The sequence below is a fragment of the Ursus americanus genome, chromosome 3, assembly GCF_024610735.1.
Source record: "Ursus americanus isolate L20-20 chromosome 3, mUrsAme1.1.p, whole genome shotgun sequence".
Taxonomy (NCBI): Eukaryota; Metazoa; Chordata; class Mammalia; order Carnivora; family Ursidae; genus Ursus; species Ursus americanus.
Genome location: NC_142129.1, coordinates 48,403,350 through 48,547,528, shown reverse-complemented (window position 1 = coordinate 48,547,528; position 144,179 = coordinate 48,403,350). Strand labels below are relative to the sequence as shown.

The 144,179-nt window shown below is 43.5% G+C and overlaps 3 protein-coding genes across 7 annotated transcripts; 2 read left to right on the top strand and 1 right to left on the bottom strand.

Annotated features, from left to right (window-relative positions):
* The first annotated feature begins 89,956 nt into the window (after positions 1–89,956).
* NFE2L3 (NFE2 like bZIP transcription factor 3) lies at positions 89,957–122,829 on the top strand. Its single transcript, XM_045792996.2, has 4 exons — positions 89,957–90,820; positions 111,655–111,828; positions 115,530–115,613; positions 116,166–122,829. The coding sequence occupies exons 1-4, from the start codon at positions 90,248–90,250 to the stop codon at positions 117,405–117,407; spliced, it is 2,073 nt and encodes a 690-aa protein (XP_045648952.1). The 5' UTR covers positions 89,957–90,247; the 3' UTR covers positions 117,408–122,829.
* Positions 121,507–132,017, bottom strand: HNRNPA2B1 (heterogeneous nuclear ribonucleoprotein A2/B1). Of its 5 annotated transcripts, XR_015723929.1 has the most exons (14): positions 131,804–132,016; positions 128,835–128,870; positions 128,627–128,737; positions 128,292–128,438; positions 127,795–128,005; positions 127,557–127,658; positions 127,396–127,476; positions 126,639–126,701; positions 125,215–125,334; positions 124,837–124,959; positions 124,104–124,186; positions 123,028–123,947; positions 122,591–122,728; positions 121,507–122,052 (listed from the first exon to the last, which is right to left on the bottom strand). XR_015723929.1 is itself a non-coding variant. In XM_045792998.2 (12 exons), exons 1-11 carry the CDS (start codon positions 131,807–131,809, stop codon positions 124,125–124,127), a joined length of 1,062 nt encoding a protein of 353 aa, XP_045648954.1. In that variant the 5' UTR covers positions 131,810–132,017; the 3' UTR covers positions 121,507–122,052; positions 124,104–124,124. The 5 variants fall into 5 exon arrangements, 1 of the variants encoding a protein (XP_045648954.1); XR_006778691.2 differs by lacking the exon at positions 123,028–123,947 and having other exon boundaries at positions 131,804–132,017; XR_015723931.1 differs by lacking the exon at positions 125,215–125,334 and having other exon boundaries at positions 131,804–132,017.
* A 953-nt stretch (positions 132,018–132,970) lies between these two features.
* Positions 132,971–143,720, top strand: CBX3 (chromobox 3). Its single transcript, XM_045793001.2, has 6 exons — positions 132,971–133,120; positions 134,287–134,338; positions 137,200–137,342; positions 139,664–139,826; positions 141,937–142,031; positions 142,404–143,720. Exons 2-6 carry the CDS (start codon positions 134,315–134,317, stop codon positions 142,528–142,530), a joined length of 552 nt encoding a protein of 183 aa, XP_045648957.1. The 5' UTR covers positions 132,971–133,120; positions 134,287–134,314; the 3' UTR covers positions 142,531–143,720.
* Positions 143,721–144,179: the final 459 nt, after the last annotated feature.

Below are 144,179 nucleotides of genomic sequence, written 5' to 3'. Positions count from 1 at the left end.
TCAATGGGGGAAAACTGAGAGCTTTCCCCTAAAGTCACGAACACGGCAGGGATGTCCACTATCACCACTGCTCTTCAACATCTAGCCTCAGCAATCAGACAACAAAAAGAAATAAAAGACATCTGAATTGTCAAAGAAGATGTCAAATTCTCACTCTTTGCAGATGATATGATACTTTATGTGGAAAACCCAAAAGACTCCACCCCAAAACTGCTAGAACTCGTACAGGAATTCAGTAAAGTGGCAGGATACAAAATTAATGGACAGAAATCAGTTGCATTTCTATACATCAACAATGAGACAAAAGAAAGAGAAATTAAGGAGTTGATCCCATTTACAGTCACACCCAAAACCATAAGATACCTAGGAATAAATCTAACAAAAGAGGCAAAGAATCTGTACTCAGAAAACTATAGAATGCTCATGAAAGAAATTGAGGAAGACACAAAGAAATGGAAAAACATTCTATGCTCATGGATTGGAAGAACAAATATTGTTAAAATGTCTATGCTACCTAGAGCAATCCGTACATTCAATGCAATCCCTATCAAAATACCATCAACTTTTTTCACAGAAATGGAACAAATAATCCTGAAATTTGTATGGAACCAGAAAAGACCCCAAATAGCCAGAGGAATGTTGAAAAAGGAAACCAAAGCTGGTGGCATCACAATTCCAGACGTCAAGCTCTATTACAAAGCTGTAATCATCAAGACAGTATGATACTGGCACAAAAACAGACACATAGATCAATGGAACAGAATAGAGAACTGAAAATGGACTCTCAACTCTATAGTCAACTAATCTTCGACAAAGCAGGGAAGAATATCCAATGGAAAAAAGGCAGTCTCTTCAACAAATGGTGTTGGGAAAATGGGATAGCCACCTGCAGAAGAATGAAACTGGACCACTTCCTTACACCATACACAAAAATAGACTCAAAACGGATGAAAGACCTAAATGTGAGACAGGAATCCATCAAAATCCTTGAGGAGAACACAAGAAGCAATCTCTTCAACCTTGGCCGCAGCAACTTCTTCCTAGACACATCTCCAAAGGCAGGGGAAACAAAGGCAAAAATGAACTATTAGGATTTCATCAAGATAAAAAGCTTTTGCACAGCAAAAGAAAGAGTCAACAAAACCAAAAGACAGCCAAAAGAATGGGAGACGATATTTGCAAATAACATATCAGATAAAGGGCTAGTATCTAAAATCTATAAAGAACTTACCAAACTCAACACCCAAAGAACAAATAATCCAATCAAGAAATGGGCAGGAGACATGAACAGACATTTTTGCAGAGAAGACATACAAATGGCCAACAGACACATGAAAAAGTGCTCAACGTAACTTGGCATCAGGGAAATACAAATCAAAACCACAATGAGATACCACCTCAAACCTGTCAGAATGGCTAAAATTAACAAGTCAGGAAATGGCAGATGTTGGCAAGGATGCAGAGAAAGGGGAACCCTCCTACACTGTTGGTGGGAATGCAAGCTGGTGCAGCCACTCTGAAAAACAGTATGGAGGTTCATCAAAAAGTTGAAAATAGAACTACCCTAGACCCAGCAATTGCACTCCTGGGTATTTACCCCAAAGATACAAATGTAGCAATCCAAAGGGGCACTTGCACCCCAATGTTTATAGCAGCAATGTCCACAATACCCAAACTATGGAAAGAGCCCAGACTTCCATTGTCAGATGAATGGATAAAGAAGATGTGGTATATATATACAATGGAATATTAGCAGCCATAAAAAAAAAAAAAAGAAATCTTGCCATTTGAAATGATGTGGATGGAACTAGAGGGGATTATGCTAAGGGAAATAAGTCAATCAGAGAAAGACAATTATTATATGATTGAATTCCTATGTGGAATTTAAGAAACAAGGCAGAGGATCATAGGGGAAGAGAGGAAAAAATGAAACAAGACGAAACCAGAGAGGGAGACAAACCATAAGAGACTCTTAATTTCAGGAAACAAACGGAGGGTTGCTGGAGGGGAGGGGGGTAGGGGGCTGGGTGGCTGGGTGATGGACACTGGGGAGGGTATGTGTTGTGGTGAGCGCTGTGTGTTGTGTAAGGCTGATGAATCTCAGACCTGAACCCCTGAAACAAACAATACATTATATGTTCTTTTAATTAATTAATTAATTAAAATCCACTATTTTAAATTAATTGATTAATTAATTAAAATCTATTTTGATTAATCAAAATCCCGCTATTTTAAACTGCAAAGAGGATGGGTCTTTGAAGGGTTTTGGAAGTTATTTGGGTAAAAGACTCTATCGGCTAGAAACAAGTCATCAAGCTGCTGAGATTAAATGTGCTAAAGAGGGGCCAGGCGTTTCTCAACAGTCAAGGCAGCCTGCACTGATCGCTCTAACCCTGCAGGCCAGCCAGGGGTTAAGGGAATGGCCCACTGGGGACTGCAAGTTGGACAGGCTGAGAAGCACAGCCAGGCCCGGGTGCCCCTGTAGAAGTCAAAAAAGATGTCACCGGTGGTGGAACTGGCTCCCGCGTGCTCACCCATTGGATGCCATTGCTTCCCAGAGAAGGAGAAGCAGGACAGAAGAGGCGGCAGCCTCAGGTGAGGGGAGCCACTAAGCAGCAACAGCTGAACTTCATTCTCAGAATGCGCGGGGCGTGGAGTGTTCTGCTCTTCACCCAAGATGACCGGCAGCCCCTTTCCTTTCAACCTCAACCTTTCTCCGACTCTCCAGTCTGCTCCACAGCTTGGGTGCAGAATCTTGCCATGGCAAAGGCACATCACAGTTTTCCTGCACAGGTCCTAGGGGTATATGGGGCGGAGGTGAGCAAACAGGAGAAACTCACCCACCGACTGTCACCCCAAAGGGGGGAGAGACGGAGAGTTTCTGCAGGCATCTGGAGAGATTTGCCAGGAAAGGAACCATGACAAATGCTTGAAGCGTTTCGAGGGCAGAGAGGCCAGTGGCTGCCCCTGAGATGGAATTGGAACTGGGGGATGGAATCCGGCCACCTTAGGAAGCGCAGCTCACCAGTGTGCCCCTTGCTGCCCAGCAACCCCAGAGCAGCCCCTGGAATTCAGCCTCAGCCAAGACCTCCGGGCCCAACCTGCTCAGAAAGAGGAATGCTCCTTGCTTTGTAGCAGGCATGGCAGTGATGACCAGTGTGGACTAAAGATCACCCAATTTGGGGGCAACCCTAGGAAGGGTGTGAAGAAAACTTGTGAAAGATGGAGATGGGCAGGAAACCCGTGGTACTGGGTGTTGTGTCCTTCCTTGCCTTTGGGCTATTTCACAACTCTGAAGCTGCAGAAAATGGGTTGTGCTAGGGCTTGAATTGTGGCCCCTAAAGGATATTTTGAAGTCCTAACCCCCAGTACCTTAGAATGTGACCTTCTTGGAAATGGGGTCACTGCAGATGTAATTAGTTAGGACGAGGTCATACTGGAGTACAGCGGGCCCTTACTTCAGTATGACTGGTGTCCTTATAAGAAGAGAAGAGGCACAGAGAGACAGACACACAAAGGGAGAACCAACCTGCAGCGACAGAGGCAGAGATAGAAATGCTGCAGCCCCCCGCAGCCAAGGAATGCCAAAGATGGCCACGAGCCCACCAGCAACCCCGAGGGAGGAGCAAGGAAGGGCTCTCCCCTGCAGCTGTCAGAGAGAGCTGGTTCCTGCCCATACCTTGATTTTGGAATTCTAGCCTCCAGGATGGTGAAAGAATAAAATTCTGTTGTTTTAAGCCCCCTAGTTCGTGGTGCTTTCTTACGGCATCCCGAGGACGCTAACCCAGGTCCTAATGCAAGTGATTATTGTCCCCTGAAATGCAAATGAATTTTGTCCAGTGGAACACTCCTGATTACTGTCCTGTGGGTTACTGACCAGCTCTGGGGCTAAAGGTGAATTCATTTCAGCACTTCTGATGACTTATAGGAGTGTGCGATTTTTTAATTCTCCCTTGAAACAGTACGTAGTTACACCTTGTTTCCTCAGGAATTAAAGAGTTAAATAAAACTTTTCACCTTGATATTTTATATTTATTTGAGAGTCGTAATTTCACCTTTATTGAAAAACTGTCTTTAAACAGGGGGCAGGGCCCCTCAAAGGCTGCCCAGAATTAAACTCCTCCTTACCAGGATTACAGGGACAGAATTCAATTTAATTCCACTTAGAAAATTGGAGGAATGGAACAGTGCTTGCACCCAGTGTAGACGAGCAGATTCATACCCACAGAATGGGTAAGTTGGATCCGAACCGTAGAGAGAGACCCAAAAGCCTTATTTGGGAGACTTTGTTTTATTTAGTTTTGATTCCCAAAGAACAGTTTCATTACTTATCATTGGCTTCATTGTAAATCTGCCTTTTTCATCCAAAGCATTAGGTCTCCACTGGGCCAGCCCCCAAGAGTCTTTGAGAGAAAGTCCTGTTGCTGTCCTCAAGGAACCCAGAACCGAGGGCTAAGTACGACACCTGTCACTGAGTGAGTATTCAATGCTTATAAAGGACTATTTCCTCCAAAAGTGGGATGGTAGCGTACACCACTAGCTCATGGAGGACTACTTCGTCGGGTTTTATTTATAGTATTATACAACAGTGTTCTCAAGCAAGAAAGCATTTGATGAATCTCTGGAGGTAGCAATTGTATATGTTACCAAAATATAATGCAACTATGCAATAGAACGACTTACTAGAATAAAGAGACTAAACTGGAGATGTTATATAAATCAGTAGTTTGTTTTAACAAGGCAATGATTATATATTTGAAAAAGACTACTTTGACTGAAAATGAAGGAATGATAGCAGCCCTAGGCAAAATTAACATTTCTATAATTTGTGTTTTTTGCCTTTTTTTTAGCATCCTTCTTCCCCTCCCTTCTGAGGATACCCACAAGGCTCAGCCTGTACCATCAGAGGAGTCTAGTGCTCCTCAAGTCCTTTTAGTATCCCTTTTTAAACAGTAGCTTTCAAACCGTTGTTATAAAATAGGCATGTAAATTCATACTAAGGTGAAAATGACTAACAACACATGATGAGTTATCACTTTGGGAGCATATTTACATGATAATGAGGACAGTTTAATCCCTTAAGCACTTAGGAATTATCCTCTTTGTTCAAGCATTATGTTGCTGCTATGAGCTTTATATGATCGAGCCCAGCTCCTGGCACATGTGACATAAAGTTAGTCTCAGTTCCAGACCCAGAGCCTGCTGGATCCTTCTGACCTAAACCTCTTAATCTTTTCCCCACGACCAGTTCCTCCTCTTCCATCTTAGTAAATAACATGCAGCGTGCATTCAGGTACTCAAACCGAAGTAGGTGGTGTTCATGATCCTTCTTCTAATTCACCCTCTACATCTAACCCATCAGCAAGTCTGTCTGCTCTGCTTTCAGAATATATCCCAAGCCCATACATTTCTCTCCATCTCCTAGTCTAAGCCACCATCATGTTACATCTGAACTGGAAATGTCCTTCCAACTGGTCCTTGATTCCTAGCTTGCCCCTTCATAATCTATTACCTACACAACAGCCAAGACAGCCTCCTAAAAACATAAATTAAATGATACTCTCCTTTAATGGTTTCCCATTGCACTGGATGTAAAATTCAGACTTCTGTTATTGACCTCAAGGCCTTACATGATCTGGCCCACCACCTCTCTGATCTCATCTCCTGTCTTTCTGGCCCTTGCTAACTCAGCTCTAGCCACAATGTTTTCCTTTCAGTTCTCTGAATGGTCCAGAGTTGTCCTGCCCCAGGGCCTTTGCACTTGCTGCTCCCTTTCCCTGGAAAGATCTTACCTGGGCTTGCCACATGGCTTGCTTTTTGCATCATTTGTGTGTCAGTCTGAATATCACCTCCTCAGAGAGGCCTCTCCTGATGTAAATACCCCACCCAATCATGCTCTGCCACAGCACCCTTTTTAGTACTTTCATCATGCTGGCACCATCAAGAACCCCTGGCTTGCAAGCCATCTTCCCCCATGCTCCACCTTCCAATAAACACCCAGTAGAATGCAAGCTCTATACAAGCAAGGATCTTGCCTGTCTTGTTCACTGTTATATCTCAGTTTATATTAAGCATTTAATATTTATTAAATGAATGAAGATGCAAGATATAAGGTTTGGGGGAGAAATTATACCTGTCACTTCAGTTAGTTCCCTCCATGGGCAAGCTCAGCCAGCCCTATATGGGAGAGATTCAAATGATAACTTCCAAGTACAGGTCATTTTAGAAACTACAAGGAAAGAGGATACACCAGACACAGTTCTAAGTAATAAACAGGAAGGCGCACAGGAAGTATAGTGTAAAAGGATAATCAGAGAGAGTCTGAATAGAGAAGGAAAGAAAAAGAAATCACCAAGACCTCACTCCACTTGAAAGAAACCTCAGGAACATCCAGGTACTTCTTTGGATACTCCAAAAGGAAGAGTTTAGAAAATAAGCCTCAGGAGGTTTGGAGCTCATTTTAATATTACTTTCGAAAAGGACTAGAAAAGAGAGTGATATGGATCAATAGGGCCAAACCCTCCACCCATCAAAATTGAATGATGCCTACCTTCCACCTGGCAGCTCCTTTCCTAGGGAAAAACAGAAATAACCACTCAAGAATGTAAAAATGTCACACCATAATGCTGTTTGTTGAAGCTTTGTTTCAAAAAGTAAAGAACTGGAAACAGGCTAAAATGGCCAGCACTACGAAATGGATTAAATAATTTATGGGGGCACCCATGCAGTTAGGATCCCACAGAAGGCGTGAAAAAGAGTGTGGTGGCTCTCTGTGCACTGACCTAGAAAGATGTCATGGTGTTTGAAATGAATGAAACAAGAGAAAATACAGGTTGTAGAATGATCTCATTTTTGTATTGTATTATATGTTATTAGCCAGAGAAGAAAACAAAAAAATCACAGGAGTATAACCAAGCTAGCCCCAGACATGATTTCTAGAAATTTTGCTTTTTATTACATATTCCTTTTATGCTTTTCTTTACAATGAGCATATATTATTTTTTTAAATCAGAATATATATATATTTCTTTATCGTTGCCTCTATTTCATCTCGCTTCATCCTGTGATATGCTGGGAGGGGTACAGTAGCATTCACTCTTCCCTACTTTGTACAAAGTTGTGATGCATCGCCACTTGGAAAACTGCATAGATTTCTGTGGTTAGACCTCAAGGAAGATGCCAAAGGGTTGGAGAAGAGACAGAGAGAAGAAACCAAAGCAGTCAGGGAATGATATGATTTCTACACATCAGACAGAGGGTTTGAATGTTAAAGCTGAGAGTGTTATGACTAAAATTTGAGGGTCTCCTGGGTGACTCAGTCAGTTAAGCATCCTACTCTTGATTTCAGCTCAGGTCATGATCTGAGAGTCATGAGATCAAGCCCCACATCGGGCTCTGCACTAGGCATGGAGCCTGCTTAAGATTCGCTCTCTCCCTCACCCTCTGCCCCTCCCCACCCACACACATGCACTTTCTCTCTCTCTCTCTCTGTCTCAAAAAATAAAAAAAGTTAAAAGACTGAAGTTTGAAAACCATGAAAGAAACAATTATGTGGATCAAAGATCTGTTCTCTAAATCCCAAGACTCTAAAATGTGAGGAAAAGATGTGAAACTTGAAAATCCTAGCTCTTGGTTCAATACAAGGTGAGTATTACCTATAGAAAGCATTACACCGAAGCTAACACCAAGTGAAAATAGAAACTGACGTTTATATCAATCCATAAATGATGTTCTGATAACTGTGTAATGTGGGGCCCTGGGGCCATGCGTGACCTGCCACCAAACACCCCCACGGGGTCACTGCAGTGACAGAGTTTGGGGCCGTGGGCCACTGCCACGATTCAGGGCCACATTTATGATGATCTTTTATCTCTTTTCCATTCCCTGAGAGCAAGGACTTCTTTTCTAAGATTTTAAATCCTGTACTTTGGGTTTAGATTTCTTTCTTCAAAATACATTGTTTTAAGCTACTTGAATTTGCTCTGTGTCATTGCTCCAGACAGCATCTTCCTTTCCACATCAGAACACCGCTCACGCTCCTATTTGGTATTCAGCACATCTTAAAACCTTCGGGTTGTTCTTCTCACAGATGTTATTAGCTATTCACTGCATTTTCAAAAGTTACTCTCAGATTGAGCATATCAGGGTTAACAATATCACTGTCCTAAAGATTCAGACTATATTTTATATTCAGCTTTTGTTTGTTTGAACATAATCTAGTCTTAGTTCAGTCCACGTATCCAAAGCCATGCCTGGAATTGTCATCTACTAAACGTTTATATCCTGGATTTACGAATGTAACTACTTATATAGTCAAGCATTTTAGTATAGTAGGTAAGTATAACTACAGCAGTAAACTATATAGCAATATGGAGATATCACTGGGGATGTCACCACCTTCACAACCTGAAGAGGGCATGACCCGTCACGAACGCCTCTTCCCACAGCCCCTCAAAATGTTACTCTGTCTTTTTCAGTGGAGAGAAATGGAGCAAAACACTCTGCATTTGTCTGTTTATCTTGATTCTGTCCGATTTCTTAAACTAAAATGCGTCTGTTGCCGTGGTTATAGCCCCTGCCACGAAGCAGCACCTGCAAATGCTGGAGTTCAAGCTCCTCTGTCCTTCCTCGTTTCCATTGCGCCATGTCTGCTGCAGTGGAGGGGAAAGTGGAGTGAGCAGACAGCTCACTAACTCCACTTTAGACTGTATTCAATTGACTCCATCGATGGATGAATGGATCAACAAAATGTGGTCTATACATACGATGAAATGTTTTCAACCTTTAAAGGGAAGGAAAGACTGTCATATGCCACAACATGGAATCACCTTAAGGATATTATGCTAAGTGAAATAAGCCAGTCACAAAAAGACAAACAGTGTACAATTCCACTTATATGAGGTACTTAAAGTAGCCAAATTACAGAGACAGAAAGTAGAATGGAAGCTGCCAGGGGCTGGGGGAGAAAGGAGTGGAAATTTGCTGTTTAATGGGTAGAGAGTTTCAGTTCTGCAAGATGAAAGAAGTTCTAGAGATTATTTGCACACACGATATGAATACACTTAACATTATTGAACTATACACAAAATTGGTTATGGTCAGTTTTATGTTATGTGTATTTTACAAGTAAAAATCTTAGAAATTCTTTTCAATGTGCTAAAATTGTACAAAAGCATTATCTCCACTGTAGACCATAGAATCTACATTTTTTAAGCAGTAACATTAACCACGTAACTTCGCAAAGAAAATGTTTCCTTGTATGTCACAAAGTGTGAAAATGCAGATGATATGGGCACCTGCCTGGCTCAGTTGGAAGAGCATGAAACTCTTAATCTTGGGGCTGTGAGTTTGAGCCCCTTGTCAGGTGTAGAGATTACATAAATAAATAAAACTTAAAAAAAAAAGAAAATGCATAAGATATATAAAAGTCTCCTGTGAAAAGGCAGCAAGTATCTCTAATTAGAAAACTTATATTTAAAATTATTTTTAAATAATTTTACAAACTGATGCTAAACTTTATATGGAGAAAAGCAAAAGATCCAGAATAGCCACCATGACATTGAAGAAGAACATGATATTGAAGGACTGACACTCTCCGACTTCAGGACTTACTACAGAGTTACAGGAATCAGATAGTGTGATGTTGGTGAAAGAATAGACAGCTAGATCCATGGCAGAAAAGTAGAGAACCCAGAAATAGACCCACCCAAATATAGTCCACTGATTCCCGACAAAGGAACAAAGGCAATGCAATGGAGCAAAAGTAGTCTTTTCAGCAAATCATGCTGAATAACTGGATATTCACAGGCAACAAAACTAATCTAGATGCAGATCTTACAGTCTTCACAAAAAATTAACTCAACATGGATTATAGACCCAAATGGAAGATGCAAAACTGCTAGAAGATAATATAGGAGAAAACATAGACGACCTTAGGTGCGGAGATGCCTTTTTGGATACAACACCAAAGGCATGATCCATGAACAAAAGAATTGATAAGCTGGACTTGATTCAAATTAAAAACCTCTGCTCTGAGAAAGACACTGTTACGAGAATGAGAATACAAATCACAGAATTGGAAGAAAATATTTGCAGAAGACACATCTGATAGAGGACTGCTATCCAAAATATACACAGAACCCCTAACTCAAGAGGAAGAAAATAAACGAACCTAATTTTCAAGTGGGTTTAAGAACTGAATAGACATCTGGGGCGCCTGGGTGGCACAGCGGTTGGGCGTCTGCCTTCGGCTCAGGGCGTGATCCCTGCGTTATGGGATCGAGCCCCACATCAGGCTCCTCTGCTATGAGCCTGCTTCTTCCTCTCCCACTTCCCCTGCTTGTGTTCCCTCTCTCGCTGGCTGTCTCTATCTCTGTCAAATAAATAAATAAATAAATCTTAAAAAAAAAAAAAAAAAAGAACTGAATAGACACCTGACCAAAGAAGATATACAGATGTAAATAAGCATATGAAAAGATGCTCCACATCGTATGTCATGGGAGAATTACAAACTCAAACAATGAGATTCCACTATATACCTATTAGAATGGCTAAAATCCAAAACATTGACAACACCAAAAGCTGGCGAGGATGTGGAGCAAAAGAACTCTTATGCGTTGCTGGTGGGTTCGCAATATGGTACAGCCACTTTGGAAGACAGTTTGGCACACTTTCTTACAAAATTAGACATAGTCTTATCATGCACTCCAGCAATCACACTCCCTAGTATTTACCCAAAGGGCTGAAAACTTATGTCTACACAAAACCTGCACACGGATGTTTATAGCAGTTTTATTCATGACTGTCAAAACTTGGAAGCAATCAAGATGTCCTTTGGTAGACGAGTGGATAAGTAGACTGTAGCACACCCAGACAATGGAATATTGTTCAATGTTAAAAAAAAAAAAAAAAAAAGCCAGAGCCATCAAGTCATAAAAAGACCAGGAGGAAACTTGAGTGTATATCACTAAGTGAAAGAAGCCAATCTGAAAAGGCTACATCCTGTATGATTCCAACCATATGACATTCTGGAAAAAGCAATTCTGTGGAGACAATAAAAAGATCAGGGGTGGCCAGGGGTTAGAAGGAGGAAGGAATGAATAGGGTGAGCACAGAAGATTTTTAGGGCAGTGAAACTATTCAATCAGTTCACTAACATGGTGGGTATAAGACATTATACTTCTGTCGAGACCCGTAGAACTGTGCAACAGAGAACTTTTATGTAAACTGTGGACGTAGTGGGTAATCATGTAACTATACTGGCTCATTAATTGTAACAAACATACCACACTAATGAAGGCATTACTAGGGGAGGGGTGGAGGTTCTATGGGATCTCTGCATTATCTGCTCAATTTTTCCTTGAATCTAAAACACTTCTAGGGGCACCTGGGTGTCTCAGTAGGTTACGCCTCCAACTCTTGGTTTTGGCTCAGGTCATGATCTAAGGGTCGGAAGACTGAGCCCTATGTTGGTCTCCACAATCAGCTGGGAGTCTGCTTGTCCCTCTCCCCCGACCCTGCCCCTTTGCCCACTTGTGAAAGTGCACTGTCTCTAAAACAAATAAATTAATTAAATCCTTTAAAAAAGTTAAAAATAAATAAAACCGTTCTAAATAATGAAGTCTACTAATAAAAAATACATTTTTGCTTTAAAGTATCTTTCTGTCATGAATCTGCTGCAGCTAACCTGCCAGTGCTCTAAGCCCTTTCTCTAAACATGGTGAAGGATAAACACTGCTCCTTCTACCTTCTGAGGCTCTGTTCCAGGAGCAGGGAAATCAGATCATCTCTTTCCAAGGAGTAGTGGACAGAAGCTTTCCCTTTGGGGAAATACTCCCTCCCCCTACCCCATGTGGTCTTGGTGGGACGACCAGTCAAGGCGTCTTCTCATCCAGAGGTTGAGTAAATGACCCCAGAGAGGCCAACCAGTCACCCTTCTAGAAACAAAGGAGTTCACAGAGGGAAGTGATGGGAGTGAGTCATTCTGAGGAAGGTGCTCCAGAGAGAGTATCTGCTGTTCCAGCTACCTAGTTCTTCCCAAGACCTGCCTATTGAGCTCTGTGGAAAGAATATCCGATATCTTTACCAAAAAAGTCTTGTTTATCTTGAGTCAGCCAGAGATGGTTGGGTAGCTTACAACCAGAACCCTAGCTGGTACATTTGGGAAAAAGATGCTAAAGCCCCAGCCTCATTTGTGCCATAAGGAAACAGCATGTTACTAAAGTTTAAAGTATGCCTGCTATGTGCCAGGCTCGGAGCTGGGCACGAGGGTGAGAGGTGAACACGGCGTGCTGCACTTCAGGGGCACAAAGTGATAGAATGTACAGAATGTGGGCTTGGCACAGACCCGGCTCTGCCCTTACTTCCTGTGGGCCCTTCTTTAAGTCACTTAACCCCCGTGTGGCTTAGTTTCATCACCTAAAGGAACAAAAAATACCTACCATTCATGCCTTTTGCCAAATTTTAAAATTATATGTAGCCCCTACCTTTTTGCTTGGCACAAAGCAGATCTTAAATAGATGATAGCATAAGATGGATAACAAGTTTTTATTCTTTTTTTTTAAAGTTTATTTATTTAGGGAATCTCCACGCCCAACATGGGGCTCCAACCCACAACCACTGGATCAGAGTCACGTGCTCCACCAACTGAGCCAGCCAGGCATCCCCAATTTTTTATCCTGAAAAAAATTTTTATTAACAAAATCAAGCATACACAGAAGTGCAGATAGATACTAGATAGATAGGCAGACGTGTATATAGTATATATATACAAACTCTGGTGGCCCTCTGCCTGTTTTTGTACGACTCATAAGCTAATGGTTTTACATTTTTAGATGGTTGAAAAAATCTAAAGGAGAATAATATTTCACGATGTGTAAAAATAATATATAATTCGAATTTGAGTCCATAAATACAGTTTTATTGGAACATGGCCACACTCATTCTTTACCTATTGTCTACCTCCACTTTCACATGACATTGGCAGAGTTGTGTAGTTCTAACAGGACCTACACAGCCCACAAAGCCTAAACTTGTTACTCTCCGGCCCCCCAAAATTGGAAAAGTTTGCCAACCGCTGATTCAAGAAAGAGAAAGGTGGCCATCCCTGACTGCCTCTCCCTCTATCCTTCCTTCTCCACAAAGAGGTCATCCTTATCCTCAATATTGCCCTGCTCCTTGCTTTCCTATTCAACTTTCAGGTCTATATTGCTTAGTCTGCCTGGTTTGGACTATCGATGAAAGAACTCATATTGCCTCTTCCTCTAGGCTGTGGCTTTCCTTTTTTTTTTTTTTTTTTTTTCTTCAGTCAACAATGTGTTTTCAAGACACATCCATATTGATCTGTGTAGTTGTAACTCTAATTTCATTTCGTTGCTGAATGGTATTCTGTTTTACGCATATACCACAACTTATTTATTTATCCATTCTCATGTTCATGGTCATGTAAATTGTTTCCAGATCTTTGCTGTGAACATTCTTCTGCATGGCTTCTGGTGCATAGGTTCAAGAATTTCTCAGGATCCGCCTATGGGGGAAATTGCTGGGTGTGCACAGACTCAACTGTACTTAGGTCATGCCTACTTGCTTTCTGAAGTGGTTGTACCAATCTGTACTCCCATCCGTATATCAAAGTCCCCATTGTACCCAACACCGAGCATTGTCAGACTTTTAAATTTTTGCTAATTTAATGGATGTAAATAGCATCTCACCATGATTTTAATTTCCATCTCACTGACTACTATGAAAGTTAAACAGCTGTTTACATATCTACTGGCCATTCATGCTGCTTCTGTGGGAAACCTGTTTGTGTCCTGTACCTATTTTTCTATTGGATAATTTGTCTTTTTTTTTTTTTTTTTTGCTTGCCTCTTAGGCACACTTTGTATATTCTGGATGCTAACCTTTTGTCGGTTATACATGTGTAAATACTTTCTCCCAATGTGTGACCTGTCTTTTCAATCTCCTTATGGAATCCTTTGTTGAACATAAGTTCTTAATTTCAGTGGGGTAAAATATATTCATCTTTGGCAGTATGGCGTGATTTTTAAATAAAAACTCCTGGTGCATCTTTCTTAATTGGTAAGTCATTTCTTTTCCTTCAGCCCACATACCACCAAGGCTAGGCCATGAAGCAGAGAGTTCCAGGGAAGAAAAGAGCAAGTCCCACTTAGGGTGGGGAAGGAAAGCAGAAGGACATGATATAAGGGAGAGTTCTCCCAGACGGAATGAAGAATCTGAAGCCCTGCCAGGAGGAGTGATGGTGATGGAGAGAAATTTGGAGAGAAGAAGGTAAAGTAAAGATTATACTCAAGTCTTTCACACTCAAACTTTACACTGGCCATGGATTGTAATGGAGTAAAAGGAAAGCTGAAAATGAGGCTTCTGTCACTTCTTCTTCAGGACTATGTGGGAAAGCCATTTCCCAGGTTGTTCCCCTGTCAAGGTGGAGCACAAAGAGTCCTGAGCCTCCCCTTGCCCCCTTGTATCATGGAAGGAATTCACATGATCCACTGGGCTCTCCCGTGGGTGACACAGAAGCTGGTTGACCACTTATCGCCCACAAGACTGCCACAGTCCTGGCATGGCTGTTGTCAAAGTGACACAGAGCATAGACCACAGAAGAGACACTCCAGGCGGGTACTGGATGGAGAACATGGAAGGGAAGCAAAGTATCTGCGGAGCCAGTAAGGGCCAACGTGGCGCTCAGTCAGCAAAAGGTTGATAGGCCTAACGGTTCCTGATCAGGCTGAGATAGGCCCAGAGTTCTGTCAGCTGCAGAGCTCAGCATCCTGCAGCCGCCAGCAGAACCGCTGGCGACAAGGTGGAGTCACCCACTTGCACGGTGTGGAGGTGGCTGGTGCAGACACAGAGGACAGCGTCGGACCCTCATGTGCACTAGCGGTCCTCCCGCATTGCTGCGAGATCACACAAGCCTGCCCTGATCGGGCATAACTTTGGCCGGAGAAGAGAGGAAAGCTTTGAAAAGAGAGAAACAGACCAAGCCAACTGGACACAGCTTGAAGACTTATGTTTTATCCACAAGTAACTCCTCCTCCCGGGTGCACACAGCCAGCGGCAGGGTGGGGCCTTGGGACTGACCGAGAGTGGTTGGAGAAAACAATAGAAATCTACTTGTTTCTTTTCTGCACGTTGAGAGATACAATGTCCAATTCTACTCTGCTGTAGTTATTCTTATGGTCTCCGTTGTATATGGGGAAGCCAGACAGCAAAAAAAGAACAAAATGCAATCTAAATACAGTAGTAGAGCTATGTGCCATATGCAAGAAGGGGAAATTAGCTACATATATTAGTTTTGTATCATTGTGTGACAATGTTACCACAAACAAAGCAGTTTAAAGTAATACGCATTATCCCACCGTTTCTGTAGGTCAGGAGTCAGGGCATGGCTTGGCTGGATCCTCTGTAAGGCTTCCATCAAGGGACTGGCCAAGGAGGGGCGCCTGTGAGAAATGATAGACCATGCAACTCTTGACCTCAGGGTTGTGAGTTCTAGCCCCACATTGGGCGTAGAGCTTATTTAAAGGAAAAAAAAAAAAGGTATTGGCCAGGGTAACTCTTCATCCAGAGGCTCAACTGGGAAAGGATCTACGCTAAGCTTACATGGATTTTGGCCGCATTCAGTCCCTTCTTGAGTGTTGGACTGAGGACCTTGGTGTCTTTCTGGCTGTCAGCTAGAGGCCATCTTCAGTACTTTGCCACGTCTACCTCCCACATGGCTGCTGGCTTCCTCAAAGCCAGCAAAGAAGAGATTCCCTCAGCAAGAATGACATCACAGTCTTATGCAATGTGATCATGAAGTGACATCCCACCACCTTTGCCATATTTCATTGGTTAAGCAAGTCACAGGCCCTTCCCATTCTCAAGGGGAGGGCATTACAGAAGGGCACGAATACAAGGAGACAGGATCATGGGGCTCCCTTAGCATCTGTCTGCCATACTACACAGGCAGGTGGGTGGGAGACAACAGGCTACATGTCACCTCTCAGAGGACACACAATCTGAGCTGACTTTTGAAGAAGGTTAAGGGCCCAGAAATTGTTTAGCAGCCCCAGAACCTAGCACAGCGCCTAGCACACCACAGGAGGCATTAATAAATGTTTGTGAATGAATATTGGCATCAGGAGAAAAGTCTGGTCACCCCTATAAGGAAGAAGGTAGTGTTCTACAGAGGACAAAAACAAGAAAAGGAATCATCAACACTCATCTCATTGCAGTAAGTAACATTAAAGCCCTTCCAATGGTATTAACACAGGAGAGGCCACTGCATTAATGTCTCAGCAAGCCTCACCGGGAAAGTGCAGTGAATGTCAAGGGCACTAAAGGATAGGAGATGATCTAATGCAGGAAGCTCCCCCAAATACTATATTTATACAAATGATAAATAGGTTTCAAGAAAGGAGAAACCAACTAATGTTGATGACTAGGGAAATAAATAATATTAGAACTTATACTGCAGTCGTATCTTTCATCTGAGATCCTAAAATGCTTTAAGAATAATTAAATTCGGATGCTGCATAAAAGTAGATCCATTTTTAAACAAGAATATGGATTTTTATGGCCTTTAACAGAAGTAGCATATAGTGCTCTCATAGATATTGAAGGGTGACCTGGATGCTAATTTATTTTGAAGAAGGTTACAAAATCTAATTATGTCCAAGTTTCTAAATTCACAATTAGCTGAGTCTAAGGAAATGCAGGGTGTGGCCACTTTTCCTTCTGCACATCCAAAAAGAGGCAGCAGTTTGAGCCCAGGTTGGGGGGGGGGCGGTGGGCAGCACAGATGGTTAGCAGCGATCCTCATGGAAGCCTGCCTTGGGTGATAGGAGGCAACCTGCTGGTGGAGAGGAGAATGGGTGTGGGCAGAGAAGGACTTCAGCCAAGATATGTGGAAGTAGTAGTTACAGGTTTACCAAGGGGCGAACCCAGGCAGTCTGTGACTCTCCATCCTGGAAACAGATTTTGGAAGAATTCTGGTGTGACAACGACTTATTGCAGCATGACCAAGGGACAATAAAAGCAGGTGGATATTCTCAAAAATACAGGAACCTTGATTTTAAAAAAATGTGCAGTATTTAGGTTGTTTGGCAATGTCTAAAGTCTTCGGCAGTCAGCAAAGTTGATTGTTTCTGTTTTCCATCAAATGGTTTATGAGGCTTCAGCAGGGATTCCAAACACATGAAATGGGTACGAAACCATACAGTTTGGGGAAAGGCTGAGTTAGCATTATGTGGAAGTGTGGTAATAGCTAGGTTCATTTGCAAATGCCAGTCATTGAAGGGCATCTATCAGGAGGCGGGCAGTAGCAGTGAGCTCCTGAAAAGTCACCCTTTCCATTTGAAGATGACGCTAATGACATTTGTAAAGCATCCAGTGTGTGTCAAACCCTTTTCTGGTTCTGAAGTATTATGATCAGAGTGCTTCTGCATCTTAAAAAGTATGCCGATCACGTCATTTTCACATCCAACACACATCGTCCATGTGGGCGGTCTCACTTGCTTCAGTATCTTACCATCTGACCATTTGATGTGAAATGCATTTCTTTGTGGCAATGTTGAATCCACTCAAAACCTGGGGTGTCTGCGGGAAGCCCCAGTTTCTCAGGGAAGCTAACATGCTGCTGGGAGACTCAGTGGTTCAGACAGGAAGTTCCATCTCCCAAACCCAGGTCTCCTTTGCCCCTTTCTATTTCCTACTTTGCCTTCAAGGCGTGTCCAACGGTTTGCTGTTTAGGCAGCAGGACACGGCGACAGCTTCCAGGCTCCAGTACCTAGAAGACAGCACAGGACCATCATGCAAACAAGTGGTGCAAAAGCAAAAGCATAAAGCACCTTGACCATCATTCCATCCAGACAGAGCCATGCTACATCTGTAAAAAGGCCTGTGATCTTGTGAACTTGAGTGATAACTGCCATTGCATAGAAGGAGGATATAGGAGCATTGGGGAAATAGACACCATTTATTCATTGGTTCCTACTATAAGAAATGACTTTCGAGTGAATGAACTAAAGTAACCTAAAGAAATTACTACTGAAGGTTAGACAGGGAGAGGATTATGAATGGGGGCAGAGACTGAGTGAAGTTTCAGTTAAGTCCCATGTTTGATTTATCAGGACAGAGCTCTGGCTGGGCATCGGATACACAAAGACAAGGGACTGAAGCTTCAGAAGCTGCTACCCCTCTGCCCTCAGCCCCAGAGCTATGCCAGTCTCCAGAGTGTTCAAGTCCTGTTTGTTCTAGAGGTCCACCTGCCATGGACACCTTCACCAGGCTTCTCACCCACGAGTAGTCCCCTTCCTTTGAACGCCCTCAATATTTTAGCCATACCTCCTTCCAGACATGCATCCCTATGTCCATTCCATTTTAGCAACTTAAGTACAATTCCTGTCCCCTTTCCAATTATAAGTCACTTGAGGCTTCTAGCCCTGTACTGAACTCAGAGTAGGTGCTCAGTAAGAACCTTGGAATAAATGAACTTCTATTTGATACTAATTAAAATACAATGGCCTTCCACCCCAACCACCTCCAGACCTAACTTGTGCAGCGGTGCCTTTGTGCTCAAGAGAGCTGCCACAGTGCTACGTACTTTTGGATGTAATCAATGTTCTTTCCGGAGACCAAATAGACCTAAACTTCCACCCCGTTTCAGTTTTTAAAAATGGGGTTAAGACTACACTTTCTGGAAATAGATGAGTCTGGGTCAGTCATTAGTATCAGGCTTTGTAATCATCTTAAGCCTCTTTCAAGCGTGCCTCTTTGATATGCACAGTCTGGTAAGCTCTCCAAGGCCAGGAACTGTGTCTTTCCATCGAGCTGACTGCTGCACACACCCCACCCGCCCTGTAAGGATCTCTGCCCACAGTGGGTGAGTGTCAGCAATTGACAAAACACAGTGTTTTAACACACTTCCATACGAAGCACTGCCTTCTGAGGAAACCCTTGAAACAACAGCTGCTGGGTTAGGTCTACAGACTCCACACACACCTTCACCTGTTTCCTAGCCCATCTGAGTCATAGGGTTCATTCCCCCTGGCCCAGAGTCAGTGGTTTCAATCATTTTTTTTTTCAGAGAGAAAAAGTTTATACATATATATATACATATACATATATATATACATATACATGTATATATGTATGTATGTACATATGTATATATGTACATATGTATATATGTATATATATGTATATATATGTATATGTATATATATGTATATGTGTGTGTGTGTGTATATATATATATATCTGGAGTGAAATTGGTTTGCAAGCAAGGGAGCTTGCTTGTTAAAAATGCCCTAATAGGCAGCCTTCTCCATCGAGATAAGCTCTCCATTCCCACGAGCTTCTCCTTGCTCCTTCCTCTACAAGAATCCATTTACTCTGGTTCATTTACAGAAGGTTACTGTGGTTTTTCCAGGAACCTACTGCCTGACGAGGGAGGCAAATTTTCTTGTGTACAAAATTAAGGACGATTTGTACAGAACAGACATGAGTAACAGAATACTAGCCATATTAATATCCTTATGATACCTGGGCCCTCCCAACAACGGTTAAGTGTTGCCAAACTAGTTTTACTTTGTGTTGGCAGAGCAGATGCCATAATATATAGTTCTTTTCGTCTTGGCAGTGAGGCTGGCGTTCCTGCCAAAACTGACTGTAAAGGAAATGGGCAAGAGACAATAAGCCCATTCAAGTGCATTAGCCATGTCGTCCAGTGGGGATATTTCAATTTTTAAATTGATACAAACTTGAAAACCACCCTATTTCAAGTGGGAGAAGATTTATTTTTCAAAAGAAGATGTTATGTTTACCGACATATTTCTGACATTTGTTCCCAACGAGATATAGCACCAGGTTCCTGGGGAAAAGGTGGTCAGAAAAATCAGAGGGAGGCATCTCCCTGTCAAAAGGACATAAACACACATTGTCATTGATTGGCTTCCTTTGGTCCGCTGTTTAATCTGTGGGGCTTAAGCACTTACATAAACTCACATTACTGCTGTGCTATCGTCCCACTGCCCCCATGCATCTTGTTCATGACAACGTGTCTTTGTGAGTGAATAAAAAAGTGGAATTTCGAGCAGCAAACCTTACACCCTCCAAAAACCAAAACCCAAAAATCCTTAAAGAACCACCTATAAAAAGCAAAACCTGTTTGTTAACACAAAGTTCAATATTTGCCTGGGCTGGAAAAAATCCTACTTGGAGGAAAAGAAGGAGGACGTGAGTATTTCTGGTTTTGTGAGGTGGTAGAATTTCAGGCTCACTACTCTGAAGGAACTGCGACTCTTCGGAATTCTAGAGAGTAGAAGAGCCCCCTGCTGGCTGAAAGAGGAAGAGCCCCGAACGGGCCCAGGGGCAGTCATTTTGAACTTTCCCCCCTGTTCTTTCGTTCACCTGGCAAATTTTTGTGGAGGTTTGCTGTGTGCCCGCACTGTTCTAGGCTCTGATGATAGCGTGTTAAACAAGACAGTCAAGGCCTCTGCCCTCTTGAAGCTCTTACGTTGTGGAAGGGGAGACAGGAATAAGTAAACGGGCAATAGAATGTCGAGTAGGGATCAATATGACCAGAAGAGCTGTGACTCACAACAGAGCAGGGGGAGGAGTAGAGGAGGATGGGAGGCAGAAGACTGAATGTTTGAACTGAATGAAGGGGGTTGGCAGACCTCTGGGATTCTGGGTGGGGCGCACAGCCAGGGAGAGGGCTTTGCAGGGGGCTGTGCACCTGCTGTCAGCAGAGCAGCCAGAAGGCCAGGTGGCTTGGATGAGGGAGGCAGAAGGGGTCAGGAGACGAGATCAGAGTTAGGAGGCCAACGATGCAGAGACTGGCAATGGTAGGAACTTAGGATTCTATAGGAATCCCCTGGAGAGTTTTGAACAGAGAATTAAGTAAATCTACTTTCCTTTTTAAATAGATCATTCTGGGGCGCCCGGGTGTGGCTCTGTCGGTTAAGCTACTGCCTTCGTCTGGGATCGTGATCCCAGGGTGCTGGGATCGAGCCCCACATTGGGCTTCCTGCTCAGCTGGGAGCCTGCTTCTCCTTCTCCCTCCGTTGCTCCCCCTGCTTGTACTCTCTGGTTCTATCTCTCTGTCAAATAAATAAATAAATAAATAAAATCTTAAATAAATAATAGGTCGTTCTGTGTGCGACAGGGAGAATTAACTGTATGTGGGTAATGATACCCATTAGGAGGCTGCTGACATGGTATTCAAGCAATTCAATCAATGGAGTTTACCAAATTCCTGCTATTTGTGATGAGGTCCGAAGATTAAGATAGGATCTCTGCCCTCAGAGAGCTTTCAATCAGCTTGGGGAAGTAAGATAGACACACCTTGAATTAAACTTACCAGAGATAGGAGACAGTGAGTAACTACTAAGCCGGGTAGGTAAGAACGATGCTGACGAAGATGACGACGGTGATGAAGATGACATCGCCAGCAGCCAAGCCCCAGCTTAAGGCAATTTAGCTTAATGGTTCAGAGCACAAGCCCTAGAGCCAGGCTGTGGGGACTCATAATTCTGGCCCTATCACTTCCTAGCTGTTGGACCTCGGGCATGTTACTAATCTCTCAGTTCCTCAGTTTCGTCATCTGGAGGATGGGTCTAATAATCTACCTACCTCACAGGGTTGTTATGAGGAATAAATGTGTTAATGTTATGTATAAAGTGCTTAGATCAGGCCAGGCACTTGATAAACTACGTAGATGGAAGGAATGTCTCCAAAGTCATACCATTACTATCTCTACTACTGCAGTAGTCCAGATGTGACATGATAATAACTTGAGCAAACAGTCATGGAAATGGAATAAAAAGAGCAGCTATTTCTGACTGATGAACTTACAAGATCTGGTGACAAGAAGATGGTAAATGGGCTGTAGGAAAGGGTTCAAAATGAATGTGAGGTCTCAAGCACAGTGATTAGGAAAACAGTAAAACGGGGAGAAGATGAGAAGTCAGAAAGGGAAATTGGTTTGACGGACAAGGCAGGTTTGACCTGAGGTGGACAGGTTAGGATGCCAGACTTGAGCTCAGAAGAGAGATGATGGTACCCATCTGGATTTGGAATCCCTGCCTGGCAAGACCATCCTCGAAGCCGTGGAGATGACTGAGGTAATCAAGAGGGAGAGTGGCTGGGAGAAGCTCTGAGGCTGGGTCTCAGGAGATGCGACCAGAGTTATGGATCAGCAAAGAGGCCAGTGAAAGAGGGAAGGATTAGAAGGTTAGGAAGAGGACCAAATTATTGACAGGGATGGAGAAGCATCTGTGAAATGCTACTAAGAGATAAAGGATGCCCAAGGATGCCCTTGGATGAGGTGATAATGAAGTCATTGATGAAGTGACAGAAGTTCCAAAAGAGGTTATCTTGAAGGCCCCTGCTACGTGTCAGTGATGAATGCTGTGCTGTGCCACCCACATTTCCCCCTCTGGACCCAAGGGCTTATTCCCCAGGAAACGTTGTAGGCTGACAGCTCGCTGTTGCCTCAGCTGGGGAAAGCCACTTTGTCCAAGGTCATGGGCAGCTTGCATCAGGCTGACTGGTTGCCTTGGGGGTCTAAAGATCTCTGTCTCACAATCTGACTTCCCCAGGAGTACGACAGCCATGCTGTCTTTTGGAAGTCATAAGAAATAAAAATGATAATATCAGGGAAGAGTTTGACATAAGGAGATCAATATATAAATAGTATTTAACACATGAATGAGAATAGTCTCTTCTAAGTAGAAATTCTGAAGTGGAAAGGAGCTAAATCAGAGGAAAGTTCATTGAAATGGGCTTTTCTCCAGAACCTCAAACCCATCAGACTTGCAAAAATGAAATGGTGCCATTTGCCTTTGGTGAGAATAGAGTGCTGGGTTTCGTAACCCGATTGATGATGCTGTCACCCTACAACCTCACAATCTCTTTTAATCTCTGCACTCTTGTCACTTTGCTGCCATCTGGAAAGAGGATTAATTTCGTTCTTCCCCAAGGAGATTAATGTATCCTATTGGATTCCAGCACTCAGAGGGATACCACTCTCTAACCCATCAGCACTAATCTGGCTCCAGCAGCTGCTTCGACAATCTCCTGCCCTCCATCCACCATCGGGAACACCGTCTCCAGGTCACCTGCATTCTCTTCACAGCTGGAGACATGGACGTGGACAGGTGCCAAAGGCTCTCCTGCTGCTCCCAAAAAGGAAGAACTTTTGACGATCCTGGGACACTGTCCATGTGATGCTTTGCAAAGTTCTGTTTCATATTGGGCAGTCTTACTAGAGCTGGGTGATCTCTCCATAAACCCTGTGGGCCTTCCCATAAGCTAACTGTGTGTGTTTGGAGGGGTACAGGGAAGGGTTACTCTTCTTATGTAATAGAATGTTCTTTTGTACAACCAGGTACACTCTCCAACCTCTCAGATGCTAGCAATGGCAGGCCCCATGCCTGTTTACTCACCACCATACCCCCAAGAACCCAGTGCAGTGCCTAAATACATAGTGGGTGTTGATTGCAGAGTGAATGAAAAACTGGTACAAGGTGGATGACTAACACAGTAAAGAAAATAATGGGCAAATATAGATTATAAAGGTGGCTATAAAGACAGTCTGGCTCCATGTAATTCCTAACTAAATTGAACTCGCCTTCCTGTTACCTCAGCATAGATCAGGTCCTATGTCTCCCTCAGCGACCCAGGTGCCCACGGTAGATACTTAATAAAAGTCCCTTGGACTAAGTTGAATTACAATAAAATCTTATTGGTGGGTCCTAAATGCTTAGGCTCTTCTAAAAGGGCATAGTCAGTCGTGTCAGTACCTCAGAAGAAGAGGAATTATTCAGCACAGAGGATAAGAGAGTCACAGGGAAAGAGAGAGGGGGACATTTTCTAATAACGACAAGGGAAAAAATCCAAAGAGGACAATTTTAAGAAAAATCATTAGTGTTCCACATTAGTGGAACTATTCTTTTTAAAGCTTTAAGAGTTGGCCTGAGGGAGCTCCGTGAAATTTGCTGTCTCAATGAATCGTGATGAAGTAAAAATAATACATCAGTGGTTCTCACCATTCCTAGGACTTATATGCATTGTCATTTCATTTCCGTGATAACCCCAAGCGTTAGGTTTACTAGTATTGCCATTTCCATTTTTCAGATGATGAAACTGAGGTCTAGAGAAGTTAAATGACTTGCCCAAGGTGACACAGCAGGTAAGTGGTGCCACATCTTTAGAAAGAATGCTCTTGGACAACAGCTGTATGACACATTGAGGCCCTAAGGAACAGTATTTCTAACATCGTGGGCACTTAAAACAAAAGAGAAAATGGACTGTGTTTGAGGGCAGTGGTTTTTGTCTGTTTAGTTCACAGCTGAACCCCAAGAGCCTGGGATAGAGCCTGGCACATCATGGGCATTTGAAAATGTTTGTTGAACTTGTGGTTGAACCAAAACGAGACATGCAGCACCTGCTACACAGGTACCATATAAACTCTATGGTACAGTTACGGTCCAGCCTGCAGGGAAGAACCCAATTGCTAAGTCTCACTTCCCATTTGCTTTGTATTTTTTATTTGAATCATTCTGTGAGATGGTCAAGGCAGTATTATGATGGTTAAGGCATGGCTCCAAAGTCACACAACTTGCTAGAGGAAGAAATAAATAGGACTAGAACAGAGGTCTTCTCAAATGGCCTAGCAATGATGCAGGTATAGGAGAGGCTTTCTCAACGCCATGAACCCAAGTACAAAGGTTGCTTTGTTAGTTAATCACTCAGTGACTTTTTATTTGTATACTGAAAAAGGATTATCTCCTCGTTAAGAGGCATGGGCTGATGATCTGACTTGGCACACTTCTTAATGCCTCTGAGCCCTCGTTTCCTCGTGTGGAGAAGATGGGTACGGTAGCACTTACCTCTGTCAGTCAGACTCCAATCAGGACAGAAGCATCACTCCAGACATCTCAGAGACAGCTCACTTAATATGGCGAATTGGTTACCTGGGTGATGGAAGGGCTGAGAAGCCAAATAAAATACTGAGGCAATCCAGAGACCACGTGCACCAGGAAGCCACTACCACATCTGGATGGTGTCAGGCAGGTAATGACACTTGTCAGAGCAAGAAAGGAGAAAAACTCAGGGCACATGGGTGGCTCAGTTGGTTGAGCGTCTGCCTTTGGCTCAGGTCGTGGTCTTGGGGTCCTGGGATCCGAGCCCTGCATCCAGCTCCCTGCTCAGGAAGGAGTCTGCTTCTCCCTCCCCCGCCTTATGCGTGCTCTTGCTCTCTCTCTCTCAAATATGTAAATAAAATCTTTTTAAAAAATAAAATAAATAAATAAATAAAAAAGAAAAGAGAAATATGCTCACCTTTTCCCCCTTTCTGCCCACCAGCCTATACCATTGTCTCTTCTTGGTTAAACCTAACTAAAAGCCGAGGAACCTGGGAAACGGGGTACAGAGCAGAGCAGGAGAAGAGCAGAGATGGATCTGGGAGCAAACAGGCAAGCAACCAGCTCAGGACCTCGTGGAGCTGCTGTGAGACTAAATGAGATGCCCGCAATGGGTTTAGCACTGTGCCCGGTGCGTAATAGTGCTTAATGAAAGGTATTGTTGTTGTTATATTTAATAGGCCCTGGAGTAGGCATGGGTAATGAAAAAGACAAGGACTCTGCCGTCAATAGCCAGCAGTCTGGACCTCATAGCCCATTTATCAGCTATGATGCCATCTGTGGGCCTCTGGAGTGAAATCTAGTGGGCCTCATCCCACTATATTGGTGCAGGCAACCAACTTCAAAGCATAAATACCTCCCGTCAAGCATCAGGGATTATAGAGAAAAACCAACCAATATTGGCCTATAATTGTTTTCCTCTCCTAGAATAAAAGAGGTCATTAACAATGCAAAATATTTTTATATGAGACACAAAATAATGTGTCATTAAAATAGGCATCAGCTCAATCATCCTCCCTGATAAGACAGTGACTTGTGAGTGTATGGTTTACACAGCTGACTGCGTGTCTGATTTAAAAGTACTTAATGCGCTGCTATAAAGGAAACGGCTTTGCCCTTGCAAGTTTATTTTAAGAAAGAGCTTTCTCAAATAAAACGTGCGTCCCACACTGCTGACATGAAACCTTGGGTGAGGGGTTCCAGCACCCTGGCACCGAGCAGAGCCCATAGATGCTGCTATTTAGAGGCCAGGAAATCCTGTCTTAACATCTGTCCCTCTTTATCCCAAGCCTCTGGGTTACAGACTATTAGTGCTGCAGCTTGAAAAGCACATTAATATGTTTCACTAAGATGTAGAAACCAGTCCGAAAGCACAAATGCCAAGAACTGCTAACATTCATGGTCAGTAGAAAGATAAGGTAGAGATTGAGATAGCAACTTGACCATGGCATTGGGGCCTGGCCACACCAGGGCAGCATCCGATATTCCCTGCCTTCTCGTCCTGTCTCTATCTACTTGGGGCAAATGGACTGTGGGGGAGATTTATACTCTGCTTTTGAAGTAATAATGCCACCTTAAATAGCAGGCGTTCTGGAACATTCTAACTAGGTGGGAAGGCACCAGAAGGTATAATCTGTATCTTCCAATGTATGACTAAATGAAGTCACTGAAACCCTTCAACTCATCTCTAAAGAATGTGAATGAAAATAATATTTTATACACAGAAATAAAGGGGAAAGATGGAGTGAGTTTCCAAAAATTATGGGTAAAATTGAGCTGGATTAATAACCTCTTTCCTATACAAAATGAATCAGCCTGACAACGTAGTGACTCTGAAGTTACCATAGGCTTAAGACAATGGAATGGCTCCGCCATTCTCCATGCTGATCCAAAACCTTTCAAAAAGGAGAGTTCCTGGACCCAACAAATTTCATTCTGATATTGTTTCCTGGTTCTGTCTTTTTGGTCCCCAGTATAAATGATATCATTGTTCCCATTAGTTTGACATGAGGTACTGCCAACTCATAATTACAAATGCCTCCCCACCCTCACCCACCAGCATTCTGTTACATGGAGCTGTCAGTGAGCCTCATCTCCAAATTGTAATGGTACTATTTGCTTTATTTAGGCTTGGGTGATACAGGATGGATGCCCTTCTAGAAAAGCATGTACATTTAAGATGGCAGAGCATGAGTGATTTATATAGGGAATAACTCCTTAGTCTGTCAAAGACCTGGCAGAATCTTTCTGGGAAAACTAATTGCAGCCAGTTCCTTGCACTGCTTGAAGATGAACTATCGGCCTCTCTGCCAGCTATCATAAGATACAATCTGCCAACCCTAAGAAGAGAGGAAACCAGATTCCTCATTCTCAACATTTGTACAGGCCTGATAATGCTAAGTTTCTCCAAAGCCAATTACTGAGATTTGAACGTCCCATTTACAAACATACGCCATTTTCCTTTGATCATTACAAAACCTCACAACTTTTCTGGACCATTTAAGATGCATACAAAAATGCTTGTTATCCTACAGCCCTGCTGACGTAGTTGCTGTAAATGTCGGGTCTGCAATGCCCTTGTGCTCTCATGAAGGGCAGAGATGGAGGCTGCTCATTTGACGGGGAAAGGCGAAGATAGAGTCTGTCCTGAACGTTGGAATTCTGGAGAATTCTCCTGTTCCCTGAATGTTCTTTCTATTCTCCCTGTCGTGGCCCTTTCTCCCGTGACCACCCTCAGGGAGTCTGAGAACCACATTGGACACCCGGCTCCTCCACTGCAGTGGGAGGTCAGGAAAGGAACCCAGAGTGGGCCAGTTCCCTTACAAGACTGGGAGCCACCAGAACCTCCCTGGGCACCCCCTGGGAGAGGCCCAAATTCAATCCCGTCTGATCAGCTAGACCAGTAGTTATCAACAGGGGTGATTTTTCCCCGGGGGACATTTGGCAATGTCTGGAGACATGTTTGGTTGCTGCGAGTCGGGAGTACGGGTGTGCTCCGGGCGTCTAGCAGGGAGAGAGCTCAACGTCCAGCTCCGCATAGGACAGGCCCCCTGGACGAAGACTTGTCTGAACCAAAACGTCAATCGGGCCAAGGTTGAGAAATCCTGATCTAGATTTTAATCAAGGTGTGTAAATAAGAGGATTCAGGCAAGCCTTTCCCTCTTCCAATTGGCACAAAGCCCTGCACGGAACCTACACCCCAAGCCGGAGCCCTGTTGAGGCCCCGCAGTGGCCTGATTCAGCAGATCACACTTTCATAATGTAATGCAATTCTTCCTCATTTTTTTTAATGTTATTTGGGCCCTTTAATATAATTTGGCAAGCTATTATAGTTGTTACAGCTGCTAGTTTTGCCCTCAATACTGATTTCACTTATGACCTCAGCCGGAGTAAGATTTAAAGTTTGAGATGATGTAAGTGAATAAGGATTATTAGATTTATTTGTATGGCAATTTAAATAAGAAACTGCCTGGCTTAGAATAAGTGGTAAATGAAAAATGCTAGTGATTTATAGACCTGTCCATTTTAAAGATTTATATGATGTGTGGGATGATTAAGTAAGAGACAGGCCTGATTATATGAAATATGTAATTTTTGCAAATGCAATATTGGAAGCAAGCTGCTAAACAGTGCTGCATGGCATCTCTCGGCGAAGCAATTTTTATTCCATGATTATTGTAAACCAGTATGCAGAGTCATGTGCGAATTACGCATGGAGTCCTTGCTCTAATTCTTTATAGTCGAATGGGAGTGTGTTCATAGAAAATGCATCGAACTTCAGCCTTGAAACGTCAGTCCCATCAGTACCCCAAAAGACAGGGCAGGCTGCTGATTTGGGACCTGCGTCAGTGACTGCCCTCCTGAGTAATTCTCTTTTGTAAAGGACTCGGCCACTCTGTTCAGGTCACAGCCACCGATTTATGAAATGGAGATTATCCATTTGTCACATTTTAGTGACACACTTTGTGAAAATACTCCTGACTCCAAAGTACAGTGAATCAGAAAGAGAAATGCAAGAAACTGAGATGGGGTTTCCTTTCCCTACTGTGAATCCTACTCTCATCAAGGTAGCACCTCAAGCCTGAAAACTGGGGTGCTCAGAGGTGATTCACCCGGGTCTCAGGATGCCTCCCCCTCCGGAGAGCCTCAGGATCCCCCAGGGAAAGCTGAGGCCCAGGGCCTCCCTGAGATTTCCTGCAGAGCTCCAAAATCAGCCAGAGGATTGCCCTGGAGGAATGAGCCATGGCTGGATTCTTATCTCTCAAGATGGGGGAAGACGTAAGAGATATCATTAATATTTAAATCACTTTGACAGCTGCTCGGTACAAACAAAAAAAAAAAAAACAAAACAAAACACAATACCTATCCTCGGAGAACAGAGAGGTGTGGGGTAGCAGTGGTGTTTCTTCCACAAATTGAGTGTAGGACCTTGGGTAAATTGTCCACGACTGTAAACTCAGGGCTATAGCTTCTTTATCCATTTCTCAGGATTGGTATGAGGTACTAAAGGGATCATTGAAAGGAAAGCCCTGTATAAAGCAAAGGGCGACATCCAAATGCAAATAAAGAGGCTCAGAAGAGAAACGGAGGCCAAAGCGGAAACAGGAAACACCTTTGTTCAATAAACATCCGTGAAGGCCCTAGAGTAACGAAGAGGAGCAACTCAGGAGACCTTGAGAGAGCTCAGGGCTGAGTTGGGGATTATCTCAACTTTACAGTGTTTAGCAAACAGATTAAGTGCTGAGGGTGAGAGTTATTCAGCTTCGGAGGTGAGGGGTGGGCAGCAAAGTAGAAAACTTCACAGAAGAAATAACACTTAGACATTCGGCTTCTGCAGAACATAGAGGAATCAGACAAACAGACAAAGAAGACTCCTAGTCCGTCCCCATGTTTGTCCAAGCTGGCCCTGAGATCACCGTCAGAAGGTGAAGGAAACTACCAACATGCATTTGGGTTGATATCAGGAACCAGGAACACACCTGAAGTACATTTTGTGGAGGAGAGCAACACAGCGTTCTGCAGCTCTGGAAACCTGCAGCCCTGGCAGGGACCAGAAACTCTTAGATTCCAACCTCATATTGAAATTTAATATCCTTTATAAAACATGTGGAATTTCCAGTGAATTAGAGCAATGATGCTCACACCATTCTTTCTATGGTCAAATATCATTCTCTTCAACTTTTAATGGGGCCATGGATTTTTAATCACTAATTTGAATTCTCCAGTACAGTGATTTTAATAAGATAAATATTTTTCTTTCATTTAACAGTAAATGGTTTGCTCCAGAGTCCTGATAAACTGATTATTACTTCTGAAAGATTCATGTTGCCCATATTGATTAAAAGTGATGGCATAAAAAAAGAATCATCTTTATATGAAATGATTTTTAAAAATTCAAAATACGTATCTAATCTTTTAGCTCTGGATTTCTTTCAATAACTTTGAAATCGTATGCTCAGCTTCGCTAAGATAGAAGAAAAGAATAACAAAAGGAACCTGGGCTGTCAAATTACGGCTAGCCTCTCTCAGAAAAGAGAAATATTTTTAGTTGCTAACTGAAGACATTTCCACATAGCAAAAATTATAGGTCAAGAGAGAGAAGAGCAAATTAAATAATAAGATGCATTTCTTTGTTGGAACTTTATCACCACACCTTTCTAAAAGCCTACTCATCCAACAGTAGTAGGTTTTAGATTTATTTCCTAATTACTACATTAACAGATCCCTGAACATTTTCCTGATCAGTTTTATGAATTGATTAATAAGGCAATCATAGTTTGAGAAAGCTTTTATATGCCACTTGATATCGATGTCATCTATTAAAAAAATGGCCAACTGAGCACCTGATATCCAGTAAAGGCATGTTCAAAAATTGCAGTCTTAGAAAGATAATGGAATGACCATGACCTCAAGTACTTTGAGCCAAATAGCAACTGTCAACTCCTGATAGCAGTATTTGACCTCAGAGCCAGGTGACAGAAACCAACCTGAAACAGCCATTTTCTCAAGTTCAGTTAAAGATAATAAACCATGTTGGGAGAAATCACCCACCTGAGTAAGGAAGGCTCTTGTAATCAATGACCTAGAAACAGGCACCATGATTTGGGTGAAAGGATCAGCTGCTAAGGGACTCTGGGAATTTGTTGCTTTAGATTGAATGCCCGCTAGATTTTGGCAGAGTTTTTGGTTTTGGTGATTGTTACTGTTTGCTTTCTTCTGATTCATTTTTAGTTCTTCTCAAGGAGTATTTCAACACACGTAAAAGTAGAGAGAACAGTATAATAAATCCCCATATCTACCCATCATGGAACTTCAAGAATTACCACCTCAGGCCACTCTTGTTTCATATATACTTGGGCAACATATCATTTCACCCACAAGTTTTAAGTGACTATTTAAGTGCATTTTTCTAAACTATTTAAGTACACATTTCTAAAAATAAACTTTTTAAAAAGTACAAATCCAAAGCCATTATCACCACTAAAAAATTAACAGTAATTCTTTAATTTTATCAAGCGTCCACACAGTGCTTACTTTTCCTAGCCGTCTCCTAAATGCTTTTTTTACAGTTTGTTCAAATCATCGAAATAAGGTCCACATGTTACAGTTGGTTGTCATGGCTCTCGAGTCTTAGTCTATAGGTGCCCCTCCTCCACTTTAATTTTCCTGGCCATTCGGTTATTGAAGACATAGAGGTCATTTGTCCTAGAGTTTCCCATATTCTGGGTTTTGCCCTCTGTGCCCTATTATTTTCTGAGAGGTGATGGTTAGATGGAGCCCTCATTAGATTCAGGTTTGATTTTTTTGACAAGACCACTTTATTAGAGGTGTCATGTGCTTCCATCAGAAGCGTCATGGTGTCTGGTTGTCTCTCTCTGTGATGTTGGTGGCCATTGATGATCGATGGTCTCTGTTAATGTGGGCTGTTTAGAGAAAATCATTGAACCACAATATTCAGAAGGTTCTATTTTTAAAAAAATGAATAAAAAGAATTTTACTCTGTGTTAGGTACTGTGTCCTGCCGCACACATGCCTCACGTAATCACTCTCATGCCTCTATGAAGTAGTGCTAGGGGAGACTTTGAACCCCCAGTCAGTCTTCCTCCAAAGCCCATTGTCTTAGCTACCACAGAAACAAAGCACCTTGAGAGGGGGACATGAAACTGTAGCCCAAAAATGTTTGAATCTTAACAAAATACAATATGAATTTATTCTTTTAAAGTAGATCAAAGTACCAAGTAGGTATTTCTTTTTTTTTTTTTTAAGATTTTATTTATTTATTCGACAGAGATAGAGACAGCCAGCGAGAGAGGGAACACAGCAGGGGGAGTGGGAGAGGAAGAAGCAGGCTCATAGTAGAAGAGCCTGATGTGGGGCTCAATCCCATAACGCCGGGATCACGCCCTGAGCCAAAGGCAGACGCTTAACCGCTATGCCACCCAGGCGCCCCCCAAGTAGGTATTTCTTAACTGGCAAACACAATCATTGAAGGTGCTCATCATCTGATAGGGGATGTGAGTTTGACCGCAGTAGGCACCATCTTGGTTCAGGCAGGGAAGGAGCCAGAGGAGGTTGAGGACAGCCTGCACAGGAGAGCCCCACAAATGTCACCAAACCAGCTAGAAGCTATGATGTGCTGTTTCAAGCCGGCTCCGCCCTCTGCACAAATCAACTTAGAGTTATGTTACCCACTCTCCATGTGCAAGGGTTGCCAAAATTAGAGTCATTTCATTAATCTCCCATGCCAGGGAGAGGTGGCTATATATCACTCCAGGTTACACTGACAGCAAGACAATAACGTTACATTTCCACAGTGCATCAATTAGCATTTTCCTCAATTCATTTGCTATCAGAGTCACTATAAAAATACCTTATAGCTAAAATAGGTCTGTCTTTTAGACTTCAACAAGACTCACTTCAAGATAAACATTTTATTTTTTGGTATAAAGGAAGAAAAGTATGGAAACTTCACTTCAAATGACATCTCTAAGCAAATAAAAAGATCAATATATTTTTTCAAATCCTTGTCTCATTCCCACCAGGGAACGGTGCCTTGTGATTAGAAGGAAGAAGAAGAGGAGACAGGGGAAGGGGAGGGAAAGAAAAAGAAGAAATGAAGGACTCAAACTTACAGTATTTAAGATGCTAATTTTTATTAGAGTATGTAAGAAATTTAAATAAGTGTCAAAAACAAAACGAGGTAACCTGATATAGATGGTTTGTCATTTAAATGCATCTTTAAAAATAACATGACCGGGGCGCCTGGGTGGCACAGCAGTTAAACGTCTGCCTTCGGCTCAGGGCATGATCCCGGCGTTATGGGATCGAGCCCCACATCAGGCTCCTCCGCTATGAGCCTGCTTCTTCCTCTCCCACTCCCCCTGCTTGTGTTCCCTCTCTCGCTGGCTGTCTCTATCTCTGTTGAATAAATAAATAAAATCTTTAAAAAAAAATAAAATAAAAATAACATGACCAAGCAAACTCAAAGTTCCTTCTTCTTCACATATCTTCCTCTCTCACAACTCACTTTTAATCACTTTGTTTAGGACTCTAATTCAAGATTCTGGATAATTTATAAGCTCTGAAGGGGTAGCCCCAACTTCCTCAACAGTGTTTATTAACAAGGAATAGTGTCATGGCAGAGATTTCTGGAAACTTTTCTCTGAAATAGTATTCCTTCCCAGTTCTTTTTAAGAGCAATTTAAGACAATCATGTATGACAGGAAAAGAAGAATCATTTTCAATAGAGTAAGATATTATTAAAAATAATGAGATCTCATAGAATGCATTGTAAAATAAAAATCAGAGGCAGGAGAGTCAAGGGATTTGCGCTATCATCACTTCACTGATGTTACAACCCCCAAGAAGTGTTTACATTGCCCAGATCCACGTATTTGGTTCTTTCAACTCACATAACTCACTATGTTTTGAAGTGTTTCTGTAACAATTTATTAAATGTTAGTCCTTGCAGACAATTCCACTGCTGTGTTATCCAGCTTTTTTGTCTTAGCACCATGAACCATTTCATGTCACAAGACCGTGAACATAAATTTCGATAACACCAAGCATCTCTTACACTGTGCTCTGAAGAAACCACTCAGGGAGTGAGTAAAGGTCTCGCAAACAGTGCAACAGACAGGAAAACAAAGCCGGGCTGCTTCAGACCCAGACGGGCACAGCCCTGGCTGCAGACAAAGGAGAACCCAGACTCCCGGGGCGCTGCAAGCCTCGCGCATGCGCTGTGGTAGGGGGATCAGGTGGCGCGGGGTAATGGAGTGGAAAGAGCGAGGACTAGCTACAGTCACCAGTCCTGAGAAAAATGCTGCTCTGCAACTCACTAGCTCTGTGGGTCAGGGCCAGTAGCGCAATCTCTCTTAGCCTCAGTTTCCTCGTCTGCAAAATGAAGAAAATACCACCTTGTAGATTTATTGTGGAGACGGAAGAGAGAACATGCATAGCTTCTTAGTATGTGGTAGATGCTCAATAAATGGTATTCATTCTCACAACCTGTTATAGCTCTGATCATCATCCCAAATGTGTAAGGGACAGCACCATAGCAACATCGCTGTCCTTAGACTGATTATGCAGAAGACTAAATCGAAACAAATTTAAATAACACCCACACCTCTTTTAGACATTCTTTTAGAATTTGGGCTGTCTGAAAGTGATTCGTGTGAGTGGGCTGCCCGCACACGTGCTTCATCTTGCCTGTGTATTCACTGCTCCCTTCCTCTGTTCAGACAAGAAGAGAAATTCCAATCTGTGGGTGGAGCAAAAGAGTACAGGTCTTTAAAAAGCTACGTGGAGTGAATGGAACCACCAAATTTCAGCAGCAAAAAGTCTATATTTAGAGAGCGCCAAACTCAGAATCCTAAACGTCATTATTAGCCTTAACAGTCTGAATTAATCAATCCTTCCTAAATCCACACTTCCGAGACAGACACAAAAGCCAAATATACTTCCCACACACTGTCTGCTTTGGAATGCTGTTCTAATATTGATGAGTTTTGGATACAGTGTATTAATATAAAGATGTTAGAGGGCACATCTGAAAGCCAAACTTGACCCTGGAGGTAAAAGGGATCGAAGATAGATCTTTACTATACACATTTCCTTTCTGAAGCTATGTGGGAATGCCAAATAATATCCAGGTTAACTATTCACTTTACTTTTTTTTCCTCCCCATAAAAGAAGATTGCTGGGATTATAAAGACTACCTACAAACTGACCTAATCTGAGAACAGCAAAAAACAAACAAAACAAAACAACAAACAACTAAGGAAATAAAAATCAACAGCTCATTCCATTGTTTTCCCAGTTCCAAACACATACACCACATACATGCACATATACACTTAGCTGAGAAAAAAAAATAGCCTTTTGACAAAAAAGGGCATCTGACTGGGAAATTCTACCTCAGTGAGAATAATGGTGAGGCATTTCTTTCTATCTTGCTATTCCTTAAACGTGGGCTTGCAGAATATTTTCCATCCCCAGTTGAAATTACCTCAAGAATACTACAGAAAAAGCTCTATATGACCATAGCGTCTAAGAGGGATCCATCCTAAAAGGTATCCTCCCATCTTCCCAGGAGGACTTATGACAAGGACCTGTATTTATTCTTGTGAGGTTGACAAGGGCTAAAAGAGATGCCGATGAATCTGGTAGGCTCAGAAATATATTTGTAATGGACATAAGATTAAATGTCAATAACTCATATTTGGGGGGTGGGGCGAGGAGTGAGAACAATCGCAAGAAAGCTCAGGAAACCCAAAACAACCAGGGAAGCATGCTCCCCTTTGAGAAGGCTGGCATTCTGCTACTCTGCTCTGTCCAGGGCCTCAGACAGCCTCCACCACATATGGTATTTGAGAACCGCCAGATGGAATTGAAAGGACCACAAAGCTGATGCAACATCTTCCCATGGGCTGTCTGGCCACTGAGGTGGGCATCTGGAGTAGTTGTTACCGTGGAGGAAATCTGACTAAGGGGACCAAGGGAGTAAGGCACAGCCTCCTGCATCCGGCCCTCAGCTCCTCAATCACATCAGTCAATCAGAACTGTGAGTTCTGAACCAACTTGGCCACTTCAGCCTGTCTGGTAAAGAGCCTCTGAGGATTTTCACAGGATGTCCCCAATAGCCCATCACTTATCCACATCCAAACTTAGTCCAGGGGTCTAGGAAGCCCTAGGATTCTCTGGTCAGGACCAGTCTCACCTATGGCTCTGTCTAGGTGTGATTTTAAGGGTCATGAGAATCTCTTTCTTGAAACATTCCCTCCCCCATCCCCAATGCACCTCACCCATCTTCCCCAACTGAATGCTTTAGAGAGTCCTATCTTTGAACTGGGAAAGAAAGAAAGAAACTGTCCTGAAAGAAACTTCCTTTAAAATGCAAATGCATTAAGACAAATTTTTTAAAAAGCAATTTAGCCTATGCCAGGTCCCTGAGGAAATGGAAGGCAGAGGACAGGGAAGCAGGAAAATTGCCTGGGGGGGGCAGTTTAAGAGGGGGACCCACGAGGGTCTCTGAGCACCCCAGGGGAGCAGGGAGGCTCTGGGTGTTGAGAAAGTGGCTTGGGATGAAAAGTGACAAAAAGAACTGCAAGCATGAGAGCTAAGGCAGACAGGGGAGGCGACATTTCTCCCCATCTCTTCATTAGGGCCCTGGCTGAAGTCCCGAAGGATCTAGAATGGGTTAGGCAAACCTATTATAGACCTTTTTCATTCTCCCACAACTGATCCTATTTTCAATGATCTAAAATAGGAGGTGGTAAACTAAGGTCCACAAGCTAAATCTGGTCCACCACCTATTCTGTACCTATGAGCTAAGAATGGTTTTGACATTTTGTAATGGTGGGGGATAAAATCAACAGAAGAATACTTCCTGACATATGAAAATTGTATGAAATTCAAATTTCACTCCTCACAAAGAAAGTCTTATTGGAACACAGCCACACTCATTTGTTTACATAATATCTATGACTGCTTTCCGATCTCAAAGCCTAAAATATTTATAATGTGGCCCTTCTTAGAAAAGGGTTTTGGATCCCTGCTCTAGATAGTGGTTAAGAGTGTGTGCTCTGTGGCCAGTGGTCGGGGTAGATGCCCTGGAACTTACTAACTTCTCAGGCAAATCACTTAATTTCCTTTTCCGTAAAATGGGGACAAATCCTTGTGGATTGAGAGTAAGAACTAAACTAAGTGCTCAGCCCAGGGTCTGGTGCATAGTAAGTGTTCAATAAAGGGTGGGCCGTTATCATGTTTTAATGTGATGAAGTACTAGCACATAATATTATTCTTCCACACCTCCCTGTCCTCCATTCCAACTTAGAATACATCTTGTGCTTGAATGAAATATTCTTGAACAAGACTCTAGAAGGTAACCCGCTTCAATATGGCCGCCCCTACCAAAAGTTGTCAGGAGAATCACTTCCACAGCAGGAGTTGGCAATCATTTTGTACCAACCTCTAACCCCTTGAAATTCGACCTTCTGTTTATGTCCCATGACTTCAGGTAAAGCAAATAAATCAGCTTATGACCAGTTTAGCAAAAAAAAAAAAAAACACTTAATTAAGGCAGAGAGGCAATCTGACTCACAAATACTCTGACAAGCGTACGCGGACTTGAGCAACAAGAGCTGAAATGAATCACTGCTTGGGAGCTCTCTCACCGTGGCAAAAGCAACCAGTTGGAAGTTAGGTACCTTGGGGTAGAAGCTCTTTGCTTTAATTCAAGAATTTCCAGTTTTTAAAAATCCTCATTAGTCATCTGAGGCCTATGTGAAGGATTAAGTTAGAGAACAAACATTGGAAGGAACAAAGCTCAGCCTAGCTTGAGGGTAAAAAGGGAATGGAAGAATTCTTGGGGGTGTGAAACGAAGAGTGTCAGGGGTTACTGTGGGCACTGACCTTCGGAGCCACCGAAGGCCACGACGGAGGTGGCAGAGGCAGGCCGATGGCCATGACTTTCCATGCTTCTAGTCTTTGAGTTAAAATAAGAGAGCAAGGGACAGGGGCGCCTGGGTGGCACAGCGGTTAAGCGTCTGCCTTCGGCTCAGGGCGTGATCCCGGTGTTGCGGGATCGAGCCCCACATCAGGCTCCTCCGCTGGGAGCCTGCTTCTTCCTCTCCCACTCCCCCTGCTGTGTTCCCTCTCTCACTGGCTGTCTCTCTGTCAAATAAATAAATAAAGTCTTTAAAAAAAAAAAAAAGAGAGAGCAAGGGACAGATTCTAAGTACCAGGGGCAGGCATAATAATAACAGCTACCATTTTGTGAACTCTCACAATACACGTGCCAAGCAGTGTGCTGGGGATTTTGTTTGCATTATCATATTTAACCCGCCCGATCCAGTCAGGTGGGCTTTCTGGGCTCCGTTTTACAGACGAGAAAACTGAGGATTCAGAAAAGCAAACAACTTCGTAAAACGCACACAGCTAGTGAACAGCAGAACTGGAATTTTTTGAATTTTTAAACTTGTGGACTTAGCCATTCAGGCACGTGTAACTAAATTCAAAGGGTGTATCATGAAAAATAAGCGAGTGAGACTCCTTCTCTCCGTCTGTAGAGGAAGCTGCAAGAGCTAGTTTCTTGTGGATTCAAAGTAATTCCATGCCATGGACAAACACGTGTGCCCGTGTTCTTTCACCCACAAGTGTCGCAGAGTAAACATGCCCCATAGCTCGTTTCTCCCCCTCAATAGTAACATTTTCTTCGAGAACTCTCTGTGTTGGTATATGTAAAGCTGGGACTTGAATCAGATTTTCCAGCACCCAAATCTGTGCCGTTGACCATTTTGCCACATGGCCTCCGCGTACCAGTGAGGAGGCAAACAGAAGGCGCAAGTGCCTACCTCAGAGTCTGGCTCGTAGGGGGAGCTCCTCATTGAACATTTGCTGTTTCTAGGACATGGCAGTAAACCCAGAGAACAGCAAGATCTAGTTTTTCCCTCTGTTCATTTGAAGTTAAGTTGCATATGCTTTCTATCAATCATGCAAGCAGGGAGTTCCCCAGCACAGACAGAAAGTGCCAGTGGGTTTCAGGAAGAGAAATCGTGGAAGGTGAGAACCGTTCAGAAAGGAAGAGAGGAAGCTCAGATGGGAAAGGAAATGGCATGAGGAAAGGGCAGGCCGGTGGCTGGGAGGCAGGTGGGGAGGCCCACAGGGAAGGTGTAGCCAGGTCAAACGGAACCTGCTTTTCAACTGTGGTGTAATCCCACGCTGTTGGTTGTGGTATATATTGCAAGTACTCTGCTGTTAATAGCGGAAAGATTCTCAACTTTGTGTCCACCTGGAAAATAGGAAGGTGGCTCCCAATTACAGTGATTTTCAGAGGGTTTATGCCTTGCCCTGTCCCCAAGACAGGTAAGGAGGGGGGGATGATTTGAGAAGCTGTTCAACTACTGTTCCCAAGACTTGCCACCAGATATTCTGAAGGTCTGTTGAGAGGGAGCAGCCTATTTTAAAAATAATTCCACATCTAACCCCCAGAAGCCTATGCGAATGTCACCCTGCCTCGCTAGCGGTCTGGGGGGCTTTCCTGAGTGCAAGTAAGAAACCACATCATCTGGGCTCTGTATACGGTGTAGGGAGACTGTGGACTCTAACTCATTTGAAAACGATGAAGAGTAGAACTGCAGCTTCTATTAGGTTCTGGATGGGGACTCTAGACCTGCCTGGATTTTGTCCCTGAAGACTATCTTTCTAATGAAATAGAATAGAAAATATCAAAGGGCATAGATAGATTGTTTGTTCACTGGCATATTTGTGTGTGTGTGTGTGTGTGTGTGTGTGTGTGTGTGTGTTTGTATGGACTCTGAGTCTCAGCATAAAATGGATTTCTTACACTAAGTCATGGTCCAAAAAGTTTGAAATCCATAATCTGCTCCAGAATACGCTACTTCCTGGAATTCAGCAACCTATTCCTGAGGAATCCAAGCAATTGGACCATGCCTAGCTATGCAGATCTCATACCCAAAGGAACTTTAACCTCATTAGGAAAGTCGCCGGTTACAAAGGCCGAGAACAGAAGGTGAAGACCCCATTGGTGACAAAACCCGCTGAGGGAGTGTGTGGGAACACCATGTTTCAGGACTGAGTCACAGGGAGTTGGCATCTAACAAGTCGGCATTGGTAATTGGAGCCATCCAACAAGCCAGAACCAAATGGCATCTGTTTGCCCCTTTCAGTGAAGCCGTGGGTTTGAACTGACAGTGAGTAAGGTTTGTCTAGCCCGTGTGTATTGACTTGAATTGGACACGTGGGCCAGGCTCAGCCGGCCTCCAATTTTAGTGTACAGGGTAATTACTGGATGCTTGTCAAACATCCAGGTTCCCAAGCCCTACCTCCAGAAATCCTGATTCAGAGTGGGGGGTAGAGTTCACAGCCCACCCACACATGGAAACCACTGGAAACGCAAAGCATTCCATTTCCATGATGACAGGTCAGTTTCCATATGTTGGCAAGCAGAATTGAGCAAGTGTGCAGGACTAGGAGGGTGCTAGGCACTGATAGTTTTTTAAAAAAAGATCTTAGGGCCTTGTGCTCAGGAGTATATAAGTGAACTGTGTGTAGATGTGTGTGTATGTGCACATATGTAATTTAATTAAGGAAGGGCAGAAAATAAGGGACTAGGAAGAAGGTGATGACAAATGGGTAAAGCTACAGGCTTCCCTTCTTTTCCTATAACATTTGGGGAACAAGGGCCAATCTCCTCCATACATCGAAAATTTTAAAAGGGTAATGATATGAATGAGGTCAGGGAGTTCCTTGGAGGCCCGTTCTAAACAGTAGCAGGTAGAATAATTCACAATCACAGAACAAGCCCGTGGAGTGTCAGATCCGGACAAGGAGATCACACACCCGGGGCTGATGTGAACAAGAGAAGAGAGAGGGCCACTATCTGCCTGATGTGTGATTTTTTTTTTCTTGATGCGTGATTTAAACTGTAGTTGGTTCTTTTGACAGATAGTGAAATAGAGAAACAGACTTTTGAGTTCCTTATACAGTAGAGGAACTAAAGGTTATTCGCTCAGGGCCATATGGTTGGAGCCAAGACTTGAACTCAAAGCTTGCATGATGAATATATTTAACCTATCTGCCTATTCCGGGTGTGAATGGCTGGCTGGCCACATAGGTAAAAATTAAGTTAAGGCCAGAACTGGCAGTATAGTGTGTACCTGGTAGGCACTCAGCAAATATTTGTCAAATGAGTTAATGTCTTATTTAAGAGATACACAGTGTTGGGTCAGATGGCTGTGAAGAGCTCAAGCCTAGAGCCTGAGAGCTTCTCTATGACACATGGCCGATGATCAAACAAGCTGTTATCGATCCCTTATTTATGTGCCCAGAACAGTAATAATAGCTAACACTTACGGCACACCTCCTAGGTGTTAGGCACTTGCTTTGTATCCGTTAACTGAATTCATCTTTACCACTATCCTTTGGAGCAGGAGCTGCCACCATCAGCATTTTACAGAGCAGGAAGCTGAAGCCTGGAAAGGCCAATTAACACCGGCCCTTACTACACAGAACTTATAAGAAAAATTTGAGAACAAGTAAATTCTAACTAATGGTTGCTGAATGGGATTCACCCATGCAATAGGAACTTAGAATCATTTGGGCGATAGGAGTTAGCCCTATAAGAAAAACCATTATTGGCCATAGTACCGGAGAAAAGTTCATGGTGGAGGTGGGATTTTAGCTGCATCTTAAAATACAGGCAAAGGGCACCTGGGTGGCTCAGTCCGTTAAGTGTCTGCTTTTGGCTCAGGTCATGATCTCAGGGTCCTGGAATAGAGCCCCATGAGTTTGGCTCCCTACTCAGCAGGGAGTCTGCTTCTCCCTCTCCCTTTGCCCTTCCCCCTGCTTCTGCTCTCTCTCTCAAATAAATAAAATAAAATCTTTAAAAAAATAAAATCCAGGCAGGACTGGGAGGTGGGAGAGAGAGGCATAAGGAATCAAGGAAACAGGGTAAGCCAGGGCCCAGGGGCCAGAATGGAGAGAGTATGCTCAGGGGACCTTCCTGCCTGGAGTGGACACTGTGTGTCAGGGATTAGTGCGAAGTCAGTTTGGATAATATGGAGTTCCCTGTTCTTTACCCTGTTCTTTACTAGGAAATAGTCTCCGAAGAGCTAAACATAAAGGATATTAGGTTAGCAGCAGCCCGTGAGAAGAACAGGATCGGGGAGCAGCTTAAAGGCCCAGAGACCAATGTGGCCGTGGCTGCATTAATCCAGGCCCGGAGGCAGTAGACAGGAAGAAGAAAAGAACCAGCTGCGAGACCATATTATTAACAAAATAAGTAATCGTGCTGAGTCCTCCTGTAGGCTGGGCCCTGGGCTAAGAGCCTTAGAGCTCATCTTGATGCCTTATCACAGCAACCCCAGGAGGGTATTATTGTCCCCATTCTAACGAAGAGAAAACTGAGGCCCTGAGTCCAGAGCCTATGGTCTTAGTGACATGAACAGGCTCTGGCAACAAACCAGATGCCTCAATTTCTTATCCGGGATGGCGCCTGTGAATGGCTTCTAAGCCCCTTGCGGGCAGGGAGGCAGTTGGAGGTGATGAATTCTGTTTGGGGTTGGTTGAGTCTGAGGTGACCGTGTGTTTGTGCAGGGAAATGAAAATTCTAGATGAAAAACAGAACTACTCTCTAAGCTTGGAGGCTCTGCCCAACTTCAAGATGGTGACTGTGGCTATGAGGGTCCTAGGAGCCTTTCTCAACTGTGCTTTAACTTTCCACCCAAAAATCGTGTTTAATCCATACAACAATCCTAGAAGTGGGTATTGCCTCTGAAAGAAACACACTGAGAGTTAAGAAACGAGCCAGTAGACGTTGGTTAGTCCCCAAACACGTCCCATTCCAGAAGCTGCACACACCAGGATGTTCTGTCGTCTGGATGAGGAATGAGTGACCCCCTTCTCACAAATCTGCTCCCCGTAGGGCCTTTCACTGCAGGCTTCAGACTAAAAGGAGTCAGACAGAAACACGCCTTTTCTGAAAGCCTTCTGGCCTTCTGAGCCAGGGGTAGTCAAGACAGTCTTACCAAAGCAGCACAGTTCAGTCAACTGTATGTGTAAGTTTGCTTTTCTTTCACCGAACAGTCTTATTCCATGATTACAAAACAGCTCTTTTAGAAAGGAGACAGCATAAATTGTAAAAGATTTGTCCCTGTCTTGCAAGTACTACCCCTTCAGGGGCCTTCCGAGCATCTGGAAAAGTAAGTCTGCCAATCCACCAGCAGATGTCTCTGTTTTTCCTAAATAAATAACACTGTGTTCTCAGCCACTACGATTCAGATCCAATTAAAGAAAACCTTTTTCAACTTGTCCCCCGAGATCCCAAAACACATTTTTCTAAAATCAAAGAATTCCCTTCCTCCTTAACTTTTAAATGGAGAAATATAATGAGATCATTTCCATATCTCCTAAAAAATCAGCATTCAATCTCATGTACCCATTTCTAGTAAATCTTTTTTTTTTCTTTTATTTCAAGATTTTATTTATCCATTTGACAGGAATGGGGGGAGAGCATAAGCAGGGGGAGCAGGCTCCCCACCGAGCAGAGAGCCTGACCACCACCCGAGCCAAAGACTTAGGCTTAACGGACTGAGCCACCCAGGCGCCCCTCTGGTAAATCTTACAAACCAAGCTTGTACTAAAGAATCTGCTACTCTCAACTTTAACCCTCGCTGTAAATCCTACTTGTCGACAAACTTTGCTGCAACTGGCAGAAGTGACTTGGGAAAATAGACACATCTCAAGGATAAAATTTTATTTTATTTTTATTATTTTGGGGGAGGTGGGCAGAGGGAGAGGAAGAGAGAATCTTAAGCAGGCTCCACACCAGTGCAGAGTCAGACGTGGGGCTCGATCTCATGACCTGAGCCGAAAGAGTTGGACGCTTAGCTGAGCTACTCAGATGCTCCTCAAGGATAGAAGTTTAAATTCTGGGTGCTTAAAGTAAAAGTTTCTGAACGGACACCTTTTGTTAATAATGAAACAAACCCATCTTGAGTAGACATGGAACACCCTGGTTTGAAAGTCCTCATGATAGATAATGCTTAGTGAAATAAGTCAAGCAGAGAAAGACAACTATCATATGATTTCTCTCATCTATGGAACATAAGAACTAGAATGATCAGTAGGGGAAGAAAGGGATAAAGAAAGGGGGGGTAATCAGAAGCGGGAATGAAACATGAGAGACTATGGACTATGAGAAACAAACTGAGGGCTACAGAGGGGAGGGGGTGGGGGAATGGGATAGACCGGTGATGGGTAGAAGGAGGGCACGTATTGCATGGTGCACTGGGTGTTATACACAACTAATGAATCATCGAGCCTTACATCGAAAACCGGGAATGTACTGTATGGTGACTAACATAATATAATAAAAAATCATTATTAATAAAATAAAAAAAATAAAAAAAAAAGAAAGTCCTCATGATAGAAAACTGAAAAAAAATTAACCTTTTGGTGAAAGTAATTTTTCACATAAAATATTCACAAAGTGTGGGGTGCCTGGGTGGCTCAGTTGGTTAAGGTTCTGACTCTTGGTTTTGGCTCAAGTCCTGATCTCGGGGTCATGAGATCCAACCCTGCGTTGGGCTCCACACTCAGCACAGAGCCTGCTGGGGATTCTCTCTCCCTCTCCCTCTGCCCTTCCCTGCCTAAAGTAAATAAATAAATAAATAAATAAATAAATCTTTTAAAAATTTTTTAAATTAAAAAAATAATAAAATATTCACAAAGTGCAATCAGAAGTTCTATTACTGGGGCACCTGGCTGGCTCAGTCGGGAGAGCATGCAACTCTTGATCTCAGGATTGTGAGTTCAAGCCCCACGTTGGGTGTAGGGATTACTTACGAATAAAATCTTTTTTTTAAAGTTCTATTACTTTCTTCCTGCTACACCTTTTCCTCTCAAGACATCTGAATTTTTAATTGCATAAAAAATACAATTAATATTTGTTGAGTTTTTTTCTCCCTGAACAAATGGGGGTCCCATCTTCATTACCACGTGGGCCTTCAGAAAGGGCTTTCCCCATGTCAAAGCAGGTCAATCCTGCTGGAACGCTTTTCAGTGAGCACGACCCTTATGAGGCAGGAAAACCTTCTCACCCAGAACTTCTGAAGGTCAAATGCCAAAAACTCAAAACCTTGATTTGACCCAGGCAAACCGTTCATGTCAAGATTCAGATTTAGGTTTCTACGGTGACACCCTTTTACATTCCCAACCACTAAGCCAAACTCATGGATTCCTATTTCATCACTTAACACACATCTACATAAAAAGAAGAATGTTAGGAACAGACTTGACCTTAATGGAAATAAAGCCTCAAGAAGGTCCAATAACTATTCAGAAGATTTCAAAGTTCCACTTAAAATTCAAATTCGGTTCAAAAAGTCAGCTTATATTGGAAAACACATTTTAAAATGAAAGGCCCCTCAGGAGTCTCAGCCCAGACATAGCCCCGTGTTTTTCCAGCAGAATCTTGGCCTGAGCCTTTCATTACTTACCTCTCCTGTGAGTGGAAGAGAAAGTCATCCTTGGACATGGCATTGATCCAATTAGCCTATGCTAAGCATGTCTAGATTTCACTTTTTCACTGAGTACCATTGTCTTTTGTATTCAAGAGACATGCTCACCCCCCCATTCTAGTTTAGACTGTACTGAGTGACCAGCATTTACTGCCATGTTGGATGACAGGGCCAGCTGTGCTTTAGATATTTCCTTGTCCTGGAAATCACAATGAGAATGTGTCAATCAGCTGGCATCATGCCACTAATGGCAAATCACTATCACCTCCCCTTTTTTATTTTTAGCTCTTAAGTGACAGGTGAATACCATCCATCCAACTATTTCGAATGCTGCTCCCCTTATTGAAGACTTTGGGGGAACTCAGAGCTGGAAAAAGTTGCTAGTGATAGAGAAGGCTCGATGATCACATGGTAGAGGTGGCCACAATGTTAGGACAGGCCTAAAAGGACTGGTCACTGCAGACCCTCTGAGTCTATACTCTTGGGGGAGGGGGGAGGGAATGGAAGGCCTTCTAGGTCTGTAGCTGTTGTATAAAAGGAACAAGTTTCTCCACAAAAAGCTCCACTCGTGGCCTGAGGGAAAAGGGCTGGAGGCCTGGCAGGGAGGAGCCCAGGGGAAGGCTGTGAAGCTGTGGCCCAGGTGGCCAGGCAGGCCTACTTACAGCCTGGTTCTCTCTCTTGTAGCCAGGTAGCCTTCCACAAGTCACTGAAACCCTCAGACCTCAGTTTCTTCATTTGTCGAATGGGAATTGCAAAATTCACCTTACAGATATATTGGGGATACTTTTCTGCAAATAATAAACAGATATACTATCTTAGTAAACATTTTGATGAACTATATTTATAGAAAAGTTGCACAAGCTTTAAACTCAGTGAATTTTCACAAAGCAAAGACCCCCAGATCAAGAAACAACAGCCAAAAGGCAGAAACAACCCAAAAGTCCATCACTAGATGAATGGGTAAACAAAATAGGATATACACATGTAATGGAAAATTATTCAGCCATAAAAAGGATGAAGAACTGATACATGCTAAAATGAGGATGAACCTGGAAAACATTTTGTTAAGTGAAAAAAAAAAAGACACAAAACATCACATATCATGTGGTTCATTTTATTTGAAGTATTCAGAGTAGGGAAGTCTGTAGAGACAGAAAGTACATTGATAGTTGCCAGGGGCTGGGGCAGGGGAGAATGAGGAGCGACTGCCCCAGAAGTACGGGGTCTCCTTTGGGATGGAGAATATGTTTTGGAACTTGATGGAGGTAGTAGTTACAGAATATTGTAAATCTACTAAATGCTGCTAAATTGTTCTTTTTTTAAATGGCTACCTTTATGTTACGTGAATTTCACCTCAATAAAAGAAAAGAATGAGAAAAGAAAAAGGAACAACATAATCAGCACCTCACTCCCTCCCCAAAACAGCCACTACCTTGACATCTAACACCATAGATTCATTTTGGTTTTGTTTTTTTTTTATTTATTTATTCATTTGAGAGAGAGAGAGCGCACAAGCAGGGGGAGCAGCAGAGGCAGAGGGAGAAGCAGGCTTCCCGCTGAGCAGGGAGCCCAACTCAGGGCTCGATCTCAGGACCCCGGGATCACAACCTGAGCCGAAGGCAGACACTTAACCGACTGAGCCACCCAGGCGCCCCACCATAGATGAGCTTGGACTGATTTTGAACTTTACGTGAATGGGATCATACAGGATGTACTCCTTATGTCTGGCATTTTTCACTCAGTATGCAATTTCTCTGAGAAATAGCCATGTGGTTGTGACAGCGAGAGATTGTTCCTCCTCACTGTTGTATAATGGTCCATTGTAGGAATATATCACAGTTTTTAAAATCCACTTAAGTCATACTCCTTTGCAGCCTGTCTCCTCCAGGCCAAGCCATATGGTTTTGGGGTTTTTTTAAAGAACAGCTTTATGAAGATACAATTCACATACCATACAATTCATCCATTTAAAGTGTGTGATTCAATGGCTTTAAGCATATTCACAGAGTTGTGCAACAATCCCCCCAACTTTAGACCATTTTCACCACCCCAAAAAGAAAGCTGTTCCCTGTAAGCAGTCTCTGCCCAGCCGCCTGCCCTCTAGACGTCAGTAACCACACCCTGCCTCTGTTTCTATAGTTTCCTTTTCTGGGTGTTTCACCATGGATTTATACTGCAGAAAACATGGCAGGCACCACCTACAATCCAAAGGCCAATAAGGAACTTTGAATTTAAAATGTTTATGTTTATGAAATAAGACAATGTTCATGAAAGTCAGATATGGTTGAGATATGGTTGATTACTAAACTCCATTAGCTCCCATTTAATATCTTCCCACCAATATATCAAGAAGTATTAAAGGGAGGTATGGGGTGACAAGGGAGGAAAGACAGGCAGTCAGTTCTGTCCTGACCTCCCCCGTCTCTGGGCACCACTTGAAAAGAGGAGAGGGAACTTTCTGAGAGGTGAGTTGAAGAGAAGACCAGGGTGACATGGTAGCCTCCTGTCTCCCTATTGATGGAAAATCTCCTCAGACTTCCGTCCCAGTGCACCAGAATAATCTTGTGGTGCAGCCTAACCTGACACTTGTTTCCCCAGCTGCCCTGTTACCCTGAAGCTTACCACAGGATCCAGAGCTCTTAGATGTCCCCAAGAAAAGGGTGCAAGATGGAGCTGAGAATTCTTGGCTAAGGAGCTTGGCGTACGTGGCTTCCATAGTAGCAGTGAGGAGCAGAGGACAGACCTGAGGGCTGTCCTAAATGGAAACCACAGCCAAACTTTGGTGGGGGGGCTCCACTATGCTCTCAAAAAGAGGCAAAGTTGCTCAGCAGAGAGAGCCGCCATATTCCAAATGAAGTAAGATTTAGGTAGTTTGTACCAGCAGGATGGGAAATGGTTCTGGATCAACCAAACCTCCCCAGGTCCCGATCAGCACACACAAGGGTCAAAGCCAGGCCAGGGTCCCTCTCCCCATCCCATGCCATGATGTTTCACAAGCCACGTATCCCCCATTGAGCTGGCATCTAGGAGAGTTGTTGAGATGAAGTGGAATTTGGCAAGTCTGGTCATTTTATCCAACAGGTACTGAGTTTAATTTTTAAAAATTGATTCACTTCTTGATTTGGACTAAGGTTGGCTTAAATATAAAAGTTCTTGTATACTTGGTGGAGTGGGGATAAAGAAGATCAGGTCAGCTCTAATGAAGTAAAGATACTGCATTTTCTTGCATATATGAGTGTATAAGTGTGAGTGGATTTGCAACCCTGATATAAAAGAATTATAGAAATTAAAGTGTTGACAATGCCTGACACATAGGTACTCAATAAACAATAGATATTACTACTAGTATCATCATTTTACCATCTTTATCATCGTTACCGCAGTAACTCACATAACCCAAAGCAATTCTATTCTCTTGGGCATTTTAGAAAAGCATCTCCCAGCATAGTTTTTGAGAGTCTGTGTTTGCTGCGCCTCAAGGAGCAATGGACGACAGTTGTGCTAATCGTACAGTCTCCCCTAGACCCCGCCTTCACCCATTACCCTTCTTCCTCTGCCTTCCCTCACCCCATCTGTCTCACTCCTCAGCCCAAAGCATCTTGGCACTTTCTTCTGGGAAACATGGCAGTCTACAACTAGACGACTTCCCTCAGTTAAAGAAAGAAACCAGAGGGCCCCCAAGAAGGGGAAGCTAGATGGTGGTGTTCTTTGCAAAAGTTTGTATGTGTGTGTGTGCGTGATTACCAAGACTTCCCAAACATCAGCAAGTGAAGAAAAATGATGAAGTTACTTTGGAGCACTGATGATAGCTGAAACCCAGAAAATGTTTGATCTTCCACAGCTAAATTGAGCTTAACATACATATTTGCTTCAATAAATCATTGCATGCATAACCTGGATTACCATACCTCTGCCCCTCTTCAGTTGTTGAGTATCATGAATTTGTAATCAAACTCCTTCTCTTTTGCCCGAACTTTGAAGGTCACCACATTTCTATTCCCCACCCCACCTCACCTCACCACCAACTTTTGCTGGGATGCAATACTAGTCACCTTGGCAGATTCAAAATCTTATCTATATTTATAACCCTCTTAAAGACATTCACTCTTCCTATGCCTCGGGCTGCCATATGCCAAGGATTTTCCAGTATAACCCGAATGTTGAATCTTTCTTCCACCATTCCTCTAAACTCACTCATATTCTCACACTACGTGCTCCAATTTTTGTGTCTGAAAAGATGGTCTATATTTCTATTCCCATTCTGAAAGAGGCCAGAGCAAGTTTCCCACACGCTGCATACAAGGAAAAGGGGAATGTTTAGGGATGGATTTCCAGAACCTCATCACAGTCTCCCACCACTCCCTAGGATGGCTATCAAAGAGACCACTCTGTGAACCCAGCTGGTCAAAAACTCAAACCAAGAAGCCAGAGTATTTGATTTCGTGAGCTGTCACCCTGGAGTAGCAGGGGCTGCCTGGTGCTTCCGGGTTCCCCACAGACCCAGCCAAACTCCCTGGCAGCTCCTCTGTCAGCAATGGGATATTGCTCCACCTCACTTTACTTCTCCGTCAAATGGGGCCAACGAGGGTGTGACGAGACATAATTACTGTTTATAGAGAACCTCAGCATCTGAGATGAAAGGCGTCAGAGCTGGGCAAAGCTTGTCCAAGACGAGCTAATGCTTTGATTAGAGGAGTCCGAGGAAGAAAACTAGACCCCATGTCATCTGAGAATTATCCCACCTGCTGGGAGAAGCAAGCTTTCACTTTGCAGAAGACTTATGGGGACTTTTTGTTCTCATTTAAATAGTGTTTAGAGTCCTTGAACTTCATATCAGGTCTGAGGTTAGAGGAAGTCCTCAAACAAAGGGAAATACAACTTTTAGAACCAGAGATAGGGTGTGCAAATCAGTCCTTCCACATAGCCACACACCGAGTCTATGACCCAATAAATTCCTTTATTTGCTCAAATCTGTCCTAATGTCCATGAAACAGGCTCCGGGAACTAGGTTAGCATAACAATTTCAAATCACCAAAAGATGAAAAGTCACATAAAATTACATGACATGGTTATTTTGACTTTCAAGAAATGTTCACACTCCACAGAGAATAATTTAGAAACCATGCAGATATTCCCTCACGCTAAAGTCAGCATGCAAACAACAGCAAACGGACACATGGTTCAAATTACTTGTATTACTTGAGTCTAGAGGGAAAGAGAGAAACTCTAAAGTAATGTGACAGCTTTTTAAACAAACGCATGAACCGTACACATGCCCCTGAGCGCGACCTCTCGTTCTAGCAGGGACGGCACTCCTCAAAGCATCTGAAAATTCCTCTTTAGAAACTTTATACAGAGCCCGAGGCCTCTGTTTTTTTAAATCTGTTATAGTGGCAAGTCTTCATATTTGGAGGGTACATTTGATTCTTTCAGACGCTAACAGGCATCAGAACAGATGGGCGACTCTACATTATGAACCAAAAGGGGAATGAGATTATGATGTAATCACAACGAATTTTCTCACATAGCTGCCAAACTGGCCCTAAATGCAAATCTGAAGAAGCAGTTTCAGAAATAGTTTTCAAGGGTTGGTGTGGCAGATTTACTCACTCCCAGAGAGGGGACAAAACCACCAGGCAGAGCACGTCGCAACTGTCATTGTACTGAACACTTGGGTGTTAGGGTCTGTCCTTTACAAGATGCTTCGGCATAATAGACTCACCTGTGCCCTTCACAACTGCCCCATCCCAAGTCCAAGTACAGACCCATGATGTGTATGGTCTCAAAAGACATCTACAAAATACGACATTGAGACCTTGTGTTCATAGTGTTCTACAACTAATAAGATATATTTTTAAATACTCGATAATGAAAATGTACCAGTGATCCTCAATTTTGCTAAGTCTCCCTAGCAGTCAAGTGAGTCTCTCCAAATCCATAAGGGTCTCAAAATAAAGTATGAGATTTAGAGGGAAAGGTGCCAACTTAGTATCAGGGACAGGAAAGTGATCTTTAAACTAGGTGGCCAGAGAAACTTCCTCATCCTATACAAAGGCTGAACCAACACAACCAAGGGGGAAAACAGGAAGTTACATGTAAAATCCTAGTTCCAAATTAGGTATCTTTGTTATTATCTTTATAGTTGATACTTCTTAATATTCCTTACCTCCAATCCTTTTCACCCAGACATAATAATTGCATCAGAATAACCTGTCAGACACTTGTAAGCAGCCAGAAAAATCTCGAGGTCACCCAACACTCCCCTAGATCAATTTTGGAAAATGTTGGAGGTGAGGGCTTAAGTCGTGTTCTCTGGTGGCACCAGGCGGAGTGGTGCACGTGGGAAGGTCTATGTCATTCGATTAGTGTGGTCCTGCAGAGACAAGTCACTCCTCGGTGGTTGGCAAAATACATACCGAAGATCAAAATAATAGCTCTCCTCATGCCCGTGGCTGTTTGCGCGTGGAATTTAAATGGCACTTAGTTCCCGTGAGCAGTAGGACATAAACGTTTCCTAGGGTGACTAACTGTCCCAGTTCACCCGAAACTGTCCCAGTTTTAGCACTGGATGTCCCATGTCCCAAGAAACCCCTCCGTTCCAAGCAAACTGAGCAAATCATTGATCACAGGAATAAGGTGCCCAATTGAGGGTCTAAGATATGTTACAGCTGCCCGTGGGGAGTGGAAGTCAGCTCTCCTGACATCATCCATTAGGCCATTTTTGTCTATTTTGGCTGGTGCTCACCTCCGAGAACTAACTTTCCCTAGCAAGAGAAGAACATGAAGGCAAGATCTGGGCCCCAACTTCAGCACGATATGTGGACCGCACCATACCACCTCCCCCGACCTCAGAGCCATCCCGTGTCAGTAAGGGGCTTACGCATCAGTGTTTTCAAACCCCAGACAATAGCTTGATTTTCATGGGTCATGAAATTAATTTACTGAAGTACAAACAGCATTTGTAATTAAATAAAATAGAACAAAACAAATAGAAAACACTAGAGGACATGACACAGGGTAAGGAAGTAGTGTTTGTAAATCACGTTTCAATGACATATACATGTCTGCATGTACTGGGTCTCAGTGTCAAACTCCCTGCTTAGCGTGGGCAGCAGTCAAACATTTAGAGCCAACAGATTACATAATCTCTAAGTTTCCTGCTGGCTCTAGAATTTTACAGTCCTACGGCAGTCATTTTTATAATTTTTTTCTCCTTTATTATTGTAAAAGATCCTAGAATAAAAGTTATTGTTGCCTCATTTACAGCCCCCAGTACCGGGCCTTACAGTTGGTTTACTCTCAATAAATGTTTCTTATATTCCAACACACCCACAAGAACACACTCCAACACGATCATTGGTGCCATCTTCCAGCTCCAGCAACAGCAGAAGTCCCAGGGCTGGGTGACTGTCCAGTCAGTGGGAAAATGGCCTCTTGAATATTGTTGTCTTTCAGCCTGAGAGAATTCAGAAAGCCCAGGAAAGGCCACGACCATGTGGGCAGCAGCTTCTGCAAATACGAACTTTGACACTGAGGTGAGATGCTGCCTTTGGGAACAATCTGGTTCAATTGCTGGAGAGATGAACACCCTAGCAAGGGAAAAGCAGAAGAGAGAAAAAAGGGAACAGAAATATTCTAGGACTGACAGATCCACACCAATTACACATCAGCAATGGCTTCTAGGAGCATGAAACATGACAGGTGCGGCTGGCAGATTGCTAAGGAAAAGAACAAAAAGTATAATTTTATGGATTGCCACTTTTCAACAGCAGGATAAAGAAAACATGAAAGTTGGTATTTTTTACATCAGGAATCACAGTTAGGGAACACGTTTCTTTTTCAAAGCATCCTCCTCAAAAGAAGTTGTGTGGCACTTTCCATACAACCAGGTCTTCAGGTAAAAAGTTCAGCATCCTGGGGCACCTGGGTGGCTCCGTCAGCTAAGCCACCGACTCTTGGTTTCAACTCAGGTCATGATCTAAGGATCATGGGATCGAGCCCCATGTCGGGCTCTGTGCTTGGCGAGGAGTCTGCTTGAGATTCTCTCTCTCCCTCTCCCTCCACTCCTCCCTGCTGCCCACACTCACTTTCTCTCTCTCTCTTTCTCTAAAATAAATAAATCTTTAAAAGAATTTCAGCATCCTGAAAGAAAAATGTCCTTTCCTTTTATGTTTTTTATGTCATTTCCTTTTAAATCACATCCAGTTACTCTGTTGTTAGCTAAAAAGATGGAAATGCAGAAGGTCCAGTCTTTTAAAAATTAGGAAGTGCTCTTTCTGTTCCAAAATGTAAGAACAGAGCAGAAATAAAAACTTAACGTTTTACACTGCAGCCTAAACACCCGGCTACCTTGGAAGCAGGGTTGATCATGGGATCGGTTCATCCCCCAGTGAGGGTGCCTGAGACCCTGCAGCTACATGGCAGCCCACTGAGGGGAAGTCCATCCAAGTTAGAGAAGCAATGTTTCAGGGAGTGAGCTGACAGGGGTTACGGGTTGTCAGGGCAGGAGACGAAGGACGCACGGTTCCGGAAGCAGGCAGGTGGACTGCTCTAGTCCCAACTTGCGGCCCTAACAAAACAAGGGTCACAGAAAGGGCAGGCATGCTTGCCATGGCAGGAGGAGCGGCCAGCCGGCAGGGAGGGCAACACCGGCAGAACTTTCTTTCTGCTGCCAGTACCTTTTACTCAGTTTGTTAAAAGTAGATATAAATGAAACAACTTCAGAATTAATCCCACCAAGCTACACAGTGAGCACCGAAGCTCTTCATGGCCTCTCAGCTCTCCTCACTAGACTCCCAGTTGCCAGGAGAGGCACCGGCCACCCAAGGGCCTGTATCCAGAGGGCTGGATGGTTCATCTGGGGGGCACTCATCCCATCAGCTGCTGCGGCTGGAGGGGAGAAGGGAGCCCCACGAGACCAGCCTGGCTCCTTGGACAGCTGGGCCCAGGGCACACCCAGGCCCCGAACCCAAGTGACCCCTGCCACTGCAGGAAGCCCACCCCTGGGTGAGCAGAGAACCAAGCGCCAGCCAGATCCTGGCACAGGAGAATAGTCCAGCTCCCCGGGGAGTACGACTGGGCCACAAGAGGGAGGCTTCATTACAGGAAGAGGACAGCAGGCGCCGAATGTGGGGAGACGACTGCGGACAGTTGAACAATGGCCTCTCTTGCAGAGGCCCAGCCACGGAGCCCTGCACGTGGTAGGAAATCAATAAAGACCATCTTGCTGCTTCATCAACGAACCCAGCAGCTTCCTCAGCTAACCCAGGTCGCTTCGCCTTCGAGGAAGAAGTGGATCAGTGTGGAAGTCAGCACAGCAGCCCTCCTGCACCAGAATCACACGGGGAGCTGGTTTAAAAGGGAGGTGCCAGGCTCCAGATGAGCCACAAAAATTCCTGAGCTCTAGGGACTGATTCCCCAGGAATCTGTCCCTCACCGTGGGCTGCACTGCCAGCCATGTGGGCCATCCTGTTCTCCGGGGAAACCGTGGTGTATCAGATTCTGTTTGCTCTGATCTTCAGCTTAAGGGGAATCTCCAGGTGAGCAAAATGGAGCCACCGACAGTATTGATACCAGTGTAGCTGGTGTGATTCACTGAGACGTGGCCCACGGGAGGGGGCGTTGACTCGCACCCTCTTGCGCCCGGCTCCGGTTTTCCCAGACTGCTGTATTCATGGGCACCAGCTCCAGGGCCGGTGGTTCCAGTTTCTGCTGCAATCCCAACGGCTGGATCTCAGCCCCACCCTCAACCCACTTGGCTGATAATTAGGTCATCCTTTCCAGACCTGACACCGGGGGACCAACCAACCTTGCTCCTAATTGTTCCCTGAAGGTGCGAGGAGCCCGAGCGCCAAAGGCGAGCCCTGTGGGCCCACAGATCTCCAAGGACCAGCATCTCCCCTGCCCTGGCCCTCTCTTGCCAGAGCACCCAGGCAATGCTCTTGCCTTCATTTCCCTTATGAGTTTCTCGTCCTCTTCTGACACCAACATCTGCGGAGAACCCACTGGACCCCAGGCCCTGACTTAGCAAAGCGAGAGAGTCCACAGACTCACGGGGGTCTTCAATTCTCCAAAAGAGTGTTAGCTGTTCTCGTCCCTTAATTTCATGTTTTCATTTTGATGATGATCCTTTTAAAAAATCTGGTAGTCTGCCATATAATCTAGAGTTTATGTTTATCTTTATAAATGCATTCTCACAAAGTGAGAGCCAAGTGATATCATGTTATGATGAACAATGGAGGGTCCAAAATCATTGGAACAATTTAAGTAGTTAGAATGCCAAGCATTCTGGGCCCCAAACTCAAAGGAACCTTGTAGTAACAGGACCACGTTCTCATTCTCTTCGTAGAGACTATTTTGCACCTACTGGCTTGTAAAAGTTCATTTATGGAGAATGTAGCAGGAAGTGAGCAATAAGGAACTTTTCTGTTTGTTATTCGAGCAATAAGGCGATAAGACACTCACTTTATGCAGGTTCCCAGGATATGGCCATGCTAACCTTACTTTTGAATGAACCAGACAATTCCATAGAGTTATCGAGTGGCATTTCATTAAAATTGGCACTTCAGGAATGCTCAAGGGCAGAGTTTTAAATAACTATGAGGTCTGATTATTCTGAACTAGTAAATAGGGCCAGAGTATCAGGCATTCTCTGCATTAGCACTGAACCCAAAGGCCGAAGTAAATCCAGAACTAGACCGAGACCATCATGTTAAACCCACAGGACCTATTAGTTTCAGAACAAAAGTCTTGTCTGGCACGTTAAAGTAGTATGGCTTACTTGAACAATATTGGTTTTGCAGATGGGTTTGTGTTTCAATCTCACGTTGGCTTTGTTTTTATGATAATGTAATAGCTTGGTACTTACTGTGAGCTTACTACATGCCAGGAACTATACTAAGCACTTTACATAGATTAGCTCATTAAATCCTCACAACTCTGGCAAATAGGTACTGTTACGGGCACTTTGCCCGAAGTGAACCAAAGCACAGAGAGAACTTGCTTAAGCTTCCATACCACATAAGTGGCAACTCTAGGATTTGAACCCAGGCAGTTTGGGCTCCAGAGCCTGTGTTCCTAACCACAGCACTGTACTATTTTATACTTATATCATTTTATATACACACACACCTACACAGGGACTGGCATGGCATGAAATATATATTCCCATATATAGATGAAAATATGGAATGATATAAATACTAGGTGCCAAAATTTATATAGCTTTGTATTTTTATGTACTTAATTGGCTACAATGAAAACCATTTAATCCAATATTTGGCTTGTAAGAATTTCTTTTTTTATTGTAGCATAACTGACATGTAACATTATATTGGTTTTAGGTGTACAACATAATGATTCTATATTTGTATATACTGTGAAATCATCACAGCAATAGGCCTAGTTAACACAGAACTTCTTTCCTGATTAAACAAACAAAAAGGTCTGTAGTCTATTCAAGTGAAAGAAATGCAGTTTTAGTGGTTTCTGCTTAGGATAACTGGTACCTAGGCTAAATCCCAGAGGTGACTTGCAGGAGGAAAGGGTCTGATGACCCACTCAGTCCTGCAAGCCCCCCTGTTCCTCACATCTCCTTCTCCTCATTCCCCAGCACCCCCTCTTCACCAGGGAAGTCCTGCTGTGTATAGCCCCTGAGCTCATCTGTACTCACCGAGCTCCCGAACATTCCCAGTGCCAAGGCTACCATGAAAGGTTCTGCTGTTAGGTTCGATCTGGTATGAATGGAAGCCTGAGCCACGGCAGACTCCATGGTCTTTGAACCCCATGGATTGTTCAGCCCTCCCCTCCCACACCTGCACATGCCCCAGTCTGCAGGGCAGGTAAGGCCCTGCCCCCAACCTCCCATAGCTGGCACCTGACTGTGGGGTCTCTATCAGGATCAGCTTCCTCATCCACCTCCCTGCCCAGTCTCACAGTTCTGCAGTCCAGATGCTTCTCCTTGGGCTCAGGTGAAGCCTCAATAGCATGTCTGACTGCACTGCTAAAGCCTGCAGCTCTCCAGGCCAGTATTACAAAAGTGAATTACACCATTAAAACTGCATTTCAAGGGAGCCAGGAAAATGCAAGCAATAAATGCTTCTCTTCTGCTGGAGGGCCCACAAATTACCATCCTCCCTCTTTGCAATCATGGAAGATACGAAGCATAATTACAAGAATGAAACATTTCTGCATGTGACGTGAGAATTATGAAATTATAGGGCTGAGAGCACACTTGGAGTTAGATGGTTCGGTTACAAGTCGCATCACTTGTTTACTAATGCAAGCACTTTTGCTAGCAGCGATGATTTCAACCTTAACAATTAAGCCTCGGTGATCTTAATGTTCTTGGGGAGAGTCCTGTCCACTGTCCAGTCCCAACTTCTTGAGTGATGAAAGGTGGTCACAGTAGCATCCAGGTGCCACCCTGGTCCCTGGGTCACAGCTGAGGCATTGTGTTCTTTTTTTTTTTTTTAAAGGTTTTATGTATGTATGTATGTATGTACATATGTATTTAGTGCAAGCAGAGGGGAGGAGCAGAGGGAGACGGAGAGAGATTCTCCAGCAGACACCACAGTGAGTATGGAGCCTGATGCAGGGCTCAGTCTCATAACCCTGAGATCACGACCTGAGCAGAAATCAAGAGTTGGACCCTTAACCAACTGAGCCACCCAGGCGCCCCCGAGGCATTGTGTTCTTGAAGTCAGCTGCCCCAGTGATGGTCTACTAGTGGTCTACCTTCCTGCTCTTGGCAAAAGAAGCAGCTCCCCTGGCAGACCAGTTTGGAAGTATATTCCAGAAGCTGTTCGGGCAGCCTGAAGCCTGCTTCTCTAGCCCCTCATTGTTATGTTCCTAATTCCACGCATCAAATTCCTTTTCTGCTTTAAAAACTCAGAGCGGTTCTTGTTTCCTGACAAGAGCTCGCCCTGATACACTTGCGTTGATTCATGTAATGCCAACAACAACCCTATGTGGGAAGCACTATTATCCCCTATTTACAACCTGAGGAAACCGAGGCATAAGGAGGTTAATTAACTTGCCCGAGGTCCTATTAGGGAGTGGCAGAGCTGGGTTTCTAACTCAAACCATCTAGCCCACAGCGCGCACTCCAAAGGCCACACTGCCTCCTCAGTAAGCTACAGTAAGTGCCAGGAAGTAATGGTGCCTCCCTGGACCTGAATTATTTTTGTGACTTGATGTTATTCCACCGGTGATTCAAATTCCCAGAAGAGTCTAATTAGCCCAGTTTGGGTCTCAGTTCTCCCCTCAACCCCTCATTGACAGTTCCATCACTTGTGCAGTGAAATATGGTAGTTCCACCAAGAAAGAGTCTGGCTGCTGTTTCCCAAGGACAGGAAAAGGGATGCTGGTCGGACCAAAACAACAGATGTCCACCGCAAGTACCCAAGCTGATCTGAATCTGGCCATTGCTCGAAGTACCGCAGAAAAAATAGACAAAAAATGCTCAGATGTTAGGTGGAAACTTGGCCTTTGTTCAGTTAGGAAATAGTCCCGTATGGATCTTGAAGACGACTCATGAAACGTGAAGACTTTTGTAAATCACATAGGCATTGCCTCAAGGCTGCCATGGAGCAAAGTCAGATATTCTGGAAGGAAAGATGGAAGAGAGATGACTCTGAGGATTGTGATGGCCAGGAGCTCCCAGCCCACCTCACACCGACACTCCACCTCACAGACAACTTCCGGGAGGCTCTGGCTGGAGCTCTGCAGGGCTTGTGGGGGCACTTCACACACTGTCACGATAACTAGCTAGACAATGTCCTTGTGCTGCAACAGGACAGGCCTCAGAGGGGCCCTGAAATGGCCTGGCTGCCAAATGAGAAACCCGATGCCCAAATTCCCAACTCGGAATGAATTTCTGGGCACTTGGTGGATTCCTCCATTTCCTGGAGATTTGTCATTTGATTTCAGAGACAGTTGTCATGGTGCACCTGAGTGGTTCCAACATCTCTGATTTAATATTTTTGAGTTTTTTGTTTAAAGATTTTTTTCTCCCAGAACTTCAAAAATAAAATTCTCTCTCTTTCTCTCTTTCCCTGCCTCCCCTCCCCCCTCCTCTCTGTCTCTTATATATATAATACTATCTCAGGTAAATTCCTAACTGGCTTATTTTATAATCCCTTGCTCCTAAAACCAAAAGGAAAACTCGGATTTTTAAACTCCAGACAGGCACTCTTTGCTGCTTCTCGTAAGATTCCCCCTTGCCCATCACGCCCTGGGATCTCTCCAGTGATAGCTTTCCATTGCTCTTCCCTGCTTTCTGCCAAAGACTGATGACGTGGCTGAGAGTTGGTTACAAAAACATATCCCCGAATATCACATTTTCCCAAAGCTCTGCCCTTTTCCTAGCCCAAACTTCATGTTTTCACTTTTCCCTACAATGTAAGTAATCTCCCAGCTACAAATTCCTAAGCCTATGTAGTGGAGACTGCCCTCCCCCTCTGGTCATTTCCTAAACTGACCAGAGCAAGAGGATCTCAGGCAGCATTTTAGGAAGACCCGCCTTTTCCACTGATCCAGACCAAAGGACACAGTGTAGAAAGGGGAAGAGGATTTGCCCTAGCTGAGGCCAGCCTCCTGCAGCAGTCCGCAAAGCAGCACCTTGTCACCAGCCAAAAGGATGCTCATACTTTCTCTTACCTGTGTGGACAAAGTTGTCATACCCAGGAAGAAGGAGAAATACATGACTCCCTCGGCATTCCTTCTTCTTTCAGAATAGGAAGAAACAATTTCAGGAAGGTTGGGTCTTGCCTGATATGCCTGATAGCCAAAGAGCAGAAATCAGTGCTGTTGACCATATTAGCTGAGAGAGATAATGTGTAAGGGAACGAAAGGAAGCAAACATTGTCCCTGACAATGGTGAACAATCAGGTCACCAAGAGTCAAGAGCTTCCAAGGGTCAAAGCCCTCTGGACATTCAAGGAGAATTTTCTAAAGCTCTCCCTAAGTTGCAGAGCAACCATCTCTGGGTAGCAAATAATTTACATCAACCAAGAGGACAGTAGGGACTCGCATCTAGACTTGGCGAGACAGATGACTTGCAAATGACGAATGAGCAGCAGAAGCAGTCACACTGACAGAAACCGTAACCATGGCGTTAGCCCCCGTTAGGTAGCTCTAAAGCCGAGCACTCCCTTGCTGGGATTTTATACTCTGACCTGCCTCTGGCTTTGCCAGGACAGAAGCTCGATTCTTTTGCTTGGATGTGCCAGTAAGAAGTCTTCCCTGAATGGAGATGCTTAACTATGTGGGACCTTGAGCCTGAGCACTTCCCTTCTCCATATCAGACATTAAAAGGAAACAAGAAAATATATTTCCTCTTTTCATCTCAGGATCCCCAAAACAATTTATTCTACCACCTCTTTTGTATTTGTTAATGAAATACAGTGATGTAATGCTAATGTTAAGAAGATAGTTGGAGGGAGGCCTGGGTTGCTCAGTCGGTTAAGCTTCTGCCTTAGGTCTCAGGTCATGATCCCAGGGTTCTGGGATCGAGAGCTCTGAGTTGGGTCCCTGCTCAGCGGGGAGTCTGCTTCTCCCTCTCCCTCTGCCCCTCCCCCTGCTTGTGCTCACTCTCTCACTCTCTCAAATAAATAAATAAAGTCTTTTTAAAAATGGAGTTTTAAACTCTATTTGGAGAATATTTACTATAAAAGCTCTTCATGACTCCCCCAGATGTAAGCATGAGGCCAACTCAGCTGGATTAAGCTCCCACTGCAGAGGAGTATAGGGGCTTGTGGAAAATTCCAGAAGCTGGAGCTTTGTCATAGAACTGGGACTAGGATGAGAGGAGTAAGATATCTACCTCAAGTGCAAAAACAAAACCACAAAAACCTCTGTATGACAAATATGGCCCATAATTGTTATGTTTAATATTGCTTGTCTTTCGTCTTTTAGCATTTAAACCTTTAACATGAACAAAATTTTTTCTTTTAACCATTACTTTTGTGTTATTCTTTTTTCACTGAAAAAGGAATAAATGTATGTGGTTTTTAAAAAATCCAAAACAGAGCAGAGTATCTCAGATCCCCAGACATCTATCCTTCATCAAGGAATAAACATTATTAATAGTTTCTTCTGTGTCCTTGCAGAATTTTTCTTTGTATATACATGCATACTTACAGGAGCATGTCCCTTTTTATTGTTTACACAAATGAGGACACACACTATATTGCATTTGTTAGTTTTACTTGACCTTGGATCTCAGATTGATGTATCTTGGCATATATAATCTACTTCATTATTTTTTAAAGAGGTGAATAGCTTCCCACCATATGAAAGTGTGTAATTTATTTAACCATTTCCCTGCTGAGAAACATTTTCATAGTTCCTAGATTTTTGTTTTTGTTTTCTACTACAAATAATGTTGTAACCATAATAATTTTTGATAGATTCAGGGCAACCAGAAGTCTTTGATTTCCCGAGCAATCTTAAATTTAATATAATGAATTATTTTCATATAAAATAAAATAAATCGATTCCAGAAAGGTATTTGATAAAATTTAACATTTTATTTCGGATGTTTTTTAATTCTCAGAAAAGAAAAAAAATATTTTTGATTTTAATAAGGAGATAATAGAAGTTATTTTTGTATTTAATAAGGAAACAGTAGAGTCAGGAAAAAGACAAAGATGCCCAATCTCCCCACTGTTCTTTAGCATTACTCTAGAATTACAAGTCAATGCAAAAGGAAAATAAGATTAAAATTGGAAATAAGGAGGTAAAATATTCCTTATCTGCAATAATGTATTTTATAACTAAAAAGACACAGAAAATCAACAGAAAAACTATTAGAAGCAACAAGAGCATTCAGTAAGATGACTCTCAGACACGCTTGGTGACTGATAAACTGGCTCACCCCTGGGGTGGGGGCAGGCATTGGAGGGTGGGATTTGGACCATCTATCAAAACAAAGTGTGTACATAGTCAATGAGCCTGTTAATTTCATTCCTGAAATGCACCCTTCAGATACACTATCCCCATGGATTGAGAGACTCATGGCACAGGTGTGTATAGGGACATGGCCATTCACTGGAGCATTTTTTACAATAGCAAAAAGGCCAGAAACAACTTGCTTTTCAAGAAGATGTCAGCACATGTATGAGGTGGTGTATGATATAAGCATAAAATATTTTCAAAGAATAGCCAAAAAATCAGTCTCAGTGACTATCTCTAAGGACAAAACCTAGAAAGGATAAGAAGGAGCTTATTTTTCATCACATGCCCTTTGTACCGTTGGAATTTGCCCTGTGCCCCTCAAATGCACGCCTTTAAATGATTTACTTTTTGTACTATTTGTAAGGCTTTTCTAGTAGATACATTTATTTTCCTGAAATTCTTGATCAAACCCAGAGACAGATTCCTAATTCAAATAGATGGATGGCCTTGGTTCACTTAAGAAAACCTATTCATTGACATGAGCGGGAGGGAAACACACTTTAGTTTTTTAGTGTTATGTTGACATTGTTGGGGTTGCATTTGTTATGTTTTAATTTTTTTATGGGCATATAATTGAGGGTTTTGGGTTTTGTTTTTTTTTTAAGATTTTATTTATTTATTCAATAGAGATAGAGACAGCCAGTGAGAGAGGGAACACAAGCAGGGGGAGTGGGAGAGGAAGAAACAGGCTCATAGCGGAAGAGCCTGATGTGGGGCTCGATCCCAGAACGCAGGGATCACGCCCTGAGCCGAAGGCAGACGCTTAACCGCTGTGCCACCCAGGCGCCCCCGAGGGTTTTGGTCTTGATAGCTTTGAAATGGTATGACTGTCTCGACTCATCAAGTGACTTGACAGGTCAGTATTCTTCAAGCCCCGTGTCCAGGAACCAATTCACCTCACTGAGCATGCTGAACTCTGCTGGCATGTAACCAGGGGCCAGTCTAGCTCTCCTGAAGGTCTTCAAGGACCCAACCGCATGGAGGCACTTGACCCAAAGAACTTAGTGCAGACCAGGCCAGCAGGAGGGAGAGAGGAAGCTCACCAAGTGGCAGCTCTGCTTGCTCTCGCTGGCTCCTCAGTTCACAGTGATGACACAGTCCCAATGGAACCTCCTTCTCTTCGATTTTCCTCCTCCTCTGAAGTAAGGAGAGCTGCTTGGGTAATTCTAGTGAACAAGAGGAGGCAAAGATTTATGGACATGCGGTGTTAACAACAGAAAATTATACATTTAATGACAATAACATTAACATTACCCAAGATTAAACTATATTGATCAGTTCCAAACACCTAGTCCACCAAGAGAAGCTGGGTTGCCCCTGAATCATGGGGAGCCACCTTGAAATGGAAAAATTCCCAGGCCACACTCCCCAGAGATTCTGCTTCACTGGGTCTGTGGTGAGACCTGGGAACCTGGGGATCTGTATTTTCAGGACACTCCCCAGGTAATTCTTTTTTTTTTTTTTTTTTAAGATTCTATTTATTTATTCGACAGAGATAGAGACAGCCGGTGAGAGAGGGAACACAAGCAGGGGGAGTGGGAGAGGAAGAAGCAGTCTCGCAGCAGAGGAGCCTGATGTGGGGCTCGATCCCAGAACGCTGGGATCACGCCCTGAACGGAAGGCAGAGGCTTAACCGCTGTGCCACCCAGGTGCCCCTCCCCAGGTAATTCTGATGGGCAGCCAGGCTGGGCAAACACAGGTATAAATTATTCAGTGATCCCCAAATTACTGTGAATCGTATAACAGTCTAATAAATTTTGATGTGACGCTTTGGGGGAAAATAGTCCCAAGACAAATTGTTTTCATGAAAAAATTAAAGTAATCCTCAAGAGTGAGTAAATTAATCCCAGTAAACACATTATAGTTACTGCATTAAGTAAAAGTTTTGTCTGCCTAATCAATAATGAAATAAGCAGAGAGAGGACATTTTAAAGCCTGCAGGAGATATAATTCAAACACTAGCCTAGATCTGATAAATATTTTATAGACAATCAATTTTATTTCATTCTACTTGAGAAATGAGTAAGGGCCTGCATTCCTGTTTGGCAACGTCAGGTTTTTAAAATTGAATTGGAAGCATGCAGAGTTAGTTAAACTAATGCGACTTTCTCCCTTAAGGTGAGTATTAGCAACCTCGTAATTAAAAAACACCTGGTCACTTTCTCGCCTCAGCGCCACTTCACGTGGTCTCCTGGCTCCGGCCCCAGCCTGAGGTTCTGCCCGCCATCTTCTCCCGAGTAGCGGTCCGAGGAAAGGTCTCTGCTCTCCAGAAAAGTCCAGCTCTGTGGATCTCTGGTGTTGACAGGACCTGGTCCCGGTTCTTCTTGACTTTCTCCTGCTGAGAATCTTGCAAAACCTCAGGTTCTTTTCATTGGTCTGCTGACTGGACCACAACGAAATGCGTCTGCTAAACGTGAGTTTGTGAATACACACCCATGGCGGGGGGGGGGGGGGTGTGTGTGAAAGTGGGTCTGCTTTGGCTTTTCTTCCTCATCCTAAATTTCCCATCCTAATGAGTGAGCTGTTTTGTAAAGGATGAAATCAAGCCAGCCTAGAAGGCCTTCAGGGTTTGACCAACATATGGAGAGATTCTCTCAGTTACAAACAAGGAATAGACACTGTGGAAATGAAGTGTTTTCGGGTCTCAGAAAGTTGCAGGGCAGTCCGACTTCATGTGAAAATGTTTCTTCTAGAGAAACTGGTTGTCAGAGTTACAGCTGAGATTTTTCTTCGAAGGGAAACCATAACTTTAAAAGAACGTTTCCCCGGTTTCCCGGACCCACTTCACTGCGGGCTGCTTGCGTTGGGTAATTATTTGGTGTCGAGACTAGCGAGAACCTCCGCCGGGTTTAACTGGGATGCCACCGCCGGCCTCTAGAGGTCGCACTTCATAAACGAAGTTGGACTTGGGGAGGGAAGGGGAAGAGAGTTGACAATCAAAGGTCCAGCCCCCAGGCCCCAAGATTAAGCCCCCTGAAAGTCACCCTTTGGAGTGTCCCCAGAAGAAAGGAAACTAAGGTACAGGAAATTTGAAAGCCGTGTGCTTTATTTCAAGATAAAACTGAAAGGCGAAGACAACGGCGCTGGGGTGTGTCCCGCCACTGCCCCCAGCCCAGCCCAGCTCCCCAGTGCAGACTGCCCACTGCTGGCTAGACCCCTGTTGCTTGAAGAGAATGTCCTTCGTTTTGGGGGTGGGAAGAGAAGGGTCTCTAAGCAAAATGTTAAAGAACAGGGTGAGGAGGCTCGGTCTCTGAGTGGAGCCGCAGGAGGGCAGGGACTGGAAAAACCAAGCAGCCTTCAGATCTACCCCACCACCAACTAGGAACCGGTTGGGACCGAAGGTTAAGACCCCCTGCTCAGCACGCTTGCACCTAAGAGGAGAGAGGAAACCACCCAGGGGTGGGAGGTGCTGAATCAGTGCCTCAGCACCAATATCTTTATGATCAGAATCTTGGCCCTCAATTGTCCCTCCTTTGGGGGTGGGGAGGTTGTGGTGTGTACTGAGAAAAGGGTAGCTATAAGTTGTTGGTGCACTTCTCTTTTTTCTGTATTTATAATACACAGGAATACATGACTGAATAACTTGGCTACAAAGAAAGCACACTTCTTTGAGAATTGTAAGAGAACTCATGTGTGAGAATTATATGAAAACTATATGAAAATTCAGAGCCTTGGCTCTTTATTAAGCAAAAAATATTACTTCAAGTGGGTCAATGCAACATATATCTCCCTTTCACGTATACAGGTTTTCCCTGCAGTCATTGGAAGCAAAATACTCACTCTGACCTCCAAGAGTTTTATTTGAGATGAGATGACAAAACACACCCACCTAATAATTTAAGATCAATATGAGGCAGAACACAATCAGAACCTAACTGGCACAGATGTGGATGAAAATCAGGACAGTGATCTAGAGAAGGAAAACATCAGTGCGAGCTGAAGTTTCTGTTCCAATCAAAGGTTTCATAGAGAAGAAGTGGGACTTCAGCTGAATTCTGAAAATGATTTGGTTAAGTGTATATGGGAGTGGAAACGATGGAAGTTTATTGGAGAAGTAACTGCAAAAGTACAGAGGGCATTATATGGAGATTCCTTAAATGATTAAAAATAGGGGGGCGCCTGGGTGGCTCAGTCGTTAAGCGTCCAACTCTTGGTTTCGGCTTAGGTCATGATCTCAGGGTCATGAGATCGAGCCCCGCATGGGCTCTGTGCTCAGTGGGGAGACTGCTGAAGATTCGCTCTCTCCCTCTGTCCCATCTCCTAAAATAAATAAATAAATCGTTAAAAAAATTGAAAATAGAATTACCGTATGATCCAGCAATTCCACTTCTGGGTATTTACATGGAGAACATGAAATCACTAATTCTAAAATCTGATTCTAATATCTGCACTCTCATGTTCACTGCAGCATTATTTATCATAGCCAAGATATGGAAATAAACTAAGTGTCTAGCAACAGATGAACGGATAAAGAAAATGTGTGTGTATGTATATATATATATATATATATAATATATATACATATATAATGAAATATTATGAAATAAATATATATATAATGAAATATTATTCAACCATAAAAAAGTGAAATCTTGCCATTTGCAACAACATGGACCTCAAGGGCATTGTGTTAATGAAAGAAGTCAAACAGAGAAAGATAATCACTGAAAGATCTCACATGTGGAATCTTAAAAAAAAAAAAATTGAGCTCATAGATTTGTAGTTGCTAGAAGTGGGGGTTTGTGGTGAGCCAAACAGGTGAAGAGAACCAAAATGCATAAGCTTCAAATTATAAAATGAATGTACAGCATGGTGACTATAGTTAATACTGTATTACATAATAGAAAAATTGCTAAGAGAGTGGATCGTAAAAGTTCTCAACACAAGAGAAAAAGTTCTGTAACTATGGTGACAGGTGTTAACTAGACTTATTATGGCAATCATTTTGCAATACTTACAAATATCGAATCATTATGTTGCACATCTGAAATTAACTTAATGTTGTATGTCAATTATACCTCAATTTAAAAAGAAAGTACAGAGAGCAGGATGAGAGGGGCTGTGTGCAGGACAGCGATATAGATGTCTGCCTGTTGCTCTCCATGGTCTGTGTCAATGACAGGGATATCCCCCAAGTTACCCACTCGCCCTACTCAATCATTTAACCTAATCTTCGTCACTTAATTTTTTTTATTTTAAAATATGTATCCTTAGTTTCAGAGGTAGAATTTAGTGATTCATCAGTTGCACATAACCCCAGTGCTCATTAGACCAAGTGCCCTCCTTAATGCCTATCACCCAGTTACCCCATCCTTCCACCCATCTCCCTTCCAGCAAACCTGTTTGTTTCCAGAGTTGAGAGTCTCTTATGGTTTGTCTCCCTTTCTGTTTTTGTCTTATTTTTCCCTCCCTTCCCCAATGTTCATCTGTTTTGTTTCTTAAATTCCACATATGAGTAAAATCTTATGGTATTTGTCTTTCTCTGACTGACTTATTTCCCTTGGCATAATACCCTCTAGTTTTATCCACTTTGTTGCAAATGGTAAGATTTCCTTCTTTTTGATGGCTGAGTAATATTCCATTCTATTTATATACCACATCTTCTTTATCCATTCATCTGTTGATGAACATCTGGGCTCTTTCCATATTTTGGCTATTGTGCACATTGCTGCTGTGAACACTGGGGTGCAGGTGCCCCTTGCTGGGTTGCAGGGTAGCTCTATTTTTAATTTTTTGAGGAACCTCCATACTGTTTTCCAGAGTGGCTGCACCAGCTTGCATTCCCACCAACAGTGTAGGAGGGTTCCCCTTTCTCCACATCCTTACCAACATCTGTTGTTTCCTGAGTTATTCATTTTAGCCATTCTGACTGGTGTGAGGTGGTATCTCAGTGTGGTTTTGATTTGTATTTTCCTGATGCCGAGTAATGTGGAGCATTTTTTCGTGTGCCTGTCGGCCATTTGTATGTCTCCTCTGGAGAAATGCCTGTTCAGGAGAAGTGTCTGTTCAGTGTCTCCTCTGGAGAAGTGTCTGCCCATTTCTTGACTGAATGATTTGTTTTTTGGTGTTGAGTTTGATAACCTCTTCACAGATTCTGGATACTAGCCCTTTATCTGATAAGACATTTGCAAATATCATCTCCCATCCCATAGCCTGCCTTTTAGTTTTGTCGACTGTTTCCTTTGCTGTGTGAAAACTTTTTATTCTGATGAAGTCCCAATAGTTCATTTCTGCTTTTGTTTCCCTTGCCTGTGGTGATGTGTCTAGCAAGAAGCTGCTGCAGCCGAGGTCAAAAACTGTGTTCTCCAATAGGATTTTGATGGATTCCTGTCTCACATTTAGGTCTTTCATCCATTTGGAGTTTATTTTTGTGTATGGTATAAGAAAGCAGTCCCATTTCATTCTTCTGCATGTGGCTGTCCGGTTTTCCCAACACCGTTTGTTGAAGAGACTGTCTTTTTCCCATTGGATGTTCTTTCCTGCTTTGTTGAAGATTAGTTGACCACCTCACTTGATCTTAATCCCCCAAATTGCCAGCTCCCTAATCACTAACTTAATCCCCCAACTGCCACCCCATGTCCTTAACATATTCATGTATAACCCTTTTACATCCTCGAAAGAAAGCCCCATGAGCCAAGAATAGAAGACCTCGAGGGGATCCATCACTTGTCCAAAGTTATAGGACTCCAACTGACATTGGCTGACTCCAGAGCCTATCCCACTACCTTCTACACAATTGTATGCATCAGCGGTCAGGTGATGGGCAGCTCCGAGCTGCATGACCCTCTCAGATATGTGCTCTTGGCCTGCACAGGGTTTAGTAAAGCAAAGTGACCAGAAAGGTAGGCTGGCTGCCCAACCAGCTTAATTTCTATTCTCCCACTTTCCTTGTTTCACATATTTATGAGACCAAGCCAGGCGACCGTGCTTGGGATCCTAGGCTGACACTGCGACGGGAGCAGGGGGAATGGAAAAAAGCCCATTCTTGAGACTCTTCTAAAAGAAGACTTTGCAAACAAAGACAAAAGAAAGGAAGGAAAGAGTTAAAAATGACAGACAAGTCTATAGCGTTTTGCAAAGGGTGTTCTCCACCATCAGAATCCCCTGGGGAACTGGTTAAAAATACAGAGCCCTGGGCCCAGGGAGCACCTACTAAGTCTGAGAGATAGCCAAGGAGTCTAAATTTTTAACAAGCCCCCAGGGGGATTCTGATAGACACTGTAATGTGAGAACTAGTGAATTATACTTGTTCAGAAAAATCCCTTACAATCATCTATTTTTCCGTTTTTGTAAATATAACTCTTTGCCATATCTCCTGGAAAATAGTATTCACCATCAGCTTCATATATATCCTAGAAAAACCTTTAATCACTTAGCCTTCCTTTCTCTGAGCACTCTTTCTTTCTGTGAGCTTTGGAGTGCCCAAACGGAAGTCAGTCCCAAGCAATAATTTTCTCGCACTGACCAAAGATGAGGGTTCTAAGCCGCAGACATATTTGAGAGGCATAGGCAGTCACACAACCTCCTTCTCCTGCTCATCCCCTGGGAAAGGTGGGCAAGAGAAATCCCTCCAAAGTCTCTGGGCAGTGAGGGGTGCCCATTCCCTTGCCCCTGACCTCGGAAAACAACGTACATCTCCTTACATTTCCTCTGAAGTTCAGTGTGCCTGGAATAACCTTCCCTGCCTGCCACACTCATAAATTCCTATTCATCCTTCAAGTCCCAGCTCAGAAGTAGTGACTCTCAAAATAATCATCATAAATCAGGTTTCCTCCTTCTATTCTGTCTTACCTTGCTGTAATTTCCCCTTATGGCACTCATCAAAGTCTGTAGTGATGGAGTTTGTGTTTATTGTATGAGATCTATATATCCTATTTGACTGAAAGTTGTGTGAGGGCAGAGACCATTTGCTTTGCCCATACTTGTATTTGTAGCCTATTACCATGCCTGGCACATAGTAGGTCCTCCATTAATATTATTGAATGAATGAATGAGTGAATGAATGAATGAATGAATGGGTTTACATTTATTGAGTACTTTTAATGTTGCCAGGCACTGGGCTAACTGCCACTGATACCTGATCTGTTTTAATCTTCCCAGCAACCTTCTGAGATAGGTATTATTACCCCTTCTGCATAGATAAGGAAGCTGAGGTTCAATGAGGTCTTGAGAATTTGTCAGAGTCACACAGCTAATAAGTGGGGACACTTGAATTCAAATATGAGTTTGTCTATGTCTAGAACACAGCTCTCAGCCATAATACCATACACTTCCTGTTTGAGATGGTCAGCCTCCCTGTTAACGTTACGTTCTAATATTAACACTAGCATTAGTGCTTTCCTCCGTTGTTTTTCTCATGGCACTTCAGCTATTCCTCAGTTAGCACACTTGTCGCCGTACCTCATCAGGATCTAAATATGTATCTGTGAGTGCCATGAGCGCATGGCCCATACGTTCTTCATCCAGCAGGCCAATTCCAACCCCCCAGTCCATACCCCAGTGCGGTTACAATACGGTACATAGGTGCTCAATTAACCCCTCATCATTGTCGCCTGATGGTAAAGAAAAGGGAAGCCATTAACACAGGCAGACAGATTAACCACGTGGACAAAGAGAGGGCTCAGAGGCAGAGCAAACATAGACGCAAACTTGACATATGAGCTAGGGGTGAGGGGGGAAGGGTGGAGTCAGCATGCTTGGTTACCCCATGAAGAGGAATGAAGGTAGACCCCACCATACACCAGGCACAAAAATTCATTCTTAATGGAGTAAAGACTTCCATGTGAAAAACAAAACTTTCAAACCTATAAGATGAAGAATAATTGCAATGGTGATCGGGAAAATTAAGATTATGATAGGTTAATTATTTTAAAGCCTCTAAATTGGCAAAAAAGCAGAAAACTGATAATACTCTGTGTTGGTGAAGATGTGGATCACTAGGAACTCCTACTGCTGGTAGGTATGTATATTAGCAAGTCATTTTAGGAAAAAGGTTGGCAATATCTAATAAATTACGTTATACTTATACTACAGCACAGTTTATGTAGTAAAAAATGAGGGGTGCCTGGGTGGCTCAGTCGGTGAAGCGTCTGCCTTCGGCCCAGGTCATGATCTCAGGGTCCTGGGATAGAGCCCCATGTCGGGCTCCCTGCTCAGCAGGGAGTCTGCTTCTCCCTCTCTCTCTCTCACCTTCACTCATGCTCTCTCACTTTCTCTGTCGAATGAAGAAATCTTAAAAAAGAAAAATTAAGAAACTGATGTAGTTGCTAGAAAACAGTAAATTCCTCAAAACATGGAATTACCATGTGATCCAGCAACTCCAGTTTTGGGTATATACCCAAAAGAAATGAAAGCAGGGACTCGAAGAGATATTTGTACATACATGTTCGTAGCAGCATTATTCACAAGAGCCAAAAGGTGGAAGCAACCCAAGCGTCCATCGATGGATGAATGGATAAATAAAATGCAGTGTGTGTATATGTCTCAGTGGACACCAGTCAGCTTTAAAAAGGAAGAAAATTCTGACACATGCCTCAATGTGGATGAACTTTGAAAACATCATGCTAAATAAAATAAACCAGTCACAAAAGGACAAATATTGTGATTCCACTTACGTGAGGCAACTAGAGTAGTCAAATACCTAGAGACAGAAAGCAGAATAGAGGTTGCTAGGGGCTGGGGGCAGAAAGGACAGGGGAGTGAACATTTAATAGGTAGAGTTTCAGCGGGGAAAGTTGGAAAGTTCTGGAGATGGATGGGTGGACTGTTGCACGACAGCAGAATGTGCTTAATACAATGAAACTCTACACTTAACAGTCATTAAAGGGTAAATTTTAGGTTATGTAAATTTTACTGCAATTAAAAAAAAAGTAAATGAGCAATGTATCTACTCATTCTCCCGTGCGTGGACATTTAGGATACTTCCGCTTTTGTTTGTTCATTTGTTTTTATTGCTATTGCTGACAATGCGACTATGAACATTCTTTTACAAGTCTCTACTCTTTCGCATGTGCAAGAAAATGGGTAAGTATATCCCTAAAGATGGAATGGCTGGGTCCACTTTATTGTGCCACATTGTTTTCCAAAGTGCTTGTACTTTTTGACATAATTTACATCATAAAAATAATTTGTAAAAGATGTTCAGGATATGTTAAATAACAATCAGAAGGAGCTAGGTGAATCTTACCCGACTACATAGAAGTATACCGTCCAGAAAAGGGAGCTCCGACCAGACTCTCTGTGCCATATTTACTCCTTGGCTGGGCATCCCTTTCAAGACCATTGGCTAGTTGATGCCAGGTGGTGGACCACAGGATGGCAAGAGTTCTGGAAACTCTGAAAGGGAGGAAAGGCTGAATGAGAGGGAGTGGAAAGCACTCATGGACTTGTTGGAGAGTCTAATTCAGAAGCACAGCTACGGCTCTTTGCTTGGCTAATGCACTGTTCCCTTCTCTCTGGGAAATTCATCCTCTTTGATTAAGTGAGTTACCTCAGCAGGAGCCAGAGCCACAGAATCAGCCTGGAAAAGGAAAAGGGCAAGTTAGGGGACACATGACGCCTAACATCAACTACTAGAAAACCTGTCTTACAGACATGGATTCACTCTGGGGTGTCCAGAGAGCAGGTCCAGTGGTTAGAGGCCACAGGGGAACTTATAATAGACAGAGCTGAGTGAGCACCTACAAGATAGGCTGCCTATGAGGTCCTGGCTATGGCCAACCATCTAGGTGGTCAAAGACTCCAGAACGAACGGCTGGGGAAGCGGCAGAAGACGACAAGGGGTCCTCTCCCACTCTGTGATAATGATTCAAGTGCACCCCACCTGCCATAATAGCACTTGGTCTTAGGCCCGCTCAGTCGACATTTGAGTTGGGTTTTCTGTCTAATTAGTCCATTCCCCATTCTGATCTTACCATGAGCCAGATTAGCCCTTTTCATGTAATTTGTGGTCACTGGAGAATTAAAACTGCTGTCCAGGCTCAGGTTTTACCATTTATAAAGTAAGCCACATATTCCACTAATAAAAAGTGGCTTCTAGCAGATGCATATAGTTCTTTTTCTATATCCCAGCCAGGTCATCATTTTCTAGCTCTCCTATAAAACAGTCTACCATCTTTTCAAGATTTTCTCCCACATGCACTTTAAAACATCTCCATATTCTGCACACAGAAGTGTTTCAATTACCTTTGATGGAAGCCCACAAGATACTGAACTTAAAGATTTATATAAACAGCCACAGGCAGTTCTCCTTTGATACTGCGCGATGCAGTCATGAAGAAGGGACCACAAATAAGTCAGAGGATTACAGGTCACTTTAAAACCACTGAATGTAGAGTAAAGGCTGCTGAAAGATTTTGATCAATACCGAATCCACCCCGAACACCATGAGAAATGTGAGGCATGATGCCGATGTCTTTTCCCAAGTCTGGCAATTTCTTTTCTAAGCAGTCATTAAATCAGTGAAAACGATACAGATTATGTGAGTTGCTCAAATTGTTTTAGCAGCCATCCTGGAGCCAAAACCCCGCTGATACATTTGAGAAATCTGCAATTGGCAAGTGTTGAAATGTCAGGTCCATGCTAATTTATTTTTGCAAACTACTCCAGGGAAGCCAGATACCAGCCCAAGCTTTCCCTGCTGGTAGGAGAAAGATTTCCGAAAGTCCTCCCTAGCTGACGTCAGAGCCCAGTGGGCTCTCTTTGTCCTTTCCCTGGCACCATTTGGTGTCCCTGTGAAGTGTTCTGCTCCTGCTGCCGGTACGGGCATCCTGTCAAATCTGGTCAAACCCTTCAGTGTGTGCTGCGTCGGAGCCAGTGCGGAAATGGAGTAGCCGCTTGGGAGCTGTATTTGCATCTTGCAGCTGCTGAGCAAGCTGGCTCAGGTGTGCTTCCGCCTTTCATCTGCCATTGGTTTGCTCAGCCCGAGACCGGTTGTCTGCCCAGCAGGACCTGAACCGGTGGTTTCATCCTTGTCATTTGATGAATTACTAACAGCGTGTTTGAAGCTGTCCTTTCATTCTCAAGAGGCAACTTCCTTCTGTTGTGGAATCACTTGTCCCTGCAGAGCCCAGGGTTTGGGACACCAGGGAGACTTGGCCCTGAGCCCATGACTGGAGACTGTCATAAAAGGGAGGCAGTCGTGGGTTTGGCCATAGGAGCGTCTCTCCCCCTTTCTCCTCACCCAGAGTGGAAACACAGGGAAGAAGCCCAGTGGTTCTTAGAGAACGTCCTTCCTTAGAGACCCAGTAAGGCAAAAAAGATGCTGACTCAGAGTCACAAAGAGCTTTGCAGTGAAATGTGAGAACTTCAGCACATCTCGTGCTTTCTAAGTGGGCATTACCAAATACTCAACTTCTTTTTAATGTTAATAGTGATTGTGAATTAGGGGCTGGCTCACAGACTGACACGGGCTGCGGTTGCTGTGGACCAGGGAAAATCAAAGCAGTCTATTAGAGACATCAAGGTCTCCTAGACGCCAGTGAGGTTTGCTTTTAACCCACCAAACTGCTCTGTGACCTCACAACAGAAATGTCTGAGCCAAGGGCTGGGATCCACCAGACTGGTCTGGAGGTAGTGAGAAGAGAAGGCGGAGGGAGATAATCAGAGGTGAGAGGTGGAAAGAACTAGATGCCTGATATCCAGAATGCTTTCATACACAAGCACAGGGGTGAGGCCGTGCCCTAGAGAGGGTCTGGCAGAGGAGAGAACAACAAGGCATTGTCAGAGTTAGAGGGAAAGACAGCTGCATTGACATTCTCAAACATAATTTGTGGGGGGCTCAGGTCATGATCTCAGGGTGGTGAGATTGAGTTCTGCATTGGGCTCCGTACTGGGCATGGGATCTGCTTAAGATTCTCTCTCTCTCTCTGTCTCCCTCTGCCCCTCCCCACCCCTCTCTCTCCTTCCCTCTCTCTAAAATAATAATAATAATAATAATAATAATAATAATAATAATAATAATAATAATATAATTTTAACAAAAACCAAAAACATATTTCTGGAGCCCAAAGTGGAAAGGACTAGATTCTTCTAAACCAAAAATGGGAGTGCGTAGATGAAGGAGGCAAAGGGCTACCAAAAGCAGTCCTGGTCTGGTACGAGCCAATTCTACAAGGAGATGAGCTCATGAGGGGATGGAGCTGGGACACTGTACTGGGCAGGCTGGTGAGGACTGGTACTGAAGGGCCAGTTTCCTCCCCAGGAAACTGTGGAACCCCTGGCCACAGAAAGCCAGGCAGCCCGTTGGCACAGAGGCCTCTGGACATTGTGATGTGTGGACACTCAGCTCCATTTGCCTGGCAACTTCCGGCACGCGTCCCACCCCACCTTCACCAAGCTATTATCAAGAGAGAGGAAAGATATGTTTAAGGATCCTAGAGAAGGGGTCCCCTTTCTCTAGAATGAGCCAAATCTTCTTTTCTTCTGTAGTAAATAAATACAAAACACAAGCTGAGTCATCAGAAAAAAATTATAATCTGATATGAAGTTGAGTTGAAGCTTTAGCGACTGTTCTGAAGAGAACAGGGTGAGAGGCCCGTGGGGACCTCTGGAGAAGGAGGCCACGAGGGGAAGTCCGGTAACCCAGGTACGCAGACACTGAACTTGGCCACAACCCCCTTTGAACCTGGAAGATGGCAGCAAACCATGAACTGGGGCTGTTGCCAGGGAAGGGGGTGTAATCGTCCCTATTCCAAACTGCCGAGGTTTCTGGTGAGTTCTAGACCCAGCTCTCCCCACAGTCCTACTGATGTGCTATACCCCTTCCCTCCCTGCTTTTCCTGCTGCGCATTTGCTCCAGAGCCCCTGCCGCCCTCCCCACTGCTTATCCGGCTCTCCCCTCAACTTCCGGAGCTGCCCTCTGACCCCACGATTAGATAGTTACAGGTCACGCTTGGCACTTTACTGTGTGCCAGACACTGCTCTGAGGGCTTTTGCATGTCTTACCTCCCTTAATCCTTGTAATAACCCTGTGAAGTATTATTTTTATCCCCATTTTACTGAAAGACTAGGGCACAGAGGGGTGGAGTGACTTGTCCAAGTTCACAAAGCTAGTGAGCGGCAGAGCTAGGATTTGAACCCTGGAGGTCTGACACAGACAGCTATGCTCTCAACCATTATCCTATCTTTCAACATGAGCCTGTCCTAGCATGCCGAACGTTAGGATGTACAAGTTCATTTTGAGGCCCTACTGGTCTAGCCACTGAGGCCCCCTGCAAGCACAGCTGTCCCTGCCTAATCCCTGAGCCCCTTGCGACCAAGGCAGTGGACGGCTGGGATCCTGGCATCCTGCCAAGCTCTTACCAGGCCCCTTCCCATGGGACTTGATGCCAGCCATCTACCCCTAGCTACTGACTAGGGTCCTGCTGACCCCGAACCTTACCCCTGGGACCCTGGGACTATACCCAGGCTGATTTTGAGTACCATCTCTCGCTGGAAGCCCCAGACACATCACACCTGTCACAGGGTGGTACCCTCTTAACCGTGAGATGGCCCAGGGTCACTGCTTTTCCCCACACTGGACTGCTCACTACTCATCCTTCCACCAGCTTCCCCCCACTCCCCACAAGCCCTGGCTTCCATGCTGAGCCCACCTAAATTGTGAGGGCCTTCAACCTCCTATGGGGACAGGCACCATCTTCTGCTTCTGACCGCAAATTTATAGTCAACATTCCATGCAGCTAGTGGACGGGCAAGAGCTTTTGAAAAACAAATGGACAGGTGACATGTATTCAAGTGCACACTTCTCCCTAAAGGCCGCATGAATGGAGCACGGTCAGATCTCTGACCTCGGAGAGTCATTCAAGGAATCCTCTGGATCCTCCCTCTGTGTGACCTCCATGTTTATCGTCCTGTAACCACCCTGACAGGGTCAGTGGTGAGACAGAGGGCACAGCAGAGTGACCGGGGAAAGACAATAGGGGAGCCCCCCATGCATGGTCTGGGGCTGTGTGTATGAAGCAGTGAGGGGAGGACCTGGGAGGAGCACTGGCGGCCGAGGCCGCACATCAGTGCAGCGTTGCCCTGAGGCTTATCCTGTCGGGAGGGATCCTGGGGCTCCAGCAAACACTCTGGGATGGAGGTGATAAGGAACATGGCTATTTTTCTGCTTGGCTCTAGCTTTCATTCCCAGGAACATAATCTCAACTTAAAGTTTCCGGGGAAGTTTTGCCAGAAATATTTGCCACTTCTGCTGTCCAGGGCTTTTCCAAGGATGAAGTCCACTTCTGGCCACTGAGCCAGACTGTCAGACTGTGTCCAGACAGCTAAGAAACAGATGCCTGTCTTAATAAATAATACTACTTTAAGTACCCTAGACACGAAAACGGCATTCTCTGAATATGTCCTCGGTACGAAGAATTATAAAGAAAAAAAAGTGTGGAAAAGGCTGCATACGATGGACCCCCTTGCTGCAGATCCCAGCACCCTCTCAACATGTTGAGGCTGCTGGAAAGTTCTGCAGCAAAGAAGCCTGTGTAGTTTCACTTAACACTGTATTTTCCCAGGCTGGGAGCAAGAGCGATTGGAGAGTGACTACTTCATGCGGAAAGGGTTTCTTTGGGGGGTGATGGAAAAGTTCTGGAATTAGTAGTGATATTTGTACAACAGTGTGCAGGTAATAGATGTCACTGAGTGGAACTCTTTGCTATGGCTGAAATGGTAAATTCACTGTTATATGTGTTTTACTACAAAGAGAGAGAGAAGGAGGGAGGAAGGGTGAACTCCTGATGGGGTGCAACAGGAAGTGGTCAGCACCTCCTATGAGGTAGTCTTGCCAAAAACCCAACTGGGTTATGCCTCTAGGGCTACCAGTTTATAGGGAAAACAGGGGAAAGAAGAACATTCAGCAACTCCCTGCAGTTGGATTCAGCAAAACAGAAAATGAGGGACATCTAAGGAATAAATCACCAGGATTCTTTAACAAATAAAAGATAAGGGGGAAAAAAGGGGGAGGGTGAACAACCACAGTTTAAAAGATTTACAAGAGCTCTCAACCAAATGCAGTGTGTGAACCATGTTTGGATCCTGATTTAAACAAATCAACTAATTTTTTAAAAAGGTTTATTTATTTAAAAAAAGATTTATTTATTTATTCATGAGAGACAGAGAGAGAAGCAGAGGCAGAGGGAGAAGTAGGCTCCCCACTAAGCAGGGAGCCCGTTGCAGGGCTCGATCCCAGGACCCGGAGATCATGACCCGAGCCAAAGGCAGACGCTAAACCGACTGAGCCACCCAGGCGCCCTCAACTAATTTTTTAAAGTATTAATGCGACCACCAGGGAAATTTGATTACAGACTAGATTTTTTATGGTATTAAGGAATTATTGTTAAATTTGTTGGTGTGATAATGGCATTATGGTGATGCAAAAAAGATTTTATTTTTGGAAATACATACTGAAGTATTCATGGATGAAAAGATACGTCTGGGATTTGCTGTAAAGTAACTCAGTATAAGGAAGGGGAGGAGTGGCTCCTGGGTGGCTCAGTCAGTTAAATGTCCGACACCTGGTTTCAGCTCAGGTCATGATCTCAGGATTGTGAGATCAAGCCTCCAGTGGAGCTCCATGCTCAGCGTGAAGTCTGCTTAAGATTCTCTCCCTCTCCTTCTGTCCCTCCCTTCCAAGCACTCTCTCTCTCTTTCTCTCAAATACGTAAATCCTAAAAAAAAAAAAAAAAAAAAAAAAAAAGGAAGGGGAAGAAAATGGATGACAGTTTAGAAGAAACAAGACTATCCATGAATTGATAATTGCTGCAAGCTGGGTGTTCTAATTTTGTATTAAGTTTGAAAATGTCCATATAAGAAGTATTTTAAAAATACATTGCTGAGCAACAAATGAAAAGAAGGACCTAAGTCTTGGACACGGGGTAGTTTTCTAGTCACCAAATCTCTGGTAGATATAGAATGTTAAAATAAGACCCAGAGATTATAAATGATCAGGATTTTTATATTTGCTTTCCATCCTTCCTGCCATATTTGGAAAAGAAAATACCATTCCCACAAAGCAGGGTAGTCAAGGAAAGCAAAAATAAAAGCATTTTCTTAAGTATTTGCTGCATGCATGTATTAATTTCTTATTCACAGTCATCTAAATAGCTTCCCATCTCACTCAGAGCAAAATACAGATTCTTCGCCATGGTCTGTGATGGGTCCAGTATGACCTGGCACCTGATACCCTTCTCCCTTCCAACTGCACTGGCCTCCCTGCTGTTTTTTTAAAACAGTTGGTGATGTCCTGCCTCAGGGCTTTTACACTTGCTATTCTCACTGCCTGGAGTACTCTTTCCCCCAGCTAGCTGTGTGGTTCTCTCCCTTACCCCCTTGAAGTCAGACTTTCCCTAGGCACTTCGTTATGTAACATACGTGTGAGCTCTCATACACATACCATCACTCACCTCTCCTTTATCTCTTTTCCTCTGCTCTGTTCATATTTTTTAGCATTGATCAGCCCCTGATAAATTGTTTGTTGATTGATTGTCTGTCCCATGAGGACAGCAAACTCCAATAGACCTGGGCTTTGTTTTATTCACAAAACAATGCCTGTTTGTTTGTTTTTTAGCACGTACTAGGTGCTCATTAAATATTTATTGAATTAATTAATTTAGTGTATACCCAAAAGTGTGTAGGTAAACATGCCCCCCATGGGGAGCTGAAATGTATTTGCATACTGGCCAAGACCCTCCTGGATTAGCCGGAGGTACATAAACTAGGCTAAGAGGCCTGCAGAGCAGTCAAATGTCTTACAGTGAGAGAGGACTCCTCCTCTATTCTAGCCTATGGGAGGGACAGCTGGAGGGGATCTTCTAGAGCTCCGTTGAGGGTTCTTGAGAAGAGTGAGGTTAGATGAAGGTCCCGCTGAGGGGTGGCAGCATCTGCTGGAAGCAAACTTGGAAGAAAGGACACAGCTGGATGGAGTGTTTAGGGGTCACAAGAATACTGGGGACTCAGATGCTACAGATGGTTTGAGGTTCTTAAAGGAATTCGTTTGCAGGGGAGAGCTGGACAATACACAGATGAAGCAGTTCTGAGCGGTAAATAGCCTGCGGAGCAATACTGTGTGAGCAGAGAACTGGACCCCGTCCAACGCATTTTGAAGAATGTCACTTCTATCCAGGATGACCTCCCGAATGACTCTTCAGGTTGCTGTCCAAAGGAATCTGGGTTTTTTGGGTTTTTTCTCCCAAAGGAACCCAGGTAGCTAAGACCCTTCTTTGGAACCCAGGTCAGAAATCACACTTGAGAAGCTGGGCGTTGTGTGTTCCGCCTCCCCACCAAAACTGCCCACGAACTGAGTTTCTGCACATGATAGAAGAGAGCAGTGAGCCTCCCTGGGGAAGAAACAGCAAGGCTGAAACAGTGCAACCCTGGGAAGGGAACTGGGTCTCATCAGCTGCCTGCTTCCTAAAAAGCTGTACAGCAAAAAGATCAGCTAATGATCGAATGTTTAAACCAACAAGGTGATCCTACTGGTTACAAGATTCCCGTAAGGAAATATTTTGGGAAAATAATCCATAATTTACAGTTTCGAACATGAAACACGTTTCTCTACTTCCACTTTTCACACAGCAGAACATCTCTTTACATCAGCCAGGTTCTGATCTGTCAGCCACCTTGCTGAATTTCAGTGTCAGCTATGCCAAATAATCATCTCTTGGCTGTGAAAAGATTTCCTGGCAGGCTCTCAAAGACAAGGACAGATGGCATCCCATTGGGGGTACTCCCAGCTCTTTGTTTTAGCAAATATTGACACTTTTGTGGGAAACAGATCCAGATCCTGTTTCTTCCTAACCATCTTGGCAATCCTGAAGGTTTGGAGATGTGCAGAGCCATAGAATTGGGAAAATACACTTGCCACTGAATTAAAAAAGACATACATTAAGGAGGGTAACGTTCATTGTTAATCCATGCTCGTAAAAGTCACAAAGTAGGAAGCAATAGTCTGTGATCACAAATCACTTGCGAGCAGAAATGAGGGAGGATAGGCAGGGAGAAGGGAGACAGTGACAAAAAAATTCAAACTTTTTTAAGACCCCCAAAATATGTATAAAGAGAGTTTATCACGGAATTATGGTAGTGAAAATATGACAACAACCTACACATTCATCAGTAGCAAGTTGTTTCACTAAACCAAGATACAGCCACATCAGATGATATTTTGCAGCCTACAGAGATGACAACGTGTGACAATATTTGTTTAATATGGAAGATGTAATCAGTATTCGTGGTTTTTAGAAAGCAGGTACAAAATGCAATTTGTTACAAAACCAAATTATTTTTATAAAATTACTATAGAACTCCTGTTAGTTACATAAATTATAAAAATTATTTTTATAAAAATGATGTGTGTGTGTGTGACCCTAAAAAAGTAGTTATCTTTGGGCGGTGAAATTCTAGGTGATTTTAAGTTCCAGTTTCCTTTCTGTATTATCTGTTGGTGGTGGTTTACAAGGAGCACATATTGCTTCTGTTATGAGGAGGCAAACTAAAAGTTATTCCAAGTTGTAAAAAGGAAATCACAGATAACTTTTAATCAACTTCTCCTGCGAAAGCCTGACTCAGTATTTTGCTGGGGTGCTGCTGCGGGGGGGGGGGGGGGGCAGCAGGGAGGGACAAAACAAAGGTCAGGCAGAGGGAGCCTTGCAGGTTGGACACTGGGACAACGTTAAGGGTTCAGAGGGCTTCCAAGCCAAGCCTCCCGCCCATCTGCCCCCGACCTGAACTGGCCTGAGAGCCAATGTGGAAACTCCCTGTTTCAGCAATGCTCGCTCCCATGCCTTGGTCTGAGGCTGCCATGAACTTGGCAGCACCCAGAGTATCCCAATCTTTACTCAGGGGAAAAATAGTTCTTATATAATCACAAGAACCACATAAAAATGAAGGGAAATAGAAAACTTATCTGTATCCGTTTTCTAGAAATGCCACAGCAAATTACCACACCAAAAGCCTGGTGACTTGAAATGGAACTGTATCTCTCACATGTGGTTGGGAAGTCAGAAGTCTGAAATTAAGGTGCTGGCAGGGCCGTGCTCCCCCTGAAGTCTCTCAGGGAGAACCAACCCTTCCTTGCCTCTTCCCACTTCTGATGGCTCCTGGCGCTCGGGGCAGCATTGCTCCCATCTCTGCCTCTGTCTTCACATGGCCTCCTTCTCTGTGTGTCTGTGTGTCTATGTGTCCTTTTCTGTCTCTTATAAGGACACTACAGGGGATTCACGGTCCACCCTAATCCCGCATGATCTCATCTCAATCCTCACCTTATTGTATCTGCAGAGACCCTATTTCCAATTTAGGTCACAGTCTAAAGTTTGGGGTGGATGTGAATTTGGGGGGACACTATTTGTCCCACTATAATATTGTAGACAACATTTGTTCAGCAAGCAACAACTCTGACTAGAATTTACCTTTCTAAAAAGGAGGCAGAAGGCTGGCAGGTGTTGGCAGGGGGCTCAGAATTGGCTCTACGGGGCCCAGAAAGCCCTGCCTCTGTCATAGTTTGGCCATCAGCAAGCTGCCTGGGAGTTAAGATCGGATAGAGTTTCTGGAGTACAGGACAATAAAACTAGGAATTGGAGAAAAACAGCAAGGACAAAGAAACAGTTAAGCAGGAATTGGTTAATGATGTGAGTTGGCACAGAGAACATTACAGCTGCTATCAAAAATGCAAACATGCTTGAAGGAGAAGATCAAGGGAATGAGAGAATTGAGGTGCTAAACTAGCCATCAGTTCAGGAAATAAAAAACACATCAACTCTACTAAATAACGATCAGGGTCATTGGCCTCAAAACTAGTTTCTGATAGCAAAGAAGCAGTAAGTCAGGCCTCTAGAAACTGGACTTATATTGAGTCCCAGTTAGGGATTCTTGGGTTTTCTACTCTCTGGATGGTCAGCGACATTCCCTACAACCCAACTTCTGTGCGGCTTCCCTATCATCGAACAGTGCAAAGTTGCAGAGTGAAGATCAATGTGATAGACTTTCCAAACCGACAGGCAGGTACATGTACCAAAAAAGTGAAGAAGACGCATCATAAAGTCAGAGAGTGATGCTTTCATGTTCCCCTTCCAGCTGGAGATTGAATCTAGAGTAGAGTGTATTTTCTTTTCCAAAACCATGTGGTGGTGCTTTTAGGACTGAAAGCCTCAGAGTCAAGTGAGAACATGAGGCTGACAGTAATCAAACATAACTCCTCATTCATTGCCAAGACTTTCAGAGACATTGAAGGCAAGACCGGAACTTAGGAACCTGTCCAGTTCAAGTTCTCTCTGTGCAGGTAAGCGGTCTGAGGACTTGCTTGGGCCAAAGTAGGATTAGAACCAGGAATCCCAAGCTGGCTTCATGATGTGCTGTCTGACCAAGCAGCATTCTTTAAACACCTAGACTGTCAGGGTAAAGGGTTACTCGACTTTGAATAAGCCGCTCTTGGTTTGAATTACTGGATCAAGTCACTGTGAGGGGCTTAAATAGTATCTTCGGTCAAAAAGAGCTAGATACCAAGTAGGTGCTGAACAAATGGTTTCTAAATGAATAGAATGTGGAATAAGACCAAGGGACAGTGACTTCCCAGATGTGCCCAAGCCCCGTATCCATGCTCTCCTCTTGGTCTTGGGAACCCCAGTAGGCCCCACCTTCCAGCTTTCCTTGCTTTTAAGTGTGGCCATGAGGTTGAGCTCTGGCCAATGGAATGTGAGTGGAAGTCACGGTGCCACTTGCAGGCCTGGCCCACAAATTCCTCCCATGCTTGGTCCTCACTCTCTTTCTCCAGCACCGGCTAAGTGGAGAAGATGCTGAGGACCTGGAAGAAGACGGAGCCACAATAAGGAAAAGGCCTTTGTCCTCAAATGACCTAAACAAGTACAGACTCCCCTGAACCCAAACACTTGTTTGATCAGTGAAATAAGAAAGAAGTAAACTTGCATGGGGCCAAGCCACTGAGATTTGGGGGTTATTTATGGTAGTGGTTGGCTGTTCTGATTAGGTTTGTGTGGGCAGTTAACCAGAACCAGGCCCAGAATAGTTGAGGGGCTAGGCACTTAGGCTGTGATGGACAGGACCAAGGTTAGCAATGCTAATTCCCTTTGCTCCCAACTGTGTATGCCGCAAACTTGCAGATTTCTCATTCCCTGCTGATCAGCCTCACTCTGTCCCCTAGACCTCTCTTCCTGACTCCCTTTCCGTCCTCTGCAGTCCTCCTTACGCACGTGCGCGCGCACACACACACACACACACACACACACACACACACCAACTTCAAACTTTGGAAGCTTAACCTGAATGTAAGAATTCTAACTCACACTACAGAGACAAGGTGGGAGGCAGCAAAGCTCCTTCTCTTGTGAGCTCCCTGGCACAGGCCTGGCCTTAAACAAACCGATTTCTCACAGGAGGACTCTTAGGTTCCCAAATCCTGCTGCCCTAAGAAGACTGCAAGACAGAACTCAAAACTGAGCCTGAAGACAGGAGGGGTTATTTTTGTGTCGAAGATCAAAAAGGAAGAACATCGTATGAGGGACAAACCAATATATTATTTTCCCCTGAAACTCTGCAGAGAAGATTTTAGCAGATCTGACACTTTCAAAAGCCATGGGAAGCATGCATTGATTGAAGAACGGGATTCCCTCCTGCGGGATGAAGAAACAAGCCCAACAGCCCAGACGAGCAGGTGTGGATTGCAGTGAAAAGTGGGGAGCTTGTGGGTTTGAATTCGGTCTCTGCCATTTAGCAGCAGCGTGTAATTGGGCCTGGGGTGTTATGTCCGTGAGCCTCAGTGTCCTTATCGAGACAATATAAAATGGAAGTGTGACTTCATACCTCCTTCACAGAGCTGCTGTGGGGAGCAAATGATACGACACAGGAGAAGGGCCAGCACAGAGTGGGGTTCAGCCCCTCCTGGCTTCTGTGAACACCGCGTGTGAGCACATTGAGGACGGTCGTCGTCATGACAACGTCCAAAAAAGCTTCGCAGTCGAACTCACAGAAGATTACAGACTATCAAGAGAAAGAGGACACGCTCTTCCTCTTGATTAGCTATTAGTTGATTGATCATCACCAAGGCGGGTACTCGCCAGCAGATGAGGCCATTCATAAATCGATTTCACAGAAGCCGTTGGCAAAATGTCTCAACGATTGCTGAGTCATTTAAATTCTAGTGATTATGCCTGTTTTGAAACTAGCTATGCTGAATTCGTCCTCCTAGATAAAATGACTGATATCTTCACGTCTTGGACTTTTAATAGGCTATTTTGCTTAATCCTGGAATTTCTACTACAAATTTAAATTTCCCGTGGCTAACATTAGCAGAAACTTTCAAAAGAAGGATGCCAAAGTTCTAACCTGTTTTCTTCTTTGCTGATTTTGGATAGACACTTACAAGAAATTGCCACAGAAGAAAGCCACTGGTGCTCACTTCACACCAGCTGTTGACGGCTATGTTTTCATGGTAACTATCTTTCATGCCAAGTTACAATCTTACGTTTTAGTTTGGGGTAAACTAGTTAATTGTGTCTCGGGACCAGAATGCACTACTGCAATGTTACTTTGTAGTTAGAAATTATTCATTGACTATCTCACTAACCATACAGCACAACTGTAGTCCCCTTTTTCTTTTCTTTTTTTTAAAAAGATTTTTATTTACTTATTTGACAGAGAGAGAGCACAAGCAGGCAGAGCAGCAGGCAGAGGCAGAGGGAGAAGCAGACTCCCCACTGAGCAAGGAGCCCGATGTGGGGCTTGATCCCAGGAACCTGGGATCATGACCTGAGCCAAAGGCAGTCACTTAACCGACTGAGCCACCCAGGCCCTGCCCCTGTAGTCTCCTTCTGACACAGGATGTGTTAGTTACCTAGGCTGTGTAACAAGTTACCCCAAGACTTAGTGGCTTGAAAGAACATTTATTTTCTTTAAAGATTTTATTTATTTGAGTGAGAGCAAAAGTGAGAGAGAGATTACAGAGGGAGAAGGAGAAGCAGACTCACCACTGAGTGGAGAGACCGATGCGGTGCTCAAGCCCAGGACGCTGAGATCGTGATCTGAGCCGAAGGCAGATGCTTAACCGACTGAGCCACCAAGGTGCCCTTTGAAAGAATATCTCTTATCTTCGAGTCCTTTCTGGGTCAGGTATGCATGTGCCACTTAGCTTTGTCCTATGGTTTGAGGGTCTTTCACAACGTACAATTGAGGAGCCAGAGAAGGAAGGCCACAGTCATCCCAGACCTCGACTGGGGGAAAAATCTGCTTCAAAGCTCCCTCAAGTGGCTTTGAACTCCCTCAACTGTTGGCAGGCCTCAGGTTCTCACCGGCTATTGGCTGGAGGTGCTAATGTCTTGCCACCGGAGCTTCTACATAGGGTTACTCACAACATGGCAGCTCTCTCCAAGAAGGAGAGAGTGAGAGATGGAGAGAGGAGGAAAGTGCTATGCTTTGATTTTTTGTGTGCTCCCAAAATTCATATGTTGAAATCTAACGCCCAAGATGATGTTATTAGGAGGTAGGGCCTCTGGGAGGTGGTTAGGTCATGAAGCTGGAATTATCATGAATGAGATTAGTGCCCTTATAAAAGCCACCGAGCAAGCGCTTTGTCCCTTCCACCATGTGAGGCTACAATAAGAAGTCAGCAGTCTGCACCCAGAAGAGTGTTCTCACCAAAACCCACCCATGATGGCACCTTGAGCTTGGATCTCCAGCTTCCAGAACAATAGATTTCTGCTGTTTATGAGCCACCTGGTCCTATGGTATTCTGTTACAGCCGCCAGAACAGACTAAGCAAGCAAGCAAGAAGCCGCTGAGTCCTTCTGTAACCCTAACTTTGGGGATGACATCCCATCACTTTTGCTATATTCTATTTGTTAGAAGTGAATCACTAGGTTCGGCCCACACTCAGGGGTTGGGAAGCAATGGGAGTCATCTGAGAACCTACCTACCTCACAGACATGCCATCGAAGGCAGTGCTTTGCAATCTAATCCTGGTGAAGGACCAGCTTGCTTTTTTCCCCCAGTCTGCCGTAGGTCAGTACTTTTGTAAAATAAAAATTCATTTCTAAAAACGTAACAACGGCATAAGAAAGCACTGATCATGTGTTGGAGGTTGCACAATGTCAAACTGCTGTAAAAATTTCTAAGCACTCTCGAGTCTATTATTACCCATCTCATCTGAACCAGAGGCAGTTTGTGGACTGGCAGCAGTCTTGGACCATCCTTTGAGTGGAACTGATTTAAGGACTTGAATAAATGTAGGTGACTTTTCGAGGCTTTTACAAGACAATGGTTTGCACTTTCCACTTGGCTATTCCTGGTGGAGGGATTTTAGAAATTTTAAAAAACCTAAGTACAAATCATTCCTTCTAATCGCATCACTCTCTGCAAACCTAAGTTGGGATCTCTTGTTGTGATTAAAGTCGAGAGTGTGTGGGATTGATTCTGAGTCTCCTGTTTAAGATTTTACTGCAGAGCCCTTATGTGCTCTCCTCTTCACCAGTTTGTAAGCTAGACTTAAGACACTTTTGAATGAAGCAGTCTGACAAATATGATTATCTAAGCACATTTTTAAAGATGAGGGGTCACCCCCCTTCCCAACTAATGTTACAAAGAAAATTTGAATGTCCTTCCTGATGCTAGTCTATTATTCCGATCCCTCAAAAATACTTCTCAAGTCTAAATTCCTCAATTCAACTGAAAAAAATATATTTTGAGCACCAACTCTGTGTGCAAGATTCTGGAAGATGTGACCTTGAAGAAAGCACCATCTCTCCTCTCACCTGGTTTACAGCACTTCCTGTACTGTCATGGACATCTCAATATTTTGGCACGTGAGTACATTCTTTCTCTTGTTTCTGAGTGTGTCACACATCTCTATCTAATCTCCCTAATGAAATCATAAAACCACCAAGTAAAAGCATCCATTTCATATCCTTCAGTCTTCAGCACAGGGTCAGGCGATTTAGTAGGTGCTCAGTAAAAACCTGAGTTCAGTGGACATGAACCGAACCTAGAACCTGAATCCCCCATCCAGGGACTAAGTGCTGTGAACAAGGGTTTGGTCCCAAACATCACTAACCTGGAGAGCATCTCTCTTCTAGCCTCTTTGCCACCCCCTAACCCATCCTTCAGGGCTTAAAGCAGAAGCAACTTTAAGAAGTCTGCTTCTGCCCCCCTCGCTCTCAGAAAAATGAAATCTCCTGTGAACTTTTCACACTAGGCCGAGAAGAGAGAACCAGGTAGAGAAAGGGGCCTTTAAAAACAAGTCTTTCTTGCTCAACTCCTTACACAACTGCTAGCCCTCAGTTGGTCACCTCCTCGAGGAAGGGAGTGATGTTAGTAAAAGCTACTTTTGCAAGGCCAAATGCTGAGTACCATGTGCCCACAGAAGGGAGCCAAACAGGTTTTTTTGTTTTGTTTTGTTTTTTTGTCCTCAAGAATTTACAATGCGCAAATGAAACCAATCCTCAACTACAAAACCATGTGCAATGTGCCAAGTGTTGTAATATTGGCATATGGAGAAAACGCTGTGGGAGAACATATAGGGGAAGAGATTAATTCCAAATAGTGAAAATTTAGGGGATATATCTTTGGGGTTAAGCCTTGGAGGATGGGTAACATAAATAATAATACTCAAAAAACATTACCTATACCAAGTGTTATGGTGGTGGTTTAGTTGCATCTCATCGGGGGTTCACAACAGGTCTGCTGGGGATGTGTTATTATCAGTCCCACTTTCCAGCGAGGAAACTGACGCACAGAGTAATCTGTCCAAGATCCAGGCTAGTAAGAAGTGGAGTGGAGGATTTGAACTTATACAGGGTAATTCTAGAGCTGGCGTTCTTAACCCTTACTTAACAAGCAAAGGAGACCAGAAGGGAAGGCCTAGCAGCATGCAAGGGGTGCCCAGGGAACAGTGAGGGGTTGTGATGCTGGAGCACAGGACCTGGAGATGTGAGGTGGGGGGTGTGTGGGGGGAGGAACAAAGGTTTAGGTGGAGTGCTGTTTGATCTCAACGGCAGCTGTGGAATCTATACGTCAAACTCTGGGCTTTACATAGAATATTTCATCCGACTTAACCACGTCCCTATTGGACAGGTACCATTATCCCCATTTTACAGATTAGAGAACTGAGGTACAGAGAAGTTAAGTAACTTCCTGGCTGATCATGGGGTTGGGATATGAAACCAAGGGTTGGACTCCTGGACTCACCGTGCCAGCCAGTGTTCTCACGTGGGTGATGGCCCTTTGCATGCTGCCCAGTGCCTCTACTTTCCCCTTAGTCTACACATCCTGTCACTTCCCACCCACCTTTACTCCTGACCCCCTATTCCCACCCCGCGCTTTCGGTGGCAGTCGCCCAGCCCACCAGCACTGAAACACGGTCACCTCGGGCACAGAACAAACTCTACTCCCAGAAAGCTTTGCGTTTCCCCCAATAAAGGGCTTTTGAGCTGGGGAGCCCCGCCCCTTGCATGCCCCTCCCACGGTCGCGAGCCCTGGGCGGCCGTGGGCGTGCCCCCGGCGGCTGCGCCCGCGGCTCGGGGCGGGGCCTAGCTGGGGGCGGGGCCTCGTCGCGGCGCAGGGCTGCCGGGCGGCCGGGAGAGTTGACTCTCTTTGCAGGTGGCTCCTCTTCCGCCTCTCCTGACCCCCAGGCGCCGTGCCGGCTGCCGAGGCAGCGTCTTTGTGCCCAGCGCCGAGAGCCCGCGACGGCCGCTGCGCGCCCGGGTCCATTGTTTCGCTTCTCCGTCTCTTCCGGGCAGGTGCCCGCGGCGCGCGGGGCCCGCACGTGCCAAAGCGGCAGCAGGAGGGCAGGGACCCGCGGGCGCCGGCAGGGGCGTCCCGGGCGCGCGGCGCGAGATGAAGTACCTGAAGCCTTGGTGGTCGGACGGCGGCGGCCTCCTGCACCTCACCATCCTGCTGAGCTTGGCGGGGCTCCGCCTGGACCTGGACCTGGACCTCTACCTGCTGCTCCCGCCACCCACCCTGCTCTGGGATGAGCTGCTGCTCGCCGGCTGCCCCACGAGCTCCGCCTACGCGCTCAGCCCCTTCCTGGCCTCGGGAGGGTGGGGGCGCGCGGACCAGCTGCACCCCAAAGGCCGCGAGCCGGACCCCGCGGCGGAGCCCGAGGGCCGGCTGCTTCGGGAGGTGCGCGCGCTGGGAGTCCCCTTCATCCCCCGCACCCGAGTGGATGCGTGGCTAGTGCACAGCGTGACAGCCGGGGACGCCGACGGGGCCCACGGGCTGCTCGGCGCCGCCGCCTCCTCCGCTGGAGGAGTGGGCGCCAGCGTGGACGACAGCAGCCCGGCTGCGCCGGGGGATGGCGGGGACCCCCGCGCAGCTGCAAGTAGCCCCTTGGCCGCCGGGGAAGAGGAGAAGGCACCGGCAGAACCGACGGCTCAGGTGCTGGACGCCGGCGGCCGCGCGAACCAGGTAAGGAGAGCGGGGACGCGAGCGCGGTGCTGGGGAAGCTGGCCAGGAGCCCTGCGGGCTTGTGCCGGACCCAGGGAGGGAGCACACCCGCTCTGCCTCCACCCTCAGCCCCTGGGTGGCTGCAGTTTCGGGACCACGCTCGCCGCTTCCTTTTGTGAATGCAAACGAAAGCTGTTAGTGCGGTCGCTATGGCTTTTAGGTGTTTGATAAAGAAGTAGGTGAGATCATCCGTTTGGTTGTAGAGGATCCCTTTCCTGTGTTTGATGGCCGTCAAGAGTAGTTCGGGGCTGCGGAGGGGAGAAGCGATGCTGGTAATTTTCTTGCCTATGGTCTTCGTTCAGTACCTCGTGTACACGTAAATGTCTTTTTTCTGGAACCAGAGGATCCAAAAGAGGCCTTAGCCACCGGGAAGACGCGTTTCTCTTAAGAACCCATGTTCCCGGTCTAACGTGATGGCCCCTGCCCAGATTTTAACCCGGTTGCAGTTCGTTTTTGCTGCTTACCGTGGATTAAGGAGCCGTGGTCAGTGTTCAGTTCCAGGCAAGTTGGCAGACGGCCCCGCAGTGACCTAACCATCCCCGGCGCCTAACGACCCTCCTCCCTTTTGGAACATGTGTAACTTTTTTTTTTTTTTTTTTTTAGATTTTATTAGCACGAGCGGGGAGCAGAAGCAGAGGGAGGGGGAGAAAGACAAGTAGAGTCCCCGCTGAGCTCGGAGCCCAACCCCACCGAATCCCAGGACCAGGAGACCATGACCTGAGCCCAAGTCAGTCATTTCACCGACTGAGCCATCCAGGCGCCCCATGTGTAACTTCTTATAAGCATAAAGAAAGCAAGTACCCTGACGGTCATCTAATGACTTAACAAGTGCCCTTTGGTTTATGGTTTCAAATCCTTCGGTTTAACATCCTTTTGAAACGACGTTCACCAGGATCGACTGATGGAGTATCTGTGTGGTGCTCCCACCGACTCTCGGAGTCTGAAGACACTTATTACCAGTTTTCACATAACTGCCTTACCCAGTGTTCCTTCAAAGGGACCTTTTTAATTACCTGTTGGCCCAAACCTTAGCGTTAGCAGTCGGTATCGATCAACAGGTGTTCCTTGGGATGTTGTTTTTGCGGAGCACGATCTTATGCAAAATGGGAACTGGGGTTGGACAGGTTTGTTTGCTGCTCTCCCGAATTGCCCTGTTTGTGTAGGCAGTTGCCAGACGAGCTTCTCCACCCTCTCCCGGAGGGGTCATTGTGCCGTAGTGCTGGTGATTCACTGTTATGCAGATCTGATCCCTTCCTCTTCCTGAGGCCGGAACTCATGCCGCGGGGCTTACTGAGAGTCTGGGTGGGCTTCGGGCCCCAGCGGAAAGTGGCAGTTTCTTCCCCCTCACTCATCCAGTCTTGACCGTCATGAATCCCCTGCCTCCCAGGGAGTGGTGCGTGCCGCACTACAACCTTTCCTGACTCTGTAACCGGGCTGCGTGTGTGTGAGTGTGAAACCCAGTGCCCCGTGCTGTAGCAGATGGCACCCTCCCCTCCCCCGCTGAATGCCACCCACCTTGCGCAGCGTACCAGGGCCTGGAGGGAGGTGAAGCTGTTCGCTCTGGGAGAACTTCCTTCCCCTGCTCAGCATTACCTATTTGGACTGGCAAACCTGCTTTGGGGGAAGCTCCGGGGGCCAAGACCAGCCACACCTCCGTGGAGGGTTGAGCCCGGCTTTCCTAGGGGCGAGGATGAAGTTCATACGGAGCCAGTCTCCTGGAGTTGCCTTGCCCAGCTCGCATGTGTGGGCCTGCTGGACCTCCATAGCTGCTGGGCTGCCCTGGGTAGACTCATTCTGGGCACGATCCGCTGTGGAACACCTTACAGTTTTCACAGCCAATTCACCTTTATTGGGAATGCCTTTTAAAAACAAACAAACAAAAAAAACATAAGGAGCTTCTATCTGGTTGTAAGTTTGTATGTATTTGGTAATACTTTTTCTTTTCTTTCTTTTTTTTTTTTTTACATCAGCTTGAGAGGTAGGCAGGCGTGGCTTCCTTCTATCCAATTTGTACTAAAGGAAAATAGAGGCCCAGCGAGGTTAAGGGACTTGCCTAAAGCCACACAGTTAATTGGTGCTAGGAGTGCAACCGGACAGAACCTGAGCTTCCTGACTCCCGTGCTAGCACATGAATTAAGCACCTGTGCTGTACCCAGGTTCTCCGAACCAGCGTGCAGCTGGCATGGGGTGAGCCCCCCCCCCACTCCCCACCTCAGCACCACTGCTCTCCAGGGCTGCATGGACTTTTAAAAGCAGGTTGTGCCATCCGTAATACCGAGCTTACAATCTGAAACCTTGACTCGGGGGGAAAACAGCACCAGGGTTTGCAGTCAGCAGACCTGGGTTTAGGGCTATCACTTAACGAACGGCAGGTGGGAGAGTGATGCTTATTTTATGGTTTGTGCGAGTTAAATGGGAAAAGCCTGTGTGAAGTGCCAGCCCAGTGCCTGGAATGTAATCGCCGGTCTTTCACCTCCATTCTCCGGCCACCCTCCTTAACCTGCCCCCACTCACTCTATTTGCCTTTGTCTTGTTTATGAGTCTGCCCCCGTAGTTTGCTTGCTAAGGGGGTGTGGTGTGTTGCAGCCTGATGGCCTGGTTTTGAATCCCAGCGTTACCACTTACAGCTCTGTGACCTTGGGCCAGTTTCTTCACCTGTCTCCACTTCAGTTTCCTCACCTGCACAATAGGAATCATCCAGGTGCCCGCCACATAGAGTTGTGAGAATTCATTCATTCCACATCAGAGGCTTAGAAAGGTGCCGGTCACATCTTAAGCACTTAATAAAAGTTAGCTACCGTTAACTTCTAAAAGAGGGACTGCTTTGTCCTGCAGGAACATTAGTTGTGTTTGTTTTTAAATAGATAATTCCGGTGGCTTATATTTGAGTTGTAGGAGATTGTTCTGGTTGTATGGGATAACTTCCCATAATTTTTGTACATGTGCAAAAATGTGTTGGAGTGGGGGATTTTCCAGGTATCAGAAGAGGTACTGCTTTGCTTTCACTGCTTGGTGGGGCCAAGCATTATCTGAAAACAGAATCCGGAATTCCCCAGGGCAGACCTGCTTCCCCTCAAAACCACAGCCATTCACTCACAGCCGATGCTGCACGTGTTTTCAGAGGCATGCGCGGGTTAAACAAGGGCTTGAACAGTTTTTGCAGATTTGAACGCGTGAGCATATTTGAAGATGGGCGACTTCCTGTAGCCAGCGCTGGCAGTTTGGAGAGCGGTCCCCACCTGGAAGCTGAGAGGCTTGTAGTCATCTTGATGCCGGTCTCAAGCCCCAGACCCAGGACCCTGTGCCGGGGGAGGGGTCCAGCAGGACCTCATGGGGTGGACTGGGTTTCTTCAGGTCACAGGAAGAATCTGATACAATCAGTACTTCTAAGAGTAAAGGAAGAGGAAGAAGCTCCTTGATTGTTAAAATGTGCTCTTCATTTCAAAAGCAAAGTTAATCCCTTGGTGCCTGGGCAATTGGAGATGGAGGAAATTTCAAACACTTGCTTTTAACTCACAACTGTGATAGAGATCGTCTTAGACCTTCCTGCGACTCAGTATAACGAAGTTTCAGAGGAGGCTCTTTGCTTACCTAAGGACTCAGTAAAAATTCACCTGTGGTCTTATGGGGAAGGACAGCATAGGTCACTCACTGGATTAGGGTCCTAGGGCTGCAGTAATGAAGTCCTGCCCGCTGGGTGGCTTAAACAGCAGAACTTTACTGTCTCCAGTTCTGGAGGTGAAAAGTTGGAAATCAAGGCTTGGTTTCTTCTGAGGCTGGGAGGGAGACTGTTCCAGGCCTCTCTCCTAACTTCTGGTCGTATGCTGGCAATCTCTGGCGACCCTTGGTCCCTCTTTCACTCCCTCATTTTAGTTTTAAGTAATCTCCACACACAATGTGGGGCTTGAACTCACAGCCCCAAGGTCAAGACCCTAACTGTGCCTCCCCAGCCCCAGCTTTCATCTTCACAAGGCATTCTCCCTGTGTGCTCATCTGTATCCAAATTTCCCCTTTTATAAGGACACCAGTCAGGCTGGATTAGGGCCCACCCTACTCATCTTAATTACATCTGCAGTGACCCAATTTCCAAATAAAATCACATTCTTAGGTACTGAGGGTTATGGCTTCCACATGTGGACTTCGAGGGACACAAGTCAATCCATTACAGTTATTGTGCCCCTTTTCCTGGCAACTCTTGGGGTGTTTAGCTTACTTGGCAAGTAGGCTGCAACAATTTCTGGAAGCAGCTGGCCCAAGTGTGGGATCATTTGCTGCAGGATTTGGTGTTTGCTCATGAGCAAACCTGGGTTTGCTTTTTTTTTTTTTTTTTGCTGACTTCATGTGCAGCTCACCCCAAGGAGCCTTACTTCAAACTTTTTCCAATCAGTCCTTCACCTCCGTTTGTGGTTTACAGAAATATCCCCTCTGCAGTGTCCCTTGTATCATTTGGCTGCTCTCCACTTTCCCTGCTTCTCGGCTCAGAAATCCGAGTGCAGGCCCAGGCCCCGACTCCAGGGCAGGCTGGGCTGGTGGTCAAGTGTGCTTGGCACCGGGGTCAGACCAGCTGGGGCTGCTGCGGATCTGGGCTCCAGTGCGGACGGGTTGTATGATCTGGGGCACACTTCTTAACCTCTCTGTGCCTTGGTTCCCTTAGCTGTGAAGTGGGATGGTAAGAGTATCTTAGGGAGTCGTTGTGAGGATGAAATGAGATCATCCAAGCTCGCGTTGGTACATAGTAAGCCCTCAGCAGTGTCAGCGACTGCTGTTCATTCAGCTGGGGCTGTAACGCCCCTTCCCCGGCTTATTCCTGTTCATTCTCTCACCGGGTGCGGGTTTCCAAGCCCAAGTGCGTCTCTTCACTTCCATCTGGGGAGCCTCCACCAGCTCGTTACCTACCTGCCAGTTCGAGATTTCGTCACTCGAGGCTCCGCATTTGGCTACTGTGACCTAACTCCCCAGCTGCCCTCGCCAAGCTCGTCTCCCACCAGCCATGGCCTACTTCCCACCAAACTTTCTCCCTTCCTTTTCCCCACACAGCCCCGTGCTTTCCTGCGCCTGCCTCTCTCTTACCTTTGCCCAGAATGCATCCTTTCATTCCTTCCAAGTCTTTTATTGTTAAATTCTCCCACTCAACTCAGCCATCATCACCTCATCTACCAGCATTTCCTGTTCTTTCCTCCGAGCCCTTTCGCGCTGTGTACTGTTTCGTCTGTGGGCCTCGCTTGCTCTGCCTGGAACCACAGGGTCTGGAGCGCGGAAACTGGGTCTTCGTTTTACCCTGGGGGTAGCAGCAGAGGCAGGGTTAAGAGCAGACGGCCGCCCAGCCAGCCTCTGCGGAGCACTGCCCATCTACCCCCCGCATGGGCCGTGCAGAGCTGCCAGGAGACCGTGAGCTTGCATGTGTCTCGGGTCGTTCAAGGCTAGAGCCCCCACTAGAAAGTGGGTCAGATCTGAAATCCTGGTAGGCCGTCTACCATTTAATGCCAGTTCGAGTGGATGGGGGCCATGGGAAGCTGACTTGCACGTTGGCATTGCCATTAATCAGGTGGTGAAACTCAGGATTGCCTCAAGTTATATAGCAAGTTAGTGACCTTACCCAGAATACAACAAGTCACCCTTCTCAAGCACTGAGTGACCCATACCTCCCACCCACTACGGAACTTCAAACTTGTGAGGACACACTTCCCCATTTATGGCAGCCTTTCGGTACGAAAAAGTTACTCTCAAAAATCTAGTTACGGATCTGTGCGAATAATCCGATAGGCGCCAGGCCGCGGAAGCTGGCCGCGCTCAGGCACAGCCCTGGCTTCGTTCTCGCTGAGCGGCGGTAGCCGTGGGCAGAGGACGGACAGTGGCAGAGAAGCAAGGCACGGCCTTTGGGGGTTGGCGAGAACTGGGTTCGCATCAGCGTCAGGGCTCTTCGGAGAACAGAACCAGTATCATCAGTGTACGTGACTGTATGCACACGTGCGCGTCCCTGTGTCAGAGATCGGCTCCGCCTGGCCGGTGCGATCGCGGAGGGGGAGCTGGGGACGCGGGGCGGGCAGGGCGCCGATGCTGCAGGCTTGACGTGGGATTTCTTCCTCAGTGAAACTTGCGTTTTGCTCTTAAGGTCCTTCCGCTGGTTGGATGGGGCTCACTCAGATCAGCCAGATCGTCTCTCACGGGAAGTCACGTGCTTGACTGTAGCTGTTCACCGCACGTACCGAGCAGTGTCCTCGCACGACACCTCGGTTAGCGTCGAGCCACGTGACCGAGCGCCGTAGCCTAGCCGCTCGGACACTCGGAGCCAGCCTGAGGGAGGCCAGCGCCGGCTCGTCTGGGCCACCTCCGCGAGCCTTGGTGTCCGAATTGGAGGAGGAGGAGATTAACGTGTTTCTGGGAGAGTTCTTGGGGGGGTTACGTAACGCCTCGGTCAGAGCGCTAGTACCGGCCCCAGCGTGTTCCTAGATGTGTAACCGAATCTGCTCTGATTGCCCCGGAGCTGGGGGTCGCGTCTCCAGGGAACCGGCGTCCTCTGGAGGACAGTATCAGACGGCTAGGTCATGCTGGGACCTGCTTTGGTGTGAAAAGAGGAACCCTTCTGTCCATGAGGGGGAGGTCATGCTGGAAACGCTTGAGTGGATTGGGGATGTTCCGTGCTGAGAAGATGACACCGAGGGAAGAACACCAGGGGCAACTCAAATATTTGAAGAACTGTTACGTAAGGGAGGCCTTGGAATTGTGGAGGCAGACCCTGAACCTGAAGGCTCATCTAAAGGAGGAACTTTTTTTTTTTTTAAAGGTAGGCTGTATGCCTAGTGTGGGGCTTGAACTCACAACCCTGAGATTAAGAGTTGCACGCTCTAAGGAGCAAGCCAGTCAAGGGCCCCTTTCTTGCCCTTTCTTAAGAGCAGAGTTTCTCGGGCCGCCTGGTGGCTCAGTCGGTTAAGCGTCTGCCTTCTGCTCAGATCATGATCCCAGGGTCCCGGGATCGAGCCCCACATCGGGGAGCCTGCTTCACCCTCTGCCCCTCCCCCTGCCTGTGTTCTCTCCCTTGCTCTTTCTCCCTCTCAAATAAATAAAATCTTAAGTAAAAGAGCCGAGTTTCTCCAAAGGTGATCCAGTGAGTGCATCAGTTACTAAGTTGCTTATTAAATGCAGATTTGGGGGCCCACCCCTGACTGGCTGAACTAGAGCCTCTTGGGTGGGGCCTGGGAATCTGCAGCTTACCAGACCTCCCGGTGATCCTTGCACCAGCCCAAGCTTGACCTCAGCCATAGTGTTCCTCTCCCCTGGCCTCCCAGTGTCCCGCAACCCCCGAATGGAAGGGGTGCCTGGCCTTAAGCCTGTCCTTCCATGAATTTAAAGCCCAGAACAGCCAAAGGCCTGGGCAGCAGGGCCAGGGCTAGTGGCCTGGTTTACACCAGGTGTTTTCAAGCTGAAGTCGCATCTCTCCAGTTCCCTGCTGGAGGATGGGGAACTAGCTTGCCGAAAAACTAATAATGAATACAGAACTACAACTGACCCTTGAACAATCAGGTTAGGGGTGCTGACTCCACACACAGATGAAAATCCACGTCGAACTTCTGACTCCCCCAAAACTTAACTACTAACAGCCTGCCGATAACAGGAAGAGTTGATGGCACATGTATGCTATGTGCATTGCATTCTGGGTCCTTACAGTAAAGGAAGCTAGAGGAAATACGTTTACAGTACAGGACTGTAAAAAATCCACGTATAAGTGGACATGGCACAGTTCAAACCTGTGTTGTTCAAGGGTCAACGGTAGCTTGCCCAGAAATGCAGTTTAAAGTTCTTGCTTAAGTTTTTTTTTTTTTTTTAAGATTTTAGAGAAGCAGGGGGAGTGGGAGAGGGAGAAGCAGGCTTCTCGCTGAGCGGGGAGCCTGATGCGGGGCTCGATCCTAGAACGCTGGGATCATGACCTGAGCCGAAGGCAGACGCTTAACAACTGAGCCACCCAGGCGCCCCTCTTGCTTAAGTTCTAAAACAGGCAAAGCCAAGGTAGAAATATCATCGGAACAGGAGATAACTTTCTGGGCAGGTAAAAATGTTCTGTGTCAAGTAGAGATGTGAGCTAAACGGGCGCTTCCATTGATCAGAATTGTACAGCTAAGGTTTATGCATCCCTGCCTGTGTAAATCCTGCCTAAAAACCATGATGGACTAGTTCTGCGGGGGGTAGGGGGGACGCTGATGATAGAAGCATGGCGGCATGCTGATAGTTGCTGAAACTGGGTGATGGGTACACGGAGGGTTTACTGTAGTCTGTTTTCTGCTTATTTTATGTGTTCGAAATGTTCGATAGTAAAGAAAATACAAAAACATCATACGTGTTGAGGCCCACCTGGCCTGCCTTGCCTGCCCGGGTAAGCCACTGTAAAATAAATGAATCATAAATGAATTTCTACTGCCTACATCCCCTCTCTGTGGGCCACTTGGCATGAGAAACAGCACCTTTTAAAATCCGAGCCAGTGAGTTGGCGTTGGTGGCCTGGGTGTGGAGGCTCCTGGTTAGAAACACTGCGTATTTTTATACTGGACTTCGAGTGGGCAGTCGCGTGGAAGGACTTGCCCTGCGGAGCATCCCTGCCAATTGTCGGGCTGCCTCCCTGCCGCCTCCGGGGGCTTCAGACGTGAGTTCAGCCTAGAGTGCATGTTATGGAAAATTCCCAAGCGTGTATTACCAGTGGAGAGAATGGGGTCCTGGGAAATAGGACCTCCAGGCTCTGCCGTCCAGCTTTAACAGGCACAGTTCCCGGCCAGTCTTCTTTTGTCCGTAACAGCCCCCACCCTACTTATTTTGAAACCAATCCTGGACATCATTTCTTAGGGTTCTTGCACCAGCTCTTTGCAGGGACTTGGCAAAGAGAAGAGCAGAGCGCAGCTGTGTCCCGGTCTTACTCTCCCCACTACCTTCATTGACTCGGAAAAACTTCTGTAAAGATTTCCGTATATACCCCTAAAATAGAAGGACTCTTCTAAACATAACCGAGGATAACCGTTAACACCCCTAAAGCAGCATCCCCCCTCGTTCTTCAATGTGTGCATATTTGCAGGCAGTATTCAGGTTGCCCCGGACACTCCGCGCACAGTCTTTGCAGCACTGGGCTGTCGACAGAGGAGAGCCACACCTCGCCCCACCGCCGGCCGCGTGTGCCTGGGCAGGTGCCGCTCGCACGGCCGGGGGTCCGCCCTCCCCAGCACCGGGCTTCTCTTCGGGCGGGCGGCCGGCGGGGTCCTGGCAGGAAGCAGAATTCCCCCTCAATGGCTCCCATGAAGGGACTCTGCGAATGACTTCTTACAGGAGCAGATGGGGTGTTAGAGCACCCAGAGACCAAGCAGGGGGCGGGGGAGGTTTGAAAGTGTTACCAGAGCGGGGTGAGGAGGGCGCGGCCATCGAAGATGAAGGGGGAGAAATGCCCCCCCCTCTCCTTTGTTCCCCCTCCAGTCTCCCGCTTCTGCCGCCCACTGGTGAGCCCAGCAGGAAGCCGGCCTGCTTGGAGCCCCAGAGCCCGCAGGGGACAGCTTCTGCGGGCACACCGAGATCCCGAGCGACAAACCAGAGCTAGTAGAGTGGCTGAGAGCCAGCTACGAAGGGCAGATGCCTGCGGCCGAATCCTGGTTCTGTCACTTCAAAGCTACGTGACTTAGGGCAAGTTGCTTAACCTCTCTGTGCCTCCGCTTCCTCCTCTGCGGCGGGAGGGAACAACAGTACCTGTCTCACAGGGACGCTGAGCAAGTTCAGTGAGCTCATGCAGGAGGTGCCTGGCCCACAGCGAGTGCTCAATAAATGGGAGCTATAATTATTACCAATGCTGTTACAAACCACCCGGGCCAAATAGGACACAGCCTCTCTTTATCTGGCTCCTTGTTTCTCTCTAGACCTGATGACTCCAGCTTGCCTCCAGCTTAGAGACCGGCCTCACAATTCCTTGGCCTTTACCCCTCTCCCTCTGATGTCATGCTTCTCGTAGGCACCACATTGTTCTTTGTCTTTGAAGGTTCATCCAGCCCTAAAGGTCAAAGCAGGTCTCAGTCGTCCCTCCCCCAGAAGCATAAATGAAAGGCCCGGTCAAGCCAGCTGGGACTGTTCACAAAGACCTTTTTCAGGGTCAAGCTCTGCATCGCAGTATTCAGGTCCCAATACATTATAAAAAGTACTGGCTTGGAGATCGTGTTGCCAGTTATCAGGAACTTCAGAGAAAACTTAGCGGAAAGAGAAAAGCCCCGCCTTGCTCCTCTCGCCCCCTTCCCACCACCTCCGCTGACTCAGACAACTCGCGTACAAGGCTCTGCTCCTCAGTTTTGGTGGAGGCGAATCTCAGCTGGAGGACCGCTTTCCTAAGTGTCCAGCCCATCAGCAAAGAAGAGATCCGAATAATTGTAATTTTAGATAGAACAGGATGAGTGTCATAAGAGAAAGATCCAGAAGCCATGGTATTTGAGAGACAGGAGAACCGAGTTTTAGCTGAGGGGCCCAAAATGGCATGGTTCTGGACCCATGCAGAGGAAGAGATGAGTCACCTCTCAGCAGAGAGGGCTGTGGTGGGGAGGACCTTTCTAGCAGGTGCCTGTTCAGTCCAAGTCACTGGATTCTTAGCTGTGATTATTGAGCTCCACAAGGCACAAGTTTATGAGGGCTTCCTGTGGCAAGCATGGAAACTTTCTTTCCTTTTTTTTTTTTTTTTTTTGAGTCCTAACCCCACAAAAGTAAAAATCACCTACACACAAATAAAAAGTAACTTAATGATGGGTTTGACTGACCCATTCTTTAAATTCAGAGCATGGACCATAAATCTCCAGTATATACAATAGTGCTTATAAAACACATATACTCGGTATCTCAGCGCCATGTCACTGAGTTGAGAAAGACGGGAAGAGAAGAGAGCAAAGATAATTATTGGTACCAGGGCCTCTGTCGCTTTCTCTTGACGTTCTGATTGAGTGGAGTTAGTCATTAATTGCCACTCTTCAGAATCAAAAAGTAGAAAGGAGTAGTAATCAGTATAACATCTTAAATGTATAAAGTGTTTTTTCTCAACTAATTCCTTAAAATATGAGTTAGAAAATATCCTTTCACTTCAACAGACAAGGAAACAGAGGGTCAAAGTGGCCCAAGGTCATACAGCCAATAGGAGTAGGAGGGGCCTTTTTACTCAGCCCTGTTTGGATCTGAGCCCTCCATAAGGCTTTTTTTTTTTTTAAGATTTTATTTATTTTGAGAGAGTGTGCACATGGGGGTGGGGGGAGGCGAAAAGGCAGAGGGAGAGGGAGACAAAGAATGTCAAGCTGACTCCATGCTGAGCATGGAGATCTTGGGGCCCTGAGATCACGACCTGAGCCGAAATCAAGAGTCAGACTCTTAACCGACTGAGCCGCCCAGGCGCCCCGCACAGGGCTTTTGAGGCGCCTTGCAGGCTATGCAAATTGTACTACAAATGCAGTACGCCTTGTTTTACTTTCTAAATAGAAATGTTACAATCTGAATCCTGTACTCCTCCCTGCCTTGAGAGCTGGTCTCCCCTTTCTTCCTGCCAAGATAAAATTAACTGTGATGTCACACGTTGGGTTCCCTCGGAGGGGGACGCTGAGATTAAGTTAGGTGTGCGGGGTGATTGTAAGGGAGCGACCGCGGGCACCACAACCGGGGAAGCGAGGACAAGAAAGCAGGATCAGGCAGAAGCAGAAGTCAAGCTTGATGCAGCCTAAGGAAACCAGGAGCTTTGGGGCTGATGTGGCTTATCACAGTTGTCCCACTTTGGGCCATGATGGCCAGGCCTTTATGCCCTCCCTGCTCAGTTGTGGGGTGTGGGTGCCCAGGGAAGGGTGTGACCTTAGGGCAGGTGGCCGTCAGCAGCTGAGGCCTTCTTAAAGGCACAGCTGGAGGCTCTCTACCCCCCACCCCCACCCCCGGTCCTTCCTGGAGGGCCGTCTGGGTTACACAGCTCCATGGGTGGCGCACTAACCCAGGGAAAATTCTTCTCACTCGTCGCTTCTCATACCAGGTTTCTGTTAGCCTTGTAGCACAGCAGTGAATGATAGCTGACCGAACGAGCGAAGAACCAGCCAAGAAGATACTGAATACCTAAGGCTGTGCCTGCGAGACCGTCTCTCTTCCCCCGGGCTGTGGAGTTCCATCTGCCATCAAGATTCTTGATGGCTAGCAGTCTCCTCTGTCCCCTGCGGCCCCATAGACCGGGTGACCATTTGCGACAGTCTCAGTTTGTGCCCATTGTCCAGCTTACGGTTAATAGTAGGACCCTCTTACACGTTTGGGGCATAAAGTCACAGACTGGGGAGAGTCAGAAGTGGCAAGGGCCCGCTCGGGAGACTAGCTGGGCGCCCAGCTCTGCGGTGGAGAGCCCAAGGTCTCACCGCCTGCCTGTCCCGCCTCCCTGCCTGTGGCTGGAGAGGAAGGACCAGCACCTGCCAGCTGCTCAGCCCAAAGCCCTGCGCCAGCCGCTCCTCTGCTCGCTTGGCTCCGCCGGCCAGCTCCTCATGCCTCCGCCTGGCAGGGTGTTCAGAAACCCTCTTACATGCGACTCTGTGTCCCCAGCTTGAAGCTGCCTCTGCTGTCTTCATGTCACTGCTGGCTTCATAGGTACGTTGAGAGCTCCAAGACTATTGCCACCTAATGAGCTGCATTTTTAACCTCTTAGCGAAATACTAAGAAACAAATCCAGAGTGGGTAGGGGTATGAGGCAGTGGGTATATTCAAATCCCGTTGGGCCTTTTTGGAGGGCTGTTTGGCATACCCCTGAAAGAAGTTTGTTGGTGTTCTTTTTTTTAAGATGTTTATTTGAGAGCATGAGCAGGGGAGGGGCAGGCAGAGGGAGAGGGAGAAGCAGACTCCCTCCTGAGCAGGGAGCCTGACATTGGGACTCAGTCCCAGGATCCCGGGATCATGACCTGAACGCAAGGCAGACACTTCACCATCTGAGCCACCCAGGCGCCTCCCCATGAAAGAAGTTGAACACGTCGTCAGCATAATTTCTTTAAGAAGTTAAAAGACATAAACTGGTGCGGGCAGAATTCAAGAAGAAATCTTTCAGACTTTCCAGTAGGGAGTTCTGTTACATCAAGTTTCCCATTTCTTTTTTTTCAAAACCAGTGCAGCAATGATACCAAGACCTAAAAAAGTACATCAAAGAATCACTCTTATGCATATTCATGCAGAATACTAAATAAAATATTAGCAAGGCATGCAAAAAATGTGGATGCAAAAAGCATTTTTAATGTTTGTATTAATTATCCATTGTTGAATAACAAATTGTCCCAAATTCAGTGGCTTAATACAACAAAGATTGATTATCCCACAGTATCTGTGGGTTGGGATTCTGTGGCAGCTTGGCTGGGAGGGGCTGGTTCCGGGTCTCCTGAGGTCGGATCAGGGTGTCGGTTGCGTTTATCCGAAGGCACGGCGAAGCTGCAGGATCCACTTCCAAGCTGGATGAGTCACGGGTCTCTGTCAAGTAGGCCTCTCCGTGGAGAGCTTGATCTTCCAACACACGCGATGGCTTTTGCTAGAACAAGTCATAGTGAGCAAAGAGGAAGCCAGTGCTATAACCGTCACTTCCCCCTTGCTTGTTGGAAACCGTTCACTAGGTTTAGCCCCCAGTCAAGGGGAGGGAGAGTAAGCTCTGCCTCCTGAAGAGAATTTGTGGACATATTTTTAAATCCTTTTAATATTCAATATCCATTTCTACTTTTTAAAAAATACCCTTCAAAAATAAGGGGAGGTCTTCCCACTAATAAATCCTCAAATACAATCTTGTATCCACTTCTTACTCATCTTGAAATAAAGGCTTTCATTTAACTTGATTCTGAATCACCCCTGCCACCCGTGCTTCGGGGTCCATCCTCTCTGCCTACTGTTCCCCTCTCTCCTACATCGTTCCCTTACTGACGCACTCTGGTTTCTCTCATCTTCACGCCAAACACTGCTCCGACCCGTTTCTCCACTCAGTTCATAGCCAGCACTCCTGCACAGTGGTCAGTCTGCTGTTGCCGATTGTCAGCTCCCAGTTACTCTTCTGCACGGCGTCGCTGGCGTCTACCCTCAATTGGTTGGTTGAAAGCCACCAACAACTAACTAACTTCTTTTTCTTTCTCTTTCTCTTTCTTTCTTTCTTTCTTTCTTTCTTTCTTTCTTTCTTTCTTTCTTTCTTTCTTTCTTTCTCCCTCCCTCTCTCTCTCTCTCTCTCTCTTTAGTGAGAACACAAGCAGGGGGAACGGGAGAGGGAGAAGCAGACTCCCCACTGAGCAGGGAGCCAGATGTGGGGCTCCATCCCAGGACCCTGGGATCATGACCTGAGCCAAAGGCAGATGCTTAACCTACTGAGCCACCCAGGTGTCCCAACAACCAACAACTTTCTTATTGCCAATTCCTGTGAAGACTTTTCGGTCCTTACCTCGTGTAACCTCCAAGCAGCATTCAACACTGTCAACCACTCCATCCTTCTCGAAACACTTTGAGATTCTGAGACGTTGCTGTCCTCTGGCTTCCCCCAGTACCTCACTTCCTGTCCTCAGAGTCTTGGCTGGCTCCTCTGCCGGACCACAGAATGCTGTGGCTCCTTGGGACCCAGTGCTGAGCCCCTTCCCCTTGCTTTGTACTCTGGACCTGTCGGGTTTTGTTGTTGAGGTGTTCCCAGTTTATACCTCCAATTCAAACGTTCGCTCTGAATTCCAGATTCTCATCTCACCAGCATAATGGACATTTCTACTTGACTTTTCACGTCTCAAATTTAACATTTCCAAAATGGAAGGACTCCCTATGTTTCCCCTCTTCTCTCCCTGTCTGCCAAGTGATTCAAGCCAGAAGTCGAGGAGTCATCCTTCATTCTTCTCTTCACTCTCCCATTTCCTGTCTGTCAGCAAGCCCTGTGTATTCTTTCTCCACAGTACATGGATTTTCCCACTTCTCTTTCCGATACCACCACCACCTTCCAGATTCTCCTCTGCTCTCCCTTACCTTACAATGCAGTAGCCCCCTCACTGGTCTCCCCACTTCTCTTGAATTTCTGCAGACAGGATGGGAGGAGGGGAGGAAAAACAATCCTGTGCTATTAACAATCCACAAGAAAAAGAATAACACCCCAACAGAAAAGTGGGCAAAGGCTACAAGCAGTTCACAGAAAAGGAAAGACGAACGCTTTAAAGCTTGTGAAAAATGTTCAAGCTCACTCAGTAGGAGAGAGTAGAATTATAATGAGATACCAATTTTTTTTTTTTTTTTAGATTTTATTTATTTGACAGAGAGAGACAGCCAGCGAGAGAGGGAACACAAGCAGGGGGAGTGGGGGGGGAGGAAGAAGCAGGCTCCCAGTGGAGGAGCCCGATGTGGGGCTCGATCCCGCAACGCCGGGACCACGCCCTGAGCCGAAGGCAGACGCTTAACGACTGAGCCACCCAGGCGTCCCAAGATACCAATTTTCATCTATCAAATTGGCACTTTTATCCACTGTGGGTAGGAATTTAAATTACCACAAATATTTTTGAAGAGCTGTTGGGTAGAGTCCATCAAATGAAAAATGCTCATATCTGTTGACCCAGCATAAATTTTATAAATTTATTCTGTTTGCACATGTATGCAAAGAAGTATGGACGAGACGTTCGAATATTGTTAGAAGGACATATTAGAAACAAGCAAATATCCGTCATTAAGAAACTAAGGACGTAAGTTATGGTAACAGGCACAGGATTACAGCGTTCAGAGGTTATCTGTGCCTCCGTGCATTCCTCCCTTCACACAGCTCTGTTCCTTCAGATCTCAGCTCCAGTACCGCTTCCGAGAGCGCCTCCCTGGCCACGCTCTAAAGGCCATCTCCTCGTTCTTCTCTCGCTTGCCATCGCTTGCAGTTATTTTGTCAGTTCACGTGTATTTCTGGCTCCCTCCCTTTAAATGAAAACTCTGCAGGGGCAACCTGCATGTATTTTTCACTCTTGTAGCCCCAGCATCAAGGGTAGCGTTTGGCACTCGGTATGTATTAATTGAGTGAATGACTAAAAAACTAATCGTTGAATCTCGAATAGAGGTCCATATGCTGTCCTTACTGGTGAACCATTAAAAGCATTCCCATTAAAGTCATGAGCAGGACGAGAATGTCAGGTGTGGTTATCTGATTTAAATGTGTATTTTGGTTTTCATTCCCCTTTCTGGCCAGAGCCCCCAAAACTGTTGGTTTCCTAAAAGTTAAGAGCAATGGAAGCATCTTTTGCTAGATACTATATGGCCTTTTGTCCTCAGTTCTTAAACCGTCTCCAGAGCCATAAAGGTAAAAGGAGCGTCTTGTTATTTATAACAAGCCCCTTGCAGTCACTCTTGATTTACGTTAACGAGGTGACTTTTGCAAAGTCGCTAAAGGTGGGGTGCCAGGGTAATCAGCCAGATGATTAGAGGGTTGGAACTTTCAGCCCCTACCTCTCAGACCTCTGGCAAAGCAAGAGCAACTAGAGATTGAGTTGATGCTTTATGCAGTCCTGCCTACATGATGAAGCCTCTGTAAAAACCCTGAGGGGTGGGGTTCAGAGCCCTTCAAGCTGGGGAGCAGTGGAGGTGCTGCAAGAGCCGCTGCCCTGCGTGTGGAGCCTCGTGCCCCTTGCCACGTAACTTGCTCTGCATACCTGGTTGTTTCTGAGTTATAGTCTTCCGTAATAAACAGTAACCTAGTAAGTAAAATTTTTTCTTGAGATCTGTGAGCCGCTCTAGCAAATTAAACCCAAGGGAGGGGGCCGTGGGAACCTCTGATTTATAGCCAGTTGTTCTGAACCACAGGTGACAACCCGGATTTGTACTTGGCATCTGAAGGGAGGTGAGTGGGCAGTCTTGTGAGACTAAGCCCTTAACTGTGGATCTGACGCAGTCTTCAGGTAGGTAGTGTCAGAATTGAGTTAAATTATAGGACACCCAGCTGTGTTGCAGAATTGCTTGGTGTGTGGAAACGCACACACCTGGTGTCGGATGAAGCAGTGTTGTAGTAAGAGTATCTAGACAGACCAATAGTGTTTTCCTTGAATCAGGTATCACCATTATTATTGAACATTATTCTGGAAGCATAACCAAAGCAATTAGGCAAGAAAATGAAATCTGAAGTTTAAATGTTGGAAGAGGTGAAAATAATAAAGCAATTCATAGGACTACTGTACACTTCGGGGAGAAAATGCAGATTAACAGAAGATTTAATGGAAGAATAATTCTGGGTCAACCTTTTGCTGTTGCTTTGACCAAAGTGATTTTGCCATGTATGAATTTTTAGGGCAACTCATTAGTGAGCTATAATTTCAAACTTTAATTGCAAGAATAGTATATATCCTTTACTCAGATTTACCTGTTTGCCTTTTGCCCCATTTGACTTCTCTGTTTTGTAATTATAGCTAACTATCCATCTATACATAATTCTTTTTGTTGGGAAACGCGTGAATTGAAGCCATTTTGTCCCTCAATACCCAAATACTTTAGTGTATATTTATCAAAATTATCAAAATCAGGAAACTAAATCTAAGACTATTATCTAATCCATCCATATCCACATTTTATCTGTTGTCCCAGAAAGGTCCCATATAATACTTTTTTCTCCTGGATCAGCATCTAACCCAGGATCACACATTGTGTGCCAAGTCTCTCAGTCACATTTAATCTGGAAAAGTTCCTCAGCCTTGCATTTCTTGACCTCTAGATTTTGGAAGAGCATCAATCAGCTGTTTTGTAAAACAACCCCAATTTTTACTTACGTTTGATGTTGCCTCGTGATTGAGTTGAGATTATGAGTTCTGGGCAGGAATAGCTTAGAAGTATGGTATCTCCATATCAAGAGGCACACGATGATGTTGGTTTATTTCCATTTTGTGATGATGGATTTTACCACTTGGCTGAGGCGGTGTGTGCCATGTTTCTCCTGTAGTGTCACAATTTAAATATGTTTCTCATCAAACTACTCCCTAGTTTTAGCATCCATTGATAAATTTTTTTTTTAAAGATTTTATTTATTTGACAGAGAGACAGCCAGCGAGAGAGGGAACGCAAGCAGGGGGAGTGGGAGAGGAAGAAGCAGGCTCATAGCGGAGGAGCCTGATGTGGGGCTCGATCCCAGGACTCTGGGATCACGCCCTGAGCCGAAGGCAGGTGCTTAATGACTGAGCCACCCAGGTGCCCCCATTGATAAATTTTCTAATCCCATCATTCTTCTGTATTTATTAGTTGCATTCTACTGTGAGAGGTTTTTTTTCCTCATTTGTTTCTTCTCATTGATTATTCTATTTAACTCATTTTGTTTAATGAGTTATTCATTATTATAAGGTGGGATTTTTTAACCCAATTTCTGTTTCTTGTAAAGTGAGTAGTGTTCATACAGAGTTTCTCTACATTCAGTTGGTCTCTTCTGGAGTCTTTAGGCAGGCCATTACCAAACTCTCACTCAGAGTTTTCCCCACCAAAAAAAAAAAAAAAAAAAAAGCCTTCGCAGACTAAAGCTGACTTGGCTTCCTTATGGGCTTTATCCAGGCCTCTATGAGCTACCTGTTCCCTCTGTTTGCTTTGTGTCACGTTAGACATAACATATTCTCATGTTTGCAAGTTCATGTGTGTGTCCGTATGTGTTTAACTCACATACTACACATTAATGAAAGGGACTTTGCTTCATGGCTCTAAAATCGATCGTGCAGTTTCGTTTAGAAGCTCCTGTGCCCACCACCAGCAGATTTATAAACAAAGTTAGCTGCCTCAGGAATCCACAATTTTGGATTTGATTATCTTCAGGCTTAACAAAAAAAAAAAACCTTGCCTTGGCAAAAGATAGACATTAAAAGAGTGATGACGAGTCAGTCACTTCCCCCCCCCCCCCCAAATTTAGATAGGAATCGGAAATGTAATTGCAGGAAAGAGCAAGACAATGGCAGCTCGCCCACTGGAAGTGGGTCCCTACCAAAGTCTTCCAATGCTGTGTCTGGGAGTTCTATTCAACAAATACCTAGTAAGGGTCTACCATGTGGCAGGTTCTGGGGTAGGCAGTGGGCATGCAGGAACTAAACAGCCTCTACCCTCAAGAAACTAGCATTCTAGCGGGAGAGATGACACACATTCAGCTGGTGCTAAATGCTATGGGAAAAAAAGCAAGGGACATACTGATGGGAGAGATGCCTTTTTTTTTTTTTAATAAAAGTAAGATGGTAATATTTGAATAGAGACTTAAAAGCTTCAAAGCCACGGGGTTGGGGATGGGGGACCAAGCAGAGTGAGAGCCCTACAAGCAGAAGGAACAGCAAACAGGAGCTGAAAGGTGGGAGAGTTGCCTGGTGTGCCTGAGGCTGAGCCGCAGAATCCATCAGAGAAGTAGTTAGTGAGGTAGGATAATAGAGAACGTACTTGGGAAACGTACAGGGAAAAAACGTTTCCAGGAGGAGGGATTTATTAAGTGAAATGTTGCTGATGGGTCTGGTAAGGTGAACGTGGAGAACTGTCAACCTGGGGAGACCCTGTTGAGATGTTTCAAAATTCCCCCTGGAGTTAGTTTAACAGCGAGTGCATGGAGTCCAGATGAGTCTTTGGAGAATTAGGCTCTAACAGAAAAATGGGATGGGATCTAGAGAGTAATATGGGACACCAAGGGAGAGATTTTTAAAGGTGAGAGGTGTTGGAGGTTAGCAGACTGGTGGATGCAGAAGAGAGTGTAGGAGCAGCAGCGGCGCTTAAGCACAAGAGCAGAGCTGTGCAGAGAGACGGGGGCAGGAACGAGACCAACACTGCATCAGGAGGGAGGCCGAGGATGTCAGTTAAGTACGGTAAACAGAGAAGCAAGTAAAACCAAGCGGGCCGTTGGCACATCAGTTCCTTTTTCTGCTCATTTTGATTTCTCTCCTCACTTCTGGCATCTGTAGATTTTATTTTTCTTTGACCTTCATGTTTTTAATTTGCTTGTTTTTTAAAAAAATTAGCATTTCTCTGCTATAGAGTGTGGGGGTGGTGCTGCTGTCCTTGAAGTTAGTCCACTGTGCTGTGCTGCTGGAAGAAAAATTAAAATAGATCTTTTGAAAGAGTTTGAGAGGCCTCGATGTTATGTTAGAGGGGGAGAAATTGTGCACTTTTAATATAAGTATCAGTATATACAGTGTATGTCAATGGTTAACTCTTAAGTCTGCAGTTAAAAAGTAGGACTCATCTGGGTAAGCAAGCATAGTTGAAAATATCTGTGGAGATGCTAGTCTAAACTTTGTTAACTTCTAGTTTTTCAAAATAAAACACATTTATTTCCTGATTTTAAAAGAAATAACATTTGTTGTAAAATAAACAGTACAGAAATGTATAAAGTGTAGACAGTTCTTTTCACCCACACTTCCCCAACCTTAGTCCACCTTTCAGAGAGAACCACAATTAATACTTTTGTAATACTACTTTTCCAGACTCTTCATGTATGTATATATGATATATATATGATCACTGTTTGCTTCCAGCTTAGCCGTTTGATCTATTTTCAACAGCAAACTAAGTAAAAACTGCCTGCTGGCAACACTGATTTCTAAATCTAATCAAATTTGTAAGTATTTTAAACTTCAGGGCTTTATAAATGCATATATTTAAATTATGCAGATTACAACAGCCTGTGTCTCAGTGAGTTCTTGGGCCTTGTTTCAGAATTAAAATGCCCTTTAATACTGAAATAATGCAATGTCAGTCTTAGCTTTTGACTTGTGGTTTCTATGATCACTGAGCAGTAAGTATAATGAAGTTTTAAAGGTTGTTTGACTTATTTGGTGAAATACGGGTTTCTACTTAGCACATTTTGGGTACTTTTATAGGAGAATGAAGTACCAAGAGAGAGGCATGAAGCTGTGGATCACAGCTCCCAAAATGAGGAAAATGAGCAGAGAGTATCAGCCCAAGAAAAATCACTACAGCAGAATGAGAATGAAGATAAAATAGCAGATAAACCTGACTGGGAGGCAGAAAAGACCACTGAATCTAGAAATGAGGTAAGTGTATCAGAGTAACTCAGCCTTACCATTTTGGCTGTAAGGTAGGTTTTTTTCTTTTTTTGTATTTATCAGAATGAGTGCACAGGAGTGGTGGGGGCGGGGAGGGACAAGCAGACTCCCTGGTGAGCAGTGAGTTCAATGAGGACGAACCTGAGGGCTAGATCCCAGGACGTGAGCCTAAGGCAGATGCCTAACCCACTGAGCCACCCAGGTGCCCCTGTAAGGTAGATTTTATGGCTTTGACAATATGTGTTGGTAATGAATTTTCCATATAAGTGCCTTACTATATAAGCAAATCAGATACATGAAAATACATACCCTGTATAGTTGTGGAAGTGGCCCATAGAGTCTCTGGCTAAACTCAAGATTGTGTATGTGTGGGGGGTGTATTTATACACAACCCCCTCCAGGAAGTTGCTAGCAGGTTTTGTTGTGTTTGCCGTGGCAAGGGATGAAGAGGTGCTTGGGATGCTAAACCCAGGATTCCTCAACCAGCATAGGTACCCAGGCTGGCTAGGTCTGGGATAGTGAGGCAGAGTAACTTGAAGGCAAATCACCCCTCAAAGCCATCTGGGTCTTAGGCTCAAATCCTCACTTGGTCTGCCACTAGGCCATGCTGGATTCAGGAGCCCACTTCGTACCTCTGGCCAGGCCCAGTGGGACAGCCTCCTTGGCTACTCTGACCATACCCCTTTGGCTGTCAGGCGTGTCTCATAGAAAGAGGAATTCCAGACGCTATGCTGAGATGGCTTCTTCCTGCAGCCTGTGCTTCCCTTAGTTCTGCTCTGCCCCACTGACATCCTAGTCCACAAGCCTGGCAAACCAATACTCCAAAGACAGGCCTGGAGGTTCACAGACCCTTAACCCACTTGGTACTTCCATTTGGAAGGTACACCCTTGCAGGTCTTGCCCCGATGGCGCTCAGCTAGTGACTTGCCCCAGACAGGGAACCATGTGTTTATATTTAACATGAAGTTTTAGGAAGAATTATAAGAATCTGACTTAAAAAAAAAGAAAAAAAAAGTCTTTTTTTCTAAGATTTTATTTGACAGTGACAGCCAGCCAATGAGAGAGAGAACACAAGCAGGAGGAGTGGGAGAGGAAGACACAGGCTCTCAGCAGAGGAGCCCGATGCGGGGCTCTCCTGGGGTCATGCCCTGAGCCAAAGGCAGATGCTTAACAACTGAGCCACCCAGGGCGCCCCAGAAAAAGACCATTTCTTGGGAATCTAAATTACACTTAAGAGGGCGCCTGGGTGGCTCAGTCATTTGAGTGTCTGCCTTGGGCTCAGGTCACAATCCCAGGGTCCTGGGATCAGGTCCCACATTGGGCTCCTTGCTCAGCGGGGAGCCTGCTTCTCCCTCTGCCAGTCATTCCTTCTGCCTGTGCTGTGTCAAATAAAATCTTAAAGAGATTACACTTAACGTATGGAATACCTCTCGTGGATTAACTAAGAATGGCTTTACTTCTTTAGTAGACAGAACTCTATCAAATGGACTTCAAACAGATGTTGAGGCCCTCAGCTAGAAAGCGTGTATCACATCTGATCAGATTCTGAAAAGAAGTGAGGGGATTTTGTTTTGAGGTGAGGGCATGTTTAAGGGAAACATCAAATAAGGAAACTTTCAAGGACCAATAGCAACATGAAGGGCAGAAGGGAATCTGGGAAGAAAGAGCACTCGGTTGTCTCTAAGGCACATCTGTCCCTCCTCCCATCACAGATCTGTCTCCCCTGTGGACCTAGCCAGGGGCCTGGCTCAGTAGGAGTTAGCCCCTCAGTTTGCCATCTCCCGGGGACTAAAGAAGGGAACAAGCAAACGTTTAATGAAATGTTATCTGACGAGCCTTGAGGAACAGTCCATAATTTACTTAAAGCAAAATGGGCTTCATACCCTTACCTCTGTTCTAAATATTCAGGCTTTGCGAATAGTTTTATTTCCCCACAATTTAGGATTTTCACAAGAATCCAGATTTGTGCTGATACTCCACACACTTGTGACCATCTGGAAATTTTGGTCAATGGTTGGAGCAGGACTAATGACTCAAGTTTGGGATCGTTAATGGAAATAGACACTTCTGAAATTTCTTGTAGTGAAGTTAGCAAGTAAGTCTCCAGCCAACTAAGGATGTGTGATTTGCTATTAAATGAAATCTTATCCACCAGTTCAGCTTAGATGGTACTATAGCATCCAGACACAGAAAGCCTTGTATTTGTTGTATTATGGGCCTTGAAAACATGGCCTCATAGAACCCAAGGTATTTGGTGGAAAGGGAAACCAAATATTTGTACACACTTAAAAACAAGTCTAACCGGTCCAAATCCTCAAAAAATGGAAACCCTCAAGTACAGAGCTAGGGGAAGGGGAGTCAGGAATATGAACTCAAAAGAAAGAAAGGGAACTCCTATAGATACAAGCAGCAAGGAGGCTACTCAAATCCAGAATTTAAAAGATAGACACCAAAACTAAAGAAACCCCAATGAAAAATTGGAGACAGATGTCATGAGACGGGGGTTGAACAGATAGGAAATGAAGTCTCAAGCCCATACTTGGGGGTACCCAAATTCCCCCACTTAAGGCTCAGAATTTACAGACTCTTCTGTTCAGGAGACGGGACTAGGGCAATCCTAAGCTACCACCTAGGAGACAAGAGCAAGGAAGCAGTCTATCCATCCTTTGAAATCAGAACCCCAAATGAGCCCATTCTTTGATTTAGAGTCTGAATTCACACTACCATTACTGTCAGGAATCCTGAGCCAAGAAAGCAAGGTCTACAAAATGATATAAAAACTGGTCCTTGCAGAGAAAAAATTGTTTTGTTAGCAGGTAACCCTTGGTATGTGGGATTCCTACAGAAACTGTTGCCAACAAAGATGAGCTCACCCTTAACTGTAGAAGAAAAACTAAGAACGAGAAAATCTAAGTTACTTGTAACAGGAGTCCCAGAAAAAGTATGGAGGTGAAGCAGTCTTCAGAGTGTTTATGGCAAATTATTTTGAAAATTAAAGTGATTTTAGGATTTGGATTATAGTAGTACAGACTCCCAAGCAGAGTAAATAAAAACAAATTAAGTCCCCAATACATCAAAGTGAAATAGGGCAACAAAGACTACGGGGGATAAAAAACTTTAAAATTACTGGAGGAAAAAAGATTGGCCATAAAATGACAGACTGACATCAGTAGCAATGCAAACACAAAGGGAAAACATTAAACTTGATCATCTTACCAGACAAATCACTGTTGGAAGCATGAAAGCAAAATAACTCCAGGTTACAAAAACTTAAGTTTACCACTGGTGGAGCCTCTCGGAGGCAGCCTGTTGAAGGAATTATTTCAGTAAGAACAAACCTGAAGGCTGGGATGAAGCAATAAGGAGTGAAGCTGGCATAAACATTTTGGTAAATCTATGTGTATTTGACTTGTAAAATTTACATAATGTTGTAACCAATTTGGAGGGTTAGCCATGTAACAGTAAGGCAGAATGAAGACCAGCCAAAAATTACATGGAAGAGTTTGGAGTTAAAGGTTTTTGTTTAAGGAGGGACACTAAAATATGAGTACTGAAGAGGAAATGTAAAAATTCCAGTAGGGATAAAAATCCAGAATGGAGAGAAGACCTGGTTATCCTTTCAAGATTAAGCCTAAAGCCATACAACCTCTTCAGCCTTTTAATGGTGCACCTTACATTTTTTTCTACAGAGATCTCTAAATGGGACAGACACAGCTTTCTCCCTGGAAGACTTATTTCAGATGCTTTCATCACAGCCTGAAAATTCACTGGAGGTAATTGGAACCTTGGCTTTTATCCTTGTAGGAAAATCTGCACCGATCCGTTGAACCTCTTTAATGGGATGCCATAGTTTATGACACAGTTTAGAGTACTACTTCTGTAACAGTACTGCATTATATAAGTGCACAGATTTAGGATTACTTTTTATACAACTACAATTTTAGAGAATTAACCAAATATGTATACTGTTCCTCCTCCTAAATGATCCCACGGATATAATCAAATTTAGGATTCACTGAATCCAAATGACCATAAACCTTTGACAAACTAAGGCATAGATTATTTATGTCTTTATCATATTTAAAAAAAAAAACAGAAGACCTACCCACCCACCAGCTATAAAGCAGCAAATTACAGTAAGATTAGAATAATATTAACTGAATCAAGCTTTTTATATTTCTAAGATATACCAAAAAAATAAAATCTTTCCTCAAATACAGCATCTTTCAGATTTAGGGCTCACATAGCATGTTGTATTTGCCTAACTGTTATATTAGTTACTACTAGAACTGCTACTGAAATAAGGTTCCCCCCCCCCTTTTCAGGGCATCTCACTTGGAGAGATTTTTCCAGGAAGTATCAATGATGGCATGAATTCTTCAACACATAATGTAAACTTTAGCCAGGCTATAAGTCATGATGTGAATCTCCATGAGGCCATGTTGCTGTGTCCTAACACTACATTTAGAAGAGAACCAGTAGCAAGGACTTCACAACCACAAGAACCATTTCTGCAATTAAATTCTCCTATAACCAATCCTGAACAGACCCTTCCTGGAACTAATCTGACAGGACTTCTTCCCCTTGTTGGCAATCAGATGAGGAATCTAACAAGTCAAGATCTTCTACATGACCTCGATATAAATATATTTGATGAGATAAATTTAATGTCTTTGGCCACAGAAGAAGGTTTTGATCCAATGGAAGTGTCTCAGCTTTTTGAAGAACCAGATTCTGATTCTGGGCTTTCCTTAAATTCAAGCCGCAGTAGTACCTCTGTCACCAAGTCCAATTCCTCTCACTGTGTATGTGAAGATGGCACTACAGGTTCTAGTAGTGACCTTCAATCTTTCTCCCATGACTTGGAAGGGGCTGTAGGTGGCTACTGCCCAGAGCCCGATAAGCTTTGTCCCATGGATCATAGGAGTGACTCTGGTTTTCATGGGGATCTTGCATTTCAACACATATTTCATAACCACACTTACCACCTACAGCCAAGTGCTCTAGAATCCACCTCTAGATCTTTTTCACGGCATGGGAAGTCACAGAAAGTCAGTCAGTACCTCAATGACACAGACAGAAACTTAAGCCGTGATGAGCAGCGTGCTAAGGCTCTGCATATCCCTTTCTCTGTAGATGAAATCGTCCGCATGCCCGTTGATTCTTTCAACAACATGCTAAGCAGGCACTATCTGACAGATTTACAAATGTCACTCATCCGTGATATCAGAAGAAGAGGGAAAAATAAAGTTGCTGCTCAGAACTGTCGTAAACGCAAACTGGACATAATTCTGAATCTTGAAGATGATTTATGTAACTTGCAAGCCAAGAAGGAAATCCTCAAGAGAGAACGAGCTCAGTATAACAAAGCTATTAACACAATGAAACAAAAACTGCATGACCTTTATCATGATGTTTTTAGTAGGTTGAGAGATAATGAAGGTAGGCCAGTCAATCCAAACCAGTATGTTCTTCAGTGCGGCCAAGATGGAAGTGTTCTCATTGTACCTAAGGAACTGGTGACCTCAGGCCATAAAAAGGAAAACCGTAAGGGAAAAAGAAAGTGAGAAGAAACTGAAGGTGGATTCCATTAAGATGTATATTATAAGGTATCAAACTGATACATGGCCATAAACAGCTTCAAAGTTTGGCTCAAGTATTAAATATCTTTTACTACTGCTACTCAAATCACTCAGGACTACATTTTGAAGTTTTTACGGCCACCTCTGTGGGAAATTTTGGGAAGCCACAACTTTTCATCAAGTCTGACTGCATTGTATGCAGGACTCAAAATACGTACAAAGAACAGGGTGACATGAAAATCTGACAGAAGTCCAGTAACATGGTCCCTTCAAAGAGCAAACACTGGATGTAAATTATTTTTAAACATTTTGGTTTTTATGACTTGAAATGCAATGTTAATTTAGCTGTTTTTAGTTTTTTAGCACTGAAGTAATTAGCACTGAATATATGGAGTCTTACAACTTTCTGTGGAAATAAATTTTATATTTGAATTTGTAAAATTTTCTTATATAAAATTTAACCATATGTATTTGTCCTCCACAAAATCCACATTCAGGAATACAGGTGAGACACATAGCCAGTAAGAGCACATAGTGTGGGTTTTAATACCTGCATAAAAATCTATCAGACTCAGGCTAAACTAAAGTCACCGCCTTCGACTTACCCAACTTCTAAACCAAGATGCCAAGGAACAAAATTGGGGCTTCAATGCCTAAGGACAAAGACCTATACAGTTATAGAAGACTTTGCCTCTTGTAAGTAGAACAGAGCTACCTGCATAGAGTAGAGTTACCTAGCAAGTTAAGCCAGCCTGTACAAATGACTGCACATCTAGAACATGGACCTCTCCCCCAAAGGGTCTCACGTAACAATGTGAAAACATTACATACAAGAACACGAGCCAACAGTAGGGGAAGGGGGAAGTCAGTAGAGGAATATGGACTTTTACAACCAAAAAACTGGAGTAACTGAAACCACATGAGAGACTCTTAAATGCTTAAAACAGGAAAAAAGATAAACATCTGGTTAAAAAACAAATGGATTTGAAAACGAACTACATAGTTCTAGAAATAATGGCATTTGCGATGAAAGCTCAAAGAGCTTATTGCAACAGTAAGCTGGAGGTAATTTTCTGCAAACGTTGAAGGTTTGGCAACATTAACATGAGTACTTGTAGTCTAATGCTTAATTTCAAAATTAGAAGAGTTAATGTAGTCTAAAAGCTTTTATAAACAGCCTAGGCATTTCTTTCAAGACTAGATTTTGCCCAACAAAAAAGGTCCTAGACAGTTAGTCAGTTTTATACAGTAACTTACACTGGCTTTTTGTAAGAGAATACAGATTGTGATTGTAACTTGATTTCAGCTGCACAGAGGGCACATTTCCACAGAAATTACTTTAAATCTACAATTTAACCGTCCACAGTACCAACTTTACAAGCAGCTTTATCCATCCAATTGCTAACCCTTCTAAAACTGTGCATTATCCTCAAATCCCTGAAAGCATCAAGCACCACAATTAACTATACACCAGAGGTATTATATAGGGTAAATAGGGACCTAAAACAGGGACTTAAAACATTCACCGGAACCGAAGCTTGCAACAATAGTTTGCATCTGGAAAATCAGTAGGCTTCAAAGCATGTAAACTTGAGCTGCTTACTCTAGGATACACCAGTTTAAGCAGTGGAAATTCCACACCAAGATTTTAGTCTAAATTCCCTTGCAAATTGGGACACCCAAGGATGACTGAAATGTTCTACTACCCAGTGGTCTTTCACTTAGCTATCTCACCCATTCCTTAAACCACTGTTATCAGACCAGTTACTCTGAACAAGACACGGCTATGCAGTCAAGACTGTGAACTGAGAAACCATATTGAAACAAGGTTTTCAGGGATGGGGATGTGACCTCATACCTCCAGTGCGTTCCCAAGTTATTTGGTATACAGGTTACAAATGCACATTTCAAGGGGGATCAGTAATGCTTACTCTAAAGAACTTAATTAACCCTTGGCTGCTTTTAAAGACATTTTCTGGTGGGCACCCCTTCTGCTCTTGAATCTGCAGTAGACAGGTGCAAACTTACATCCCAGTTTGAATTGGTCCCAACAGGAAATTAGTCTTACCTTTTTTACCTATGGGAAACAATGGTTAATCCTGAAGTCATTCCTCCAGTTACAAAGTTACAAGTGAAGCAGTCTGGTCCACTAGCCAGATTCTCAGTATCTCATTTTTCCTTTTCCGCATAAAGCCTTCATATTTCAAAAGTAGCCATCAACAGGCATCTATGTTGAACCACCTTACAAATGCAATTAGATTTTCAAGTGTATGCAATCTCCATGCAACATGTACTAAAGAATGTCTGGATAATCTGGGTCCCTCTCAAGGCTGGCTTCAATTCAGCAAGGACCTTTAGAATACAGCAGTCAGAAAATGCAATTTGCACACATCCAAGCCCTAGAACTACATAGCCTACATAGTACATGTATTAGAACTTAAATGCTTTTTATACATCTGGATCAGTCTTAATTTCCCCCTTCTAGCACCCTCAGAGAGATGAATTTCCCCCTTTCTTGGGTAGTCTACTCCCCTCACTGGTTTGACCAGTCACCCGAAAGTGTTACATTTAAGTGATCGGCGCAGTAATAAACAGTGGTGTCGTTAAAACTGACCGGGCCTTATCAGCCATCTAGGTACAGCCATTCCAAAGCTCAAAGATCAGATTTACATAAAATTTTGTGAAGAGTATGTTATCTATTTTTAGTACACTGGGATTAGCGTTTTCTACCTTTTTGGAAAGGAACCCACACTTGTGAACTACTAATTGTCATTACTAAAGAACAGAAACAGGATTTAAGTTTTCTAAAATTAACTCAGTACTCTACTTAGTACAAATTATAATTCCTTTCATACCATCTTAGCTTGTATTCATATACCAGTTATTGAAAACCTTACATGTGATAGAACCAGTTTCAAAAACTTCCAGTAAAGATTAACACTCTAACGTGGAAGCCAGCCTTCAATATGGCTCCCAATGATGCTAGCTTCTCAGTAGTCCTACAAGTAAACCCCTTCCGTCCACATGTGACCATTAGAATACAAGGTACTACTTCCAAACATTGATCCTACTGGGAGGGTTTTGGTTGCTCCAACAGCTCAGTATAGGAAAAATAGCCAGCCCCAACTTGCCAGCCCTGTATGTCCTAGTGAAGCTTTTCCTAACTGTAGCCTTGAGCTTCAGCAAGAATCACATAGCTAAGTTGTTTTCAAGTTGTTGACCTGCAAAATACTGTGTAAAGTAACAAATTCACTGTTGCTCCAAATCCTTAAACACTGAGGTGTAGGATTAAGCCTGATATAGAAATATAATGCTTCATACGCGAAAAAATGTTACTTCCTTCGTTTAGAAAACTTTTAAACTACTTTAAACCTCAAGTTCTAACAGAAAATTAACAGCTCCAATATACAACATACACACAGGGGAAATGCCTATGTTCATTACTCAACATTACCTACTTAGTTGCAGTAAGTCAGATCATTTCAGCCCATTGTGTACTGAATTGTTTTCTAATTTGTCCGATTAAGGGTTGGGTACTTCAGGTTATGGTGTTATACCTTCATTTACCTTCTCAGTTCGACTTCTTGGTAGAGCTGCATTTTTTAAAACCTTCAAATATATACTTACCTACTTTTCAAGTACTCTAACAAGTTTACAGTTGCTGGACGCATCTACTGTATTTTAAGCAAGTAACAGCTTAGCTCATCTTCTGTTAATCATCAGTTTGACTTACCTGTGAGTTACCTCATTATCAACCCCCCCCCAAAATGTTAATCAATCTTACTATGTATCTTTCCTGTTATCTTTCATTGTTTCAGGTAAATATGTACAAGTAAAAAAGCCACTGCTTGTTAAATTCTGTCCACCATATTTAAACCTTTAAAAAGACAACCACTGAAAATCAGTTAAAATGCATATAAAGGTAATTTGACATTTGAGAAGCTACCATGACAGATTGTCTGTGCTTTGCAGTCACATTATTGGGATCGCTCCAGCTGTTTAAAATATTTGTAACAACGCCACCAGCAATGTTAAACATACAAGGTAAAGCCAGAAAACTAGAGCAGTATTCAAACGCTGAATGTACAGTAAATAAAGAATAGCATTTTATTAGGGACAGCCAATAATGTCCACAATGCTTTTCTTATTTGACTATCAATACTGAAAAATGGCAATATGCATAGCTTTGTGAAACTGCTTTAAAAATCTAGGGGATGGCAATCTTTTAGACAACTGAATGTTTATAGAACAAGATTCACACATTTTATGTGTAAACATTACACCAAGTATTTGAATACAAAAGTGTTTATTTTATAAACTTTATATTTAAAATAGAATTTTTATCTGTCTACTCACAAAACCTAGTTTAAAACATGATACATTTCTCTCTAGCTTACTCGATGTTATACTCGTTTACAAACAATACTCAATTTGTAATTGTTTTATATTAAGAACCTGTACTAAATGAAGTTTGTATTTTATCAGATAACATTTCCCTTTAAACTTAAAGTGCTTTTTTTTAAATGAAGGCACCAACAAGAACTACTTTCAGATGGTACAGAATTTCTTATTTCTTGAAGACTCTGTGGTTGACCACTTCTTCATTAGTTACCTGCAGCAAGACACCTTCCTGCCAAAGGAAAAAAAAAGTATCTGAAGAAGTTTATCATGTTTGTCCAAAGAACCTAAATAACTTCAGTGGTGGTCTTAGGATCAAAGAAGACTCACTGGTGCATACAGAATATGCCCTGATTATCACATTCCTGAAAAGGCAATAAAGCCAGGCAAATCAAACTCTGATGACATTTAACAATTTCAGCAGCCAACCTAAATCTCTCCTATAAGGTAGGGGGGTGGGAAAGAATTACATTTAAACCCAAATATTTAGTACTGGATACATACAGAATTTATAATGTAGACACTTTATCCGTAGGTATAAACTATCATCTGGAAATAGTTTCAACCATTTTACCCTACCTTCTCCTGAGCCTGATCCTGATAAGCATGTAAAACTAGAACAACCATATAACAGAAGAACAAAATGTCTTTATTTTTAATAAAAACCACTAGTTCACTCAAAATGCTTGATCCAAGAAATGTGAATACACAAGGGTGTAATGATGGGTACTTTCATGATTTATTGAACTTGCAGCCTAACTTTTACCTACCATTTTACTACCAACACCACTGAAGGAACCAAGAAAAGCTTTATTAATGATCACTTGGCTTGCGCCTCAGCTGTTGAAATGAAGCACTTTACAGTCTTTGTGGCAGCAGAATATACTTGTCCATGGTTCATATCAATGCTAAAATTCCAGCAGGGAAAAAAATGATATGTTAAGCACCTGAATCTTCATAGAGGGGGAGGGGGGTGGGAAAGAAGGAAAAAAAAGGGGGGGAAAAACAACCAAAATAATTTAAGTAAATGACAGATTGGAAAACAGGGTTTGTAAGATTATTCTCTTGAGTTTATAAATTGTTAAACTCAAATTTATAGCTATGTTAAACTACGTAAGAACCACTATACTGAAAGACCATTGAAGAGTAGTATTAGTTTATCTTTTGGGGAGGAAAATTAAGAAAGGAAAAGTAAATAAGATCTTACCTAAAGAAGTTTAACTGAAGCTTAGAACTATTTTGCTCTACACCCTCAGCTTTCGTTGTCATCCTTATAAACTACTGTAGTTAAAGCTTTGTAGAAACAGCACAGTTTTTTAAGACTGGCTGAACTTAGTAGCCGTCAAGAGTTCTCTTGTACTAGACCTGTATCCCTGAAGAGTACCTCGCTGGGGTTATTTCCTTTCCTTGCATTGAAGAAGCAGCATCTAAAAGATCTAAAAAGGTGTTTCTCTTTGCAGAGATATCCCTTAAGTTATCTAGATAATTTAATCCTGATGAATTGCAGACAACACACTTACATCTGACCAGCATTTATCTTACACAAATATAACAACAGCTTTGCAATGGACCTTAATTATACTACCCACTCCTTAACTTATTTAAAATAAAAAGTCTATAATTACACAATTTCCTTTAGAATTATTTTATTAAATCATAAATGTACAACAGCTTCTTAACTCTACACACGCACTTAAATTTTTTTAAAGGAAAAACGTTATGTCTTATTACACCATGATCCTGGCTAATAGCTTTTCAAAACTTTGAGAAAAATCTTAAAAAAGGTTTCACATGTCACCTGAAACTTACAAATTTAACATTATCAAAGAAGGAATGCTTCTACACTCTTACAAAGACCACTAGAAAGAAACAACAATTAAAAAGCTAAGAAACTGTCTCAAAGGCATTTTTTTTTTTTACAATCCTTCCTCCACAGTAAGGTAATGTTATTAAATAATCCAATCCATTCACAAAATGGCTCTCTGCATCTGCTCTGGTGTCTTCTGCCATATCACTGCATATTTATGCATGACTGAGATAAGAGTTTCCTTAACATTGTTATTTCGATAACCTGAAGCTGTTCTGTTACCTCTGGGCTCTCATCCTCTCCTATTTATACAGTGAAGCCTGTTTCAACAGAAGTAAAGAGTAAAAAAAAAATAGGTTATGAAATTATCCATCTAACCAGATTTTAAGGAAAGATAACATGATCCTAAAAAGCTTTTACTCCTGGCAGCTAGATCTCCCAAGACAGTAATAATGTAAAACTCAAAAGCTACTTACCCATGGCAAATAGGAAGAAGCTCAATATCGGCTTCTCCCTCCATAACCCCCACTTCCTCCACTGCCTCCAGGACCATAGTTTCCTAGAAACAGCAAGAGAAAGCAAACTTACTTCTATTTTCCATAAGAAGCCTAATATGATCTATAGTTGATCTCTATTTTATAGATCTAGACTCCTTGAAACACACAGCTCATAACCTGTTAGTTGCAGATAGTTAACCTACTACTTGGGAGATCAATTATCCAGACTCACAAAAGTTTAATTTTGCCCTTTACACTTATAAACACTTTACTGTGGCTATTCCTTTAGAGGATTGTCTACCTCAATCACTGGAGTCAGTACAGGGTTACATTAAGAGACATAAAACATTGGTTTAGTACTACTACAAACTTTCTCAAGACCTTAAACATACTTTTAGTAAATAATACCAATTTTTATTCAATTAACTTTCAAAAAGAGAATTCCTACAACTTTACACAACTTGTAATGTGCTCAATCTTCTTTGGCTTTTTCTTAGGGAGTAATCAGCCAAGGAAAAAGATCCCCACCTGAAATGTCTAACCTACTTTCCCAAGTCCTAAATATTTTATACCACTGAATATCCCACCATTTCAGTTAACAGTGAATTACAATGGAAGTATTACTCAAACTAGCAATCAGAAGGTCTTCCATTCTTAAAGTCATGAAAGAGTGTCCTTTAATCACAAAATTTAAAACAATCTAATAAATTACCTCCACCATATGGTCCCCCCATGTTCCTGCTACCACCAAAGTTTCCACTCTTCATTGGACCATAGTTAGAGGGTTGCTGGTTATAATTTCCAAAATCATTGTAATTTCCACTTCCATAATTTCCTGTGAAAAAATTGGAATGTTTTGCACAATGACCTTCAAAATAACATATTCAAGCATTAAACCAGCTAAACATAGTAAGCATATTTAGGACAAATCTCCCACAAAAACAATCATCAGAATAAATGCAAGATACCTATCTACAACTCTACAGTTTTTAAGACAACTACTGACAACATTGAAATGCAAAATCTCATGTGTTAAAGTCATTAATTCCAATCCATATTCCCACATAAAGGTTGCAGGTGAATTTATTACCTCCTCCATAGTTGTCATAACCACCTCCGTAGCCCCCACCCTGGTTGCCATATCCAGGTCCTCCACCACCATATCCTCCTCTTCCTCCTCCATAACCAGGGCTACCTCCAAAATTGCCACCTATTATAAAATAAGCTTTAAGTAATTACTTAATATTTTCAATGGCATTTGAACTGTCTTATCACACCCATTTCCAGCTTTCCAAAACACATATTTTTATAAACAAAATATTTGCTCTATGAAATCTCTTCCTTAATAGCCTCAAGGGCAGTATAGAGTACCTATCTTTGGTAAACATTTAGGGGCAGGGAGCATCTGTTCACAAACTGGATAAAAACCTTTACAGAGACAAACACTTGCAATGCCACAGCTCTCCCCTGACAGTAAAGATATTAAAGATCCTCTTGAAAATATCTTGAAACAGTTACATTTTTTGTAAGGATTGTGGGGGCAGACAAGAGGCATAGGCTAGTGGGACAAAAAAAAGCCACACACCCCTACTGGTCCAAAAGATTAAATTCTAAGGTTGTTTCCCCATGAATTCCCGTGTCTCTTAAATAATAAGCCCACTACACCCTTTTTCTGAGTAGAAATGGGGGGAGGACCAGAAATTAGCAAACTTGCATGTAATTCAAGAACATAAAATGACAGTTTTCCAATTATTGAAATACAAAAACTCGTCTTTCTCCTAATACCAAATTAGTATTTGGATTTCAAAGCAAAATTGATACAGGATATAGGATTAACTAAATCATGTTCAAGAAGCGGCAAAACCAGCATTCAGGTCTATTACTACCCTCAGTTTCTAATATCCCGTTCTTAATAGGACATTTGTCAGTAAGTATTAAAAACTTTTCTGTACTCCAACAGAACATACATCGAATACATCACTTGTTATGGAACAGTGGCTCACAACTTTAGATGGGCCCAAGAATATAACTGTGTATTTTAAGAACTTCTTTCAGTTATTTATTTATTTTTTAAACAAATTACCCTGGGAGACTTATCTTGGTAAGGGACTAATTTTAAGTTAACAGTTGACCTTAGTATCCTTCCCCTTTCATGTTGACCATAATCACATCTAGTGGTCTTTTTCAGGGAAATAGCATATAGAATACATCTAGATCTAATTCTTTGCCTGAGAAACAATGGGATAGCATGACAGCATCTTTAAATTCTCTATGAAATTCCTCCTAAATGATTTTGCAACTGGTACCTATACCTACAAGCAAAAATACTCTTTCCATAAGATATAAAACTAAGATGCAAATTATGAAGGAATAACAGCCAAATAACTGAACCACTAGCACCTAAGCCCTTTGCAAAGAGTAAAATGCAAAACGTTAAAAATATATACATTTAACTATACAAATCCACAGTGCTTGTATCTTTAAGTCACAAACTAAAATGCAGGAAAAACTGACCTCCAGGTCCTCCTCCATACCCATTATAGCCATCCCCAAATCCACGACCACTTCCATATCCATCTGTTAGAGACAGGAAAAAAAATTGTATTATACCCCGTTCACCCTAGTTATAATTTCTTACCCTCCTTTCCTCTGCATTCTTTATTAATACCTCTAAATGAGAATTATTAGAAACTACCCTCCTTGTGCTAGAACAGTGGTGTTACCTTCTTAAAATACAAAAGTGTATATAATTAAATCTCATTAAGAATAACTAATTTGGGGGCTTGGACTTAGCAAGACTCAATTGTAAGAGATTCCATTTATTTATAAGAATGACACTGGGTGGGGGCAGCAGGTTTTTCTGTTGGCACTTCATCACATTAGTAATTCGAATGTATCTGAGGCCCGAAGATTTAACTGATACACACCTTTTAAAGCCTATACACAAAGCACCCACGATATCTTCACTTCCATTCAGGGGTACCCTCTTTTTTAAAGCTAGCTGCAATATCTTTAACTTTTTTTTTTTTTAAGGTTACTACCCTAAAAGGAACTCTGCGATTATCTTGGATTACAATTTTTAAGATGATTATGTTTTTAACTATACCTCCCACCTGGCCAACCAATTTAGACTATCCCCCCAAGATACAATCTACTTAAGTATTAGAATAACTTTTAAAAAATTAGATTGTATTTCCTAAATCTAATACAAATTGAATGAATTTTTAATTTGAGCATATGCACCCTTTTAACACTCAGAACTCAAACTTACCAGATCCTCCTCTAAAGTTACTTCCTGGTCCTGGTCCAAAATTTCCACCACCGCCACGAGAATCTCCAAAACCAAAGTTGCCTGTAGCAAATGCCCAGGTTAGTAACAAGCATTTACTGCAGTAAGTTTTAAAAAGAAAATTAACAGGAGTTAAAAGTTACCTCCTCTTCCACTTCTAGAACTTTGGACTTCCTGCATTTCTTGTCTAGACAGAGCCTTTCTTACTTCTGCATTATGACCATTGATGGTATGGTATTTTTGCACTGCAATGAAAAGTTCACACTCCATTTTATCAACATTATCAGTAAAAAACTTGCACAATCTACGTTTTAAAAAAAATTAACAAACCTACAACCTTATATATAAAGAGTCACACACCTACTACTTATAGACACTTACACACAATCTTATCCACAGGATCATGATCATCAAAGGTAACAAATCCAAAGCCTCTTTTCTTTCCAGACTGCCTATCGGTAATTATCTCAATGGTATCAATCTTCCCATATTCCTCGAAGTAATCTCTAAGATGATGTTCCTCAGTATCTTCTTTAATTCCACCAACAAACAGCTTCTTCACAGTTACATGAGCCCCTGGTTTTCCAGATTCCTAAAATAATGGGAGACAAATATCTTAACAGAAGAAACCAAAACATGATTGAAAGCACACTATCTGGGTATCAAAAACAGCTTATATCGTATGATAATGCACCAGGCAGAGCAACAGCTTACGACTAAGAACCCAGTTTTTTCAAAAATATGCAAATCTTAGGAAAATTAGAGTAGAAAACTGACAGCTTTAACAAGATACAAAACTTAGTTCTTTCAAAAGTTAGTTTAATCTTCAGTAGGACAGAATATTCTTCATTTATTGTACAAAGTTATATTTTGCTCACCTCTCTTGCAACAGCACGTTTTGGCTCAACCACTCTCCCATCAATTGAATGAGGTCTTGCAGCCATGGCAGCATCAACCTCAGCCATGGATGAAAAAGTTACAAAACCAAATCCTCTTGATCTTTTGCTTGCAGGATCCCTCATAACCTTAAAACCAAAAGGGAAAACTTTAGCACCTCATTTCATTACTTACAATTACTAGCAATTTAGAAGACTAGCAGTTTTCACAATGAACAAAGACATTAAAATAATTTTCTCCATATTTTACTCAACATCTTAAACACAGTAGCCCAACAGCTTAAAGACTAGTATCTGCAGACACTTATATAACGTACCACACAGTCTGTAAGTTTTCCCCATTGCTCATAGTAGTTCCTCAAACTTTCTTCTGTGGTTTCAAAGCTCAAGCCACCAATAAAGAGTTTACGGAACTGTTCCTTTTCTCTCTGCAAAGGAAAACACCATTTCAATTTTTATTTACATTTCCTCTTTGTATACAGGAAATTAAATTCTTAAATATGAGGTGACCTGCTGGCAGAGTACCTTTTTCCTCTCCAAAGGAACAGTTTCTAAAGTTTTCTGGGGGGGAAAAAAAAAACTTACATCAAATTTAAACCATATGTTAAACTGCATATTAGTTGTGTTACACCAAAAAAATTGCCCCAGCTGATCTACACAAATTTCAAAGTCATTAATGCTCGATCTAAATTTACTTGACATTAAATTTTGGATAAATTTACCATCCCTTTATCTTATAACTTTCTGAAGAGAGAGGAATAAACCTATTCTTTGGTCATTGAAGGTTTAAAGGACTTTTATCAAAATTTGCATTCAATCCTATTGCCCAAAACAAAGAAACTGGCTTTTTAAAACACGCATTGTAAATATACCGTTTTAACATAGAAACTGTTGGTTCTTTACTTATAACCCATAATTTACCATTTCAGGATTCAGTGTCAAACAGTGACATTTCCTTTCCCTTTACTGCTCCCTCTGGTGGCGATTCTAATGTAGCTCAATTAAAAAAAAAACCCACATCACTGAGAAAAATCATTCTTTCTCCATAGACCAACTCTTCGGGGGGGGGGGGGGGACTTAAACATTCAATAAATGTACCAAAATATCCTTACAAAATCTGCCTCTTTCTTTTGAGCAAGGCACAAATGACTTTTATGACCAATGGTGGGTGTTTAGAGCTTCCAAAGTTTTTAACATACCTGTTTTTTTTGTGTGTGGGCACCCTTATATTTGGTATTTACAGAATACAAAATAATCTGAATTATTACTGAACCATAAATGCAGTAAATGTTTGCTGTAATCTCACTTTTCAAAAACCGTAAGCCTTTAAATGATCAGTTACCTACTCAGTAGTTTTGCATTACAATTTACACTTCATGGGCGGGGGGTGGGGGGGGGAGAACACCCACAAAAACTCAGGTGTACTGGCCTTAATGGCCATCTGGCAAAATGCACAACACAAATATCTCTAATTTCACAAGTGTGTGGGGGGAACCTAAGCTGAAAAATTTTAAGCCCCATAAACCACCAAGCAAATATGTTGCATTAGCAGCCCTGTATTTTTTGACTGTCCGTTAAGATGGGTTATACTGTTTTCAGAGAACTAAGTTAAAAAATTAAACTATTCAGAAACCAGAATAAATCATAATGTACAGGAGCAACAATTATTAGTGTATAATACAAACCAAAGGTCAAATATTTTCCATGCAACAGGAAATACATTATTAGCAAATAGTATTACAGCTCTCTAACTCCGTTCTATGCAGGTTTCTTCCTCCAGCAATGAAATTTCAGAACAGCTCAAAATATACAGTAATAAGCATTCAATTAAGTTTTTTTTTCCTTGCTGCACAGTTCTCAGAATTGTGAAAAATTTTTTAAAGGTCAAAAAACTATCAAGTTCCTAAAACACTCAAATAGCTCTTTGAACGATTATCTGACATATTGATATTGAAATTAAGCTTATCTAATTAACGTTAAATCGGTCTTTTACAACCCACATTACACAGTTAAAAAAAAAAAAGCATTTACAATAATTTTTACACATCACTAACAAAAGGCAAAAACTCATTACTTACCTCAATTTTTTCCAAACTTACCCGATGTCCACTATCGATTACAAACAAAGTTATTTTATAAGTGTGCTTAAGGTCAAAGAAAATACCCAATCAGGCCCCCTTCACTTGAGACCTTATTCTTACCAATGTAATGATCAACCATCATAGCAAACAGATGAGAAAAGCAAATGACAAAGTTCAAATACACAGTGGCCCAGCTGTTACTCGAAACGAAGGACTGAACCACGTTTTAACCAAAGAACTACAGATAAAATCATTTTTCACTTTCCTCTTAACTTCTACCGTATAGCAAGAACCGCTGTATTACCCAGTAAAAATTAAGTTCCCCAGCAAAACTATTATTTAAAATATGAATAAATTCTACAGTTCAAAGGAAATCCTTCAGGAAAATATAGAATTGTGAAACCAACACCCCCCCAACCACCTTCCCCACTGCCACCCACAGTCGGTACTAACTTAATGGCTCCCAATTTTTATTTTCTAAAAGTTTCCTGCGATTCAACTAGCTTTTTAATCACCGCAGACCCAGATGAAACCGTTATTCAAAAAAATAAAATAAAATAAAAAACAACCCCCCCCCCGACGGCTGAAAAACAAAATATTCCCTTTGTAGTACGATTCGACTTAAAAACTGGGCCCGATACCCTCGGTGGTTAAGTTTTACCTCCTCCCCTTAAACCGTGCGCACCAGCCCCGGGGAACCGACTCCCCCACCCGCCCGCTCTTCGGTGTGGCTTCTGAACGCAATGGCGCCATTTCATCGAGGGGAAGGGAAAAAGCCTCTAACGAGGTGCGCAGGACTTTTAAAGATCCAAGCTCACAAAACACTCGGAATCCACCTCGAAACGGCATGAAAACAGCCCGAAAAGAAAGAAAAATAGTTAACCACTTCTATTCTTCGACAAAGAAGTCAAACTAGCAGAAACCAGAGATTGAAAAGAAAAACGCTGCGAGGAAGGAAAGGAATGAAAATGGCGGCCGCCAAATCCGGTTCCCGGGAGAAGGGAGGGGGAGGGGGAGCTCCGCAGCCTCGCTCAGGAGAATCCGAAGCCCGCCGAAAAGCTCAGATGGGGGGACGCCGGGGCCCCCAAATCAGCGTGCTTTGAAGAGGGAGTAAGAATTCCCGCCTCCGCGCCCCACTTTTCGCCGAAGGAGGGCTGCGTCCGCCATGTGGAAGTTCCCCATCCCCCACCCCCAGCAAAGGGAAATGGCGCCGGCAGGCTGAGGGTGGGGAAGGCACTGTTCAATCAGGCCTCCGCTAACGAACCCTCTTCAAAAATATCCTGAAATCAACCGCTTTTGAAGTGGCCCAATTTCATCGCCGCTCTCAGACGGAGGCGGGTGGCCGACTTCCACCGAGGCGCCAACGGCCTCGCCATGCCCTTTTCAATAACTCATTGATTTCAAACCCGTTACCTCCATCGCGGACTCAGTCGCTTCAGCCCGATTTCCCGCAGCCGAGCGAGATGAGAGAGATCTCCGCGGACGAACACGAACCGGACTCGTCCTGGCGCTGTAGTGAGAACTGCCGCTGCTCGAGAAACAACACCGCTAAGAGCACCTCCACACGGGAGCCGGCGCTGCTGCTACTGCCGCTAGAGCCGCTGCCGCCGCTTTTCTAGAACCTTCCCCCCGACTAACGCGTCTTCCCCTACGTCAGGCCGTTGCGTAAACGCCCTAACCGCCGCCAATGGCGGGAACGCTCTACGCCCTCCTTACGCCAGGTACGTATTCCTCCCCCCTTGCAGCCAGTAGTAGTGCTTGACGTCACTTGCGTAAATGGTCTCAGTGAATTGCGGAAGGCTCGAGTCCTGCGTATTTCTCTCTCATGGAATTGGGTCCAGCCCCCGCCTTAGCGCAGGGCAGGTGAGAAACGGTCGCGCAGTTTGAAATTAACGCTGTCGGGAGGAGCTTAAAGCACAGCCCTAAAGTCCAGCCCCCTCAACCAGGAGGTGGTCCCTGCAGCAAAGCCTCTAATAATCCGCGCCTCGCCCCCCGCCCCTGATCTCCCGCCAGAAAAATCTTTGTAGCCTCCCCCTTGCGATTTCCCTCCCGTAATTCTCCCCCCAGCGCTGAGGACTGACTCGGCCCCTTCCGGAAACACCCGAAGCGACTTCTAGTCAACACGTTACACTTCACGCTCCACCAGCCTAACCCTGGCCAACGTCTTTGGGAGTCGACCCCTTGGGTTCAAGAGGTCTTTGGAAAGGGTGGTCTGAGAGGGGCACTCCTTAGCTCCCGATTCTCCCATCCAAGTTTCTCTTCGCTCCCTCACCCCTAGCGTTTGGCGGCACCCACTTCTAGGGGCGAGGAAGTAGGCGGAGCCCGGTTTTGGCGCCAGGCGCTGCTGCTACGAAACAGAAACGCCTCCGTCTAGAAGCTCGGTTACTGTCCTCGCCTCTACTTCCCTCTCCCGCCCCTCCGGGGACCACCAGGCGCCACACCGCGAACAGTAAGTGCCGCGTCGCTGCAGCCTTCCACCTGCCCGGGGTTCTGGTTCCCGGCGGGCGCGGCGCACGGCCCCTCCCCCCGCTGGGCGCGCGCGCGTCCGCCCGCCCCGCCCCTCGCGGCCGCCCGGCGTGGGCGGTGCCACCACCACCCCCACCCCCCCTCCAGCGGCTGCCCGGCGCGCAGCTCCCTAGCCCCCTCCCCCTCGGATGTGGCTGGAGCTTGAGGCGCGCAGGGCCGGAGACGCCGCAGACCCGGGACCCGGAGCAGCTCGGAGGCGGTGAAGTCGGTGTCTTTCTTTCTCTCTCTTTAGTCGGTGGTGGTGCTTAAAATACCACCTGCGCCCCAGGGATCCCCCCCACCCAGTTCCCTGCTTCCCGCCCTTCCCCGCCCGACCCCGAGTGGGGAGCTGGCGGGAAGCAGCGGAGAGTCCAGCGGAGACCCCACGGCGGGCCTGGCGCTGGGCCGGCGCTTGGAGTTAGTTGTGGGGGAGGGGGAGAATGAGACTGTCCTCGAGAGGGTAGAGAGCCGTGGCGACAGCCGCCTAATTTCTAGACAAAGCGCATTTCCTTTTCCCCTCCCCCATCCGCGATCAAGATGAGGGGCCCTCCTCCCCCTCACGGCCTCGGTCGGCGACTTGGGCCTCCAGTGAAGGCGGTGCGTTCTCCCGCATCAGCGCGGCCCGCTGTTCCGAGGCTGCGGCGGGCATTCCGTTACGTGGCTACCGCCGGGCGGGGAAGAACGTGGGCCCGGTGGTGCAGTGCCCTTGAGCCCCCGGGCCGCGGCCTTTGTTTCTCCCGGCGGATGGGCTGACCACGAGGCCCGGGCTCCTGGGTGGGGGGCGGGGGCCGGGCGTTTAGGCCTAGCTAAGCAGGGTGGGGCTTACGGGGAGCGGATAGAAGAGGTGGTTTGTTTTTTTAAAGTGGCACGAAATGGGACTGAAGCATCTCGGTTTGGTTTTTTTCCTTGTTCAGTTTTTAAACTAGTGATTAGAAAGGGGGAGGGTTTTTAAGAACCCAAGTTGGGGTTATATAGGCGCCCCTTTGGACTGTTAAAAGGTCTAGAGGGGAAATGTACCATAATTTATCATTGTGATTGTTTGGGTGATCACGTCGAATTTGAACCACATCATTTGGCCATTTTCTTAAAAATGCTGAATATGACATAAATGGGATTTAAATTGGAAAAAAAATTTGCTATTTTTTCCTTTGTAAAACTGTCTCTGATAACAGCGTACCTAATAAGGTTTTCTAGACCCACTTGGTTAGAGCACTGATGTACTCAGCAAGTATAGATCACTAATAACGCAGGTCTCAAATCTGCATCTCTGGATTTGAGTACAAGTTTTAAAATATACGATACATAGGTGGGGGTTGGAATCCAAACAAAACTTGTGTTTAGTTACCTTTTGTGTGTCGTGCAAACTTTTTAACTGTCATGCATTTTTCTAGTAATAGCTCTTCAAGTCTGCAATAAAAAATGGCCTCCAATAAAACTACATTGGTAAGTTAATGAAAACCTAAAATATATAAGGATCTAACTCAAATTTTTTTCCCAAAAATTATAACTTTGCATTTCTGTGGTTGAGATATTTACATCCACATGTATTTCCTAGTCCCTTCTCTCCCCCAGTGTTGTAATGAGGAGAGTTAGAGGCAAAACGAAATCATTACATTAAGATACTTACCGACTTGGCTTAATAGTGTCTTAATCCATTTAGAGAAACCTAATCTTGGGAGGACAGCACAATGAACTTTACGGAGTATTTTTATCTTGAAATAAAAATAAACTTTTGTAACATGGAAGAATTTTTACAAGCATAAACAGACAACGCTGTAAAGCCCTTGGTCATTGGCATAACAGTCCCTAAATCACCCTATAATGAAGTCTAGAGAAACCAGCTATTTTTGGTATTGCTCAGTTTAAAGAACAGGTAGGTACCTTACACACCTAGATTGGGACAAAGGTCATTCAGTTACTTTGTTCATGTTATCCTCTTTCAAACTTGATTATTCTAAAATACATAAAGGCCTTAAATTCAAATCATTGCCATTTTTTTAAAAATACAAAATAAACAAAATCATATATATATATCCAGGAAGGAGAGAAGACTGATCTGGATCATTCAAGCAGTTAAATTTTTTCTCTCCACTTTCTTAAACCCCAAGTTTGCTTTCTTACTCTTCATTAAAAGGTCTATGAATGTGTAAAGACATGTATGTCAGGCATATCAAGTTACAGATTTTTTGAAAACAAATATTCACATAAAAATTGTGAAATTCAAAGTTAATTGTTCTCACAGTAATTCTAACATTTCATCAATAATTGCAATCATATTATTAATATCTAAATAAAGCAAAAAATTTGGTTTTTGATTTGTATATTCTCCCCTTGGCTTTCACACTAAAAAGGCAAGTTTGGTTTTTAATTTTTGCCATCATTAGGTTGCATGTTTAACTCCAATATCCTGGGAGACATTGAAATAAGAAACAAAGTCTGTGGCACAAATGATTCCCATCAAAGCCGTCAATGGAAAAAACACAAAGCATCTTCTGTGCCCCCCTCAGGATTGAACTGTTCTTCAAATTCTATAAGCGGTACACCAAAGTGTAGACAACTGAATTGACTGTATGGTTACCTGTGACCTTCAGGTATTGGAAGGAGAAGGAACTAGCTGTCCCTGAGGCTTTGAGGATGAATAGAGATACAGAAAGCAAACATAGATGCTTCTGTTGCTTTGGCACACAGTTTTGACAGTCTTCAGTGTCCAAAGGATCATTAATTGACAACCTTGAAAGTTTTTCTTAATCTAACTTTTAATTTTAAGAGATGAGGTGTGTTAGTTTAGGTGGGAAATTGAGTTTTGTTTTGAAAAGAAAAAGGTGAACACTTGTAACTAGCTTATGAGTGCCATAGTAAATACTTCATTATTTTTATCTTATTAGTGCTTATTCTTTTCACTTTCTTTACTTTTGTTATCCTGTTTGTTCTATTAATCTCTTACTTTCATGAACATAACTAATTTGTTTATCATTTAGGATCAGTATCGAATAGGCTTTTATCTACAACAGTTTTTCATTCCTTGTAGTGTACAGAAGCTAAAAGCTCTCTGACTGGTTGTAATACCCAAGTGTCTTGACTAATAAAAATTATTAAGAAAATTGTAAGACCTGACTTGGAGATGGTATCCAACAAAATCAGATGTTTGCTGGGTTATTCTAAATTCCAGAGAATTTTTATTTTTTATATGTGTGTACACCTCTAATTACATAATTTTGATTTCAGTGTTCTTTTGCAGTCTTGAGGCATTGCTGTTGTTACTTTTCGGCTTGTATGCTACATTAAGAGGTGACTTTAATGACTAGGCAATTAAGTTGTTGTTTTTTTTAACAGCACCACTGAAATTATTTTAAAATTGACGTAACATTTGAGATTTCCCCCTTAGTCTCTTCTAATTAACCATTTCAGTTATATTCAATCTTCATAACATGAGTTATTGGAAAATAGTGGTTTTAGCCTGGTCTTTTGGCTTTTCTGATAGTGTTAATACAAAAAAGAAAAAAACTAATCTAAAAACTTGTTTAAAGTGAATTTTGCTGGCTACCATTTTAACACTTGAGAAACCAAGAAAGAAACTTGATTTTCACATTAGAGAATTAAAATGATCCAGTATTTTGGCTTCTTCAAGTGACAACATTATAATTTTGTTCCATGTGATCTGTAATGTTATACAGAAATTATGGAACAATAAGTGTCCTTTTTAACCTATTAATGGTCTCCTTCGTTGACTCTACGACTGATCTCAGGATTCTGAACCATGTTTTCATTCTGCACTTACCTATTTCTGTATAACTGAGACTTTTAATATTGGTGTTTGTTTTGAGAAAGGGGGTTTTTAAGTGTTGGGAGGCTGTAGTTTTATAATGGGACTATGGTTGACTTAATAATATCCCTTGTTAGTATTTACTCTCTTTGTATCATCCTCTAATACTTTCTAGTTGTTTGTTGCTGTGTTGTAGTTAAAATGAGTGCAAACCCTACAGGGCACCAGGCTGGTTCAGTAAACTTGGTTTTGTAGACTAGGTAAGACATTAGATTTGGGAAAGAACAGTATTTCCCAGATAGTGTTTTTTATTGTATTATTTCTGCAAAGGGGGTGGGTGATAGGTTTGAGCTAAAATGGAATTAAGTATTCTTTTTGATTATTCTGTTGACTTTCATCTTCTCAGAATGTGTCTGCCCTGGGATATAGAAGTAAAAATAAAGGTGTCAAATGCAACAATAATATAAATAGTTTAGCCTTTAAAATGTACTCAAAAATGAAAAAAAGAAGTTTCTTAAATCTCTCTTTTGTTTTATTTTAGCAAAAAATGGGAAAGAAACAGAATGGAAAGAGTAAAAAAGTAGAAGAGGCAGAGCCTGAAGAATTTGTGGTGGAAAAAGTACTGGACCGACGTGTAGTGAATGGGAAGGTGGAGTATTTCCTGAAGTGGAAGGGATTTACAGAGTAAGAAACCTCTGGTGCTTTCATTATATGTTTGACTGCACCTAAGTGACGTTTAAAATTTGCTTTAGTCTGGGGTTTTTAAAATCAGATTCCCCGTAGATTTCTTTATATTTAAAGACACCTTTAAGCCAGGGTGCTTTGAGATCTGTTTAGAGTCAACCAAGCAGATTTGAAATTAGTTGATTGCCTTGGAGAGACAAATTTATAGGTGTGCAGTTTGCTATGTAATCATGTTAATGTAGTTAGATATTTTACTAATTAGAATGTCTAATTGACATTGTTTTCTTAGATACAGAGGACACTAAAAATATTGAAGCTATATAAGGTAGACTGGTGGGTGTTGAACAGAAGTGTTTATCATCTAGGACTTACACCGTGCACTAGGTTTACTGTATTCTAATCTCTTAAGAAGTGTTGTGAGCATTTTTTAAGCTCCTTAATTCTTTATGTTCCTTGTTACTAATTGTTCTCATAATTTTTATGTTAGCTGTATTGCGAATAACTCATGCAGAAATTCCATGAGTTATAAACTTAGGTTTATCATGTGCTAAATCTACTTGGATTTTTCTGCCTTATACCACAAAAACAGCAAGGCTCTGTGGTCAGTGACTTCTTGAAAATGGATAGGTAGAGATAGACAGCAGTTGTCTGAGCATGGTGGAGATGGGGGAGTGTGCTAGTCAAATAATCAGGCTTCAAATATCTGTTACGTACTACTTGCCCCACCATTTACATTTAAAGATGTCTCCATAGCATTTTGGGAATTATGAGTTGAGTGGAAGATTTAAGGTTCTTTATTTTATCCTTCTAGTATTCTTAGTTGAGCTTAAGTATATAAGTTTATAATTTGCCACTAGAAAAATTTCCTACAGATAGCAGAACAAAGCAAAATAAGTCTGAACTATTTTAAAATGAGATTTACCCATTATGCCAAAGAACTCATTACCTTTTTTGTTGGTTGTTTTGGAATCTCATGAGGCATTAAATGCTGTTTGTCTCTGTCCAGCCTATCAAAATGTTAAGAAACTTAATTCCTTTCTCCCTCTTTCTCCCAAACCGAAGGCCGTTAGTATGGCTGAGAACCTACTATGTGCGGTACACTGTATTAGGTGCACAATATAGAAGTCTATAATGAAAGTAACATGACAAAATGGAGGCTCCGCTTCAACTCTTTTGTCCTCCCCTATCCTGATTCAGGTTTGCCAGTTTTAGCATCTCAGCATATCAGAAGACCCAAGTGGTAACCAGAAGTTAACAGTACCTTTCTTTTCCATCATCTCTAAAACGATAGAATGATTTCATTCTGTCTTGTCCTGTAAAGGCTTTTTGGATCAGAGTGCACAAAGTTAGCAAGCCTACAGGGCACCAGGCTGGTTCAGGTAGTAAAGCATGCAGTTCTTGATCTTGGGGGTTGTGAGTTCGAACTCTACGTTGGGCATAGAGTTTTTTTTTTTAAATGTTAGCAACCGTATCAGTGTAGGATTATCTAACATTCATGTTTGGTAATTGATACTCATTTTCTTTCCAGTCCTTCTGAAAAACATATGAAAATAGCCATCTCAGCATTATATCAGGAGTTGCCAAACTTTTTCCTTAAAGAATCGTGTGGTAAATACTTAGGCTTTGTGGGCAGTAGACCTCTCACAATTACTCAACTTTTCAAATACAGTACAAAAGCAGCAGTAGACACTACATTAAACAAACAAGCATGGCTATGTTCTAGTGAATGGGCCCTGATTTCCTATAATTGTCATTTTGAAATTTTTTCCCAATTAAAAATGTGAAAAACATTTTTAGTTGGCCCAACATACAAAAGCTGGATTTGACTTTTGGGTTGCCAACCCCTGCTTTTTATCACTGCCCAGTTTGAGCACCCAGCAGAAGTTGAAAATACTGCCTCACATATAGAATGCCTTAGAATTTTTGTTCTCAAACATGGTGTTGGAGGTCCCAAACGGAGGCATAGTCTGACTGATCTGATAAAGTAATTTGGAGTGGAAATAGGGAATCCTCATTTTTAAAAAGCCTTTGCAGAGAAATTCTGAAGTGGGTTGTCTATGTAACTTGGGAAAATATTCGTTCCAATTATTCTGCTAGAGCAGGTATAGTTAACTTGGAGGTAATACAGCAGACTGCCCACTTACTAGAGGCTAAGAAAGTAGACACAGGAAGTATAAGCAGATTTTCTCAAAAGAATGTGGGGATAGGGAAAAAATGGTAAGCATCTGCAGTGCAGCAGACTGTTTTTCAGCTGTATATTAAATGAATGTGGATGATGATGAATCCTATTTAATTGAATTTTTTTTTTTAACCAAACCCAGTGCTGACAATACTTGGGAACCTGAAGAAAATTTAGATTGTCCAGAGTTAATTGAAGCATTTCTTAACTCTCAAAAAGCTGGTAAAGAAAAAGATGGTACAAAAAGAAAATCTTTATCTGACAGTGAATCTGATGATAGCAAATCAAAGAAGAAAAGAGATGCTGTAAGTATAAAATACTGCCCAGCAGACTGACCTAGCAAAAGGTTGATGGCTTGATTTTTAAAATACGTTTAAGATACTTTTAAAAATTCAAATACTTTTTAAAATCATTAAGTTTCTTTTAAATGCTTAGTATTTAGGACAAAAAGGCTAGGCATGATCTAGCCTGCATCATATAAATGTTCAATAAGTGCTTATACAGCTTACATTTTTGTGCTAGTGTTACTTTGAGTAGATTCATGGATTTGATCCCTGATAAGAACCATTTCCTGTGATCCAGGACTAGCAGTCTTAAATACAGTGAACACAAAGATTAGATCATTGCAATCCCTTACAGTAAAAACAATCCACATGGCACATCCTGATTATAGACCATTAGTGGCACTGACCACCAGAACGTACTTTGACATGTGGTCTTTGTTTTGTCAGAGTATTGCCAAACAACATTCTGATTTTGAAGTATATAATCTTTGGTAACAGAAATTTAAAAAAAAATTTTTTGGTGTGAATTGAGACAGCTGGTTCATTAACTACATGGGTATTTTGATCTAGTCTTTGCTTCACTAATGTGTCGGTGGCTTTGGGCAAAACACATAACTACTTGCTTATACCTTCAACTCCAAAACAGATTGTATTTACCATGCCTGCTGGCAATTTGGGTAAAGGTCTTGATTCTGAATTAGTATTTAGGCTTGGGAACTAAACAAAATACAGATTCATTGATAAGGTCTTTGGATTTAAAATTTGATCGTTTGAATTAGATGCCAAGTAGTTTACAGGTAACCTGTTAAATCTTCGTGGCAGGTCTGCTAAGATTATAGGTATTATCCCCATTTTCCAGATGAGCAGCAGAGGTTGACTACAAATTTGGTTCTGGATGCTTTAGCAGCCAAAGCAAAAAGGTAACAGTGTTAAGAATCCATATGCATAAATTGAAGGTCAACCGTATATTCAACAGAAGTGCTGTTTAGTAACAGTAGTTATCCTACACTGAACTCTTATAGTGTGCCCAGCAGTGTTCTACATAACTTAGTTTGCATTTTTTATGCTATAAAATGTCTCTGAGACAGATAGTATTATTATTCCTGTTTTATAGGTAATGAGTCAACCACAGAGATTAACTTGCCCAAAGCCACGCAGTAAAGGTTAGAGTTGTCATTCTAACTAACCTAGGTAATCTGACTCCAGAATCTAGGATATTGATATAAAAGTCTGGTAGGGAGAAGGCATTTCTTAATCTAAGCAGTTCTCAAACTTTCTGAACCCCTTTAATACTCAAGAATATTATTGAGAATCCTAGAGAACTTTTATTTATATGTGGTATGACCATCAATCCTAACTGTATTAGAAATTAAAACAGTTTTAAAACATTCGTGTATTCAGTTAAGAATGACAAAACCTATTGCTTGTTCATAACTTCTGAAAAATAACTTTAAATGAGAAGAGTGGCATTTTACAGTTTTGCAAACCTTTTCAGTGTCTAGCCTAAGACAGTTCTACTTCTGCATTTGATTTGCTGTCTTAATGTTGTTTGGCGGAGGCATATGTAGATACTTTAAAGTCAAAGAAAAAGGAGGAGGCCTTGCCGATAAACAGCCACCCACTAAAGGTCTCAGGGATCCCCACGGGTCCTCAGACCACGCTTTTAGAACCACTGGATTATGCTAAGAATTTTTTTAAGGTTTCCTATAACGCAGATTATTATACTGATCAGTCTGAGTTTCAGAGTTCTTACTCTTTTGCTATTTGTATTTTGTGTGTGCTTTAGAAATATGTGGGTAATTTCCATTAATTCCTAAAAGTGATTTGAAATACTAACTTCATGAATTTATAAAGAAGTTAGAAATAAAGGGATTAATTTGTGTGCCTACATAGTTCTGTCTTGAGATTCAGAACACTTTTAGATACCTGGGTTTGTTTTTTCTTATAAGGTTAATGGAAATTACAGTGTGTTTTAGTACTAAATAAGGGTTCTTTCTCCTGTCAGTTCTTTTTTACTTTAATTTGAAAGCTATAGTTCATGAAAACAAATCGGAAGTTAATATTATTAGTTTGCAATATGGAAACTGGGTGACACATTTATGTAAATAGTCATTTAACATCTTTAAATCAGGCTGATAAACCAAGAGGCTTTGCCAGAGGTCTTGATCCTGAACGAATAATTGGTGCCACAGACAGCAGTGGAGAACTAATGTTTCTCATGAAATGGTAAGTGTGCAGATGACTGCTGTTATATTTTAAATTAAGAGTTTTTTTTCTTTTTTTAATTTGTGAAGCTTTATCTAGAAAAGGTTTTATAGTTTTCATCATTTAGATAATATCTGCTGAAAGGATGATTCTAGGTTTTTTGGTTTTGGGGCTTTTTGTTGCTTGGTTTTTGTTTTTTTCCTAATGGTGTTTTAAAGCAAAGATTGGCCTGTTTTGGAAAATGTAGTTTTATCAGAACATAGCCACAAGTATCATATAACCCTTCTGAAGCACTGAAATACCTTTTGATTGAATTATGATTTAAGTGAAACATTCTCAGTTGGCAAAAACAGTTGAGACTTTTGACTGAAATTTTTTTTTCCCTCACAACAGGAAAGATTCAGATGAGGCAGACTTGGTGCTGGCAAAAGAGGCAAATATGAAGTGTCCTCAAATTGTAATTGCTTTTTATGAAGAGAGACTAACTTGGCATTCTTGTCCAGAAGATGAAGCTCAATAATTGTTTGTGTTGCTTTTTATATATATTTATATATATATATAAAATCTGGGTCTTTGTTTTTTGATTTGTTAGTGTGAAGAAATAACATTCTAATGAAAATCAAGTTTGATAATGTTTGTTTTGAAGTAGTATTGGGGGAGTTGTTGGGGGTTTTTGCATCTATAGCACTGGTTACTTTGAACAAATAAAAGCTTTCTGTAGTTGCTTCCTTTATCAGAAAAGAATATTTGAGACCATGGTATATTATCCCCCTGCATTAGAGAACACCTTTTCTAAATGTTGGGGGAAATCTTCATAGTTGTTACTCATTCAAAATTTGTGTTTAACTCCTGTATGCTTAAGGACCATTCTGGGTTTTTTGTTTATTTAGGGGTTTTTTGTGTGTATACTTAAAATACATACATAAATGGTTTTCTTTTTCCCTTTTTTTTTTTTTTTAAACATTCACCAAAACAAAAATAGCGTTTTATAAACCATGGATAAGCCCGTGTTTCCGGGATGTATCATTTTCAGCAAGTTAAGAAATAAATCACTTAAAGTTAAACTGAAGTTTTTCCTGAAGCCTTAACCTTTCAAATTTTGTAATTAATTGGACAATTTAAATAGTTTAAATTGGACAATTTAAAAGCAGCCATATCAGAATCTATATCTGTATCTACAGTCATATAAATGCAAGTGTGTTTGCAAGATCCCTGAAAGGAAAATCTTACCACCACCACCGACCTCCCCACCCAAATGACAAAACTAGACAAGTCCTGGTGTGTTTTAATTAGGTAAACAAAACTTAGTTAAATGGACATTTAAAGGTTCCTTCTAGTGAACCAGTCCTTTTCAAGAAGTTGAAGTCTCTGTGCTGTATTGACTAAAAGGTCATGATTCATGGAATGTCTTAAGACTTCATTCATGGAAACCTAATCATAAGCAGTTGGTTAGATATGTTGGCAATTCAGCACCTGCTGGAATAAATAGGTGGACAGACTCCTATAATCCAAATTCTTAACCTGCATGTTTTTTTCTTTACCCCAACTCATTCCTGACACGTAGGCTCAATCTTCTCAGTATTTGAGTTACTGGTTCACCAGAAACCAGGAAAAACAACTTTGTAGTCAAAATGTTACCCAACTGTATATTGTTTACTTTATTGTAAATACTGGTAAACAGTGGTCAATAAATAGTTTTATATTCCTTTATGTGATTAGACTTTTTTTTATCTGATTATCTTTCTAGTGGGAGTAGAAACACACACCTTAGGTTCCTCTTCATGTTTATAAATAACACTAAAGCATTAGAGTACATGTCTTCGATCTTTTGAGCTGAGGAGTTTCAAACTTACTAGAATATGTATTTCTACAAAAATGAAAACTGGTATCTTGGGATGCCTAAGAGGAATCTGCTTCATTAAAAGGAAATTTTCATACTTAGAATATAGTTTGTTGAAACTGCTGTCTGAAAAACAAGTTAGGACTGATACTGCTGTGATAGACTTACTTCTACTAATTTCCAAAATCCATACAGAGAAAAGGAAATCATTTTGCAATATATATAAATATTTAATCATGTTGTATACCTGAAACTGACTATGTCAATTTATACCTCAGTTTTTAAAAATTAAAAAAAATATCCTATCTATACTAAGCTGTTTATTACTT

Excerpts from the sequence above, each read along its gene's own strand:
- NFE2L3 (XM_045792996.2), top strand. The coding sequence starts at position 90,248 with ATGAAGTACCTGAAGCCTTGGTGGTCGGACGGCGGCGGCCTCCTGCAC. Across the intron at positions 90,821-111,654 it reads CCGGCGGCCGCGCGAACCAG|GAGAATGAAGTACCAAGAGA; the intron begins GTAAGGAGAGCG and ends GTACTTTTATAG. Across the intron at positions 111,829-115,529 it reads CCACTGAATCTAGAAATGAG|AGATCTCTAAATGGGACAGA; the intron begins GTAAGTGTATCA and ends TTTTTTCTACAG.
- HNRNPA2B1 (XM_045792998.2), bottom strand. Across the intron at positions 128,006-128,291 it reads AACGTGCTGTTGCAAGAGAG|GAATCTGGAAAACCAGGGGC; the intron begins GTGAGCAAAATA and ends CCATTATTTTAG. Across the intron at positions 125,335-126,638 it reads GTATGGAGGAGGACCTGGAG|GTGGCAATTTTGGAGGTAGC; the intron begins GTCAGTTTTTCC and ends ATTTTATAATAG.
- CBX3 (XM_045793001.2), top strand. The coding sequence starts at position 134,315 with ATGGCCTCCAATAAAACTACATTG. Across the intron at positions 134,339-137,199 it reads CCTCCAATAAAACTACATTG|CAAAAAATGGGAAAGAAACA; the intron begins GTAAGTTAATGA and ends GTTTTATTTTAG. Across the intron at positions 139,827-141,936 it reads CAAAGAAGAAAAGAGATGCT|GCTGATAAACCAAGAGGCTT; the intron begins GTAAGTATAAAA and ends TCTTTAAATCAG.